The following is a 121,896-nucleotide window of genomic DNA, read 5'->3' as shown; positions in this document are numbered from 1 at the left end:
TGCATGCTACTCTGAGCACCAGTGGTTTCAATTCATGATGTTTAACTCAACTTTCCTAAGTATGTTCTTTAACTAAGCCCAAGAAACCTATCTGACTATAAGGATTTTAGATTAGCAGTAGAGGAGATGGAGGTTAGACATTTAAGAAGAATTTCCCAGTAATGACAGTTATGAGACTGTAGAAATAGGAGGAAGTTTAAACTATCTTTCTTTTCTTTCTTTTTCTTTCTTCCTTTTTGGGTCACACCTAGCGATGCACAGGGCTTACTCCTGGCTCTACACTCAAGAATTACTCCTGGCGGTGCTTGGGGGACCATATGGGATGCTGGGAATAGAATCCTGGTTGGCCACGTGCAAGGCAAATGCCCTATCTTTCTTCCCTTAAAAAAATTTTTTTGTTTGAACCACATTCAGCAGTGCTCAAACTTGGCCTCTGGGCTCAGGGATCACTCCCAGGGGTGTGAGGAAGTGCCTGAGAATTGAACCCCTGGTGGATCACATGCAAAGTAAACTCCTTACCCATTGCACTATCTCTTCATCCACTCTTTTATTTTTTAAAAAATAAGAAATAATACCTCCTCTCAGCTAAGAAACATGGTGTTAAAATAATCTTAAAAACTATATAGACAAATGCCCAAAAGTAGAGAGAGAGAATGGGGAATATTGTCTGCCATGGAGGCAGGGGGAGGGTGAGAAAGGGGGGGTATACCAGGGATATTGGTGGTGGGGAATGTGCACTGCTGGAGGGATGGGTGTTTGATCATTGTGTGATTGTAACCCAAACATGAAAGCTTGTAACTATCTCATGGTGATTCAATAAAATTTAAAAAAAAAACTATATGAACAGGGGTCAGAACAATAGTCCAGTGGGTAGAGCATTTGCCTTGCATATGGCCAACCCAGGTTTGATTCATAGCATCCTGTATGGTCCCTCAAGACCCACCAGGAGTGATCCCTGAGCACTGCCAGGTATGCCCCCCCCTCCCAAAGATTACTTGGACAGGTGCTGGAGAGATGGTACAGTAGGTAAGGTGCTTGTACTGACCCAGGTTCAATCCTGAGTCCCTGCCACCAGGAGTGGTCTCTGAACACCAAAAGGTACAGCTCCAAAACTAAAAAACAAACAAAAAGATGACTGGGACAAACCTCATCAAAAAGTCTAACAAGTTAGTGATCCCAACGGATTAAATCCTAGATGGCCTTTCAAAGGCTTCGAGGCAAAGGGAGTGGGGGAGGGAGACACAGTACCAGGCAGCCTCTGCTCCATAGCGCTGAGGGGGTGGGGGAGGCAAACCCTGGTCATCCCCTCCGTCTGTAGCCCTTTTGTGTAAGGACCCGGCAAGCATGACGTGGGTCTGTTCTTCCTAGAGCAGCTGCAGCAGGGCCGGCAGGAGGCAGGTCCAGGCAGCACAGCCCTCCCATAACCTACCCTCAGATTTTTTTCAGCAGGAGGAGACATGTACCCCAACCCCTCTGCTTAGCCTGACCCTGATGCAGGGACTCTTTGTCCACAGCAACTGTGGAGATGGCAAGTTGGGTGAGCTCCTCTCGGACCAGCTGTCTTCCTCCCCTCTTCCTCCTCCTCTTCCTCCTCCTCCTCCAGCTGTCTTTCAGCTCTGCAGGTAAGGTTTCATCTTTATTCCTGCTTTGGAGGACCCTGAGAAGTCTAGCTACCCCAGGCTCGCTCCCTTCAGTCTATCCTCAAATTACTAGGCAAGTTATCTTTTCCAAACACAGGAGTGTCAAGACTCCCCTTCTCAGAAGTTTCCTGAACCTCCCTATGACCTTCAGAATAGAGCCCAACAATTTTGGATCTCAAACTCAACAATATGAGCTTAAGTGAAGGCTTTCCTTGCACTAGTTATTTTCTACTGTTCCAGGTTTGGTTTCTAGAAATTTCTATCAATTGGGGATAGAGTAACAATCTCTTGAAACTGTTGCCAGGGTTCAGTGAATGATGCTTATAAACCATAACACATATTCCAAGAGGTTGAGTAGTACCTGTTTAGTGGTACTGTTTCATAGTAAATGTTGATAAGTATATGTCAGATTGCAGTATCTAGTCATGTCTAAGAGCTCTTTCCTAGTTAAAACTAAAAGCACACATCTCAGCTTGATATGTGTAGCTGCAAGGTAGAGAAGGTCACTAATAAGCTTTTTATAGAGGAGTCCTGTTTTCAAGTACAGGAGAAAAAATAAAAGAGACAGAAGGCATTTGCTCCAATTAGGGGATAATTTAATGGATAGAGAAGCCCATTCTACACACCTGCTTGAAAAGTCTTTGCAGATGTAATGAAGAAAACAGCTTTATCTTCTGGTAGCTCCAAGTTTTATTGAGGAAAAATATACCACAGGGAAAAAAGATTGAGAACATGTATGTACAGGGTATTTCTGGGTCTATAGTAAGGCTAAAGGTATAGGAGGAAAGCAGAAGGAAATAAAGCTACCTCCAGTGTAGAAAATTTTGGTGGGGAATTTGGGAAGTGAACAAGCACTGAGGGGTAAAAGGTGGTAACGGAATGATGAGTGCAAACCCTTTAAGGGGACATTAAGGATGAGTTCCACCAAATTCCATCAGAGTCCCCTGGGAGAAATAAGTGACAAGAGCTAGCCCACACGTAGGGTCTAGAGGTCAAGCAGCAGAATCAGAGATAGATACAGTTGGTAGAAAAGTGAGCAGTAACTATCAAGTTCAATGTACTATAGTATTCTTTTAAGACTAGATATGTATATATATTCCTTACTACATTAAAATATATTGTATATATTTTATATTTACCCCCTATTTTGCCTTGAAATGTCTTTATTTGCCAAGAAGAGTATCCCTGATCAAATTTATCAAATCCTATACAGTAAATATTTTTCAGGTGGTATATTCATGGTGAATATATAAATTGAACTTCTCCCTCTAGAAAGTGTTAGTCAAAGTTTCATTTAAAAGTTTACAATGAATATAAAGAAAAGAAGTAGGAAAGAAATCGAGTGCCTTCTTCCTTCCCTGTATTGGAACGTCCCTTTTCATAATAGACTTGTTTGTCAGTGTTCCCTCTGATACTCAGTATTTTGATATCTTGGACAGGACAGTTCAGAGTAATAGGACCAAAACACCCAATCCGAGCTGTTGTGGGGGATGAAGTGGAACTGCCATGTCGCATATCTCCTGGAAAGAATGCCTCAGGCATGGAGGTGGGTTGGTACCGACCCCCTTTCTCTAGGGTGGTTCATCTCTACCGAAATGGCAAGGATCAGGATGGAGAACAGGCACCTGAGTATCGTGGCCGGACAGAGTTGCTCAAAGAGGCCATTGGTGAAGGAAAGGTGACTCTCCGCCTACGGAATGTTAGACTCATCGATGAAGGAGGTTTCACTTGCTTCTTCAGAGATCATGCTTACCAAGAGGAGGCAGCCATGGAACTGAAAGTGGAAGGTAAGTAGCAGCATATAATACTAGGTATTATCTTTTGGGTGACCACGACCTCCCTTTAAGTTGTTATGTTTTGGGGAGGAGGGAAACTGGGGAAATTGGTGGCAGGAAATGTACACTGGTGAAGGGATGGGCATTGGAACATTGCATGATTAAAACTCAATCATGAACAACCTTGTCACTGTGTACACAGTGAATCAATTAAAACTAATTTTTAAGTCTCAAAGGGAGTTTTTTGGGGCCAGAGTAAGCTCTGAGCACAGCGATATGACCCAAAAAATCCAAAACAAAAAAGCAACAACCCAACTTTCCCGCAAGTCTTTGCCTCTATGATAGACTGCCTCTATGGTAGACTCTTTTCTTCATTCTCTCTTCCCTCCCTCCTCAACACCCCCTCCCTTTCTTTTTTCCCTTTTAGGCACTGTGGTTTACAACACTATTACTGAAAAGGTATCATGAGTATTACTTTACCTCTTCTCAGCATTCAGTTCTTGTCCAGAATGGTCAATTCCAACTATCACTGTCATAGTGGTCTCTTCTCTGTCCAAACTGCACTCCCTCCATACACGCACATATCTGTGGCAAGCTTCCTACCATGGACCAGTCTGCTGGCCCTCGTTTCTATTGTCTTCGGATAGTATTCTCACACTATGTGTTTTTTTCTTACATCTCACCAATGAGTACACTCATTCTATATCTGTACCTCTCCCTCTTACTCATTGGACTCAATATGATACACGTCTTGTCCATCTATGTACAGGAAAATTTCATGACTTAATTTTTCCTAACGACTGTGTAGTAGTCCGTTGTGTAGATGTACCAAAGTTTCTCTATCTATACATCTGTTCTTGGGCACTTGGGTTGTTTCCAGATTCTGGCTATTGTGAATAGCACTTCAGTGAACATGGAGTGCAATGGCTTTTCTGCATTGTGTATATTCCCAAGAGTGGTATTGCTGGGTCATATGGAATTTCACTTTCTACTCTTTTGAGGAATGTCTATATTGTTTTCCAAAAAGGAAAATACCAGAACTGGTTGTTCTTGTTTGTTTTGACATGTGCCAGTAATGATTGGTTATGTAAAACATTTTTTCATATGCCTTTTTTTTCTTTTTGGGTTACACCCGGCGATGCACAGGGGTTTCTCCTGGCTCTGCACTCAGGATTCACCCCTGGCAGTGCTCAGAGGACCATATGGGATGCTGGGAATCGAACCTGGGCTGGCCGCATGCAAGACCAATGCTCTACCCATTGTGCTATCGCTCCAGCCCTTCATATGCCTTTTTAAAAAATTAATATCCTTGAAATAGACCATTACAAAGTTGTTCATGATTGGGTTTCAGTCATACAATGATCCAACACCCACCCCTCCACCAGGGTATATTTCCCAACACCAATGCCCCCTGTTTCCCTCCCACCCACCCCCACCCCCAACGCCCCTTCCCCACAGCCTGCCTCTGTGGCAAGCACTTTTCTTTCGCCTCTCTCTCCTTGTGTGAATTATGATTTGTAATCCAGGTACTAAGAGGTCGCCGTGTTTTTTCAGGGTGTTGAGTGTTTTTATTGGGAAGGTAAGGCTGAAGCAGTTTTTTTAACTGGATGGCAGCTTTGGGATGTGGACGGATGTGGACGTGACTGCAGAGGCTTCTGGAAGTACAGGGAAGTGGGAGCTGGTGGGGGAAGAGCCCATCAAGACCCCAAGAAAGCCTGGAAATTTCTATCACAAAACCCTTATACCCACATTTTTAGCAGATTATACCTCAATGAGGTCTGTCCTGAGACAGTGGAGTACGACCGGGGGCATAGCAGAGATTTTGGGTTGTGGAATTCATGTGCCTTTGGACATTTGTATTTCTTCTTTGAGGAAGTTTCTGTTTCCATTTTTTGATGGAGTTGGATTTTTTTTTCTTATAAAGGTCTACCAATGCCTTTTATATCTTGGATATTAACCCTTTATCAGATAAGTGCTGGAATAACTTTTCCCGTTCCATGGGCTCTCTTTGTATCCTGGTCATGGTTTTCCTTTGAGGTACAGAAGCTTCTTAGTTTAATTAGTCCCATTTGTTTATCTTTGCTTCCACTGCTTGGTCAATTGTGTTTCATCCTTGAAGATGCCTTTAGCTTCAATGTCATGAAGAGTTCTGCCTACATATGTACCTTATGAGTATGTAGGTCTCATATCTAAGTCTTTAATCCATTTTAATTTGACTTTTGTGCATGGTGTTTAGAAAGAGGTCTGAGTTTACTTTTTCATATGTTCCCTTTGAAACTTTAATTATTCTCCCAGTTGAAAGGAAATCCTCAACCAAAACATCTCATTGCTAGAAATCAATGCCATAGAAATACTCACCTCAGTACATGAGAATTCATATGTTCGTGGGTGTTTGTTGAAAGACCCAAACTAGAAAAAATAATAAATGGAGGCAGAATAATACAAAATAATTAAGGTGCTAGAGAGATCATACAGCAGGTAAAGTGTTTGCCTTGCTCATGCACAACCCATGTTCAATTCCTGGTACCTATTATGGTCAGCAAGTCCTATCAGGAGAGGTCCCCGAGAGCAGATCCAGGAGTAAGTCCTGAGTATAGCTGGCTGTGACCTCAAAAAAAGAGATTTCCAATTATTTTCTGCTTCTCATGGAAATATGAATAACCAGAAAGTTAATCAAAGATCCTGAGCATGTGTTCCCTTTTTGTTTTGCTTTGAAATGTCTTTGTTTATTGGATCAATTAAGGAGAATTTTTCCTAACAAAATTTTATTACAATAAATATTTCTTAAGTGGTGTTTATCGTGGTTTGTCTGATGAGGAAGACTACTGAAATATATATATATATATTTAGTAGTCTAAGTGAATAATCAAGTAAAAACAAATATCTGCATACAATTATAGAAAGGATGAACTCAATATAATTTTGTTTATTTGGGGTGTGGTGTTGGGTCCCATCCAGAGCCATGCTCAGGACTTACTTTTGGCTCCCTGCCCCGGGACCATTACTGGTGATGCTTGAAGGACCTGATGAGGTGCAGGGGATCTAATAGGTATTGACTACATGAAAGCCAAGAGCCTTAACCCTTCTACTGTCTCTCCAGTGTTCACTATGCATTTTAACCACTTCCATTCTTACTCCAGAATTTTATTTTGATAAGTTTCTTGTGATGGCTGATTTTGAAATTTCTTTCTTTCTTTTTTTTTTCTTTTTTGGGTCACACCTGGCGATGCACAGGGGTTACTCCAGGCTTTGCACTCAGGAATTACTCCTGGTGGTGCTCGGGGGACCATATGGGATGCTGGGAATCAAACCCTTGTCAGCCGCATGCAAGGCAAACGCCCTACCCGCTGTGCTATCTCTCCCGCCCCTGATTTTGAAATTTCTTGTATGTTGTTTGCTTTTAACATCCCAGGACAAGATGTTAAAATACGCAGAAGGATATTAAGATGTGGATAAGGTGAAGTAGATAAAGGAGAAGGTTTGAAAGTTAATTACTATTGAATTGAAAGGCAGTTCAGAGGATTTGAGCCTCGGGTGACCTTGGGTGATTTTCTCTTCCCTCCTCAGCTAGAGCTCAAACACCACACTTCAAATGCGCAATGAGATTACTTTTTTTTTTAAATTTTATTTTATTAAATCATCGTGTGGAAGATTACAATGCTTTCGGGCTTAGGTCTCAGTTATACAATGCTGAAACAACCATCCCTTCACCAGTGCCCATATACCACCACCAAAAAAAAAAACAAAAAACCCACATAGTACATCTCCCATCCCGCCCCCCCACCCCCTACCTTGTAACTGATAAGTTTCATTTTACATTCTGTTTACTTTGGTTACATTCAATATTTCAACACAAACCTCACTATTGTTGTTAGGAGTACCCCACTAGATTCAGACCTATGTGAAGACAAATAAGGTCGTGCGGCCGCGGTAGCGGCCGTGCGGTTTTGAATTTCTGTACTTTAAAAAGAAGTCCAGGGAGATTTCTTCCAGATATTAGATAATTGCAGGCTTGAAAACCCAATCTGTGGTCGTCTTAATATGGCGGCCACCGCGCCCTTCATCCCCGGAGAGAAAGAGGCGCGAGAGAGAAATACCTTTCCCCTCCTGGGCGGGCACGGGGCCGAGGCTTAGTTCTCAGGCTGGAGACATTCTGCGAGGAGTTGCCCACGCCGAAAGAGGTTTTGCTGGGTCTGGATTCACGCTTGTGCAGCTGCGGAGAGGCCGCACATGCGTGCGGCCCCCCGAGATTACTTTTTTATTATGAAAAATAAATTTTATTTAATTATGTAAATAGCATACTCAATGTATGTATATTTATTTCTACATGCCACATTTCATTGCATGCTCTTCACAGATTTTATGTCAATCATTTTGTGCAAAAATGTGATTATTGGGGCTGGAGAGATAGCACAGCGGGTAGGGCATTTGCCTTGCATGCGGCCAACCCAGGTTCAAATCCCAGCATCCCATATGGTCCCCTGAGCACGGCCAAGGGTAATTCCTGAGTGCAGAGCCAGGAGTAACCCCTGTGCATCGCCAGGTGTGACCCAAAAAGCAAAAAAAAAAAAAAAGTGATTATTTTGTGACAAGACTTAAAAACCTGTGACAGTGTTACTGAAAAAATACAACATGATGATTGTGTAGTAGTAATAATGTATGGTGAAATATGGTACCTGTCTACTTAGCATCTATTTACTTAGCATCTATTTTTTTTTTTGGCATTTAACTTATTCACTGGGTATCTTAACACCACAAATGTACTTTAATCCTCTTGACCCCTGCCTCACTGCTTCTCATCTATCTTTTCTCCCCTGCCCCTTCACTCTATTTCTTTCCTTCTACTCCCTATATTCTGGGACCAAGGACGGTCTAGACATCCCCTCTTCAAACTATTGCCTTCCCTTATCCAGTTAGTCTAAATACCTCATATACGTGATGTCATCCTCTGTCCTTCATCTTCTGGCTTACTTCATTTAACATGTTACCTTCTAGTTCCATCCATGTTGTAACAAATTTCAAAATTTCATCATTTCTTACAGATACAAGGTATTCCATTGTGTATATATAGCACAACTTCATGATCCATTGATCTGTTGTTAAGGAATGATAGAGATAAATATCCAAACCACAGTGTCAACACTGAAATCATCAGACCCAAACTTTAATAGACAATGGGATCACTTTTGTATCTCCTTGCAACTTTGTTGCAGGGCCTGGGAAAGAAGATTACATAACATTACATAACAAAGCACCATTTCTAGAGGCAGATTACAGGAATATGAATATATTTTCTTCCTATAGGACTGAATGCTTTCCATTCAACTTTCGGTTTGCTTGTTGTTGAGCCACATCCTGCCAGGCTCAGGGTTTATTTCGGGTTGTGTTTAGGTATCATTCCTGGCCATGCTCTGGTGATTCATGGTACCAGGATCAGCACCTGGATTAACCCCTGTAGTATCCCTCTGAAACCCCACCCACCCTCATTAAACTCTTTTTATTGGTATATTTTTACCTATAAGGAAGTTCTCTCCAGCTTGCAGATTTTTCTCCTAATTCAGTAACTTGCTTGCTTAGTAACTGCCTTCTCCAGCATATCCCTTAAAAAAGAATAGGAAAGGAACTAAAAAGTGCCTCTGAGGAAAGTTTTCCTTGGAATTGGTTTCCACATCTCAACCTCCTTTAAAAGTGCTTTACATGGAACCAGAGCAAAAGTACAGCAGGTAGGGCATTTGCCTTGCACACAGCCACGTCTGGTCCTGTCCCTGGCACCCCATATGGTTCTCTGAGCACCACCAGAAGTAATTCCTTAGTGCAGAATCAGGAGTAAACCCTGAGCATTTCTGAGTGTGGATCCAGCACCCCCCACAAAACAAAACAAAAGTATTCTGCAAATGACATAGGGATCACCACTACCCCCACTTGCCCTCTCCCAAGCTGGGAAATAAATTTCAAATAACTCTGTACAGGTTTCCTCTATTATCCAAAAGTAAAATAGTAGATTTCAGTTTAAAGATTACTGAGACTAAATATGTATTTTATTCTTATTTATGTTCATGGCCCCATGAATTCCTATCCTTTTGTTATGGACCTACTTGAGGTTTATCTTAAATTATTTTTTTCCTTGGGATTAAAGAGATAGTACAGTGGGAAGAGTATTTGCCTTTCATGAGGTTGACCAGGATTCAATCCATATCCCCCAAATACCGTGAGGAGTAATTCCTGAGTGCAGAGCCAGGAATAACCTCTGAGCAATACTGGTTGTAGCTTAAAAATTTAAAAAATGAAAAATAAATAAATAAATACATTTTTGTGATGTCAGGGATCAAACCCAAGTCCTCCCACATACAAGGCAAGTGCTCTACCTCTGAGCTTCATCCCTGATCCCTTAAGTTGCTTTTTACTTTCTCTTAACTGTCCTTTCATCTTTTCTCTATTTCTGCTGCCAGTAAATTAGGTATTGTTATTCCTTAGCTCAGAATTTGTGTACCCACATGTCCATAAGAGCCAGAACTTTGTGCCTTAGCTACTTTTTTTAAAAGTAAAAACATTTTTATTTTATTTGAAGTAAAAAGAGGCTTTTGAGGGTAGAAAAGGGGTGGGGGAGGGAGAGAGAGTAATGAGCTCTAGAGAGAACGTGGGTTTCTCCAGAGGTGGAGTGATTCCCAACACACATCCCAGCATTAAGTATTAAAGTATGAAAGTACACACCTCAAAAGGGGAGACACAAGCAACACATACACTCGGGCACCACATTCAGCCATGACACATGGACAGAAGCAGCACATGGGCTTGGGCAGCATATGCACCTTAGCTGCTTTTCCAAAATGCTGTAAAGATTGCTCAAAATTCAACCTTGGCCTCTGCTATTATTTTTGTAATTTTTCAATTTTTCATAAAGTTATTCACACTAATTGATTACATTCAATATTTCATCACAATCCCACCACCATGACATCTTCCTACCATCATTATTTTGAATTTTCCCACCTCCACTCAAGCCTGCCTCACAGGCGGATGCTAATTTATTTTGTATTGCTTGTTATGAATGTGAGATGTCGTGTGGCCACAAAAGTGGCCGAGTGCTCCTGGAATTCTAAATTTTTTAATAAGTGGGGTCCAGAGACATCTCTGTAGTGCGTTGCTCTCCTCTGAGATTCATTTTTGAGTCTCTGGGTCATGGCCATTAATGCATTTATTTGGCACCTGGAGGTAGTTAGTTGGCGTGACTACCAGGACACCAGAAGGGTGGGGAGATTGGAGGAGGCAGCCGATTCCCGAGTCTGGGTTGGCTTCTGTTATTCTAAGTCACCAGCTCTTTCTGGGAATCTACTTTTCTTTTTAAATTTTTCTTGGCGTCACACCTGGCGATGCTCAGGGTTTACTCCTGGCTCTGCACTCAGGAATTATACCTGGTCGTGCTCAAGAGACTGTATGGGATGCTGGGGATCAAACTCATGCAAGGCAAATGCCCTAGCCGCTATACGATCTCACCAGTCCCTTCTGGACCTTTAACATTGGTGATATTATCTACTTACCCAATTTGTTGAACCTCTTACCCTGCACTGGGTTGAGGATATGCTGACTCTTTTTCAGATCTTTTCTACTGGATAAATCCTGCAGTGCTGGTTCTCATTGCGGTCTCACCTGTGCTCCTTCTGCAGATCACTGTGGGCCTTGTCTTCCTCTGCTTGCAGCACAGACTCAGAGGTAAAAGCAGGATGGATGACTTGGGAAACCTTCCTTGAAATAACCTGGCTCCTCAGAGCTTGGGCAGCTAACACAGAGTGACTTCTGGGCTCAGTAGTCTATAATGACTTTTACATCTACCTAATAATGTATAGAATAGGACTTGCTTTTCCTTATGAATTAGGATGGACACATGACGGCCTCATTTTACAGAGGAGGCACCTGAGGTTGGTCTAGTTCAGTGACTTACTCAAGCTGACAGTGTGTGAATGGCAGAGCCCAGGCCCAACCCAGCAGTTTCTGGCCCCAGCGCCAAGTCTAGCAGCAGCATGTAAGTGGGAGTGTGGACTTCAGAGTCATCCAGGTCTAGACTAGTACGGAGGTTAGACAAGCATTCTGCGAGTGAACATCTCTCATAAATGAATAGGGGTTAAAAAATTCTTTACTCCTTTCCCATTCAAGGCAGCTCAGGTCCTGATATTGGTGAAGTTAAGCCACATCTGGCTGGGCACACTCTGTATTCAGGGATCATTCCTTGCAGTGCTCAGGGAACCATACGGTGTAAGGAATCAAACTGGACAAGTTCCATAGCCTCTATACTACTTCTTGGTGTATGTACTTGACTGAGGAGGCAATAGGGAGAAGCTACCACCTGTGGGATTATGACCGAGTGCCTCTATGTCAGAAACCGCCCAGGCACAACAACACAGTGCCACTATTAATTCACAGATAGTTGGTTCCCTCCTCCCTCCACCCCCCTTTTAGCAGAAAGCCACTCCCTCTCAGGAATCAGGATGCTGCTGGAAAGGCAGGTGCCCCTCACCTGTCATACATCACAGGTTCATGGGGAAACTGGTGCTAAACCATTTGTAGATGACCTGACCTGGGCCAGGGTTTCAAACTCAGCAGAGCAGCTCCGTCGCTGCCATCTATTGAAATCAGCCCTTGACAGGAGTTTGAAAATAATAATAATAATAATAATAATAATAAAAGATTAAAAGCAAACAAAACACCCAAACCCTCTATACTAGCTCTCTGGAGCTTCTCTTTTGTGTCGGTGGCTCTCTACCTTCTCCCTACCAAGCGTTCTTCTACTTCTCACACGGGGAAAAACATCCTTCCGTTCCCATGGCTAAGTAAAAAGAACCTGGTGGATGGAGTGTTCCAACAGTCTGGACCTGAATTCAGCTCAGACACTGACTTAAAGACTCCAAGTCGCAATTGTCTGCTGTTTGAAATAGAGATTACACAACCTCCCTCCTACTTTGTGAAGAGGTCAGTGTTGTGTAAAGTGTCTAGTAATATTCCAGTCATTAAGTAGCTAAATGTATTGTTCACTCATTGAGATGGGAAGTGACTTTTAAATTTGCAGTGACAAACCAGCAGGGCGGAGTGGAACCGCAAACTGAGAACCTGAGAACTGTCAACTGTGGAGCTAAGAGCCAGGGTAGGAAATCACATCTTAGTTTAGAGTTGTTTACTAAGGTTTTCCACATTCTTTATCCCAAAATTTAATTCAGGCAATACCAGGGGGAAAATCTGAATGCTTGGGTTCAAATCTAGTGATTTCCCAATTGACTAAGGATGTCTGCAGACTACTGGGAAACATTCTGCACAAAGGCCCAGAGTTTTTGATGTTGAAAGGGCCCAATTCTAGTGCCCAAACAGTAACTAAAGATGTTGCTTATTTCTGTTTCAGGAAAACTTCGAGCAGAGATAGGTAAGTTCCAGGCACCGTCCCTTACACATACCTCTTGCTTTGTTCCATTCCTGTTTCATGGCATTACTGCTGGTCATTTTCTTTAGACTATCTCTGCTGTACCAATGCCCTCTGTTCCCTTCAGATGAGAACCTCATGTTTTTTGGGTTTTTTTTTTTACAACCTGTCAAAATTTGTAGATACTTTCATTCTCCTTGTCGTCTGTCGGGCAGAAGTAAAACCCTATTACTTTCCTTCCTGCTCTGATCTCATTTAGAACTACTATTTTGATTGAATAACAAAGGCACAGAGAAGAGTTTCCTCTGAGTGCTCTAAATCTCTGTGCTCAAGGTATCACTCCTGGTGAGTTTCAGGTGCCCAGAACAAAACCTGGGTAGCCTAGTGCAAAGCAAGTGTCCTACCCACCATACTATCTCTCCGGCCTCTTACTAAGTCTCTGCTCTTTTTATTAATTAAAAATATTGCTTTTATTAAAAATACCATGATTTACAAAGTTGTTCATTATACAGTTGTTTCAGGCATTTAGCATTCCAACACCACCAGTATGACCCAAGTCTCTATTTTTTTCAGAGAATCTCCACCGAACTTTTGGTAAGTGCTGGATTATCTGTAACCCCAGGTCAGCTTGGTATTGCATTCAGTCTGGTCTGTCACCTGCAGAACAGACTGGTGGCTCCTGATTATAGCAATTGCAGACATTAGCACATTTCTTTCAGGAATTACAATAGAGGCAAACATATCCTTTGACATAAAGTTGGTTTAGTTGGGGAGGTGATTATGTGTTAATTGAATAAAAGTATCTTTATATGGGTTGAGGTCATAATAAATACATATCAAATAATTGTTAATCAATTCAGGGAAGGCTCCAAGTCCCACTAGAATATTGGGCCCTCAATTTTATGTGGTTTCCATCCTTTTTATTGCACATTACCCAGTACCAAAGGTCAATGCCTAAAATCAAAGAGCTTCCAAATATCTAGTGAATGGATATTGCAGAAAGATTAAGATTCCATGTCAGACCACAAGTGCCTTTTTCTCAGTGACCTTTCCGTCCTTTTCTCCTGGAGGCTATAGTGTTCCTGGCACCCAGCTTAGGAGAGCTCCATCCTAACACTGACATTAGCAATGTATACTTAACCCCCAACATACACACATACCCCAGTGTTTGCATTTTAAGAGGAGAAATTACGGGTCTTCTTTTTGTAGTTTTGTGCCAAACCTATCAGTGCTTGGAGGCTACTCCAAGTTCAGTGTGTGTGGGGTTACTCCTGGTGGTGCTTGGGATCAAACCCAGGCTTCCTGCACTCCAGGACGATGGTGCTACACATTGGTTATACCCCTGGCTTGGTCTGAATTCTTTTGTGCCATCCCTTGGCGAGTATAGGGAAGTCAAATGGACCCTTCCCAACTCCCACCAGTTCTGGTGGTCAACAGTAAATAAACACGCAAGGCACAGGCTCAGAGTCACATCCTAACTGCAAAAAAAAAAAAAAAAAAGTTATTAGACATAAGACAGAAATGCCTACCATCATTATATTAAATTACCAAAACAAAAACTAATTTGTGATGTTTTAAGATGCTTTTTGTTTGGGGACCACATCTGATGGTGCTTGGGGCGAATCCTGGCTCTGTGCTTAAGGGGACTTGTAGAGCCAGGTTTTGAGGCCCTATGCCCCTGTAAAACACACTCAGTCTGTTGAACATCTCTCCAGCTCTGTTTTGTTAAACAGATATTTAACAAAAATATACTAAATAACATACTGAACTAATGATGCCATTTCAAGACTCTGATAAATACTTTGAAATCTGTGCAACTTATTAGTTAGTGAAAATAAAGATGTATTGTTATTCTCACAAGAGTTCACCAACTTCCTGGATCCTATACATGGTCCCTTTTAGTATCCATAGACAACAGACTAAGAAATTCAATAAGGAAAAGGGTGGTCGGGGTATACGGAAAACACATGTTAATGCTGTTTACTCTGTGGTGAATGATTCAGATCCCCACTTCCTGAGGGTGCCCTGTTGGAAGATATTCCTGTTCGTAATTGTGCCAGTACTTGGACCCATCGTTGCCTTGATCATCTGCTACAATTGGCTGCATCGAAGACTTGCAGGTGCAGTGGCAGGGAAACAGAACATGAAGGACCAAGTCAGCCGTGAATAGGAAAGCAAAAGGATGAAGCCAGGGGGTCAAGATTCTGAGATCCAGAGTTTCCTGCCTCTTCTCCCCATGGCCAACTTCAGGACAGAAGTTCCTCAGACACTTCCATCCTAAGATTTGTGGGGTACCTTAGTGGAAGAGGGGTGGTTAAACTGTACTACACAGGAAGGATGTGGGGAGGGAGCTAGTGACCTTCTATTTATCAACTATCTGTTTCTCTTATTTTCAGGGCAATTTCTTGAAGAGCTAAGTAAGTAACTCTCTCCCTTTTGCTAAATAAACAGTGGCTTTAAATATGAGACTAATAATAAAAATTTAAAATGCAGCAAGAGAAGGAGCTGGTTTGGATACTGAGGACTCATAATCCCAGAATAAAGGAGGGTCAGGAAGGCATGGGTGTAGGGAGGACTCAGATCTGCAGTCGGCTAGAGACAAGCCAGAGCTGTGCTTCAACTCCAGTAAAAATTACTGAGGCAGACAGAGACAAGATGAGCCCAAAAGCTATTCATTTCCTGGTTTAATGGTTTCACAATAGAAACTATTGATAGATTGTTCCCATTTTTTTTCCCTTTTAGGAAATCCCTTCTGAATGATGTTGCGACTTGTATGGGATGAAGAGCCTGGCTGGTTCAAAGATAGTTTCTTGGGGATGTTCCGTCAATGAGCTGCATACTTACCTCTTCACCATAGCGACATTCCAATATGTACTTCCAGGAATGATCTGAATTCTGAATAAGATTGATTTCTGTCATCTACCTTTTCTTACCCTTTTCCCTGGCTCCTTTCTCCCCACATCTTTCCACTCTTTTCCAAATCTTCACGTGAAAATGTTCTCAGGCTCTGATGGCCAAGTGATATCCTTCATCAGACACCTGTCCTGAAAAGTAACAAAGACCAGAAACCTTCCTGTAACAAAGTTTTGCATGCCAACTTTTCAATGGTGTAGTTTCTTTCAAGACCTCAGTCAGGATAGGCAATACTGAGGTATGATAGTGAAAGGAAAGGAACAACGTCCAAAACCTTAAAGAGTTAGCTGCAGAGTTAGGGAGAAACCTGTAGAATACTGGCCCAAACTCTCACCAATCTGTCTCAGGAAGAATGAGAGGGAGGGATGAGAAAGTGGGATAACTCCTGTTTTAGAATGCTTTCCTTCTACTTCTTAGTCAGATAGGTTCTATACAAGATGTTCTTTCCCTCATCCTTTTCCTCCCATCTTCATACTTACCTGGGTATTCTCAAAAAGCCATTGACTTATGTTATTTGTGTTTCACGACCTTTCCTCCTCCCTTGATTTCTTTCCTCTAAACACTTCCTCAGTCTTCTCCTCTTTGGGGGGTAAGGATCTTAGAAAATCCATTTCCTTCTCTGCCACAGGGAAGCCAAGCCTCTGAGCCAGGATTGTCTAGCACTTATTGAGATTGTCCCTGCCTTTGTAACTCTCCCAGTGACTCATAAGGCTCTCTTTCTCCCCAAAGCAGATGTCACAGATAGGGCAGCAGTAGTAGATCTTCTGTTTCCAGTGAGTCTGTTGGTGCCTGACCAGACCAAAGAATGAGCTAAAGGATTTGCTCCAATGGAAGCAGCTGGAGGACTTCTCTGTGAGGTGGACCTTCTGGAGGCTGGAAAAGCTAGCTTTCTTGTTAAAAGTCAAGGGACAATGAAGGCAAGAGTAAAGCTTGAGTCTTAGAATCTTCTCTGAGTGAAAGTTAGAGCTGGTATCACAGCAGAGGGCTCTAATGCTGCGTTCCTGACTCTTGGTCACATGTTTTGAGGTTGTATTAATTGTTGCCTGAGTTTCCAAAGTGGTTACCAGGTTTTTGGCTACTAATATCTGGTTCCTACCAACAGGAAGATTGGGTCTGATTCATAGGGCTCTTGGTTCTAAATACAGGATCTAGGTACTGGGTCACTGATTTCCAGATGCAAGCCCACGGACAGACATTTGCTACCAAACAAAATTCAGTTTTGGTGCTTGGAATCCTTACCATATGCTTCTGACTCCCAGTCACTAGCTCCTGGCTTGGGTGTATCTTCTGGTAGCATCTGAACTCAGACTGGTCACGGAATCTCTTCTCACAGAAGGGGCATGAATGGGGCCAGTATGGACACAATGGTGATGACTCAGTCCTGAAGTATCATAGTAGGTCTTATCATCAAGTGTGCAATGGAAGGGCTTTTCCCCAAGGTGCATATGTCTATGGTAGTGGAGGGCCTTGGGGTTTCGAAATGACTTCCCACACATACTGCAGCTGTTAATCTGTTTTGGACTGTGAACAGGCTGGTGACAACTGCAGTTGGAGCTTTTGCTAAAAGACCTGCCACAGGTGTGGCAGGTAAAGGGTGGCCCAACACCGGATGCTAAGAACACTGTGGTCCTGTCTACAGATCCAGGTGGAGCAGAAGATGGGCCTGTGTATCTGCAAATAAGGGAGACTTTGCCACCCATAATACTATTCTCCTTTCTCAGATCCCAACTCTGATCTTTAAATCCCTCCTTCTCACCTCCTATAGTGAATAAAGAATAACACAGGACTTCCCATGAAAACCCCAACATAAATTCCCCAATTCAGTCTAAACTACTTCCCTTCTTTCAGCTACATTTTCCCACCCAACACATTCACCCTTACTTTTTTGACCTCATAGATTAGAGATAAAACTAAACTTCAGGATTTCCTAATTAGATGCCATTACAACTTTAACTGGATTTTTTTCAAAAATATCAGAAACCAGTATTTTAACCTATAATTGCATTTCTAATATCCATTTCATCTCATTTCAATATTGCTCACCCTCCTGCAGATGAGTGTGTCACCTGTAGGAGACCTCATAATGTAGCAGGCAAATTGGGATGTTTAAATCGAAGATGGTACTACTAGTAAGCAAGCTAGCATAAAAAGCATAGATAAAGATGATCCTGGAAAACTAGGAGGCATATTAAGTCTGGCCTTAAATTTTGGGGGACACACCCTGTGATGCTCAGGGGTTACTCCTGGCTCTACACTCAGGAATTATCCTGTCAGTGCGTGGGGGATTCATCATGAAAGGCAAGTGCCCTACCCATTGTACTCTCTCTCCAACCCCAAAAGGACTTTTAAATAAAAGTGGTATCACTAGCATAAGGAATCTACATGTAATCTATCAATTCTTAAAAATGAAAATGTTCACTATCTTGTATGAATTAATCATCTTCCTGAAGTTAAAAAAAATCTAAGCAGATTTTTTTTTTTGCTTTTTGGGTCACACCCAGCGATGCTCAGGGGTTACTCCTGGCTTTGCACTCAGGAATTACTCCTGGCGGTGCTTGGGGGACCATATGGGATGCTGGGGATCGAACCCAGGTCGGCCACATGCAAGGCAAACGCCCTACCCACTGTGCTATCTCTCCGGCCCCCTAAGCAGATTATTTTAAACTCCATATGGATCTAACAGGGTTGGAAGGATATAGGTCAGGAAAGGATATACAGAGGCCCAATCCTCTTAAGGAATGTTTCATCCCTCCCATTAGATGAATCCTAGGCTTCTCTCATTTTCTTCTTTACTGTAGTCCTTACGTAATAGGAGGTCTCTATTTTGGTGCTAGAAATCTGCATACCATTGTTTCTTTTCTAGTTCAAGTTTGGTGATCAGACCTAGATTAGACAGAAAAAAACTGACTGGGAGTAAGAAGGCAACAGAATTGAGGTTCTATATTTGTCCCCTTTATATTCTATTCTTGGTTTAAGATAAGTGTGCTGAGTGATGGAGAGATGGTACAGCAGGTAGGGAGCTTATGCTGCACACAGCCAACATGGGTTCAATCCCTGGTATCCCATACAGTCCTCCAAGTATCATCAGGAGTTATTCCTGAGTACAGCGCCAGGAATAACCCTTGAGCATGTCCAGGTATGGCCCAAAACATGCAACCTCCCTCTCCCCCAAACACACACACACACATACACACACACACACACACACACACACACACAGATGTAGGGAGACACCCAAAAAGTCAACTCCTACTAAAGTGCATAGTAGGATTTAAAAAATAGTTTGAATAGGCAGATCTGCATATTTTGAGAACACAGTTATGTTGCAAATGTTATCTCTGCCCTCATGCAAGCTTTCATTTCATTTGTATCCCATATACTTTACACCTGGAAAGTGCAGAACTAATGATCTATGAATCTCATTATGAGCTGATCTATCTGCCTAGATAAACCAAATATCCCGGGATCCTGGGACAAGGGGCTTGCTGGAGGAAACCCAGTCTCTTACCTAAAAACATCAGGTGTTTGAAGGTCTCGGACATGACTTCCCAGTAAAGGACCCTCTGATTGGCATCTAGTCAGTTCCACCCTTCCTGTGTGAAATCCACTACCACATCCTATAGATGATGGGCCTTTGGAAGAGCAGGAGGGATTCAGGTAGTCTGTACACATACAGTTGACAGACACCCAATCTCAAGATTCAGAAAACTTGAGGGGCTGGAGTGATATAGCATACTCCAGGTAGGGCATTTGCCTTGCACACGGCCGACCTGGGTTCGATTCCCAGCATCCCGAGCACTGCCAGGAGTTATTCCTGAGTGCAGAGCCAGGAGTTAACCCCTGTGCATTGCAAGGCATGACTTCCCAAAAAAAATTGAGAAAAAAAGTTAAGAAAAAAGGCAAACCTAAGATGAGAGAAATATTAAAACACAGACACAAAGCCATCAACTGGTTAAAGGAAGATGGAGAGGAGGAAAGAAAAATGGATGGGTCGGGGAGGATAGCCTGCCACTCTAACTAATATTAGGAAATAATCCATGGAGATATAAGGTGGGTAGAAATTGAAAGACGTTGCCGCCCCTATTCTTGGATATTGTTGAGAGAATCCATTTACCAGTAGATAAGATAATGATGAAAGTGTTCCTAGGCTACAGGGCCTGGTCCCTCCATCTTTCTAGATTAGTCGCCTCACTTTTATCCATGCTTTCCACCAGCAATCTCTCTCTTGGGCTTTCTGCAGGGCCACCTTATCCACTTGGAGTAGCTTCTGCACAGATTCGGTCAGTTTCAGTTGGCCAGATACCTTCTTTTTCATGATGTCTCTCTATTCCTTCATCCCTGGCCTGTTCTTTAGGGCTGACTGGATTCCTTCGTAGGACTAGCTACCTCCCAGTAACAGGGCAGATGGAGAGGCCCCAAGGTTTGACTCGATTTTCTGTGACAAACATATCTCCTCCAAAGGGCTGTCTTCTTTGATTGTTCCACTGTCCACATTTTCCTCTTTCTATAATAGACAATGTTGGTTCCCTCAGAGCTGAGGCTAAAGCTCAGAAACTGGTCCCTCGTGGCTCAGTTGTTGCTGTCCGTCCGGCAGTCCGAGACTGGGGCCATGGAGATGTCAGCTTTATTTCCTCATGCTTCCAGTCACTGATAGTGCCAACTCTAGAAACTGAAAATCAAAGAAATAAAACATTATCCAGCAGGGAAGGGCTGCTGAAGGCCTGGTTTGCTCACTGGCATCCTAGCACTGCACCCCCCCCCCCCCCAACACAGCTGCAGCAACCTCAGGGGAGTGCCAGGCAAGGCCCCCAAACTCTCCCATACTTGGTCAGGAAAGTCCAAATTACTAAATTTCTATTTAATGCAATTAAATCCTCTAAGCACTGTCCTGTAAGGTAAAAATTAACTGGCCTGAGGAAGCTCTGAGTTTAAGCCCAAAGAACTGCATAAGCAAATACATAAGTTGCTAGCCCCTTTTCAGGAACCTAGAATAAAGAAATGCTAAGTAACTTGCTAAAGGTTACAGCACTTTTTTGCTTAAACACTAGTTTCTGGGGCCAGAAAGACAGTATAGGGGTTAAGGCACTTGCCTTACATGCAAGCTGACCTATGGTTCAATTCCTAGAACCTCATATGGTCCCCCAAAGCTCTGCCAGGATTGATTCCTGAGTGTAGAGCCAGGAATAAGCCCTGAGTATGTAGCCCAAAACCAAAAAAATAAAATAAACCCTAGACTCCATACTACTGAAAACACAATTGAGAAGTATAGTATTCTCAGGAAAATGCCTGTGCTTGAGATAACCAATCCAAATTTGTGACACACCATCTTGTATTAATCTCTTCACTTTGTTTTGGCTTTATGGCAAAATGTCATTAAAGAAGACATTTTCTGAAATTCTAACTGGGTCCCCCAAAATAATATAATTTTGTATATTTTTAAAGAAATATACAGAGATGAAAAAAAAAAAGAAATAAAGATCCTTGTAAAGAATACAGTAACATTCAAACAGCAAACATTTATTGTGTTCAGGATGAGCTCAACATTATCTGTCTGCCCCTCCTGGCAATTCCAAGGATGTCTGAACTCCAGCCTCTTCCAGCTCACAGCAACTCACTATTGAGGTGGAATAAAAATAAAGACATAAAACCTGTTGATTTTTTCTTTCACTTTTATGTACAGTGGTAGAATTGAAAAATACAAGGATAAAGGGGGCATCTGAGCTACCTGGATGGCTAAAGGAAAGTTGGAAGGAAAGGTAAATTCCTAAGATCTGCGGTCCTTCCCGCCCTCTCCCACTTTCTTTCAGTACTATTCAACCATCTGATGATTGAGAACAAATGAAATGAAGTCAGACTTAGGTGCTGGGGCCTATCTGCTCCCAAAAATGTCCCCACTCTTCAAATGTAAATCTGTGGGAATGTGTCACCGTCGTCCATCCTTTGAGTACATCCTGTCTCTCTAAATGCAAATCCAATTCCCACAGCAACTCTTTGTTTTTGGGGGGGTGGGATTTTTTTGGGTCACACCTGGCCATGCACAAGGGTTACTCCTGGCTCATGCACTCAGGAATCACTCCTGGCGGTGCTCGGGGGACCATATGGGATGCTGGGAATCGAACCCAGGTCGGCCGTGTGCAAGACAAACGCCCTCCCCGCTGTGCTATCGCTCCAGGCCCATCCACACACAGCAACACTTGAGGATGATGGAAATCCTCGACCTACCTGCAAGACTTCACCAGCTCAGCCCTCGCCAAGCCTTCCGGCGAGCTCCAGTCTTTTAAGCTCTCTCTCTGGTCAGGCACAAAGGCGCTCCCAGGTAGACCAGCCCCAGCCCCACCCCCACTCCACTGCGGGAGCCAAGGAGCCAGGCCAGTTCTGCAGGTGCGTGAGCACCCTCTGCATGCGCCGTGTACTCACAATGGCCCGGCGGGCTGGGACGGCACTGCCTGTGCCCGTGGCTCCGGGACTTCATTCCTGACACTGAGCCTTTGTCCTTGCGCTAGGAGTCTTTTCTCGGGTGCTTGGCGTGGCCGTGGCCGGAGTGGGCGGCGCTCCTTGGTCGGGGGAGGGCTTCTTGGAAGGTTGGAACGGAGGAATCTCCTCTAAGACAGACGGCACACTCCCTCTCCTATCGTGGCCAGGGGCAGAGTAGTACCGGATCATCACGGGCTAGCGACCTCAACTAACTCCGGCCGCTCGGCAAGCACAGGGGTGTGGGCAGCAGTACTCCCCGCTCCCACGCACCCGCTCCCCTCCCAGCGACCCTCCCAGCGCCGAGACAGTGCGCTCCAGGTCCAGGCCGGCCCGCCCAGGCTTGGCCTGCTCCGCCTGTTTTCGCCCACTCCGATCCGATCCGCAAGCTCTCAGCTTCTCCAGGTGCATGACCCCGCAAGGACAGCGGGCAAAGGTTCCTTGCATGCGTTGAATCCGGGTTCGATCCCAAGCCATGCCTGAGCACAGACACAGGTGTAGCTCAACTTCCCACATCTCCCAACAGTGGTTACAGCGCGGAGGGTGGGAACCCTTTCACCCCTATTAGCTCACCCATTCTGCAAACTTGTTAATTGCTGGTTCCACCTCAAACCACCATTTCTCTTTTTTCTTGGTTTTGGGGCCATACCCAGCAGTGCTCAAGGTTTACCCCTGGCTCTGTGCTCAGGGATCACTCCTGGTGGGACTCAAGGAACCATATGTGGTGCTGGAAATTGAACCCATGTCAACCACATGCAAGGTAAACACCCTGCCCGCTGTTACTATTTCTCAAGCCCAATTTGGGATACTGAAAGAGGAGTTTCCCTTTGCCAACAAAAGGGGAGCCCACAGCTCCCCCTTGCCAGCAGTCCCATCGACCAACCACACCCCATCCCCAAGGCCTTATTTTTGACATTCCTGGAGTTCCCCAGAACCAGTTCCTTCTGTCCCCGAGCTAGGAGTCAAAGGCTAAGATAATGAACAGTACCCAGGGCAAGTGACCAGGAAGACAAACCACCCATCCTCCTTCTAGATTCCCTGCATTCTGTACCACAAAGGCCTGGTTTTCCTATAAAAATCTCACAAAAGAGCCAGAGTTAACTTAGTCCTATACTAAGTTCCTCCCCACTTGGGGAGTTCCTTTTTGGGGAGCTACTTTTATTTTCTATTTTCCAATAAACTTTTCTACTTTTCAACTCTGAGTCTGAGCAGCTTAATTATATGATATCTTCATTCTTGAAAATATTGAAGAACCTGGGAATTGCAAATGAACAGAGACCTGTGAATCTCTCTCTCTCTCTCTTGCTTTTGGGTCACACTTGGCGATGCTCAGGGGTTACTCCTGGCTTTGCACTCAGGAATTACTTCTGAGTGCATGCTCGGGATGCATGCATTCTGGCCATGCTCGGGGGACCATACAGGATGCTGGGAATCAAACCCGGTAGGCTGCGTGCAAGGCAAACACCCTACCCACTGTGCTATCGCTCCAGCCCCTAAGCTGTCTCTCTTCAGCATTAAATTCTCTCCCTTCATTTCTCAAATAAACTTTTCTTACTTCACTAGTCATCTTTTACTGAAATTCTTTTCTGCGAGGGAAGGCAACAGACCTGGAAGCCTGGGTCGAATCTAGTATTGATTTTATCCTTTTCTGCAAAGAGCAATTTCTTGCTCCAGTCTGAGTTCCATGACATCTTGAGAACGCAGTAGCAGAAATAATTTCAAACACTGGGTTTACTGAAATGCTACCAGCCTCTCACTAGAAAGCTGAAAATGGTAACGTTTGTGAGGGTTTTAAACCCAGTAAAATCAGTGTTTTCCTAGAAATTGGAATTCCAATGACAGTGACTTGGCCATAATATAGTTTGCCGGCTTTTATACAAACAAAAGCGCTTTCTTGACCAATTTTTCATGTATCAATCAACCAACTGTCTATGTGCGTGCATCTATGTGTGTGTGTGTGCCACCCTTTTGTCCATAGTCAATTCATGTTTTTCTGTATGTGGAACACTCGAATACTAGAGCCACTTTATATACCCAAATAATTTCTCCTGGTAAATTCTATATTGACTTGTATATTTCAGTAAATATTTGTGGGATCTCTAAGCCACCTGCGTTAGGTGGCCATGAGCCACTTTCCTACCCCGACCTGCAGCCACTGCCAACAGATGCACGAAGAAGGGAACAGGGCTGCCAAGCTGGTTGGTGATCAGTTGCCGTATATTCTAATCTTTGTCCCGCCATTTATTCCATTCTCCCCATGTGCCTGTCCCAGTCTCACTGTGCGCCCCCTTCCAGTTTCCCCTTGCCCTCATTCCCGTCTCCTACTGTCCCTATGCTAGTCTCCCCAGGCACAGTCTCTCGCAGCCTTAGTCAAGAGCCCAACCACCAAGGGTTGGGGTAACAACTATACAGAGGTGACATAGCACAATCAACACATGTAAAGCCCTTCCTTCCGGAGAAACTCTTCTAAGACTAAGATCTCCTCCTGCTAAGAGAGGGCAGAATTTTGAGGGTTGGGAGTAAGAAATATGAAAAAAGCTGACTAGAACAATTTCTTATTCATCATAATTGTCCAATCCAGGCTTTCCAAAGGGATGGGGGGGTGGATCTAATATATAAAATATCTAAGACTTCAAAAATTATCATCTTTCTAAAATGCTACAAAGTAGCATTTCACCTTATAAAAGAAATTGAACATTTTCACCTTATATAGGAAACTGAACATAAAAGAGAATAAACAACCTGAACTATCACAAGGCAAATAAAAGTAGCTAGGCTAATTTCATATCCAGAACTTTGACACCAGGTATTTATCTGAAAAAATGAAAATATTATAGTCTTGAGTGAGGTAAGAGTTAGCATTTGTTTTTATTTGTTTTTTTTTGTTTGTTTTTTTTTTGCTTTTTGGGTTATACCTGGCTCTGCACTCAGGAATCACCCCTGGCAGTGCTCAGGGAACCATATGGGATGCTGGGAATCGAACCTGGGCCGGCCGCGTACAAGGCAAGAGAGTTAGCATTTTAAAGACTGCTTAGGGGGTACGGTGCCGCCAACAGGTCATTCTGTACCTGCAGGGTGAGTGCATCAGCAGCCTGATGGTGCCTTCAGGCTTCCTGATACCTCCAAATTGCCGCTGTGCCTTTGGCCAGACCCCAATAACTTGGGACCAAATTTACCAAGGAAATTAAACAGCCAAAAGTTAGGTATGTGGGAGCCATGCCCACAAACCACCTCTGGCTCAGCTATACAAGCTCATTTATTGGCCTTATTTCAGAGACCCATAGATAAATCTCGAAAGAGATCAAAAGCCACAGTTAATCTCAGACCCATGGCTGAACAGACTGGGGTAAATCGGAGGTGGGCAGGTTGGCCTGTGCCTGCCCAGGCAGAGCCCCAGCAGCCACTTGCTTCCACGATCTAAAATCACTGCCATACCCCCTACCTGACTCCACCATCTCAGGATGGACCTCACCAAGATACAATGTGCTGAAAATTCGGTTATGCGGGTTTTGTGACTGAAATCTCCAGGCTTTTATAGAGTTGGGGTGGGCTATCTCCCCCCCACTTCCCAATACACATGGAAGCACTGGCAGTCACCCCCACGAACCAACTCCAACACCACCCTGTAAACAGGGTGAAATACATCAAAAGCCAGAGACACAGCAGCAAGTCCCAGAAGACACCACAGAGCTGGAGATCTCTCTGGGCCCCATACCTAGCCAATTTCACCAGGGCATCCCAGATGGAGCAGGTGCAGTCTCCCTGCCTACTCCAGGTGAATCCCGGCGGCCAAGAACTTCCACAAGCAAGGCCCAGGTATGCGGGTTCCAGAACTAAATCTCCAGGCCGGATGGTGGCAGAAGTGTCAGTCTGTCCCTCCTTGGCTCCCCACCTGCTCATTGGCCTGGCTGTCACACCCACAATGTGCCTCTGGGCACCATCTTAGCGCACCAATAGCCCTCCAGAGACACCCAATTGAATCCCAAAATGAATTAGTGCCCTACAGAAATGTCTCTGGAACCCAACCATTTACAATATAGGATTCCAGAAGCACACGGCCACAGCACCCATGATATTCAAAATGAGCAATGGACAATAAAAGATCTAGCATCTGCCCCTGGCAGGCAAGCTTGAATGGTGGTGGGAAAATTCGAGCAAAACATAATGCCCAAAAGTAGAGAGAGATTATTGGGGAAGTTGCCTGCCATGGAGGCAGGGTGAGGACTGTGATGGGCGAGGGGAGGGAATATACTGGGGACAGTGGTGGTGGAATCTGTGCACTGGTGGAGGGATGGGTGTTCGATCATTATACAGCTGAACCTCGAACATGAAAGCTTTGTAACTGCATCTCATGGTGATTCAATAAAAAAAAAAAAGTAATGTGGAGTTCATGCCCAATTCAATCAGCTCAATCAATGGCTGAATAAATAGCAGTACTCCTACATTAAAAAAAATTAAGCAAAAAAAGGCTGCTTAATAGACATTCCATCATAAAAGCATTGAAATTTTACTGATCTTTCATTTTTTCTACTCGACTTCTCAAGAAGGGTGGCATAGTTAAGAACTTCCTTTGATATGGTCTTGTAATTGTATTATCTTCTTGCTTTAGAGTCTTTTCCACCAGAATATTCACCTTAATCAAACTTCTATAAGGCTGGAAAAGTGGATACGCAACAATGCTTTCAAACTCTTTCATCTCTTTCTTTACTGCTTCCTGCTTCTCTTGCTTAAGTGGTTGGCTCTGTCTTTGGCTGAAGACTTCTTCCTTGAGTTTTTGTGCAGCAAGTTTTCTCCCTCGAATCATACGCATTTGGTGGTCTTTAATTTGCATTTGATTCCTCTCATTTACCTGTTCTCTTGTCTGTGTATTTTGGATGCCATGCTCTTCTGGCTTAACTTTGGGGAATGTTATTATTTCCCTGGGGGGTTGCAGTATTTGTCGAGATGTTTTATTCTTCATCTTCCTGGCTTGTTCTGCTTGACGTATATGCCTTTCTATGTGATTCATCTCTCTCTCAGGTAACAAACAGTACAGATTTTGTGTCTCTGTGCCATGAGTTACTTTCCCTTCCACTTTCTTCCTGATTTCATTGCCTGACTCGTGTTTTTTCATCATTTCCACTCTTCTCTTATTATAACATGACTCGGCTTTGGCAAGCCAATAGTCAAGAGAGTGAGCTTGCTCCCTACAGAGTGCTTCAGACTCCTCTTGGTATTTCTGAATTATCAGTTGTCTTGTTGCTGGTGTACGCACACCACCTAGATTCTAAGTACAAAATTTGACAATGTGATTGTCTTTTTACCTTGAATACATTTGAACAGGCACTATACCCTTACTGACACCAAGAAAAGATACATGAAATTTTATTTACTCTGGTCTAATTATAACTTTGTTCCCATCACTCCCAGGTAGGCCTGTATGCTCTCAAAAGTTGAAGTACCCACTACCAAAATCAATAACAAGATTTTGGGTATTGTTTGTTTTGGGCCTCACCCAGCTCTGCCTGGGGCTTTCTCCTGGCTCGGTGTTTAGGGGACCTCAGGGGCTTAGGGGCCATGTGTGGTGTAATGAACCTGGATTTGCATTTACTAGGCGACTGCTCTACCCACACCATCATATCAAATTTTGTGGGGTTTTTTTTTGCAATTATTGAGGGACCACACCCATTAGTATTTGGGACCTAAAGACAGACTTGGCAGTGCTGGGAGACTGTGTGGTATCAGGATCAACCCACGTAAGTGACATCAAGTATTAAATTTTTGGTTCCTGGGGTCAGGGAGCCACAGCAGGTTCAAGGGACCATGAATTACCTAAAAAGAACCTAGTCCTCCCATATGTAATCATTGGCTCCAGCCCTTTGAGAAATCTCCCCAGCCCAATAGCAAATGTGTTTAAAATACAGGATTAAGAGTTTTCAAAATACTCCTCTTTGCACATATGCATATAGCTACAAGAGTGTGAGGATACTATTGGAAAGTGTCACTGGACAGAAAGATTTTAAATAAGGTTACTATTCCTACTAATTCCAAAATATAAGATATTTACCAATATTTTTTTCTCCAGTGGAGATTGCTGACCAGCAGCTATTCTAGGGTCTTTAGATGATTTAGCCCAAATCAGTCTGGAAGATAAAAAAAAGCAAAGTTGTATTAGAATTGGGAGGTGGGGCCAGACCATAGTACAGGGGGTAAAGCACTTGCTTTGCACATGGCCAACCCTAGTTCAATCCCTAGCACCCAATGTGGTCCTCAGAGCCTTCCAGGAGTTAGCACTGAGCACTGAACCAGGAATAAGCCCTGAGCACCGCAAAGAAAGAAGAAAGGAAGGAAAGAGGAAAGGAGGGAAGAAAGAGGGAAGTCACAGAATACTCCTACTTACATACTAAAAAAATTAAATCGTTTTGTTCAAAGTTAAGGATGTTTCCCTCAGAAAGAGAAAACCTGCTAGACAGGAGTATACCAGAGCTACTTCCACCACCACGCCTCCCCCTGCCACCCCATGGGAAACCTCTGCATTCTGATGGTGAAGAGCAAATACTCCTTTACCAGGAGGAAGATCTCTTACTTTAAAAAAAAAAATTGCTATTGGATCACTGTGAGCTATAGTTACGAAACTTTCATGTTTGAGTTTCAGTCATACAATGATTGAACACCCATCCCTCCACCAGTGTATATTCACCATCACCAATGTCCCCAGTATCCTCTGCCTGCTTCTCCCCCTGCTTCTATGGCAGACAATTTCCCTCTTAGTCTCTCTCTACTTATGGGCATTATTGTTTGCAATACGGATAATGAGAGGCCATCATGTTTGGTCCTTTACTACTTTCAGCACACATCTGCCATCCTGAGTGATACCTCCAACCATTATTGACTTAGTGACCCCTTCTCTATCCCAGCTGCCTTCTACCCTAGCTCATAAGGCAGGTTTCCAACCATGGAGCAAGGAAGATCTCTCACTTATTTTGGTTTGAGGGCCATACCCACTGGGTCTGCTCCCAACTCAGTGCTTATGAATTACCCAAGAAATGCAGTATTCGAGGAACCATTGGGTGCTGGGGATCAAACCTGGGCCTTCCGTCTGCAAAGTACATGAGACATATTTCAGCCATTTGAGCCATGTTTCTAGTTCCAGATCTTTCCTTTTTATATAAATGAACATAAAGCATACTTCTCCTGTGGACTCAACATGAACCATGACGAATCTTGTATCGGGAACTGGGTGCAGGAAGAGAGAGGATCCTTTGTAGAGCCTTGCTCAAGTACATCTGTGCCAAGTTTAGTCTTCCAGCTTGCTCGGTCCTCTAAAATAGCTCTAGAATTCAGTGCTATCAGTTCATTCTCTTGCTTCAGTTTCTTGATCCGGGCCCTCTCTGCTTCTATCAGCATATACAGCATGTCTGGCCAATTTGTTCTGAAATGATTTAATCACCCACCTTGCTTATTTATCTTACACTGCCAATCACCCTTCAACCTAAATTCAATATCAGACAATTCCCAGTTGACCCATAGCAATGGGAATTTGTGGTTACTCTGGGATCATTTAAAGGGCAGGCTGATGGCAAGAAAAGTGAAAACTAACAACTTTTCATGTGTAATCATTGGTCTAATCTGAGTTTACTATGAGGTCACATTTAAACCATTGAAGATGCCTCGCATTTCACCTCTGTGCCTGTGATCATACCCTCTATAGTTAAGAAATGTGCTTTGAAGGGGATGTGGCTCAAGGTAGAAACTGTCTTTCTTGTGTGAGCTCTAGGTTTAATCTCTGGTACTGAAGAAAATTAAAACTGGTAAAACAAAAAAGCTAGATCTAAAATATCTGAAAATATAGCCTACAAGAAAAAAAAAGCAAGAAAAAAATTAGGTTATTCAGCCTGACAGGGCTAAATTTGAATCCTAAATTCCTAGATATGTAATTCAAGACCCATAAGTCTCTGTCAGGAGATACTATGACAAAAGTCTGCCTCAGGATTACGGAGAATAAATACAAATTGGGTTAATGAGTGTGGTTATAAGTTCTTGATAAGTGGCAATTGTATATCCTCCACATGCCAACCCCCTATTTGACTTATAAAGTCTTTCTGGTCTTCATTATGTTACAGTGATTTCTGTCTCCTTCAGATCTCTTCTGCAACTCATTTGGAAATTAATCATGGTTTATAGTTGATGTAACTGCTTTTAGGGCGTGAGGGTTGTTGGTCACATCTGGGAGTTCTCAGGGCTTACTCCTGGCAGTGCCTGGGGGATTATATGTCGTGCTCAGGATAGAATGTGAGGCAAACACCTTAACTGCTGTACTATCTCTTCAGTCCCTAAGTTTTAACATTTTGATGCTGAAGGATTATTGAAGAGAAATGTAATTTATATATGCAACTAAAAGTACCTATATTATGGAATAAAACTGGATCTGATATCAAATATTGGATCTTACCTTTTAGGCACAGTATGTATAATTATTTCAAAATTTGAAAAATAGAACTGTTGTGATAGTACACTGAGTAGGGTGCTTTACTTGCCTGCAGACAACCTGTTTGGCCCCCAGCACCTCATATGGAATGCAGTCAGAAGCACACAGGTTGTAACCCCAAAACAAAACACAAAACACACCTCAACATTTCTCAATCTTTCTTGAGGAGGTAAACCAGCAGTTAAAAATATGTATATTTAATACAGGCTCAAAAAAACATATACACATTTTGTCTTACTAGTGACTGTCACTGCATTTTATTTGTCTGGACATAAGGTCAGAGGATAGATTTCTCAACTTTGCTGCCGGAGCCTCTGCTTAAATACTGAATACTGACAACAGTTTTTTAATAACCCATGAGTGTCTTTTTTTTTTTTTTGCTTTTTGGGTCACACCCAGCAATGCACAAGGGTGCCTCCTGGCTCTGCACTCAGGAATTACCTCTGGCGGTGCTCAGGGGACTATATGGGATGCTGGGATTCGAACCTGGGTTGGCCGCGTGCAAGGCAAACGCCCTACCCCCTGTGCTATCGCTCCAGCCCCCATGAGTGGTTTTTTTTTTTAATGGTCATGATATCCCATGATGCTTCTGTTCCTTGACTGCACTGGGATATTGTTCATCTTATGTAAAACATCTCAATACTTTTCTACTTGAAAAAATATGCTGGGAAAGACGTTAATTACAACTTCAATTTTCAAAGACAGGGATAACGGCTTATCTTGGGGCTTGGTCACCTACAGCCCTTTTTAGACAAAAAATACAGTTGAGTGAAATTATGAGGTTTATCACTCTCCTCTGCTTTAATTATAACCATTTCATTACTGTCTTCCCATTCTCATTTATTTCTGGTTTCGGGGCCACACCCAGTGGTACGCAGGGTTTACTCCTGGTGGGGCTAGGGGACCTTATGGAATGCCAAGGATCGAACCCCGTTCGATCACGTGCAAGCAAGTGCCCTAGAGGCTGTACAAGTCTCTTCGGGCCCCTTCCCATTCTCTTTAGATAAAAGCCACACAGAAGCTTTTCTCAAGGTGCAAACAGTTTCTCTCCTTTGGAGGAAAAGATAGTGGCAACCTCAGATCTTTTAAAAGTCGGAGCTAGGGGGCTGGAGCCATAGCACGGCGGGTAGGGCGTTTGCCTTACACGCGGCCGACCCGGTTCGATTCCCAGCATCCCATACGGTCCCCTGAGCACCGCCAGGAGTAATTCCTGAGTGCAAAGCCAGGAGGTGACCCCCCCCCCCAAAAAAAAGAGTCGGAGCTAAACCCAAGCTCTGGCTGAGTGTGGGTGGAAGGGATGGGAGGGAACCAGGCGATTTACCCAGATTTTCGAGTTCCAGATAAAGGAAACTAACAAACTTGACTCCCGGTACGACTCCCTGGCCTCTGTGTCACGACAGATGAGTGCACCAAAGGGAGAGGCGAGCCGGCTGCACGCAGAAGTGGGGCCGGTACCCAGCCGAGGAGCGCTGGTGTCCTCAACCCAGGGCTCCATCGGCCCCACTCCATCCCAGCGTCCCTTCCTCCTCCGCCCTCGCCCTGCCCCTCCGGGTCCAGTGAGCCCCCAACTCACCTCCCGCGGGGCCGCCAGGACGGCGAAGCACGCGAGCTCCCCGCAGGGACTCCCTGCGAGAGCCACGAGGCGTGACGAGCCTCCGGACGGCAACCGCCGCGAGGTTCTGGGAAGCACAGCGCAGCCGCCCAAGGGAAACGTGGGCTCCGGGCCGGCAGAGACCAGCGCGTTGGGTAAGGTGGGCACGATTCCCAGGGACACGCCCCCCGTCATTGGAACGACATCAAGTTGGGAGACAGAGCCAGGCTGTAGGCGGCGCTGCCGCCTGTCTTTAGAGACGCTCGTCGCTCCCCGACGCGTCGCGTGATTTTGACGTCACAGCCAATGGCGAGCCCGGACGCCAGGTCGCTCCCGCCCACCTGGCCCTGGGTCCCGCCTGCGGACTGGTCTCGCTGCGTTTCCTGTGACGGGTAAGATGCCAGTGGGTAATTGCGAACGCTTGGGCTCCTCGGCCGCGGAGCACCCTGGCTGGGAGGGCTCGGGTGCTGGCTGCTGCGCTCCAGGGGCAGGATAGGAGTGAACGAAACGACGCTTTCGTCGGTAAACGCATCGTGTCTTCCCCAGCGGCCGACCCCCGCGTGCAGGATGGACTCCGCCTCCGCGTGCTCCAGTTTTCAGTCGGACCTGGATTTCTGTCCGGATTGCGGCTCCGTCTTGCCTCTGCCGGGAGCGCAGGAGACCGTCACGTGTACTCGATGTGGCTTTTCCATCAACGTGCTGGGTGAGGGGACCACAGCAGCAGTCCTGCAAGGGGACTAGCAGGGAGAGATCAGGGGCTTGAGGACCTCAAGATCGATTGATTGGAGGTGGCAATTACTCCTTTTTACCTTTTTTGGCTTTTGGGGTCACACCCGGCGATGCACAGGGGTCACTCCTGGCTCTGCACTCAGGAATTCCTCCTGGCGGTGCTCGGGGGACCATACGGGATGCTGGGAATCGAACCCGTGTCGGCCGCGTGCAAGGCAAACATCCTACACACTGTGCTATCGCTCCAGCCCCCCTTTTCACTTTTTATTTGGAGATAAAAATCGAAGGAAAGATTACAGTGCCTTAGCCTACTGGGAGACAGGGGGAATTGTGTCAGCTGCCTCTGCTTGTCCCCACAACCGATTCTGCCTCCACAGATTTCGAAGGAAAGGTTGTGAAGACCTCAGTTGTGTTCAATAAACTGGGGACAGCCGTGCCTGTGTCCATTGAGGATGGCCAGGAGTTCCAGGGACCGTTGGTAAGTTAATGACACCCACGACTAACCCCATTAGATGAAGAATTTCTCGGAATTCTTGTGCCCAGTTCCCAGAGAAAGAGAAGTCTTTAGAGCTGTAGAGCGCTGTGGACTTTGATTTCTATGAGAAATCATGGAAGATGACCATGGGTACCTAATCCTGCAGTGCTCCCCAGATTGACAGGCGCTGCTCTCGATGCGGTCATGAGGGGATGGCTTACCACACCAGACAGATGCGCTCCGCCGATGAAGGGCAGACCGTCTTCTACACGTGTACCAAGTGCAGGTGCGGACCCCTTTCCTTTCCTCTGCCTGTCTTAGCCTGTTTGCTAATCCAGTAAATCCACGGGCTTTTTATATTGAGTAAACAGTTGTTTCCATTGGCCCCACCCCTCGTTTCTGTACAACTCAGGTAACCGTTTGTTTGTTTTGTGGGTTTTTTTGTTTGTTTGGTTTTGGTTTTTATTAGGCATGTGGTTTACACAACTGTTATTGGTAGGGCTTCATGTATAAAACATTCCAGTATTACACCCTTCACTAGAGTGTCCACTTCCTTTCACCGTTATTCCAGTGTCTCCCCCACTCTCCCAATGTTAATAATAATAATAATAATAATAATAATAATAATAAGCAGAAACAAAAATTGCTTAGTGGTCAGCATATTTTATGGAATAATGGAATTTTCCAAAGCACTCAGAGTAATTTTACTTTTTTGTTTTGGCTGTGGGCCATACCCAGCTGTGCTCAAGGATCACTACTGGAAGGACTCAGGACTGTATGGGGTCCTGATTCTGCTCCCCTCTCATCGCGAGATTCCCCGTACGACCCATCACTGCAAGCTCCTACCTCTCTGTCCAATTGGCTCTGAACGGTGGCGGTCGCCAAGCTGCCACAAAGGGGAAAAGGCCGAGGGACAAAAACCCTTCCCCCTCCCAGGGCTGCATGGGGCTGTAGCTTAGTTCACAGTCCAGGAGTGTATCTGCCAGCAGCCGCTGCGTTCCGAAATTGGTTTCTGTGCCTCTGGGATAATGGCCGCTCAAGGTTGGCGGAGCTGTTCCTGAGCGGTTTTTTGTGTATCAGGAAAGGTCGGTTTGGAGAAATGGTCCCAGTCCCACATACCAGAGCCATGTTAATAGAAGCTCAGTGTCGCCGGGACTCCACCTGGAGAAGGCAGGATTAGCAATCCTTTTAACTCTCTAAATTATATCTGCAAAATTGTTTTCGTATCTGGACTCCTATTACAGTGCTCCTAGATGATTGAAAATCAAGGTTTAGTTAGACATGATGTTGTTAAACTGTATATTCACACAACAATAACCAGTCTCAAATTTGTGTTTGATGTCACTCCCCATGGTGCAACAGGGAACCATGTAGTGCTGGGGATCAAACATGGGCTTCCCACATGTAAAGCATGTGCTCAGCTTCTGTGTAAGCTTGGATTTTTAGAAACTAAATGTGGGAATTCTTTGTGAACGGTGGTAAATGGTGAATTCTCAGCATTTGTTTAGATGCTTTAAATTCTTGGCATAAAAGTTGTTTTGTTTGTTTTTTTCAGCAGGCTGGAGCGATAGCACAGTGGGTAGGGCGTCTGCCTTGCACGCAGTGGACCCGGGTTCGATTCCCAGTATCCCATATGGTTCCCCAAGCCCCACCAGGAGTTCCTGAGTTCATGAGCCAGGAGTAACCCCTGTACGTTGCCGGGTGTGACCCAAAAAGTGAAAAAAAAAAAAAAGATAACTTAAAGATTCAAACCTGGGTCTTCTGCATGAAAAAAACCCTTTGAACAAACCAACATTTGAACAATCTTCCTGGCCCTTGGCTTCTAGGTTTTTGAGGGTTTTGTTTGTTCTCAGGCCATACCCAGCTGTGCTTACTTCCTGTCTCTGCCTGCACTCAGGTCGGGTGCCAGGGGTCAGACTAAGCTGCCACGAGACAAGTGCTCTACCCACTATTGCTCTGGTCCTTCTAAGTTTTTGTAGCATATAAATAGGAGGAAGTTTGGTTTATCTCTTTCCTTCTCCCCCTCCTCTCTTTCCTTCTTCCCCTCCTCTCTCCCCTCCTCCCCCTCCCCCCTCTCCAACCCCTTCCCTTTCCTGCCCCTTTCCTCCTCCTCACACTCAGTGGTGCTCATGCTTAGTCCTGACTGCACTACAAGATCACTCCTGGTGGGCTCAGAGCACCATGTGGGGTGCTGGGGATCAAACCTGCATCTGCCACTTGCAAGGCAAACTCCTTACCTGCTGTTCTATAGCTCCAGCCCCTAACTTTATTTTCTTTCTTATTTCTTTGGTTTTGGGCCATAGCTGGCAGTACTAAGGAACTACTTAGTACTTAGTCTTCAGGGCTTGATTCCTCCATGCCTCTCGGAGAGCCCGCACAGTAGAGCCTGGCAAGCTACCCTTGGCATATTCGATATGCCAAAAACAGTAACAACAAATCTCACAATAGAGACGTCACTGGTGCCCGCTCGAGCAAATCGATGAACAACAGGACTACAGTGCTACAGATTAAAAATATTTGGAGTTTTCGAGAGTAATTTTCCCCAGTCTTATCTATTTTTTTAAGTTTAAATTAAGATATTTTCATTGTTTTTGTTTTTGGGTTACACCCAACAGTGCTTCAGGGATCACTACTAGTGATGCTCAGGGATTGCTTCTGGAGGGACTTTGGGAACTATATAAGGTGCCAGGGTTAGGACCTGGGGTTGGCCATGTGCAAGGCAAGTACTATCTACCTGCTGTACTATCTCTCCAGCCCTCCTTTTTTCTTTCATGGCTATTGTTCTTTGTGTCCTAGAAAATCCTTTCATGTGTCATGAATATATTTGAATATATTCAAATATATTTTATTTTGAATTATGAATATATTTTATTCCTTATGAATATATTTTATTTTGAACTAAAACAGGTTTTTTTAGCATATTAATATTGTAGATATATTTTTGAAGCAAAATAGATTAATATTTATGAGAGTAGAGAGATTCTCATGAAGATGAGAACTTAGGCACCTTGAGCTGGTAGATAGGAGACTCTAGTGGAATGCCTTTATTTATATTAATATTTTGCAGTGTTGGGAAAGGACCCATAACCTCACACATGTGAGGTATGTGCTGTACCACCACTGAGCCACATCCCTGAACTCTAAGTATATATATATATATTTTTTTTTTTTTTTTTTTTTTGCTGGGGTGAGAGGGACTGCACCATGGTGCTCCAGAACTATGTGTAGTGCTGGGAGGCCACTCACACAGTTGCTCCAGCATCATGCAGTGCCTGGCCTCTCACATGGCAAGTATGCACACCTTTGAGCAATCTCCCAGCCCCTGGATTTCTTTTTCCCTGGTTTTGGGGTTACACCCAGTAGTGCTCTGTCAGGGCTTATCCCTGACTCTCCTTAGGGATCACTTCCGGCAGAACAGAGAAACCATATGTAGTGCCACAGATTTGAACAAGAATGGACCACCTGCATGGCAAGTGCCTTACCTGTTCTCTCTTTCTGGCCTTCTAGATACATCTTTTTATTCCAGCATTTTTAGTTGTCATGAAGTTGGAGGGAAGTTTAGGGAGAGCTAATCCCTCATCGTATCATAAGTAAAATTCCGTGATTATTTGAATATTATTCATCTTGGATTTCTTTGCTCAAATATAACTCTTCCCTTTCTTTTTTCCATAGGTTCCAGGAGAAGGAAGACTCTTAATTTGTTGTTGTTGTTTGGGGATGGAGGAGATGGTTGAACAGTCCCTTCCTCTCTTCCATGGAATACCGGGTTCTCAGATCCCTTGCTCATCCCTTCTTTGCAATATTTTGCTCCAAGAGGAGAATTGGATTTCTACATGAGGATTACCATTTGTCTGCAAGTTACTGTGTCTTTAATTGAAGTTCCATATTAAAGTTCTATTTTTCTATAAGATCTGGGCATGTGTTATTTATAACATAATTTCTAAAGTAATTTAAATGAGTTTACAGAGAAATTTTTATGTTAACAAATATATATGTACAAAAGATGATCATATAAATTATGAGAAAGAAAAGACATGAGTACATAAGAGTGAACCCCAAAATGGAGCTAATAAATGTGTGTATATATATTAAACATATATAAAAACATATATATAGTTACAAAGTAATTTAGAGGCTGAAGATGTGGCTGTAAAACATGTGGGTGGGGGAACCTGTGTATCATTCCCTAAATGCCTATCAGCGTCGTCTGTTGTGGCCACCACACCAGTAAGAATGCACAACAAAAAATCTTAAAGTATTCCCTCAATAGCAGTGTCTGAGGGTAGGCACTTGCCTTCACACAGTTGACCTGAATTTGATCCCCAGTGCCACATACGGTCCCCTGAGCCTGCCCCCTGAGTGATTCTTGAGCACAGAGCCAGAAGTAAACCCTGAGAACAGCCAGGTATGGCCCCCCCAAACCAACAGAAAACAAAGCAAAAAACCCAGAAATGTTTGGCTTTCATTTTGGGGCCACACCGGGCAGTGCTCAGGGCTTGCTCCTGACTTTGCACCTAGGGGTCACTCCTAGCAGGACTCCGGGGACCAGATGGGTCCTGGGGATTGAACCCTTCGTGGCCACAGATAGGGCAGGCACCTTCCCACTATACTATATCCCCAGCCCCAAAGTGATAGTTTAGATAGAGAATTTAATCAGCTCTGGTATATTAGGTTTAGACACCCCCCCCCAAAAAAAAAAATCTGCCATGAGAATGGATAGAACAGTCATTTGGTTGCAGCCAAGTTGGGTTCATTTCCTGATTCTGCATATGGTCCCCAAACTATGTTGCAAGAAGTATCCTGGAGCACACAGTAAGTTCTGAGCACTGCTGAATATGCCCCCCTTCCAAATAAAAATCTGATGTGAAGGCATACGCAGGTGACAATTTTGAATTTTGTTTATTTTTTGTTTTGGGGCCACACTGGCAATGCTCAGGAGTTACTCCTGGTTTTGCAGTCAGGAATTGCTCCTGGTGGTGCTTGGGGACCATTTGGATGTCTCAGCCCCATGCAAGGCAAACACACTATCCACTGTACATCTATTGATAATTTAGAAAATTTTATTGCTGAGATATTAAAGTACCGTATATTCACTGAACTATTCATATGCAGAAAGGTAGAAAGAAGTAACATGAGAAACCTCACTCAATAGAGATATTAAACCGAAAGCATGACTAAGTTTTATGTTTTGGGTTTCCTTGTTCTATGAACTTGGCAAAGGAAATAAATACATAGCCCAGGCAAATAAATTATTCCCATTTTAGCATGGATATCAGTGTTCTTGAATTCCTTGGCTTAAATAATTCTGAAGTGCTGAGAATGAATATTTTGTGACTGTTGCCCTTTATTCATAGTAACCAAATACATACAATCACATTTGTCCCTATAATTTGTATGAATGGATAGAGCAGTCTTTGCTGCATTTTAGAGGATGGAACCCAGGACCTTGTCCATGGAAGCATGCACTCCATCAACTGTCTATCTCCAGAGCCTCCGCCATTGCCCAACTCCTGAAACCTAAAATCTGCTGTTTCTATCCTATTTTAAGCTTTTCTCTGCTTTCATAACACTGGGTAAAATCCAAATTTCAGGGGCTGGAGAGATAGTACCATGGGTAGGGTGCTTGCCAAGCATGCAGCTGATCCAGTTCAAGCCTTGGCACCCCAAATGGTCTCCCAAGCTCTGCCAGCAGTGATCCCAGAGTGCAGAGCCAGGAGTAAGTCCTGAATACAAAAAAAAAAAAAAAAACAACCAAAAAACCCCAATCCAAATTTCCTTAGCATTCATAGCATTTAAGCCCACTTGTGAGTTTGTGAGTCCACTTGTCTAGCCTTATCGTTAGTCTCTTTGCCTTGTTCCCCACCCCTTTTTGGGGGGAGGGCATACTTCAGGAGGTGCTTAGGGGCTATTCCTGGCTCTGCTAAGGAGTGATACCTGGCAGTGCTCAAAGGGTCATGTGCTGCTTGCTATGAAACTGGGATACCCACATTCAAGGCAAGCACCTTAGTTAACCCTTGTATAATCTCCTCAACCCTATCTTGTTCCTCTTTGTCACTTTCTTGCTGCCTGGGAAACAACATTTGGGGGAGAGTTTGGGCCACACCCAGAGATAGTCAAGGACTTACCAGAAGGCTCTGCTCAGAGAATAAGCTGTGCCTGGGATCCAATTGGGGTCTTAATCCCTATACTATGTTTTTGGCCCTTAACCATGTGTGTATGTATGTATTTTTTTGTGGGGCGGGGGGGGGGGCGAGGGGGAGGGGGATGGACACACCCAGTGGTGCTCAGGGCTCCCTCCTGCCTCTCCTCAGGGATCACTCCTGGTGGGCTCAGGAACAATAGGTGCTGGGGCCAGAACCCAAGACAGCCACTTGCAAGGCAAGTGCCCAGGGGTTTTACTCTCATAACAATCCTAAAGGTTTTGTCTGTTTTGTTTTGGGATGGGGGGAGTGGGAGTTGTGCCAAACCCTGCAGTGCCCAGGGAACCATTTGGGGCGCTAGGGATCCAACTCCAGCTGGTCCATACAAGGGAAGCACCATCTTATATTGTTGCTCCAGCTGTGGGTATAATTCTTTTGAATTATAGCATAAATTTGGGCCTCTGTTGTAAATCAGTCATTACGGAAGAGAGTATGTTGGCAGAACTTAATTCCGCGGATGATATGTATTTCTGTTATCATACCAACGTCATACTTATGTTAGTCCTAAGTATGTTGGTCTTTTCCACTAGACGGAGCTAAGAGACAGTCCCTGAGTTTTGTGCTCCATCTTTAAGCCTGACACAATGACAGGAAATAAAGCTGAAGGTAAAATATTAACATTTTTGGTTTTGTTGTTTTATGGGGCTACACTGACTATACTCAGGGATCACTCAGGCAGGCTCAGGGGACCAGATGGAGTGCAGGAGGTCGAAACCCGGTCGGCTGCGAACAAAGCAAGTGTCCTCCCTCTGGACACTTGAAGGTGCATTAAGTGTCCCTTGGATGACCTACAGGCATAGGTCAAAGCCCAGAACCCATAGACTGTTTTTATTTGGGGTTGGGGCACTCCCTGCGTTTCCGAGGACACAGGGACTACTTCTGGCGGTCTTCGGGAGACCATGTAGGGCACCTGGATGGAACACGGGTTGACCCTGTGAGAGAGAAGCGTCCGTTGTACTCTCAGGCCCTGACCCAGATTATTAGTCGTGTTCTAGGTTAGTTTGGGTCATTATTTCCTCTTAATCTTCCCGTGGAGGGGACAGTGCTACATTATTTCCTCTTAATTTTCCCGTGGAGGGGGCAGGTTCAGCAGTCGATGGTGGCACAGGACCAGCAATGCCCTGGCACACTGATGACTGATGCTGCAGGTGAGTGCCCTTGACCTTTGACCTCAGCCCTTCTCCCCCCCACCCCCCACCGAGAGCACTGCCCGGCCGAGAGGCCGTACGTGCGTGCGTGCGTGCGTGTGCGCGCGCGCGGCGCCTGCGCACTGCCACTTTACGGCGGAACTCCTCCTGCGATGCCTGCGTCTTGACGCAGCGAGTCCCCAGGAAAGGACACGGGGGACTAGAGGGAGTGTAACACCAGGAAGCGGAGAGCCGGAAGTGGGGTTAGCAGAGTCTACCCAAGGCTGGGCAAGCGGAGGCCCTGGAGAAGGGGGAGAAAGAAGGCGGAGAATCCTGATTTCTCTTCGGACTCCTAGACCCGAAAGTCTTAGCCCCAGAGACATTATTAAAGGAAAGGGTGTTTCTCCCTCTTCCCTCTTCTTTCTCCTTGGCCTTAGCCATGGCTGAGGCAGGACCCGGGCTGAGTGAGACCGTCACCGAGACAACGGTTACCGTGACAACCGAGCCCGTGAGAAAGGCGGGGTGGGGGGCGGTGAGGGGTGGCGCGGTTCTGCTTCTGGGTCTGGAAGGTACCTGCGGTGCAGGGAGAGCGCGTTAGGGCGTTGCTGGAGGGACTGGGCCTAGGGATCATGGGAAGAATGGGCTGATTGGAAGAATCGCAAAGTATTTTGGACATTGAGAGTAGCCTAGACGGGTGCAAAGGTTAGTTAAGATGCTGGTAGTGCTGCTGGGAGTGGTTGCGTGTTTAATGAAAGAATGGGAGCTTGGGGCTTAAGATACCCTCAAGCAAGGGAGGTACTAGGGAGAAATGGTTGGAGGCCAGTTGTAGAGGATATTTGACAGATGTGTGCATGCACACTTATCAATCAGTATTTGTGGAAGGAGTGAAGAGAATGAGGGAACAGGAGAATGGAGATGAAGTTTTGAGAGATCAGAAAACCTAGAGAAAAGAACTAGCTTTGTTGCAAAAATAGCTTAAGTTGCTTCTAAAGGGAGAAAGTTGTTTGGGGCGTAATAACCTCTGGATTAAAAGAACTCAAAATAATAATTGCTAAGAAATAGGTGGGTAACAGGTGGGGAGGTTAGCTTGAGAATGAGTTGTAAAAATAAAGCTTTTTTTTTTTTTTTTAAATCAGGGTTTCTGGGGGCTGAAGCAATAGCACAGCAGGTAGGGCGTTGCCTTGCATGTGGCCGACCTGGGATCGATTCCCAGCATCCCATATGGTCCCCTGAGTACTGCCAGGGGTAATTCCTGAGTGTAGAGCCAGGAGTAACCCCTGTGCAGTGCCAGGTGTGACCCAAAAAGCAAAAAAATAAATAAATAAAAACAAATCAGGGTTTCTGGGAAAAGGGAGGTAAAATAAACCAGGCAGTGGTGAATGGGTAATTTTCATGTGTCAGCTACCCCAGGAATGATTTGAGGAGGAATATGGAGAAGCAGTGAGAATTATGTTTTCTTTGGATATTTGCGAGCACCTTTTCTAGCAATTGTGTCTTGTCTGTATAAAGACTCAGCATTTCTCAAGCACAGGAAATACTTCGTGATTCCTCAGGGAGCTCCCTAGAGTTAAATGTTTTATTTGATCTCCTTCCAGCATTCAGCTCTTCTGATGCAGTGCCTTTTATACTGATTGAACTGGAGAATAGAAAAAAGGAAACCGGGGGGATTGATTGGAAAAGGTCAGAAAAAAATTCCATGTATCTGCCTATCGGTCTGACCCTTCCAGGAGAACCGGAGCCTCACCATCAAACTTCGGAAACGGAAACCAGAGAAAAAGGTGGAATGGACAAGTGACACTGTAGATAATGAACACATGGGACGCCGTTCATCGAAATGTGAGTATGGGCCCACAGTAATCCGCAAGTGACTCCCTAATGCATAGTGTTTTTCTACCCTGTCATAGCCAGTAGGCTTGAGAACCAAGACAGCAAAACAAGGGCCGGAGGATAGCACAGCAGGTAGGGCGTCTGCCTTGCACGCGGCTGACCCGGGTTCGATCCCCGGCATCCCATATGGTCCCCCAAGCACTGCCAGGAGTAATTCCTGAGTGCAGAGCCAGGAGTAACCCCTGTGCATCGCTGGGTGTGACCCAAAAAGCAAAAAAAAAAAAAAAAGACAGCAAAACAAGACTGTGGGCAGGGTGATAGTGATCGGCCAGAGTGGACCCAAGTTCAATCCCTAGCACCACAGTTTGGTTTCCCAAGCCCCACCAGCAGTGAACCTGGAGTAGAGCATAGAACTAGGAGTAAGCCATGAGCGTCACAGTGTGTGACCCCAAAAGACAAAACCCCCAAAAAGGTGGGCATGTGGGGATTTCAGGACATCTACTGGATATGAATGGAATGGTTGGGGAGGGGAGGGGAGAGGTAGGGAGGCTAAGGGGGTGGACCTGGGCAGGGTGGATCTTGGAAGGTAGAAGAAAACAGTGGTAGAAGTAAGTAGAAATGTGCCAGTGGGAATGGAATCGACCCTACATTTTTCTCTTCTTCCTTTTTACTGGGCTTCTCCTTTAAATCCAGGCTGCTGTATTTATGAGAAACCTCGGGCATTTGGTGAGAGCTCCACAGAAAGTGAGGAGGAAGAAGAGGAAGGCTGTGGTCATACACACTGTGTGCGGGGCCACCGCAAAGGACGGCGACATGCAACTCCAGAACCAGCCCCTACCACCCCTCCCATTCCACCTGACCCTTCCCCGCCCCCTCCAGGGCCCATGCAGCACTAAATTCCTTGCTCCCTACCATTTCTGTGTGTGTCTGGCCCTTAGTTTATCCAAGTGGCTACTTGAGGACTAATTCACTCTCTGGACCCCCCCTTCCTTCTACTCTGCCTGAGAGAGAGAAGAGGAAAAGGAGAGTAAACAAGAGATCCTGGAGTTCTGACTTGCTGCTATTCCACAACTCTGACTTCCGGGTTTCCCCAGGCTTCGTTTCTTTAATACCCATTTTCTCTCCCTAGGGATTGAGCAATTTGGGGCCCAGTCTCTTCCCATTGTTTTTACTACCAAACTGCCTGCCCTTGGGATCCAGTTATCTTGGACCCTGTACTCTCAACTTGAGTCCCAAACATTTTGATTGCGTTTCCAACAATCCCAATCTTCACTGCCAGAGTCCCAGTCAGATTCTAGGCAATCTTGCCCATCATGCTTTTTAATCCTGGCTTACAGTGCTTCCATTAATGTGTTCATAGAACCCTAACTTAGTTCTTGCCTGTGCGATGTGAGGTCTTTGGGGAAACTTCAGGGTTCCTAGCCCTCTGCTTTCCCTCTGCCCATTCCCTCGTGCCCTCAAGAATTAGGAGAGAGAAGTCTTTGTCGTTTTCACCTTAAATGGAAAAATAAAATAGTGATGACCTCTCACCTATCATGTGATCTAAGACTTATGACAAAGCTGGCTTCAAGCAAGACTGGTCACATAGAGCCAGCTATCTCCTCAGCCTTTGTTCTTCAGCGTGGAGATAGGGCGACATAGTTCCAGCGGGCTGGGTCTCTGTACGGGGAAGTGAAAAGGAGAAAGCCAAGAGATGGGACATGCTCCTAACACTGTACTCTTAGGCTAGCCTTCCTAGACTTTGATGTTTCTACCGGCCCAGATGTTCACTCCTGACTAACTCCTCCCCTCCAGCCCTTGTCCCCTTTCTAAGATCAGGATGTTTTCCAGACTGCTGCTCGCGCTGCTCATTCAAGCCCAGACCACCAAGGAGATCTCATTTATTGCCACAGATGCACAAAATAAATAACCCAACATTGCAAAATGTGTTAAATACGGGCCCATTTATACATATAGGGAAAGCTGTAAAGCTACAAACAAGGATGAATTGGGGTTTCTGAACTGTTCCCAGCCTAAGAAATAGAGGTAGCACCATTGGTTTTTATTGTGTGTGCAGCAGGGAGTCTTCGGTGGGAAAAGGTTTGGGCTTGTTATCTGACTCGGTGGCAGGGGGGTGTCTGCTTTGGATGTGTGAAGCCCTGGGTTTGATATCTGGTCATTCAAAGGGTGGTTGGGGGAGTAGAAGTGATGGTGGGCTGTGACAGTACAAAGCGGTCATGGATAGAGAAGCACAGAGTAAGACTGGCTGTCTGCCCACTCAAAGATACCGTTTCCTATTGGATCTTTAAGAGCTAGAGTTAACCTCGTTACTCTAGGAGGCTCTTGTTACTCTTGAGGAATAGGGCAGGGAGCCAATTCTTCAAGCTGAGAAAGCGCTTGACCTTTGAGACCAGGATAGAGGGGTAGTGAGGCAGGGCCTGCGCTCTCATCAGGCATAAATCTCTTCGAGAGATCTTGGGCATAGTTGCAAAGAAGCATCTCAAGAGGGAGCGGGCAAGGATGGACTTAGCTTTGGGTATGGCTACAGGAATGGATGTCAGCTGAGGTCTTATCCTTGAGGTGAAAGATATGGGGGGATTTTCTCCTGCAGTGGACGTGTGGACAGAGTCCCTGGAATTGCGGGCTTTCTGTTCGTAAAAGGAAACAGCCTGGATGCAGGCCAAACTAGAAGAGGCGGGGTGGGTGTGAACTGGGGATCTCAGCCTTCTGCCGGCACGATCCGGAGCGGCGCCCGGGGGTCGCGAGTGCAGAGCAGTGGGAAGATTTGCTCCCCGAGAGGCCCCGGGGCCTGGAAGGCAAAGAGCAGGTCAAGGGAGCGGCCATCGTAGAAAGCCACCCGGCCCCGCTCCCAGTCCAAGTCCACACGAATGCGCTGTGGGGGGGGCCCAGCGCCCGCCAACAGGGTGGGCTCCGGTGCGGTCAGCGCCCACAGGCGGCCGCCCCGGCCCTCCACTGCCCACACGGCCCCAGCAGGACACAAGCCCACGCGGCCTTTCCGTCGCACGGACTCGCCAGCTGCTCCCACGGCGTAGTGGCTCTCGCTGTCGTCCTCTTCCTCCCCAGAAGAGTCTCTACAGGAGGTGGTGTCCATTACAGTCTCCACCTCCCAACAGTGCCGGCCCGCCCGGAAACCCTGTGCGCCCAGCACGGCTGGCAGCTGATCAAAGCGTGCAGGGCCGTCGGGCGGAGCAGGTGTCCCGGGCGGTGCAAGTCGAACGCTGCGGCGATCGGGAGAGATGAGCAGACGGCGGTGTGCAGTGCCGGGGTCCAGGGTCAGGTCAGCTGGAGAAGGAAAGGGCCCCGTGAGACAAGCCGGGGACTAAGAAAAGTCCAGGCGAGGGCACAGAAGGGTGCAACGGCAGCCCCTCAAATGGGCACGGTTAGAACCGAGGAGGGTGAAGGCTTACGAAGGGCAGGTCTGGGCAAGACCCTACCTGCACAATGAGACACCCACCACTTAACTTGGACAAGGACCCTGCTGGCTCAGAACCCAGGGCACAGGGCAGAAATGAAAGATCAGGCCGCTGGTTTGTGAAGCCGCTCTGACCCTAGGAGGAGGGAGGACAGGATCCCTCAATCTGGGGCAGTATCTGGGGTGCGGCTATGAAGCTGGGCCAGCAGGAGGGGGAGGATCACCTAAAGAGAAAAACTGATACCAGATACTGGAACCCCAAGGGAAAAAAGGTATTAAGGGAGGGGCTTAGGCATCCTGAGAAACCAGCCTTCTTAGCCACAGGACAAGGGGAGGGGACAGGTCCTTGTTCTATAGGGAGGGTGTTGTATAGGGAAGGTATGGCAGAGAAACAGCATGCTGGTGATATCCAAAGGGACACAAAATCATTAGCCTCATGTGTCTGCGATGACTTAAGGAAAGATGCTTGTATCCGGCATGCTAAAAGCAATCTGGGTTGGTTGGGTGACGGATAACGTGGGTGCAGCACTTTCTCTAGATACTCTGTTTTTCCATAAGTCAAAAAATCAGTAACAACAAGTCTCACAATGGAGACATTACTGGTGCCCGCTTGAGCAAATCAATGAACAATGGGACAATAGTGCTATAGTGTGACTTTGTTTTTGGTTTGTTTTAGAGGCACATCTGACAGTGCTCTGGAGTTGTTTCTGGTGGTGATCCAGGGACCGTGCAGTGATGGATGGAACTTGGGCCTTCTGCATGCAGAGCATGCACTCCAGCCTTTAAGCTATTTCTCCAGCCCTTTATCTAGCCATTCTAAAAAGGGGCTGAAGGCAACTTTGAGTGTGACAGGCAAAGGCACTCCCTAGAAGACGCAGAGAAGGTTCAGAGACCCAGGACAGGGCTATGCAGGAGTCCTGGAAGTCTTCAGAAGAGAAGGTATGAGAATGGGTGGAAGCAGAGACTTTTTTTCTTTCTTTCTGGGTCATACCTGGCGATGCACAGGGGTTACTCCTGGCGGTGCTCGGGGGGCCATTTGGGATGCCGGGAATCGAACCTGGGTCAGTCGCATGCAAGGCAAACGCCCTACCCGCTGGGCTATCGTTCCAGCCCCGGAAGCAGAGACTCTTTAGGAGGGGGCAGACCTCCACAGATGTATTGTGATGAGAGGAAAGGATTGATATGTAAGGAGTGGAGGATAAAACATTGTGATGAACTGAAACAACCCAAAAGCTGTTGAAGATTCACAGCACCTCACAACGTGACCTTATTTGGAAACAGAATCTTCACAGAAGTAATCCAAGTTAAAATGAGATCATTATAATTATATCTAGTTTTCTCTATGACGTATCATGAAAGGGGGAAGCTTGGACCCAAAGATAAGTGTATGTAGAGGGAAGATAATGAAAGACACAGGGAGAAAGCTCTCTGCAGGCCACCAAGTGCCAGAGTCGGGGAGCAGATTCTCCCTCACAGCCCACAGAAGGACCCAACATCACTGGACACTTGGTCTTGGATTTCCACCTCCAGAACTGTGACATGATAAAATTTCAGTTTGTGATGCTCTGTTATTTTCTAGGAAAGTAATGCCAATATAAAAAGGACTTGATCAAAATGTTGTGATATATATATATATATATATATATATATATATATATATATACACACACACACACAGTGGCAATATGCAGCTTTAAGAAAGACTTTCCGTCGGAAGGAAAGGGGCAGGCACAGAATGATCTCTCTCATATGTGCGACTTAAAGAGCCACAGTGAGGTAACAACCGTGGTCCAAAGACAACAAAATGGAAGAACTGATTCACAGAATTGAGTTGAGGGGGTTGGGGGGACTAAGAGAAATGGGGGCTGGGGTCCTTGGGGGAGAGTACACTTGGTGATGGGTGTGGTTTGGAATTATGTGCAGGAGAAACCATTATTAATAGTAATGTTAAAAAGTGTTTTTTTTTTTTAAAGGACTTGATCATTTTGCCCTCATCTTGGGAACAAAAAGGGAACAAAACATTCTCATGATCTCCCTCGCGCCCTCCCTCTTGCCCTTCTTACCAGTGAGTCTATGAAGCATGTTTTTAACTACTGGGTAATCTTCAGGCAGATCATCTTCTGAGTGAGATGGCTTGGGTGTTGGAGTATCAAATCTGGACAGATGAGAGAAAGAATTGTAAAACTGGTAACACCCTCTGTCAGCTAAGGTTTCCACTCTCACCCGCTAGCAGGAAGAGATGATCCCACAACTAGAAACCTGTCTATAGTGAAGATGGAGTGGGTTTAGGGAGAAGGTGAGGAAGTAAGTGATAGAAGATAGAAGGAAGTAAAAGGCGCCTCTTACCTTCTCCATGTGTTTCTGGTATCCTGGGGAAGGCAGAAGAAAACATGAATATGAGTTTTGGGGTTCAACCTGTGAGCTCACTCCCTTCCCTTTCCTCCAATGAGCTAGGCTGAGTTGATGAGATTCCTCCCCACCCATACCTTAATCCTGTGTTTCTAATCCTTTATCTCCTTTATCCTCTACTTCCTTTACTCTTTCCTGCTTCCTTATTTTTTTCTTTTCTCTCTCTCTCTTTTTTTTTTGTCTGGGACTAGACCGGTAACACATCGGGTAGGGGGTTTGCCTTGCACGAGGCCAACCCGGGTTCAATTCCTCCGTCCCTCTCGGAGAGCCGGGTAAGCTACCAAGAGTATCCCGCCTGCACAGCAGAGCCTGGCAAGCTCCCTGTGGCGTATTCGATATGCCAAAAACAGTAACAAGTCGTCTCACAATGGAGAAATTACTGGTGCCTGCTTGAGCAAATCAATGAACAACGGGCTGACCACGCTACAGTGCTACAGTTCTGGAATCATATCCAGTGGTATTCAGTGGTATTCCTGGCTCTGTGCTCAGGAGTTACCCCTAGCGGTTACTCAACCAGGGTTGCTGCCACTGCAGTTATGCAAGGCAAGTGTCTTACCTCCTGTAAGCTCTCTTGCCCTCTCTCTGCCTCCGTTTAAAACTTCATTACCACATCTCTTTCCCTCTTAATTTTACCTCCTGTTTTCCCCTTCCCCATTCATTTCCCAAGGACTTGGTTTCCCTTTCTCACCTCATAGGCACTCCCCGCAAGTTTTTTGTTTTGCCCTCAATCTCCTCACCTTCCTCTGTTGCTCTCAAACTCCATTCTCTGCTTTTCACTAGCTTTATCCACCCAACACGGTGTTTATCCAGTAACTCTTCCCCCATCACACACACCAAACACAGGCCTAAAGCCCTCGGGCTAAGAGTTGGTATATAAAAACCTTAGAGTAAAGCTGCTTCCCCTCTTTGCCATAAAAGCCTCATCATCAATAAAAGCCGAGTCGCTTTTATTGGGCCCTTGGCTTTGTGTGTCTCTACCCAGACCAAGAAAGAAGCTGGACATGATGCGACTCCAGGCCCAGTGGATGGCCAGGTACCACGGGAGCCGGGAGAGGGCGCTGGATGCCACCCTCCTGCATCCCCCTTTAAATACCAAGGTTCCCCCTTGCCCCTTGACTGTCCGGGGCGAAGCAGGCCAGTAAGGCGGTGAAGGAAGAGAGAAAAGGCAATCGGCCTAATTATGCTAATTAGCCTAATTAGGTCTGCCTCGACTTCAAAGGGTGTAAGCAAGACCCTGGACCGGCTAGTCTGCTGGGGAGAAGCCAGTCAGGAACCCCAGACGCCTGAGGATATTGCAAAGTATGGGGGTAGGTTGGTGGTCAAGGCATCGGGGCTCACGGGGGCGCGGGGTGGTGGGGGGAATGAATGATAAGGCGGCCGGGGTGGGGCGAGGAGCCCGAGGCCGGGCTGTTTCCCGGGGCCTCGCCCCCATCTGTCACCGCCCCTACCTGGAGCCTTGGGAGGAGCCGAGGGAAACAATAACAAACAACACCCAGCTCGCTCGGGCCAGAGCCCCGGAAGCTGGCACGGGCGGCCGCGCGCCGTTCGGATCTGCTTCCCCGCCTCCCTGCTCCAGGCAGCCTCCTTCCTCGCCGCCGGCCCGGGCCAACTACTCCTGCTCTCCCGCGCCCGAGCCTCTGCCCCGGCCTCCCCCACCGGCCTCCCCGAGCCCTCGCCGGCCCCCGGCTCCCGGCTCTGCTCCCCCGCGGCGCAGCCTGGAGCCCCCCTGCCCCCGTCCTGTCTGCGGCTCCTCTCCTAGCCGCGGGCATCCGTCCAGCCCCTCCACCGTGGACAGTGTCAACTCGCCCCCGATCTTAGTGGCTGGCCCCTCTCGCTTCTCCTGGGGTGGGGGTGGGGGGACAGCGGAGGTCCCCGCCCCCTCGTCCTGCGCCTTCGTCTTCCCAGTTCCCGTCCCGATCCAAACTTCCACAAAGGTTCCGCTGGACGGGAGCTCTTCCAGCCTCCCCCACCCCCCCACTGCCCCCGCCGGCCCGGGTCCCGCGCACACGCGCCTTACCTCGCCCTGGGGGTCCAGACAGCCCATGGTGGGGATGCGGCCCCCTCGGCGCCGCCCGCTGCGGGCGCCCGGCGCCGCCAGCTTCTCCCGCAGCCCGCGGCTGATGCGCACCTCCACCGCCAGCCGCACGTTGGACCTCAGGCTGCGGCGGGGACACGGCTGCCCGCAGCAGGGGCAGGCGGGGGGCGTCTCGTCCGCGCCGGCCGCCGGCGGGGCCCCCCAGCGGCGGGCCAGGCACGCGCGGCAGAAGCTGTGCTCGCACGCCAGGAGCACGGGGTCCTCGAAGGGGCCCCCGCACAGCGGGCACGTCGCCAGCTGCTCCAGACGCTCCACCAGCCCCGGCCCCAGTCCGGGCGCCTCCATGGGCGCCGCCGCGCCCGCCGGGGCCGCCGAGTCGGAGCCCCGCGCCGGCCCTCCCGCATCCACTCCCCGCCGCCGCGCCGCGCGCCTCCCGGGGCCGCCGCTCCGGCCAGTCTCGGCTGCGCCGACCTCCCCACCACGTCAGGCTTTATAGGGAGGGAGGAGGCCCCCGCGGGAGGTAAACATCAGGCCTTGCGTAATCCCCCATCTGGTTCTCCCGCTTCTCCGGGAAGGTTTGGGGGAGGAGGGTGGGAGGACGGGACACCCAGGTCCTCGCGGGGCGGAGGAGGCACCAGGGGGCGCCTTGGGGGGCACGGCAGTATTGGGGTGTGGGGGGGGGGGTCCGGCGGCCCGCTGTCACCCCCCCACCCACCCACCCACCCAAAGTCAGCATCTCCTCTCCTCTCCCTCCAGGCCTGTGGCGTGCGGGTGGGCAGGGTGCCCGGGCTCGTTTTTGGCATTGTGTGCCCACATCGCCGAGGTGTGAGTCACTCCAGGTGTCTGGCACACCTACATCTGGGGGCAGGAGGCCGGAAGCGCGGATCCTGATTTGCGTGGCTTTGGCAGGCCTCCGAGTATTGTGTTGCTGCGGCTGTCTTCGCAGGAGCCTCTCTCTGTCCTCCTGGCTTCCCTATTAAGGACACGCTGGGTGAAGGAGAGGGGAGGAGGCACCCACGCGGCTGCGCTCTCAGCTCTGCCTCTGGCTGACTCCCAGGGTTTCTCTTCCAGTGTCTCACCTTCCAACACCACCCCCCCTCCCACCCCCAGCCCCCAATAGGTTCCCCGCCTTCTGGGCCTTAGCCTTTTCCCTTTTTTAGCAGAACTTGAACCCAGGGCCTTACATCTACAAGGCAAGTGCTCTACCCCTAAACTACATCCCTCTCCCCTTCTTGTATGTTTTCATTTCCATGTTTCTCTTTCTCTCCTTTGAAATGAACCCACGGATTTTCTTTTTAATTGTCCTGGTAAACTGAGACCCAGAAAGAGAGCCTTGCTGAGGCCAGACAGCCAGGGAATGGTGAGAAATGGAGACATACTCAGATCTTCTGGCTTATGTCCTTGCTGTAACTCCACCAGATCCTTTTTGTTTTTTCACCCTGAACCTTTTTCAAATTGCAGATTTCAGTACATCAGATTTTAGTTTCTGAAAATCAGGAACTGTTTTCTGATTTTGTGGGGACGGGTGGGTAGGGGGTGGGGTGGAGAGGGCTCACACCCAGTGGTGGAAAGGCTTACTTCTGGTTCTGCTTCAGGGATCACCCCTGATGAGGTTTGGGGGACCATATGTGGTGCAGGGGATTGAACTTGGGTCTGCTTTGTGCAAGGCAAGTAAGTGCCTTACCTGCCCTTAACGCTCTGGCCCCTGCTTTCTGATTTTTCCTTCTTTTTCCTCACCTACACCTTTGTTTGGTTTTCTTCCTCTTCTTGCTTCCTCTCCTCACTTTTTCCTTGTTCCTTCCCATTCCTAGATCCTTCAGCTCTCCAGCTTCTATCTGGAAACTCCTGCAGTTGTAAATAAGCACATATCCATATGGCTACAGCTATGATCATATGCGCTGCTGTACAAACATGAATATGGTATGAAGCTTAATGTCCTAATGCCCCACAGGGTACAAACTTACAGATATATTCATACATATATTCACTCATTATAGCTGTGCCCTAATTGTCTCATACACACTGAATACCACTGAGATACCATTTAGAGATAAAGGGACATACTCAAAGAAAATATGTAAAGAGACACTCTGTTATTAGTTTTATTGTCAATAAGAACAACAAAACAACCGCAAGTCTCTATGGACAAGTAGTACTTTATTAAGCACCCCCTCCAGGCATTCATTGCCCCCATACTTATCAAGGAGACACTCAAATATGATACCCTGATAAACCTGATACACAAATAAACACATACACATTAATCTTGGGGGGGGGACACTAAGCTCACTACTCATAAAATGCACTACTTACTCAAAATATGTTGTGCGTGGCATACGTGACTCAAACCAGAAAAAGGGTTCCCCAGACTTACGTTAAATGAGGGTAAGACAGATGGCAGCCCCCAAGAAAGGAGGCTAGTGTTTCCTTCTACCCACCCTGATTCCCCAGGGAAGTACCTGCGGAATTTTAAGCCTGATGAAAATCTGCTATGAGCACCTGCTCAGTGTAGAACTTATGTCTCACCAGCCCCACGAGTCGATCATCAAACCACACCTGAGTCACACCCAATCTGCTTGGCATGAGAAATGGTCGCTGTCACCTGATTTCTCAGGGGCTGTGGAATGCAGGCTGAAATGAAGAATTGTTCTTTGCAGGAAAGTTCATCCCAAGTCCTATCAGGCTTTTCCAGGTCCATACTCTTCCCTCACAGAAAGGAATTTCAGGAGGCAAATGAAGTAAAATAAGATGATTTGAGAAATGAGAGGGGAAAAGGGGATGCAAGCATAAGAGAGAACATGGGTTTCTTCACAATGGAAAAGCCCAAATATACATTCCAAGTAGATCTGCAGTGACTTCCCAAGGTGGGAAATACACACCACAAAGAAAAAATGGGGAAATGTGTTGCCTGCATCTTTCCCTTTGCAAAATTAGCTTATATACAAGTTTCCAGCTTCCCCTCTAAGTCTGTTGTTAGGATGATTGCTTAGGTAGTGAGCTTGTTTGAAGTCCTTCTTTTACTATTCTTAGTGTGGCCACTGTTCCAGAGTGGAACCTTTCCTCCCAGGAGCTTCAGCTGTCTTTTGGCCTTGGATTCAGCATCTTAAGGGTTTTTTCAGAGTCTCCTCAGATGGGTCCTATGTCTCAAAAGCTTTCATACCTTTGGTTAGTTTAAGTTCCAGACAGTGTTTTTCTCAATATATATTATCAGGGCCCCCTATTTTTCTGCCTACAACAGATCTATTTAAACTTCCTGAACTACAGAACTTATAGTAGATAGAATAATGGTACCCAAAGATAAAAATTGTATGTTGTTTCACACTTAAGTTTGTGATAATTCGTTACAATAGCAAATAGGAAATGGATGCACTCAAGTACCCTTTCTCTTTGTCTCTGTTCTTCTGGAACAGTCTGCATTTCTCTAATTTTCTGTTGTTGATTTGAGGCCAACCTAGTGGTGTTCATGGGTTGCTTTTGGAGGTGCTTGCAAAATCTTGTGTACTTGCCCTTTGAACTATTTGCCTGCCCCCAGCCCTCTCCTTTCTCCCATTCTCTGCTTTTGCCCCTCTCAAATCTAGAAGACTAGATTTCTCTGGTCTTCTTGTCCTTGTTCATCCCTTTGTCACTTTTCCTTTGGACCACCTTTTTAGCCCCAACTCCATCCCAGAGCCCCCCAAACACTGAATTCGTTTTGGATTTGCCTGTAATATTGGGGATGTCCCCCTAAGTCTGTCTTCAGGTATCTGTTTGTTTGGGGGTCAAACCCAGTGGTATTTAGGGCCCTCTCCTGGTGTTTCTGGGGGGAATATGAGGTACTGGGATTTGAAGCCAAGGTAGCGGCCACAGCACCATGTTAGGCAAGTGCACTAAACTTTGTACTGTCTCTCTGGTCTTCTTCTATTGTCATCCATTCACATTCCTTATTATGGTTGTCTAGGACATGTAGACTTTGATTATGCATTAGCCTGAGAAACACTTCATATCTACTAAACATAATCTCTGAGAATGAACCCCAGGCATCAAGAGTTTTAAATGCTTCCTGAGTGAGTACAGAGGTTAGACCAAGGGAGAACTCATTTTTTTTTAATTTTTTAAAATTTTATTGAATCACCGTAAGATAGTTACAAGCTTTCATATTTGGGTTACAATCTCACAATGATCAAACACCCATCCCTCCACCAGTGCACATTCCCCACCACCAATATCCCGGGTATATCTCGCCTTTCCCACCCTCCCCCTGCCTCTATGGCAGACAATATTCTCCATACTCTCTACTTTTGGGCATTATGGCTTGCAACACAGACACTGAGAGGTCATCGTGTTTGGTCCATTATCTACTTTCGGCATGCATCTCCCATCCCAACTGGTTCCTCCAGTCATCATTTTCTTAGTGATCCCTTCTCTATTCCATCTGCCTTCTCCCCTCCGCTCATGAAGCAGTCAAGAACTCATTGTCTTACATATTGAGTTATGCAGCTGGACTTTCCCCTTCCCATTTTAATGCTTCAAATCTAGCCATAGTGTCTCCTGTTCCATTCCTTGAGAATGCTTAGACTGATCTCACTGCTGGGCCTTCCTTTTCCTCTTCTTGGGCCCCCCTTCCTCCAAAATATTACATGGCTTTCTCCTTCTCATTCAGGTCTCAAGAAAAGGGAAACCAATAAGAAAGGAATTCTTTTTGCATGCGTCGGGGAAATCACACCTCACACCCAGCAGTGCTTTGGGCGGCCTAATCCCAGCTTTAAATCAGGGTCTGGGGACTACCCTGGCCTCCAACACACAAAGCATGGGCTCCAGCAAAAAAACCTGTCTCTTCAGTCCCAAATATTTATTTACTGTGGGCTTTGAGGCCGCACTGCAAGGTGGTGGGTGCTTAGGGATTTTATCTCAAGTATCCTCAAAGGTATACACTATCTTTTTACCTTGATTTGTGGCATTTATCAATACCACAGTTATTTATCCTATAGAGGCAGTTTTATAGGAAGAGGAACCTATTCTGTGTGTCATTGCTGCTTTCCTTGAATCTGGACTAATGCCTGGTATACAGGAGAGCCTAATAAATATATATCCCCAGTTATTAAATTGCCCATCACCAAATGAGCAAGGTAAAAGGGACTTTGCCTCACTTAGATCTTCTTTTGGAGGATTTGGGGGTTTGGGTAACACCTAATGGTGCTCAGGGTGACTCTTAGCTCTGTGCTATGGGTCCAAAGGAGAGCCATGTAGTACCAGGGATTGAATTGGGATTGGCCGTATAAGGTAAGCATTTTAACCCCTGTACTGTCTCTCTGGGGGCTGAAGCGATGGCGCAGCAGGTAGGGCATTTGCCTTGCACGCGGCCGACCGGGTTCAATTCCTCCTCCCCTCGGGAGAGCCCAGCAAGCTACCAAGAGTATCTTGCCCACACGACAGAGCCTGGCAAGCTACCCGAGGCATATTGGATATGCCAAAAACAGTAACATCAAGTCTCACGATGGAGACATTACTGATGCCCGCTCGAGCAAATCAATGAGCAACGGGATGACAGTGACAGTGACTGTCTCTCTAGCCCTGCTTAGATTAGATCTTTTTAAATGCCAAAGACATTATTTTTGTGTTGTTGTTGTTGTTGTTCATTTGTTTATTTGAGGGTCAATGCCCAGCAGTGCTCAGCACTTACTCCTAGCTCTGCACTCAGGGATTACTCCTGGTAGTACTCAGGGATTATTCCTGGTAGTGCTCAGGAGACCACATATGGTGCCAGAGCTTAAACCTGGGTCCAAGCACCTTCCCCACAGTACTGTCTTTCTCGCATATCCAAAGAAAGACATTTTTGTCCTCAGTTCCACACTAACAGATGGCAGACACAGAGCTGAGGGACGTTCATGTGACACAAGGCGTGGCGTTCAGTCTGGCTCAGAAGTCTCCTGTTCTAGTGGTCACTTGCCTTCCTAACCAGATGATGAGAATTCCTGCTCATTCTGCTTCAGTTCATCTTCCTACTGCACCAACCAAGAGTTCACAATTAATTACTGTAGGACATGTGGGACATGGAAAAGATCCTTGGAGACAGAATAATTAGAGTTTGACTTCTCAAGACTCTTCCCCCTTCTTTACCAGAGTCCTTAATAACTCTACACTTGATCCTCTAATTCATCTTTCTAGCTGCAAAAAGGTCAGTGGGTGGGGGTAATTTTTGCTGTTGGCTTGACTTGCTCCAGTTGATCATGCCTAGATTCTGCTTTTTTGTTAGCACCTCATTTTCTTAATTTAGATACCTCCACATAAATATCTACAATATTTTCAAACTCCTTCCAAAATGTCTACTTGTGATGTTATGAAATATTGCAGTTCAGTACCCATGCTAGGCATTCATGGTACTGAATGGTGATGGTGATGGTCTTAGCCCCTCCCTTCTTTGCCTTCTCTTTTTTACTCTTATGTCATTTATTTTTATCTTATACCTTCCCTGTATCATATCATTCTCCATATTTTTTAAAGAAACCAACCCTTTAGGGACTTCAAGGGAGAGAAATAGGTACTAAGGGTGTTTACTAGAGTGTATTTGGTTCCTGACATTCAAGAATGTAGTAAGGGAGGCAATATGTAGCAATCATCAACCAAAGTCTCTCTTAACTAATTTATAAGTGCACTGCGGGGAGGGGAGGTGTTTGCTCAGTATTATCTGAGAATGAATGGGTATGATTTTATGAAGACTTTCTGGAGGTAGTGATTTATAAGTGAAGGGAGGGCTTGCTTGAGTAGGAGAGAAATGAAAATGCCTGAACAAAGAATGTGAAGTACCTTTAGGGAGAAAACTAGAAGTGGGAAAGATGGCTGGTGGGAGATCACTCTGAAGAAGCCCACAATTATTTCTCAATGTCTGTTTTCTCTGCTCCTCTTCAAAAGTTTTCTTTCATCTTCATTTCTCCTATTTTAAAAACAGTTTTTACTCATTTGAAAATCCTGCTATTTAACTCATTTAAAAAATTCTGCTGTTTGGGGCCGGAGCAATAGCACAGCGGGTAGGGCATTTGCCTTGCACGCGGCCGACCCGGGTTCGATCCCTGGCATCCCATATGGTCCCCCAAGCACCGCCAGGAGTAATTCCTGAGTGCAAAGCCAGGAGTAACCCCTGAGTATCGCTGGGTGTGACCCAAAAAGCAAAAAAAAAAAAAATCTGCTGTTTATGTGTACTGATGTATCTGGAAGCTCTGTTAGAGTGGGCAGCTGCCTATGCAATCACCCCAAGAATTATGGCAAAATCAGTTGATGCAGAGAACAGCTTTAAGAAGGGTAAACTTATGGAAGAGATAGAGGATGAAGATTTAATAAGATCGACCAAACAAACGTGGTGCTCAGAGACTTGCGAGCCTGTAAGAATATTACCCTTGCAAGCAGCATGAGATGAGAGTCCAGTCATGAGGTCTCCGGAATCTTCCAAGCTCAAATAGCTGATTAGAGGCTGATCCAGGACTGAATGAAAACTACTATCTATAAACTCTGTACATTTTTACTTAAATATGACTTCACTTCTGAGACATTCTCTTTTTCTATTGCTCGTGGAAGTCCCCTTCCCTCCCCAATTAATTTTTTGGGGATTTGGAACCATAACCAGTGCACTCAGGCATACTCCTGGCTCTGTGCTCATGGATTATTGCAGTGGTGCTCAGGGGACCACATGCAGTACGAGGGATGTACTGTGTGGATGTGTGTGGATGAACTGTGTGGATGAACTGTGTGACCCAAAGTCCTTAAATAAATAAATAAACAAATAAATAAATAAATAAATAAAGTGGGTAATATAAGAGGAATTACCTGAAGGAGGTTAGCATTGCTTTTTAATAGATTGTTAGAAAAAATTCCTCTGTAGATGTGACTTTTTTAATCTTTAAAAATGGGAAAGCAAGGTCTTTATTCTTACTTGTATGAGCATACTTATGTAACACTGAAACCGAGTTATTTCTGCATATTGATAACTAGTGTTATCTAAGAAAGAAGAATCAAAACACATAAGGGAAGGTTCCCACACAGTGCTTATTAAGTTCTGAGGATTCTGTTAGGAATTTGATAGAATGTGTGCATATTGGTTTATTTTACTCTGTTGAATTTCAAGGACCATGAACCAAAGGTACTTTAAAGGTAGTAGTAGGACATATATGGAGGTGGGACCAAAAGTAAAAAAGGTGTTTTCCTAGTTCAGTTTAAAACAACAACCATTGATTACTTAGCCTTTTTAACTTTGAACAAGGCAAAGTAGTTCCAGAGTAAACTATAGAATATAAGAGGATATAAAGTTGTGTACATCATAACCCTTTTCTTAATGACATCACAGTCTTTTTTATGGTGATTATTTTTATTTTATTTTATTTTATTTTTTAAATTTTATTTTCATAAAGTTCATAATAATGGATTACGTTCAATATTTCAACACTAATCCAACCATCATTACACCTTTCCACTGCCATTATTTTTAATTTTCCCACTACCACTCAAGCCTGCTCAACAGGCAGATGCTAGATAATTTATTTTGTATTGCTTGTTATGAATAGCATGAGATGTTATGCAGCTGCTTTCAGTTCTAAAATTTAAAATAATTAGGGTCTGGAGAAATCTCTGCTGTGAGCTGCTCAGTTCTGAGATTCATTTGTGAGTCTCTGGATTATGGCCGGTAATGGCTTACAGGGCACCTGGACACCTGGAGGCAGTTTGTGGGCGTGCCCTGGATGTGACATTTGAACTGAGCCCCTGACTGATGAGAGGAGCCATCAGAGAAGAGAAGCAGTAGGAACAGCTAAGACAAATACCTGAAATTGAGGAAGATCTTGATTAAGATCATACACTATAAATGTGATGATAGTGATTTGATATGAGATTGGAACAATGAAAAGAACCAGACTATGAAGGACATTAGGGATTATTACAAGGACTTGGGTTTTGTTCTAAAAGCAGTGGAATGCCTCTGAAAGGCCGTGAGTGGGCACATTTTTGCATGTAGACACTGTGTCATTTCTTTCCATATCCAATTCTCATCCTCCTTCACATATTTATGTTCAAGATAAACATTCCATCTACTATCAGGGATACTAAGTCTTTCAAGCAAATTATTTATTAACCTGTATAGACAACTCTGGGAGAACCTGGCAAGCTTCCCATAGTGTATTCACATGCCCAAACCAGTAATAATAATGGGTCTCATTCCCCTGACCCTGAAAGAGCCTCCAATGCGGCACTATTAGAAAGGGCGAGTAAGCCTCTTTAGAGAGGCTTCTAAAGTCCCATGGCTAGGATGAATGGAGACATTACTGAGACTGCTTGAGAAAATCGACAATCAACGGTATGATGATGATGATGATGATGATGATAGACACCTCTAATGAATATACTAAATGCTGTTAGTTTCTATTTTCCTTATCTATTAGAGAGTGAAATTAATCATAAGTTTATAGACTAATATAATTGAAAGGAATATTAATACCATATAATCTAATCTTTATATTGTAAATACAAACATTAATGGCCAGAGTGGTGACCTAACCTTTCAAGATCCCATAAGACTCTCTGGTTTTCATCTCCCAGGAATATATATAAACAGCTTGTTTCGCTCTCTTAGGCATTTATTTCAATTCAAATGACATTTTAAAAACGGCCATTCACTGTATGTCCAGTGTTAGAGTGCTGTTTCACAAGGACTAGAAGGAGCAAATGATGAGGTACATAAATAGGGCATGGGAGGATAATGAGCACAATAGCCACTGTTGTCAGGCAGCAAAAAATTTAAGAGCAAGAGAGATACTAAATAATCACAATCTATACACATGGAGGAAAGTATAGGGATAAGAACTGCATCAGGTAGACCTTGGTGCAGGAAGCAGAAATTACACCATATATATATATTTGCTTTTTGCATCACACCCATCGATGCACAGTGGTCACTCCTGGCTCTGTACTCAGGAATTACCTCTGGTGGTGCTCAGGGGACCATATGGGATGCTGGGAATCGAACCCGGGTTGGCCTCGTGCAAGGCAAACGCCCTACCCCACTGTGCTATCGCTCCAGCCCCATTACTACAGATATTTTAAACATCAATACCATTTTAAACATAATAGAGGGACTAGATGACAAGAAAATCTTTGGAGGGCTAGGGCGATCGTACAGTGGGTAGTGTGTTTGCCTTGTAACGACTAACCTGTGTTCTATCCCTGGCATCACATATGGTCCCCCAGAACTGCCAGGAGTAATTCCTGAATGCAGAGCCAGGAGTAGCCCATGAGCATCACCAGGTGTGACCCAAAGAACAACAACAACAAAACATCAAGATTTCCTAACTGAGCTCTTGATCTTGTGGTTAATCATCAAAGGTTAGAAATGCTTCAGGTGCTTCTAGTGTAGTGGCCACTACTCACCTGTCCTCCCTGCACCCCGCATGGAATTTTCATGTTTATTGGAGCTTGATTACTGCCCTCTTTGCTAAAATGAAATGCCATCCATGTCACTTAAGCCTTTTAAATCTCTTTTGAATGTTGCAGGATTTAATTCATGTCTGGAATACTACTTGCAAAAATTCTAAGAAAGAGAATTTTTTTGTTTTTTTTCCTTGATTTTTACTTCCAAATCGAATAGAAGGGGAAGAAAGTCAATACACAGGTCTACATTTGTCAGGTAAGATAGTACATCAGATCAGAGAGCCGTCACAAGGGGTTGAGCACATGCTTTGTATGCTAGAGGCCTGAGTTCAATCCCCAATACCATATTGTTCCCTAAACACCACCATGAGTGATCCCCAAACAAAGAACTCAGAGTACCCCCTATCACTATCAGGTATGGCTCCCAAACCAAAGTAATAGGACATCTGTTAAACTTGAATGTCAGATAAAAAATGAATTTATTTTAATATAGGCATTACACAACATTTTATAATTATATTTTAAATAAACTATTATTTATTTGAAATTCAAATTTAAATTGTTGTCTGTTATAAACCAGGCAACCCTATAAAGATCCAGCTCAGATCCAACAGCAGACTTTAATTTTAATGGAGAGTTGAGGAAGGCCTCTCTGAGGAGTGGAATATAAGGAGAGACCTGGGAGATGGTTGGGGATTCATCAGACATGCAAAGGAGGAGGGAAAGGCATTCTAAGTAGAGGAAATAGCTTTACAAAGACCCAGAGGTAAGGACAGTTTGGGCAAATTTAAACACAGTGAGCAGGACTGTACAGCTGGTATAGGTAATACAGATGGTATAAGGCTGGATGATGACAAGAAGAGACGAGATCGTGCAGGTATTATGCTTGGAGTGGTGGAATAAGACATTTTGGGGATGGGAGCCTCTCTATGCTAATGACATCTCCCAGAGTTGCTCACTATGGTCATCCATTTGGGATGAAGAGAGAAAACTATCCTAGTAATTTAGGTGAGATATGATGATGCCTTTAGCTTGGAATCCAGTGGAGCTATGGAAAGTGAATAGGACAATAGGAAATACCATTGTAGGTAGAACTGACAGAATTTTGAGAGGGACCATTTGAAGGTAAGGGGAAGGAAAATCAGGATGGCATCCTGATTCCTAGGTTGTATAACTGAGTGGATGTAAAAGCTATTATGGAGATGACAAAGTTCTTTTTTTTTTATACACCCCCCCCCACTTTTTTTTTTTTGATGACAAAGTTCTTAAGGAGCTTTGGGTTTTGAAAGGGGATCACAAAGTTGACTAGCAATGCACCTCACAGTACATAGCCACCACTTTTCTCTGTAGAAAATTACTTAACGTACCCTTACCCGCCTCTTTTTCTCCCTGACTTCCTACCTACCTTTCATTTCTCCTCTATTATTTTCTTTCTTTCTTTTCTCTCTCTGCTTTGTAACTATCTCCTATTTTCTGCATTCTTCAGAGGTCTAGTCTGTGAACTAGATGAGAAAGATGCTACAAACACCCAGCTTTACCTTGATTCTGTGGTTCTGTTTCTCAGGGGGACCTTATAAACGGTTTAGTCTCTTCCCTAGATCCAGAAAAGGCAAGACTGAAAGAGGAGAAGAACTTGGGCTGAAGCAATCGAGAAAGCCTCACGTTCTCAATCAACTAATTTACAGTCTTCATTTAGAACAGAGAAAACAATCTTTGCATATCTTGACTAAATTATATAAGGACCTGCATGGTATAAAGGAATATATAACCCACTTGAGAACAATGGGTTTTACCTGCTTTGACTTCACTTTTCTTAGAAACAATTATATTTACCTAGGATAATTATTTTAAGGATAAAAGGAATTTATTCCCACTCATTTATTCAAAAACTGTTTATTGTGTACCTACTTTGTAGGAGAAGTGGTCCAGATTGAGAGAAAGACAGGGATAAGTGCTGAGGCAGAAACTACTGAAGTTTACAAGGGTTGTCCCACGTATCGTGTGACTGAATAAAGAGAAAATAATGGGGAAAGTGCTAGGAAGTTAAATGAGGGACTGACTGTCTGATTTCACTTGAAGATATTTTGAGGACTTTCTTTTTTTTTTAATTTATTTACTTTTTTTTTAATTAGTGAGTCACCATGAGAGTACAGTTACAAATTTACCCATTTTCGTGCTTGTATTTCCCTCATACAATGTTCAAGAACCCATCCCTCCACCAGTGTCCATTCTCCACTACCAGTGAACCCAGTATCCCTCCCACCCTCCAATCCCGTCCACCCCCACCTCGCCTCTGTGGCAGGTTATTCCATTTTGTTCTTTCTCTCCTTTGGGGTGTTGTGGTTTGCAATAGGGGTATTGAGTGAGTGGCCATCGTGTTCAGTCTCTAGTCTACTTTCAGCACCCATCTCCCTTCCCACACGGGATCTCCAACCACATTTTACTTGGTGTTCCCTTCTCTATCTGGGCTGCCTTTCCCTAGCATGTGAGGCCAGCTTCCACGCCATGGAGCCAACCTCCTGGTGTTATATACTACTATTCTTGGGTGTTAGTCTCCTACTCTCTTATTTTATATTCCACAGATGAGTGCAATCTTTCTATGGAGGACTTTCTTTCATATTCAGCAGGGTAAAGTTGGTACGGGATGGAGGTAATGAAAAAGTACCTCTATTTGTTTGTTTCTAGGCCACACTAAGTTGTAGTCAGGACTTACTCCTGTCTTGGTGCTCAAGGATTACTCCTCGTGGGGCCCACGGGATCATACAGAATGCAGAAGATTGAACCTGGGTTGGCAATGTTCAAGGAAAGTGCTTTATCCACTGTTCTATCTCTCCAGCCCCCAGAGTACCATTTTGGGGCTTTATTTTTGGATCACATCTGGCAGTGTTCTAAACTTCTGACTTTGTGCTCAGGATCATTCCTGGCATGGCTGGTGTGTGTATGGGTGGTGGTGGTGGTCCGGGGAGGCAGGAATCATACAGAAAGCCAGGGTTCAACCAGAGTTGTCAGCATACAATGAAAATACGCTACATGCTGTACTATCTCATGGTCACTGTCACTGTCATCCCATTGCTCATCCATTTGCTCGAGCGGGCACCAGTAACGTCTCCATTGTGATACTCGTTGTTACTGTTTTTGGCATATCGAATACACCACGGGTAGCTTGCCAGGCTCTGCCACTCGGGCAAGATACTCTCAGTAGCTTGCCGGGCTCTCTGAGAGGGGTGGACGAATCGAACCCCGGTTGGCCATGCAGAAGGCGAATACCCTACCTGCTGCACTATCGCTCCAGCCCTAGCACCTCAAAATATCATTTTTTGAATGGGATGAGGATATGACAGGCTTTGTTGCTGGGTTGGATATAGGAGGTGAGAGCCAAAGAGGAAGGAGTCAAAGCACTTTGAGGGGTTTGGTCCAAGCACTCAAAAGAATGGTGCTTCCAGCGACTGAAATTAGGATGACTCTGAGGCGCTGGTTTGGGTGAGAAGACAGAAGTTAAGTGACATGCCAAGCTGAGCCTGCTATAGCTTTGCTATAGTCTAGTGTAAGTGTTACGAGTATTAGCAAAACCAAAAAGAACAAGAATTGCTCATGCTTACAGAGCAATTTATAATTTCTAAAAATTATAAAAAAATGAATACAAATAAAAACCCTTGATATATATTTTTCCTTAATTTGGTCTTGGGGCCACAAGGCTAGTGGGAGAGATGGGGTCTCCTTTAGCTGGGCTCCGTGCTGACGCATGAGGGCTACTGTAAGCTCACCATGCCTCCCTCATGCAAAGCTTCTGTGCTCTCTCTCTCTCACTCTCTCTCTCTCTCTCTCTCTCTCTCTCTCTCTCTCTCTCTCTCTCTCTCTCTCTGTCTCGCCCTCCTCAAAGCCTTTTGCAAAACTTCACTACTTCAGAGGAGTGTGTAACATCCAGTGACTTGGAAAGAACCCAAAGCTCATCTTGCTTGCCGGAGGTCAAAGGCTGCAGGGGGCAGTCAGGACTAGAAAGTAAAGTGCTTTCTCCAACAGCATTAGAACCTAGATTCCCTGGGACACAGACACTGACTATGAGTCAGAAGAACCAAGTCAGAAACATACAATGAAGCCCGAGTCAGAGCAAGGGCACCCAGTGAAGGAGACAGCAAGAGAGAGCAACCTAGAAAGGCCGATGGGGCTGGAGAGCAAGTTGAAAGGAGTCCCACATGCCTCCGGGGGTGTGGGCCCCCTCTCCGACTCTCTCCCTCCTTTCCTTCCTTTTCCCCCTGTGACCTGGCTATAAAACATCACTGGCATGCTGCTGGCAATCAACCTGCCAATTAGTTCAGGAGCCTCTCCTGACTTCCTTCAGAGCCTCTGAAGTACTACACCTAGCGCCTGCTGCTCCCGCCACCGACATCCCCCTCCAGCCTGCCCTGCCCTGCTTCTCTGGGGGAAAGGGCAGACTCTGTGGTTGCTCTGATCAAACCCCTCCCAGCTCAGAGGTGTCATCTTGGCCCTTTTATCTGCCATCTCTGATCACCTTTGTGAGCGTTCTTGAAACCAAGGCTGGGAAGAGCATCTGTGATCACACTGCCGCCACCTCCTCCCACCCCCGAGATGCTGCCCCACCCGCAGCGAGGCTGTATGTGACTGGAAGATCAGGGAGACGTTCCAAGAAGCAAAAGAAGTGAACTCCCACAAAAAACACCTGGGTGTCTCTGAGAAACTTGTCAAGATTTATTGATGCCAAACAAGACTTATTTTGCTTAGAAAGGCAAAGGGTACAGAGAAGTCTATGCTGGAGAAAGTAGGGGGAAACAGGAAGTAGGGGGAAACAGGAAGTAGGGGGAAACAGGCCAAACAAATTAGATGAAGGGGACATAGCGGGGGAAACAACACAGGATATGAATGGGTCATAAAGATAGTGCGGAGAGAAATGGTCTTTCAGAAGTGTCTGGATTTGGGCAGAAGATCTGTCAGAACTACAGTTGTGGGTTCCTTCCATGGTACCACCACCACTACCACAAAAATCAAACAACTAAAAACAAATAAGAGTTATAGTTGGAAATCAATTTGAGAAGGGTAATAATATCTTTTATGTTTGAGGAACAACTACATATATTTTATTGCATTCTTTTTGGGTTTGGGTTGTGTTTTTTTTTCTTTTTGGGTCACACCTGGTGATGCTCAGAGGTTACTCCTGGCTCTGCACTCAGGAATTACTCCTGGCGGTGCTCAGGGGATCATATGGGATATTGGGAATCGAACCCGGGTCGGCTGAGTGCAAGGCAAATGCCCTACCCGCTGTAATATTGCTCCAGCCCCTTATTGCATTCTTATGAGTTATTTTAAATTAACTTTCAATTTTTCTTTCTTCCCTTCCTTTTGTTGCTGTTGTGATGACTAGAGGTTGCATTTGCTTGGTTTGGGGCCTTGAACACCAGACTGGTTCACATCAGGCTTTGCACACCTAACTGTGGTGCTTACCGTGTGCTCACAGATGGCTACACTCATTACGCTGTGCTGTTAACTCTGGTTGTTGTGCGCACTAGAGATTACTGTGGTGCTCATACATCTGCTCCCTAGGGCTCACATACTTGGCCATAGTGCTTGAACATTTTGACTTTCAATGCTCACATATACATGATTGTGCCCCAGAGATTGCACACACTGTTGTGGCATCAAGGGTCCCAGATAATAGCATCACAGGGACCACACTTAGTGCATACAGACAGCACTGGGCTTCAAACTGAGGGATGATTTTAGTCACTGCAGTTCTCTGGGCTCCTAAGATTGATATCTTAACTCTGGTTTCTCTTCAGATTGCATAAATCATTCGCCTTTTACTAAGATTGATATCTTTACCCGTTTCCCAGATCTAGAAACTGAAGCTCAGACAAGTAAAGCAACCTATTCCAAATCACAGCTACTAAGAATCTAAATGTGGAATCAGAGAAAGTTCAGTGGTCTAGAGTGAATGCTCTACATGCAGGAGATCTGATTTGAACCCCAGCATGACATGTTCTACTGAGTACCACCAGGAGTGAGCCCTGAGCATTGAACCAGGAATTGTACCTGAGCGCTGCTGGGTATGACCTCCTCCCCTGCTAAAGCATCTACATATTCGACTTGACTTGATATTTCACTTGCAACTGTTTATGGTTATGACACATTAACTAGAAAACAATTATACTTATAAGAGCTATATTCAAGAAATGTTTATGAGGCATTTTTTGGTGCCAAATAATATTTGAAGCACTGAAGATACTAAGATAGTCTGCCTCTAAAAGTTAGCGCTTCAGCTCAGTGAGAGTGCCTGTCTTGCAAATATAAAATTGGGGGGCTGGAGCGATAGTACAGCGGGTAGGGCGTTTGCCTTGCACGCAGCTGACCCGGGTTCGATTCCCAGCATCCCATATGGTCCCCCGAGCACCACCAGGAGTAATTCCTGAGTGCAGAGCCAGGAGTCAGCCCTGAGTATCACCGAGTGTGACCCAAAAAGAAAAAAAAACACAACCCAAACCCAAAAAGAATGCAATAAAATATATGTTCATCCCTGGTATCAAATGTGGCCTATAGTTCTGACTGCTTTGCTATTTGAGCCTAATCCACTGTCTGTGACCCTTAATGCTGTAAGTGATTTCTGGCCTCACCACAACCAGGTTAAATGACTATTTTAAAAATAAATTGAATAATTAAATGACTGCCATGCCTGGCAAGCACCATGATAGACTGTGTAAGCATTGCAAACTGATGTGTGATGCATCATATCAACGAAACATGAGTGATCACCCAAACACATGTGTGAGCACTTAAACACAACTGAAATGTGAGCACCACAACAAAGCATGTGTGCAATCCCACTCATCAACAGCAACAGAGGGAAGAGAAGGGGTAAAACAAGTTAGGTAATGATTTTGTTTTGTTTTGTTTGGGGGGCCATGCTAGGAGACGCTCAGGGCTTATGCCTGGCTCACACTGAAGGGATTATTCCTTGCTGGGTTCAGGAGACCATGTGGGGTATCGGGGAACCAAGCAGATTGGCTGCTTTCAAGACAAGCACCTTACCCACTGTGCTGTCTCTCTAACTAACAAGTTTGAAAAGATTTTTTTTCTAATGAATCACATGATTCACAGAGGCTTACAAACATGATTGCATTTCAGTCAAATGATGCTTGAGTTTTTTTTAAGGTGGAATTTCTAGTTGAGGAATGATGTGGGCAGTACAAAGGATATTTTGAGGGCCCAGAGGACTGAGGTTTCTCTAGAGAGGGGAGCTTTTAAGAGGAAGTGAAGCAATTTGGTCTTGAAAGAGAGGAAATAAGAGTCCATGGTTGGAGGCAAGTGAGAGAAGCCAGAGCAAGTAAGGGCAGTGTGTGGGAGAACCCAAGGAGTTGAGTCTAAGAGCACAGAGAAGGGATGTGAGAGGAACTGGAAGGAGAACAATGCCTTTTGAGTCATGATCTATTTAAAACCAGTGTACCCCTGTAGTAGAGGTTGAGGTAGGATTTTATAGCTATAACATTGTGAGGAATGAGGTGTATCCCTAGTATGTTGGAGTAAAAGGAATTTAAGCAAAGAAACACCTACTGAGCATTCCTACGTGTCAGAGACCATGCAAAGTGTTTTTACATACACTACTTCAATTCATGTAGCAGTTAAAAAGAATGAGGAAGAGCTGCTTGTATTAACATAAAAGCTATGGTTAAGAGTCATGGTTAAAAGAAAAGGCGTGCACAAAATATTTTATACTATAAGTTATAATCTGTTAAAGAAAACTACACAGGGAAGTCATTAGTGGAAAGGAATAGGGAATCCACAGCCAGGGAAACACAAGATAATAATGTGTGTTCCGAGAGTTGCAGACAGCTCACAGTACTGAGGTTTCTATGTGTAGTGAAGATGGTGGGTCCTGACGGGTCCAGAACTTAGAAGAACATTAAGTTTTGCTCACCTAATGGCTTAACGTCAACCCTGCTTTCCTAGAAAAGAGGTTTTAAGTGGGAAAAGGTATATTTGATTGAATGTGACAGAGATAGTTCTGGCTCAGGTGGGGAATGGACTGGAGCTTGGAAGGGACCCTGAGGGTAGCACAAGTCCGGGCTGTGGGAACAGAGAGAAAAAACAAAGTGTGAAACTGCTCTGAGGAGTGAGTGGAGTGGAAAACACCACATGGCTGGGGCGGGGAGGGTGGAAGGAAACACCTTGTAGTCAAAGATAAACAGGCATATTAAAAAGTCAAATACAGGGGCTGGAGCGATAGCACAGCGGGTAGGGCGTTTGCCTTGCACGCGACCGACCCGGGTTCGATTCCCAGCATCCCATATGGTCCCCTGAGCACCGCCAGGAGTAATTCCTGAGTGCATGAGCCAGGAGTAACCCCTGTGCAATGCCGGGTGTGACCCAAAAAGCAAAAAAAAAAAACAAACAACAACAAAAAAAAAACAGGCATATTAAAAAGTCAAATACAGGGGCTGGAGTGATAGCACAGCAGGTAGGGCGTTTGCCTTGCACACGGCCGACACAGATTTAATTCCCAGCATCCCATATGGTCCCCTGAGCACTGCCAGGAGTAATTCCTGAGTGCAGAGCCAGGAGGAACCCCTGTGCATCGCTGGGTGTGACCCAAAAAGCAAAAAAAAAAAAAAAAGTAAAATACAGGGGCCGAAGTGATAGTACAATGGGTAGGGTGTTTGCCTTGCACGAGGCAGACCCACGTTCAATCCCTGGCATCCCATATGGTTCTCCCAGCACTGCCAGGAGTAATTCCTGAGTTCAGAGCCAGGAATAACCCCTGAGCATTTCTGGGTATGACCCAAAAAGAACAACAACAAAAAAAGTCAAATAAATGAATTAATTAGAAAAACTAGCAGCTCCAGCCTCATCTCCACCACGTTCGGCTCTATTCTTTCAGGTGGCCACACCTGATGGTGTTGGGACTGTCATTGTTTTGTGTTTGATTTGCTCCCGGTGGTTCTCAGGGCTGGGCCTCCTGCATGTCAAGCATGTGCCCCAGCCTGTGAGCCATCTTCCTGGCCCTCATTTTTTGTTTTGTTTTGGTTTGGTTTGGTGCCACATCTGGCAGTGCCCGGGTTCCTGGCTCTGTACTCTCTGTGCTCTCCATCACTCCTGGGGGCTTGAAGGACCATCTGGGGTGCTGGTGATTGAATCCTGGCAGTTGTACTCTGTTGAAACCCTCGTTTATTTTTGTTTTGTTTGGGGGGCTGTGCCCATCAGCGCACAGGGCTTACTCCTGGCTCTGTCCTCTGGGATCGCTCCTGGTGGGGCTCTGGAGACCAGATGTAGGGTAGGGAACCAAACTCGGGTCACCAGCAAGCAAGGCAAGCACTTTACTATCTCCAGCCCTGGCCCCCTCATTTTGGGGTGGTTGTTATTTTTGAGCATTTGACAGTGCTCAGGAACTATTGCAGACTCTGTGTTGGGGGAATGTTAGGAATGAACCCCGGTCTTCCTGCATACAAAACAAGTGCTCAGATCATTAAGCCGTCTCTCTGGTGCCCCCTTTATCTCCCATACCTTCACTTTTGGTTTTCTTTGGGTGTGGGGTGGCAAGGGTCACATTGGAGAGTGTTCAGGGCTTACACTAAGGGATCACTCCTATTGGATTCAGGGAGCACTTGGGGTGCTGGGTATGGAAGCTGATTAGCCACGTGCAAGGCAAGTGCCCTATCCACGTACTATCATGCTGACTCCCACTTTTGATTTTTAATAGATTTTAGTTATTTGCTCTTACATCTGTAAATACCATGATGATATTTTTACAACATGCTCTTTCAATCTTAGGCATTATTTATTTATTTGCTTTTGTCTAAGATACAGGCTATTATTTTTCAACCATCAATCTCACTTGGTCCACAAATAGATATCTTTACCCTCCTGACTCCCCTTGTTTATCTGTCACTGTCACGGTCACCCCGTTGTTCATCGATTTGCTCGAGCGGGCACCAGTAACGTCTCCATTGTGAGACTCGTTATTACTGTTTTGGGCATATCGAATACGCCACGGGTAGCTTGCCAGGCTCTGCCGTGTGGGCGGGATACTCTCAGTCACTTGCCGGACTCTCCAAGAGGGACGAAGGAATCAAACCCAGGTCTGCCTTATTTGTAGCTATTTCAAACACACACACAGTCACCTATTCATTCATATTTTTTCCACATGTAAATATGTACTAAATTAATAGAAAAATGTCCTGAAGTATCACATCAGACTAGGACTCTGGGGGACTTTGGCTAAAGAAGACTTTCAGGGACTGGAGAGATGATACAGGAAACACAGTGCTATCCTGGCATGCGACTGTCCTTTGTTTGATCCTCAGCACCACACACAGTTTGCCAGGAGTGATCCCTGAGCACAACTGGGTGTGGTCCAGACCCACCCCCCCAATAAAATAAAAAGTAGGGGCTGGAGCGATAGCACACCGGGTAGGACGTTTGCCTTGCACGTGGTCGACCCGGGTTCGCTTCCCAGCATCCCATATGGTCCCCTGAGCACCACCAGGAGTGATTTCTGAGTGCATGAGCCAGGAGTAACCCCTGTGCATCGCCAGGTGTGACCCAAAAAGAAAAAAATAAAATAAAATAAAAAGTAGACTTTCATTCTGTTTGACTTAAACTCTGTTTTTGTGCAGGGTATGGTTTTTGAGCCACACCTGGGGCTACTCCCAGCTCCGTGCTCAAATCACTACTGCTGGTGCTCGGAGGCTCAGGCAGTGTTCCAGGGATCAAACCCAGGCTCCCCCAGGAAAATCATATGCTTACCCCTTTGAGCTACTTCTCTGGTCATCGCTTAAATTTTTTACAAGTGAATGTATACATTAATTATGTGTGTAATAAAAAATGAAACAAAACAACAACTAATCTACAATCCTAAAATTAATTATTACTCATCGTTTATAGATGTGGAAAACTGAAGCCCAGAGACTTAAGTAATTAGTCTGGACTTAAAGTAAACAAGCACAACTGGTAAAAGAAAAAAAATTTGAAGGTAAAGAGAGAGAAGAGACAGGCAATCGTATGTCGAAAGGAAGCAGAGAGAGAAAGCCAGGAGCGAGGAGGATGGAGATGGAGGAATAAGGACTTTCCATAGGAGAGCTGCCACCTTGGACAGAAAGGATGAAGAAGCAGGTGGCAGTCTCATTAGAGCTGTTGATCTGAAGGAAATGTTAAATGTCTGCTGGGCAAGGGGATTCTCTTAACAATCTGACAGAAGCACCACATTGAAAGACATAAGGTCATGGCCTCATGTCCTTAGAGAGCGTCCCCAGAGAATGCAGACAACATGCATGTGTAATGAGTCACTGGATCTCAGAAACTGATGGCAAGTCTGAGATCATCACCCCAAAAGACAGGAAGCAAATACAACAAGGCCCTTGGGGTCCAGGGAGCTGAACCTGTCTGGTCAGAGGCTCCTGTCACAAAATCAACAAAGAATTCATATCTAATAGGTTTTCCTCAGGGCTCAAATGAGTAGGTATGCACGGGAAGTTGTGACACCAAGAAGGATGACTGACAAATGCAGCCTGACTGAGAAAACAAGACACAGAGGCTCTGTTCTGAAAGAGCAGAGATTTCTATGGAGAAGACTCCAGAGGTCAGAGTTCAGGCCACCCAAAGCCATTCTGGCGCTGACTGTGTCGTCTGAAAACATCAGTCCGGTGAGCAGGGAGTAGAGGCCAACTTTAGGGGATGGACACTGGGGACAGATAGAAAATTTATTCTATTTGAAAAGGGTGTTTGAGGTTGGAGAGATAGTGCAGTGAATAGTGTATTTGCCTTGTGACCAATCTGGTTTGATCTCCAGCATCCCAAATGGTCCACTGAGCATTGCCAGAAGTAATTCCTCAGTGAGAGCCAGCCAGGAGTAACCTCAGAGTGTCATGGGGTGTGAACCAACAAACGAGCAAAAAAATAAAAACCAACAAAGAAAGTATCTTGGACCCAAGGATGTGGCTTAGTGTTAAACCACCTATCTTGCATGCATGAGGCCACAAGTTCAATCCCCAGCACTTCCCTTCATCGCTGAGTGTGATTGTGGTTGCATTTACTTTGGGATCCCCAGTGTACAACAAGTGTATGTGATCTCTAGTGCACTACAACCAGATGTGTGTGACCACACCAAATAAACAACCCTCAGCAAGTACCACAACCAAAGTGTGTGAACTCCATAATCAAGTATTTAACTTCCGGACCTAGCAACAACAGAGAAGACGTTCAAGTTTCTTGCATTGAACTGGGTTCTACACCATATACGTACATATACGTACATGCCTCAACTCCACTAGTGTGTTCTTTCCCCAATCCATTACCTAAAAGTTGGTGTGTGTTGGGGGAGGGGGAAGGATGAAAGCAGTCTCTGATTCAGAAGCTGGGCTGACACAACTGTACCATGTGATCCTTCTATCAGACAAAAACTTTTTGTTTGTTTTGGGGCCGTATCTGGCAGAGCTCAGAGTTTACACCTAACTCTGTGCTGAGGGTCACTCCTAGAGGGGCTCATGGGGCCAAAGACAAGTACCCTACCTGCTATATTATATCTCCAGGCCCATTGAAATAAACTATCAAACTGAACACCAATTAATCAAAGACAGTCTTAGTCTGAGATCAGGATCAAATGAGACAAGGCAAGTCTGTGTGCTGTCTGAGCACGGACAAAAGCAAAGTCACTCTGCTACCCTCATTTCTTACCTAAAAGGCATGATTGCGCCTCCTTATCTATTATAACTTTAATCTCCTTTAAGTCTCCCTTCCCTGAGGGTAGACTGTAGAATATGTCCTGTTGTCTGACAGCATTCAACTTGAACAAATTCTTTCCTCCTTAGATCTTCCTTCAAATCACTTACCCAAGACACAAGTCCCATAATTGATTTCCCCTGTTAACACTTTCTTACTGAAATGTTCCACAGTTGCCTGTGGATGTGCATTCTCTCTTACTGCAAAAAAGTAATCAACTCAACTTGTTGAACCATATGTAGGTGTGTTTCTGAGGGCCTTTGGCTAGAGAACACCGACAACATCTAGTGTACTTATCTCTATTCTTACCTTCTAGGGTCTACCATTAAGAATCTGGATCCAGACTGCGGGAGATGATACCAAGCAGAGGGTGCTGTCAGAAGGGGCAAAACCATGCATTCACTCAACAAATATTTATTGGGCACCCACATATGCTGCAGAATTTTCTAGGTACTACTGATAATAGGCAAATAAAATAGGATCTGTGGTTTTTCAAGAAACAGGGAGAGATGGGAAAGAAACATAAAGAAATTATAATTTATGGAAATAAGTGCAATGATTTGGGGTATGTCCTGGGGGCTGTTATACATGCTAAAGAAAAGGTGCATCTAACTGAATTTGGACAGAAAAGGACATGTCAAGAAAGCCTTTCTGGAAGAGAAAATCCTGGAATCTCAGAAAATCTCATGAAAAGAAATAATAAAATCTGGTAAAGGAGATGAAAAATGATATACTGAGTGGGAAATAAAAATAGAGTGAAGAATAAAAAGCAGAGAGGGGAAGGAGTTCAACTAAAAGGACTTGCAAATGACTTATGATGAGGAGTTTGGGCTTTATCCTTTGTGGAGAGGGAGGCAGCATTAAAAGTCAACTAAAAATTAAGTGAGTGCTGACATGATCAGGTTGCTTTAAAAATCATTTCAATGTTTGTAACTCTGCTTTAAGAGCATAACATAAACAAGTGGATGAAAAAGGGAAGGACAGGTGGAAACATTTGGCATAGCAGTTGTAGTAAAATGTCAATAACAGAATGTTGGGGGTAGGTACTGGGGGTGCTTACTATAAAATTCTTTCCACTTGTTTTTTTTTTCTTTTTGGGTCACACCTGGCGATGCACAGGGGTTACTCCTGGCTCTGCTCAGGAATTACTTCTGGCGGTTCTCAGGGGACCTTTTGGGATGCTGAGAATCGAACCCGGGTCAGCCGCGTGCAAGGCAAATGCCCTACCCACTGTGATATCGCTCCAGCCCCATCTTTCTACTCTTAAATATGAATTTTTTATAATAAAATATTGGTAAAAAATTTACTATGAGCTACATGATAGATTGGGCAAGATTTAGAGGAAGATTAATGACACCTGACGGATTGTTTTAGATGGACAGTGTTTCTCAACCTTTCCTCACCATGGACTCCTGACCTTGTTTCTTTCCTGTTCCGCCTGTTCTCCATCCTTTTGGTTGGCTCCTGTAGTCTTGTGCTGTGGCCCTCCATTAATGCAATTTTCACTGTGGTCCCCTTGGAATATGCTGGAGGCCCAGGGACTCTGTGGATGGAGGCAAGTAAATGAAGTCCCGAGGTAAGAGTTAACACAATGTTGGGACCTGAAGACAGTGAAAATGAGGGGAAGAATTAAAGACAATACTTCAGGTGAGAGTTACTAACTAGATAGCAACACACAAGACCAGGACTTTGGGAATATCCAATGAGGGAGAGAAGATGACTTAATCTTAAAATGTCTGTGGAAGGGCTGGAGCAATAGCACAGCAGGTAGGGCGTTTGCCTTGCACGCAGCCAATTAGGGTTTGATTTCCAGCATCCCATATGGTCCCCTGAGCACCGCCAGGAGTAATTCCTGAGTGTACAGCCAGGAATTGAAATGAGGTCGACTCAGGTTCAATAACCGGCACCCCATATAGTTCCCTAAGCACTGCCAGGAGTGATTGCTGAGGGCCAGGAGTAACCCCTGTGCATTGCCAGGTGTGACCCAAAAAGCAAGAAAAAAAAAAGTGTGGAAACATGCTTTGAGACTCACAGACTCCTACCTCCTCAAGGAAACCTCACTAGTTTAGTGAATGGGGGCTTAGACCTGGTCTAAGATCTCTTGACACTTGTTTTCTTTTCTTTTTCTTTCTTTGGGCCACACCCAGGGAGCTCAAGGCTCACTTTTAGCTCTGTTGGGGGTTCTTTTTAGGTTTTTGTTTGTTTGTTTATTTATTTTGCATTTTTGGGTCACACCCAGCTATGCTCAGGGGTTTCTCCTGCCTCTGCACTCAAGAATCACTCCTGGCAGTGCTTGGGGGACCATATGGGGTGCCGGTTATTGAACCTGAGTCGGCCTCATCCAAGGCAAATAAATGCTTTCCCCGCTGTATTATCGCTCTGGCCCCTCATTTTTTTTTTTTTTTTTGCTTTTTGGGTTACACCTGGCAATGCATAGGGGTCATTCCTGGCTCATGCACCCAGGAATTACCCCCGGCGGTGCTCAGGGGACTATATGGGACGCTGGGATTTGAACCCGGGTCGGCCACGTGCAAGGCAAACGCCCCACCCACTGTGCTATCACCCCAGCCCCTAGCCCCTCATTTTTAACTCTGAACTCAGGTCCTGGCCATGTTCCAGGACCATATACTGTGCTGAAGACTGAATCCTCCTAGGTTGCTTGCAAGGCAAGCGCCCTACCCACTGTACTGTGTCTCCAGCCTCAACACTTGAGTTCTCACTGCACTTCTTCGAGGGTAAGACGGCTCTTGTTTACTTTCCGTATGTATGAACAGCAGAGAGTCTCTTGCCCGCACGCCTGGCTGTCTTCCCCGGGGCCCCTCGGAGAGGATGGGCTCCAGCTTCCCTCACCACCCTGAGCAGAGCTCCCGGCGGCCAAAGACCACCAGAACCTAGCTACAGCCATGCTCAAGGCCCCTCTCCACACGTTCGGACAGGCCTCATGCATGAAGGTCCTGGCAGAGGAACCCAGGTGTGTGTAATCCCATCAATGGCCAACATCCAGAGAGAGACTTAAAAGCAAGCTCCCAGAAGTGCGTGGCCGCAAAGCGGCCTGTAGCCTACTTCCTGTAGCCTACTTCTCCCTCTGGGAAAAAACTGGCTAGTTTCTAAGAGTTTCCTGCCCACATGGGACAGCCTTTCAAGCTTCCCATGGTGTATACATATGCTAAATCCAGTAACAAGTTGGAACTCATTCCCCTGACCCTGAAAGAGCCCCCAGTGCGACATCGACATCGTTGGGAGGGCCGAGTCGAGAGAGACTTCTAAGATCTCAGGGAAAGGACGAAATGAGAGGTTACTGAGCCCCCTCGAGATATCGATGATTAACGGGGATTTTGTGATGTATGAACAGCCAGGGCTACTTCTGAATGGTTAAACAACTCTCAGTTCCTTCCTGCTGAAAAGGGAGCAGTCATAGCTCACGGTTAGACCTAATGTTCTGTGCTCAAGACTGTGCAAAGAGGGAGGAAGAGTGAAACCAGGGCAGTGAGGTGCTTCCTCTGCCCTCTAGGGGTGTCTACTATGCTCTGCGCTGCCCGAGCTGGCTGCATAGGCGATGGGAGGGTGTGCAACGCCTACGGGGGAGGTGCTGCACACTAGGATCCCACATTCCTGCTCAGGTATCACTCTTGGCCCCGACTGGGGTGTGGTGGGGGGGATGTATGGAGTGCTGGGGGCCGAGTCCAGGTCCGTTGTCTGAAAGGCAAATGCCCTACCCTCTGTACCATGGTTCCTCAACATTGGTCTTTTGTGAGAAGAAGGAATTAGAGGCTTTCATTTTTCAACAAACATCAAAAAAAAAATCAGTTACCCGATTCTAGGGACGGCGTTATCAAGGTAGAGAAGGTCAGGTCGAGGAGGGAGAAAGTAAGATGTCCAAATAATTCAGACCAGGAGGCTGGAGCAATAGCATAGCAGGTAGGGCATTTGCTTTGCACGCAACAGGGGTTCGATTCCCAGCATCCCATATGGTCCCCTGAGCACCGCCAGGAATAATTCCTGAGTGCAGAGCCAGGAGTAATCCCTGTGCATTGCCAGGTGTCACCCAAAAAGCAAATAATAATAATTATTATTATTATTATTATTATGGCAATTTGCTTACGGTACAATGAAACAAGATAAAGTATGTGTTGTAAGTGAGTGCACGAGTAGGATTTGAGTCCAGGAAACGGAATTTAGATTGTTCGCGGGTGATTCTGAATGAACATCTGCAAGGGTTGCTTGCAGATCCAGACCTGCATGTCCCCAGTCGTCCCCTGACAGGTGAGGGCTGCTTATGTAATCGGCGGCGCCTCGCGGGCGACTTGGGGAACTGGATGGGGAGGCCGGGCCAGGGCTGACTGCGCGCTCCTGGAATCTGCTTTCGGGGCGTTGGCTCCCCCGTGCCCGCCACCAGGCCCGCCCTCGGCCGTGGAGTCGCGGCGGTGCTGGGGCGAGTCCCGGGCCTCCGGGAGCCCCGTGGTCACTCGGTGCTGGACCGGACGGCTGCAGACGCTCCGAGAAGGCCGCCCCCTCCCGTCTGCTCCGTTCCCTGCGCCGTCGGGGCGAGTCAAGGAGGACCGAGCTCGCACAAACCGGGAATTCTGGAAGCCAATCCTGGGTCTCGGTCTCTGGAAGTAATTTTGTTAGCCCGTTGGCTCTTTGTCTCAAACTCCTCGCCCCTTTTCCTTGTCCTGAAACAGGAGCTAAGTCCTTTTTTTGCCTTTAGCTTCCATCTCTCCATCCCTCAACTGGGCAACACTCTGGTTTCTTTGGTTGTTGTTGTTGTGGGGAGTTGAAATGAGGGTTTGGGACGGAGAATGCTCCTGGACTGGTAATTAAGTTTGTTTTTCTGACTTTGGACTTGCCTTTGAGAGGGAAACTACAGCTCACTGCCGCTCCAGGTTAAACCAATCTTCGGTGAGAATTAAAAAAATCTCTTCATGGGGACGTTGGTGGAGGGGAGGTCACACTGATGTGGGATTGGTGTTGGAACATTTAATGCCTGAAACAATTGTATTATTGGTGAGAGAGTATGGGGAATATTGTCTGCCATAGAGGCAGGGGGAGGGTGGGAAAGGGGGGGTTATACCCCGGATATTGGTGGTGGGGAATGTGCACTGGTGGAGGGATGGGTGTTTGATCATTGTGAGATTGTAACCCAAACATGAAAGCTTGTAACTATCTCATGGTGATTCAATAAAATTAAAAAAAAAATTTAAATTGTATTATTGGTAAATTATGGTGTTCTAATAATATTTTTAAAAAATTTTCTCGAGTACCTTTAAAAAGATGTTTGAAAAAGATGTTTGGGTTCCGAGTTAGATTTATGGCGCGTAGAAGATATTTAGAATATGTCTTTTTAATTTTTTTCAAGTGTCAATGTTCTTGTTATGGAAAAATTTTAACTTACATAAAATAGAGAAATATTTTATTTGAGACGATGAATACACTCATCATCTTTCTCAACAGTGATCAACATTTTTTCATAAATTGCCTCCTATTTGCCCTCTCCCTTTTCCCACTGTTATTTATTTATTTATTTATGTTTGAGCCATACCCAGCGGGTCTGGTCCAGCCAGAGTGCCGCGGGTGGTGGTTACTCCCTGTAGTGCTTAGGGGACCTGTGGTAATAGGAATTGAAATTGGGGCTCCACTCTTGCCCCTTAGCTATCTTTCAGGACACCACTATTATTTTAAAAGCAAATTCCAGTTGTTACATTCCACAGGCAAAAATTTAATATGCAAGAACCTTACTTTCATTTATTTATCTTTCCAGTTAAGTTAATGGGGTTATAACAGTATTCAAGTTCATGGTATCAGTGTTCAGTCTCTACATATTACCACCGCCACCCCAGTACTCTCCAGTTCACATTCCTTCCCTCTCAATCCTTACCTCATTATTTACTGACGGTTATGATTTTAGCAAGCTACCGAGAGTATGGAGCCCGCGCGGCAGAGCCTGGCAAGCTACCCGTGCGTATTGGATATGCCCAAAACAGTAACAATAAGTCTCTCAATGAGAGATGTTACTGGTGCCCGCTCAAACAAATCGATAAGCAACGGGATGACAGTGACAGTGATGATTTTAGTGCACCCTGTTAGCACCAGCCATGTGCTCTGGACTCTCCATTGATATTCCCATGATACTTCCAGTCAACCTCTTTATCACCCCCACTCCCTGGCACCCTCAGGTCTGTATTTCAGTACTCAGAATTTATTATTGATTGATATTGTCCATACCCTCGGTTTGTTTCTCTATATACACAGATGCCTGAAGGCATTCTGCTTTTATCCTTCTGCATATGACTTATTTTGCTCACCATGATACTGTCCAATTACATCCAAATTACTGTGAACTGTATTACTGTTTCTTTAGTGGCTGTATAGTATTTCATTACGTATATATGTACTACAACTTCTGTATGCATTTATCTGTTGTTGAACATTTGGATTGCTTTAACATTTTAGCTATTGCACTAAAAGCTGCAATGAACATAGGTATGCATATATCTTTTTGTGCTTGGGGGGTAGGTCAAATGGGAGTTTCATTCGTGTGTGTGTGTGTGTGTGTGTGTGTGTGTGTGTGTGTTTGGGCCACACGGAGCAATACTCAGGAATTACTGCTGGTCTATATTCAAGAATTACTCCTGGCAGTGTTCTGGACACTATATGGGATGCCAGAGATTGGGTCCACCATGTGCAAGGCAAACTCCCTACTCGTTATATTATCACTCCGTCCCCTCATTCTTACTTTTTGGATAAATATTTATATTGTTTTCCTGAGATACTGCAACCAGGTGACATTCCCACCAGCAGTAAATGTGGGTTCCTTTTTTACCACACCCCTGTCAATATTTGTAGTTTCTAGTTTGTTTTTTTTTTAAAAAAAGTCTCAGGTTTATTTGTTTATTTATTTATTTGCTTTTTGGGTCACACCTGGCTCTGCACAGGGGTTACTCCTGGCTCTGCACTCAGGAATTACCCCTGGCGGTGCTCAGGGGACCATATGGGATGCTGGGAATTGAACCCGGGTCGGCCGAGTGCAAGGCAAAGGCCCTACCCGCTGTGCTATCGCTCCAGCCCCATAGTTTCTAGTTTTTTGATACATATCATTCTCACTGATGTGAGGTGATACCTCATTGTTGAAAAACCTTTATTTAAAAAAGCTCATTGATTATATCTTAAAAATACACACTTCTTTAATACAAATGTGAATGTTCAGGCTTATTTCCCTTTCATTTGGAGTAAAATAGTTTTATCTAGAATAGGAGATAGGGGAAGAGGGAGAGTCTCATAAAGAACTCTCACAAGTTTAGGCTTATAACTTTAGACTAGTATACCTAACTATGTCCTGCTGCAAGGCACATAATGCTCATTGTTCTCTCTCTCTCTCTCTCTCTCTCTCTCTCTCTCTCTCTCTCTCTCTCTCTCTCTCTCTCTCTCTCTCTCTCTCTCTCTCTCTCTCTCTCTCTCTTTCTCTCTCTCTCTTTTATTTTTCTTTGGTGTTAGAAATGATGCGTTGAGGAGCGCAAATCGGACCCTCTGCGGCGCTTAAAGACTTTGACTCCAAAGATGTAACACATTCGGGCATCCAGCGCAGCACCCGAGAGCAATGCATTGGGACACCAAACTGGGCTACAACTCGGTGCTGCTGGGGGTGGATTTTTTTTTTTCCTCCCACCCTGTCTTCCTGCATGGAAAGCGGCGGGCTGGCGGCACCATGTGGCAGGCGCCATCTTCTGATTCCAGACCCACAGGTATTCGGATTTTACTTTGGGGGCTCCCAGGAACTCATGGGAAGGGGGCGTAACCGGCACGCCCTCGGCCCAGATAAACCCGGAGCCGCTGAGCGCGAATCGGACCCTCTGCGCCTAAAGACTTTGAATTCAGAGACTTCTTACAGCAATGCACTGGGACTGTGAGCTGGGCTATGTAATTTCTGGCAGAATTCTCCCTGGACTTTATACAGAAATCCAAAACTGCGTGGACGCTGCCGCGTCCGCGCGACTTAACATTTATAATTGTTCAGCAATGTGAATTGGTTCCATTTGAACAGGTCTGACTTGGGGGGGAAACTCCAAATAATAACAGTAAGTTTTTGTTGAAAATATTGAAGGTTTTTAATGTAGCAGCCACCTCTGGACTGTGAACTAAGCAAAAGCCCCACGCTGGCCGACGTGGCGTGGCGTACACCATACTATGAGGCGCAGGAAGGGGGATGAGGGGGAAAAAGAAAAAAAAAAAGGGAAAAGGAAAAAGAGAAAAAAAAAAGAGAGAGAGAGAGAGTTATGTCAACTATAGTGAGTTTTGTGTTGAATTATGGAATGTAATCAAGGTAAAGAAAAAATGAAGTGAAATTCATTAGTTATACAGTAGGGGGTAGGGGGTGGGGGCGGGGAGTATACTGGGGTTTCTGGTGGTGGAATATGGGCACTGGTGAAGGGATGGGTGTTTGAATATTGTATAACTGACATATAAACCTGAGAACTTTGTAACTTTCCACATGGTGATTTAATAAAATAAAAAATAATAATAATAAAAAAAAGAAAGAAATGATGCGTTGAGGTGTTGTCAGCCTGATTTTGATTTTTCTTGAGTTTTTAACAAAAACTTCTAGCTGCTGTCGATTATCATCGTCAAGATCCTTTGTTTTATTAGGTGTTATTAAAAAGTGATAGTATTTTATCATTTCTCCCTATATTAGTTGGAATTTGTTATAAGTAACTGTAACTTAGTTATTTAGTCATCCTAGATATATTTGTAGGAGGATGGCAGCATAAGTTATTTACATAAAAAATTACTGTTTCCAATACTCTTAATTTACCAATGTAGCACTGTAGCCCTGTCCTCCCGTTGTTCATCTGTTTGCTCAAGCAGACATCAGTAACATCTCCATTGTGAGACTTGTTATTGTTTTTGGCATATAGAATTCATCACGATACTCTTCTTTTTTTTGGGGGGGTCACACCCAGCAATGCACAGGGGTTACTCCTAGCTCTATACTCAGGAATTACTCCTTGCGGTGCTTGGGGGACCACATGGGATACTAGGAATCAAACCCGGATCGGCCTCTTTCAAGGCAAATGCCCTACCCACTGTGCTATCTCTCCAGTGTGTAAAAACACAAAAAAGAAAAAAGAAGAGGCGCACCACACCGGGGAGGTTGATGGCGATGATGAGGCAGGTGAAGGAAGGAACAGAACCAGGCTGGTTGGTCTCAGTTGTAGTTTATTCCATTCCCATCTCCATTCTCCTCTGATTCTCCTCCTGCTTCTTCCTCCCCCATCCTACTTCATTCTCCTTCTCCTCTGGATCTGGATCTTGGTCTAGCTTCTCCAGATCTCGCTCTGGGACTCGCACTGGGAGTGGCTGGGGACAGGCCCCGGGACTGGCCCTGGAACTCGACCCTGGGACTGACCCTGGACTGACCCCCTAGCCCACTATCCCAGCCTAATTAAATCCCTAAGAAGAATGAGGGGTTGGGGCTTACACATAGGTGTGGTCACAATCAATGGGGTAAAGTTCTAACCCTTAGGAGATGCTTCTTCTAGGACAGATACTCTTTCAGCAGGACACCTGCCTAAGAGCGGAATCCCATGGGTGTGTTTCTCTTCTCCTTGTCCAACTAACATATAAGTATTCATATTATTAATCATTTTGTATGGACATAGCAAGAGATGCATTAAGCTTATAGAATTGCTCTTCTGGGGTCATCTCGATCTCAGACTACAGTGCTCAGGCCAGATTAGTCTTTCCTATCCCTAGCAGGGTCCTAGTCTCATCATTGCTTTTGGATCATGACATGACATGTCCATGACCAAGTTCTTAACATATAGTTAAGCATTAGGCACTTTGGCCAGGCCCATCTCGATGCCAGGGTAGCACCCAACTCACCGTTTGCCCTGGGTCCGTCCTGTCCCTCGTCGGGACCCTGCTTTTGGGGGTGCTAGGAAGTAAGGGCAGCTGAGGCTTAAGTTGAGAAAGCAGATGCCCGGGAGTGAATAATATTTGAAGCCAATTAAGTCCCACGTTACCAAAGCATATTAACAATTGTCTTTCTTTGTCCATACAAAAAGGATATTGTTTTAAAGTAAACTATTCAAAAGACATAAGGAGTGGAGAAAGGCAGTATTAACTTACAATACAAGTACACTGTCCTAGCAAGGTCTGACCTTACAAATTAACAGGGTCTGATTAGGGGAAGAGCTGAATGACTAGTTGGGGAAGGAAGCATAGAAGTGATTACGGATAAACCAAGGAATGGGAGTGACTCGGGAGCACTTTGATGGGTGTGACTGATATACCTAAGCTCCTAGTGGCAAGGGGAGCAGGAATTGTTTAAAGATTATTACCAGGTAAAGCTAAAGTCTTTATAGCAAGGGAGAAAGGACAAACCAAAGTCAGGCCTAAAATATTTAGAGCTATATTCCAACACTCCAGCCCCAATTTACCAATACTCATAATTTCAGAGCACTGAGTGTGTTCTTAGCATTTCCCCCAAAGTGACTTTTTGGTTATCATAATAAACTAATGGGATTTTTAAATTATTTTTTTAGTTACTGAAAAGATAATGCAGGTGTTTGCATTTAAATTTTTTAATTATGTTTTTAATTGAATCACATACAGGAGTTTGCCTTGTATCTCTGCTGACCCTGATTCGAATCCCAGGAGACCACATATGGTCCTGAAGCACTGCCAGGTCACAGAACAAAGCCAAGAGTAACTCCAAGTACTTTGGGTGTAGCCCAGCTCCCCACTTCCAACTAATATTGCAGTTATTATCCTTCTAGATTGTAAAAATATCCCAGACTGGGTTCTTCAGGTTGACCTTATGTGTGTGTATGACTGCAGGGTCAAACCCAGCTCTCAAGTCGGTTAAGGTGAGTACTTTGCAACTGAGTCACATCACAGTCCTCAAACTGAATTTTTATATGACCCCAGTCATTTTCTTATAATGTGGTGTGACAAAATGTTCCAAAAATACTTTACATGTTGGGGCTAGAGCAATAGCACAGCAGGTAGGGCGTCTGCCTTGCATGAGGCTGACCCGGATTCAATTCCCAGCATCCTATATGATCCCCTGAGCACCACCAGGGGTAATTCCTGAGTGCAGAGCCAGGAGTAACCCCTGAGCATCGCTGGGTGTGATGCAAAAAAAAAAAAACTTTATATGTTTGTTCTTAGCTTTTTGGTCAGTTCTTTGAGAGGCCATTTTATTTTCAACGGTAAATAATATTTAAAGAACACCATTTGTGTTTTGAATGCTTGCTCCATGCATCCAGACAGGTCATTAGTATTAGGCCCCTTGTGTGAGCAGGACAATAAATATATTATTTATTCATTTTTGCGTCACGCTGGAGTGTGTTCAGGGTTTACTCCTGTCTCTGTGCCGAAGGATCACTCCTGGCAAGGGTCAGGTGACAATACATGGTTCTGGGGACTGAACCCAGGGATGCTGCATGCAAGACAAGCTCTTTACCTCCTGTGCTATTTCTCTAGCCTAATTTTTTAGACAAAATACATAATTAGATTAACCTCATCTCAATTCAAATTTGAGATTTAAAATTTTCTTTTTTTATGTCATACTTATAGGAACCATTTTTAGTTAGTAAAATGGTTAAAAATTCTAACCATTTTTATAGGTTAAAAATTAGTAATACTAATTAACTAGTAATACTAACAGACACAACATTTTATCTTATTTTAATTAAAAATTAATTTTTTAGACAGTATCATGCTGGGGCTGGAGCAATAGCACAGCGGGTAGGGCGTTTGCCTTGCACGCGACCGACCCGGGTTCAATTCCCAGCATCCCATATGGTCCCCTGAGCACCGCCAGGGGTGACTCCTGAATGCAGAGCCAGGAGTAACCCCTGTAGTGGTTACAAGTGGTTGCTTGTCACCACTGTAGAAGGTGACCTCCCCACACCCGTGATCCATGCAAATGCCCATCTTCCTTGGAGAGAAGACAGGGAGATCTTCCTGGATGCTGACCCCGGCGAGCTCCTGACACTTGGAGCAGGTGACTCAAAGCACCCAGAAGCCAGCTGCAGGTCTCATCACTAGAAAGCCCCTCCTAGGTACCAGCTCCGAGACCACGCCCACAATGCAGCCTCCACCCTCCAGCCCACGTAGCGTCACCTCCCGGTGTGGCCGCCGTATTGGAGGCCAGGACAGCCCTGAATGCAGTGAAATGGGTGGAAGCGCGGGTGGTCACTAGGCTCCTCAAGCTGAAGAAGGAAATCCAGTGGCATTGTCTTCAGATCCTGGGAAATGACGCGGTTCGGATGAGCCGAGGCCATATCCGAGGCCATATCCAGGATCATGGCAGCTGCTGGAAGATGAGGATGAGACGGCGGGGGCAGCCCTGGCCAAGTGGTCCAGTTCTCCACTACTAAGCGTCCCCATCTTGGGAAGCTTCCTTTCTCTTCCTTCCCAGTCACAGTCCACTTTCTCTCCAGAAAAGTGCTAAGCTCCCTGATACTTTTGCCGTAAACAGGCAATTTCACCATGTGCTGCTTGGGTACAGAGGGAGATGTGTGGAAGGTTAGAAATCCAAAGGAAGAGAGGCTGGAGTGATAGCACAGCGGGTAGGGCGTTTGCCTTGTACGCGGCCGACCCGGGTTTGAATCCCAGCATCCCATATGGTTCCCTGAGCAACGCCAGGGGTGGTTCCTGAGTGCACAGCCAGGAGTAATCCCTGTGCATTGCCAGGTGCGACCCAAAAAGCAAAAAAGAAATCCAAAGGAAGGGCTGGAGCGATAGCACAGCGGGTAGGGCATTTGCCTGGCACTCAGCTGATCCAGGTTCAATTCCCAGCATCCCATATTGTCCCCTGAGCACCAGGAGTAATTCCTAAGTGCATGAGCCAGGAGTAACCTCTGTGCACCACTGGGTGTGACCCAAAAAGCAAAAGAAAGAAAGAAAGAAAGAAAGAAAGAAAGAAAGAAAGAAAGAAAGAAAGAAAGAAAGAAAGAAAGAAAGAAAGAAAGAAAGAAAGAAAGAAAGAAAGAAAGAAAGAAAGAAAGAAAGAAAGAAAGAAAGAGACACTTTCAAGAGCATCAAAGAAGTGGTTAAAAAGACGAAGAACCTCCGGCTCCAGAGTTTGAATCTAGAGGCATATTCAATGACTAGAATAAAAAAACACACCACAGACTGGGAGAAAATATTTGTCTCACTGACAAAAGGTTAATATCCAAGATACATAAAGCACTTGTACAACTTAACAATAACAAAACAAATAACCCCATCAAAAACTGGAGAAACTCTGGGGCTGGAGCGATAGCACAGTGGGTAGGGCATTTGCCTTGCATGCGGCCAACCCAGTTCGAATCCCAGCATCCCATATGGTCCCCTGAGTGCCGCCAGAAGTAATTCCTGAGTGCAGAGCCAGGAGTAACCCCTGTGCATTGCCGGGTGTGACCCAAAAACATATATATATATATATTATATATAATATATATATATTCCCACCGCCCCTCTTGGAGAGCCTGGCAAGCTACCGAGAGTATCTCACCCACATGGCAGAGCCTGGCAAGCTACCCATGGCATATTTGATATGCCAAAAACAGTGACAAGAAGTCTCACAATGGAGACATTACTGGTGCCCGCTCTAGCAAATTGATGAGCAATGGGATGACAGTGACAGTGATAAAAATATTCTGGTGGAGGTGAATGGGCACTGGTGGAGGGATGGGTAAATGATCACTGTATGAGTGAAATGCAAACACAAAAGTTCGTAAGTTTGTAACTGTACACCACAGTGATTCTCTAGTAAAAACTTTTAAAAAATATTCCTTAAGGTATATGAAAATATACTTTCCATAATTTATCAGCAAGGATATTATAATTAAAACAACAATGATATTGTACCTCACACCAGTGAGACTGGCAAACATAAAAAAAAGAACAAAAATAACCAATGTGTTTCATCTGAGGCAAACCAGAGGGGAGCGGGGTGAATTCTCCTCCCCATCCCAATAAAGCCAAAACCTCCAGAACTCTATCTATCGCCACCATGCTCAGGGCTGATCTCCACAGGTTCCAATGAGCCTCACCCATGAGTTAATCTGCTGTGTAACTGTATTTTAAATTTTAGAATTCCTGGAGCGAGCAGACATCTCATATTTTACACCACTGATGTACCAAGAGTAGCACACCACACTTTAAGGGGTTTTAAAGTAGAAGGCAACCAATCTCAGGGGATATATATAATATATATACATATATACATATATATACTCATATATATGGGATACAGACACATACACACACAAGGCTCAACACACACACACACACACAAGGCTCAACCTTTAACAACATGTTGGTAATCTCTTATAGAAGGGCTTAATGGCTCCAGAGTGAAATACAACAATCTTCACACACTTTCCTCTAAGGAAATGTCTTTGGATCATTTTTAGCACCTTATTTCAAGTTTCCACCACAAACCCCAACTCATAACAAGCAACACAAAATAAACTATTTTGGTTCTGCTTTGGGGGCACAGTTTGGGGTTTGTTGTGGAAACACTTGAAATAAGGTGGTTGGAAGGTGGAATAGTGGTGGAATTTGTGTTTGAATATTAAATGTAATAAATTATTGTAAAAAACTTTATAAAAATTAAATTAAACTAAAGAAACGATAAAAACAAAACAAAAAATAACCAGTGTTCAGAGTAATAGTATAGTGGGTAGGGTGTTTACCTTGTATGTGCCTACCTGAGATTGTCCCTGTCATCCCATTTGGTCCCCCAGCCCTGTCAGGAGTGGTCCCAGAGTGCAAAGCCAGAGTAAACCCTGACCATAACCAGGCGTGGTTCCAAATCCAAACTAAATAAGTAATCATTGTTGACTTGGATGTGGGGAGAAAGGAACACTCATCCACTGCTGGTGGGATTATAAATTGGTTCAACATTTTGGGAAAACAATATGGACACTTCCTCAAAACTCTCTGAGAATTAAACTTTCAAAGAACCAGTAATTAAACTTATTGGCATTCACTCCAAAGGCCCAAACACATTATTTCTAAAAGGCATTTGTGTTTCTATGTTCATCGCACCAATAGTCACAATATTCAAGATCTGGAAACGGATGGAGTGTTCAAGAAGAGATGAGTGGAGGAAGAAACTGTAATCTTTATACTGTAAAACTACTCAGCTACAAGAAAAGTTGAAATTATGCGATTTTTCATTATGTACATGGAATTGAACAGTATTATGCTGAGTGAAGCGAGTCAGAAAAGAGAGGGAGAGGGGGCTGGAGCGATAGCACAGCGGGTAGGGCGTTTGCCTTGCACTCGGCCGACCCGGGTTCGATTCCCAGCATCCCATATGGTCCCCCGAGCACTGCCAGGAGTAATTCATGAATGCATGAACCCAGATTAACCCCTGTGCATTCGACAGGTGTGAACCCCCCAAAAAAAAGAGAGGGAGAGATACAGAATAATCTTCCTTATGTGTGGAATATTAAAAAAATCAATAAGAGAATAACAAATGACTAAAGGCAACAGAACTGGAGAGTTGGCCCATAGAACTGAGCTTACTGGGGAGTGTGTGTGGTTGGTTGGGACACTGATGGAGGGAAGCAGGCAGTCTGGTGGTGAGTGTGATGTTGGAATGATATATTCATAAAACCCTATTTTGACAGTATCATAAATTATAGTGTTGCAAATAAAAGTTAAAAATAAAAACTTAAGGGGCTGGAGTGATAGCACAGCAGATAGGGCATTTACCTTGCACGTGGCCAACCCGGGTTCGATTCCCAGCATCCCATATGGTCCCCTGAGCACTGCCAGGGGTAATTCCTGAGTACAGAGCCAGGATTAACCCCTGTGCATTGCCAGGTGTGACCCAAAAAAGCAAAAAATAAAAAATAATAAATAATAAAAGCTTAAGAATAAAAAAGAAATTTTAAAATAGAATTTTAAAGATTCAGTATAAAATGAGATTGTAAATAGTTAATCATTTAAAAGTATTGATAAGGTTAAAATTATATATGTATCTATCTATATAATCTATCTATATATATGTTTTTATTTGAGCCACACTTGGTTGTGTTTAAGATTCATTCCTTACTCTAAGCCAAGGTATCACTTCTGGCAGGGTTGGGGGGACTGTATGGGGTGCTAAGGGTTGAACACATGCTGGCTGCATGCAAGGCAAGGACCTTACCTGTGTACTACCTCTTCAGCCCCCAAATAATATATTGAAATATTTAGTTAGAGATAATATATTGATTTTTCCTGTTTAAGCTTTCTGAGAGGGATGCAAGGGATGCAAGGTAAGATTCAGCACTGGATGCAAGGTAAGATCTTTTTCCTCTGTTTGGGGTCATACCCCTGATATTCAGGGATTGTTCCTGGCAGTGCTCAAGGGACCAAATGTGGTGTTGGGGATTGAATGGAGATTGACTGTGTACAAGGTAAGCTTTTACCCTCTGTCAAGTGTCTACTTCCTCACAGCTTGGAAACTGTCCTCACATACTGGGGGAAAAGGCACTGAGATAGAGAAGGGAACACCAAGTAGAGGATGTTGGGAGGACCCATTTGGGTTGAAAGATGCGTGCTGAAAGTAGACTATAGACTGAACATGATGGCCACTCAATACCTCTATTGCAAACTACAACACCCAAAGGAGAGAGAACAAAAGGGAATACCCTGCTGCAGAGGCAGGGTGGGGTGGTGGGGGATAGGGTAGGGGTGGTGGGAGAAATACTGGGAACATTGGTGGAGGAGAATGGGCACTGGTGGAGGGATGGGTAAACAATCACTGTATGACTGAAATGCATTGGAACTGTACCTCACGGTGATTCACTAATAATTTTTTTTTTAATTTTTAAAGAAAGAATGCCAATAGGGGGCCGGAGCGATAGCACAGCGGGTAGGGCGTTTGCCTTGCACGCGGCCGACCCAGGTTCGATCCCCGGCATCCCATATGGTCCCCCAAGCACTGCCAGGAGTAATTCCTGAGTACAAAGCCAGGAGTAACCCCTGAGCATTGCTGGGTGTGACCCCAAAAAAAAAAAAAAGAAAGAATGCCAACAATGGATAGGTACTTGACCATTGTATGACTAAAATGCAAGCACAAAAGTTTATAAGTCTGTAACCGTACCTCACGGTGATTCACTAATAAAAAATTTTTTTAAAAAAAGAAGTAAAATCACCCCAGCTGAAAACTATGGGTGCCTTTGGGAGGGGGTGGGTAGCTGAACCCACACCTCACCACTGCAGCCATACCAAGGGCTAAACTCCACTTCACTAATATTCTCTGCAAGACACCAAACTGAAATTTTTCAGGTACTCTGGTGCCCAGGCTGAGAACTCTGGGTTTTTCTTGGAATGGGGGTTGAATCTCCTCCCCCAAGACCCCTTACCCTGTACTTACAGGAGCCTAGGAATTATGCCCATCTACCACAGACACTGGCATGTCAACTCATTGGCCCTGACAACAGATTCTGAAGTCTCTGGACATATGAGCTGCATCTCCTATTCCTCAATACTGAAATTCCAGTGTTTCCCAACCAAATTAGGTGGGAAAGTAACATCAAAGCCAACTAATTCAAAACATAAAACGAATGACACAGAAGGCTCAAGCAGCAACAGCTTAGTAAAATCCCTAGAAAAGAACTTAATAACCTCGTGATGAGATATAACAATTCTCACATAAAAATTATTTTTAAACTTATTGATTTTATTTTAGATTTGTTATCTAATAAATTTTAACTCTAGAATTTTATCAACAGTTGTGGCTTTTGTCTACATTTTAAAAATCAATTAATTAAAAGGTCCTTGGAAGGGCCGGAGCGATAGCACAGCGGGGAGGGCGTTTGCCTTGCACACGGCCGACACGGGTTCGATCCCCGGCATCCCATGTGGTCCCCCAAGCACTGCCAGGAGTAATTCCTGAGTGCAAAGCTAGGAGTAACCCCTGAGCATCGCTGGGTGTGACCCAAAAAGCAAAAAAAAAAAAGAAGGTCCTTGGAAAAGTAAGTAAAAACGGGCTGGATCTATAATGCAGTGGGTAGGACACTTCATAGTTCTATCGCAGAGAGGGTATTTGAGATTGTCTGAACATCCTTTTCTACTGAGGCAGAAATCATGCCCACATTCTGTGATGACAGGCAGATCCCTTCCCACGGGCTGGTTATGAAAGGGTAGAGTGCTGCTTTCACTTTGTGGGAAGTCTGGAAGTCGGCTGTGAGCAGTGGCTAGGGAAGAAGCAGAAGATGTAGGTCACAGATTCTGCTATCTAGAAAAGCAGGTAGACAGGAAAAGGAGAGCAAATAAAAAATAATAAAAGGTATTAAAATTAGACGGTAAGGAGTATAATAAAGAGAGGAAAGGAGATGAACGATCCTATCTTACTAGTGCTTAAGAACAAATCGTTACTGTAAATGGAGGGCTGTTTATGAAGAGGGATGAGTTGTCTTGAACCTTGGACTAATGAAAGACATATATAAGATGTATGAAACCATAAGGACTGAAACCATAACTGAAACCATAAGGACTGTGCCACCAAGGTCCACTCATAGGGATTCAGTTTGGAAGATACTTTCTTTTTTTTTTTTTTTTTTTTGGGTCACACCCAGCGATGCTCAGGGGTTACTCCTGGCTTTGCACTCAGGAATTACTCCTGGCGGTGCTTGGGGGACCATATGGGATGCCGGGGATTGAACCCGGGTCGGCCGCGTGCAAGGCAAACGCCCTACCCGCTGTGCTATCGCTCCGGCCCCTGGAAGATACTTTCTGGAAGGAATTTCACCTGTGATGCTTTGGGCAACTTTCTTTTCCTTTCTTTCATTGTAGCTTTCTTGCTTTCTTTCATCTTCCTTCACTTCCATTCATTTTTTACTGAGGTATTGGAATTTACAATATTGTTATTGTAACAATAACAAAAAAATATTGTTAATTATATTTTTCATGCATTGTTCTGATACCACACCCAATTAGCAGAGAACCCGCTTCCCTCCTCCAAGGACCCCTCCCCTAACCCCTCTTCCATTAAACTCCGTGCTAGAGACAAATCTCAGTTCTGATGACTTTGTTGTTTCCTTGCTATGTTTCTTTTTTTTTTTTATCACACAAGTGACAGGTTTTTTTAAATGTTTTTTAATTTATTATGGAGGTGGTCATACCTACACATTTATAGATGAACAGAGCTAAACTCCTGGAATTCCACATAATTGTAAATCAATAAGTTGATAATGTAAATTTTTTTAAAAACTCCTCCTCCCTTCCATCCTTCTTTCCTTTCATCACTTCCTTCCTTCCTCCCTCCCTCCATCCCTCCCTCCATTCTTTCTTTCTTTCTTTCTTTCTTTCTTTCTTTCTGTCTGTCTTTCTTTCTTCCTTCCTTCCTTCCTTCCTTTCTTTCTTTCTCTCTCTTTCTCTCTCTTTCTTCCTTCCTTCCTTCCTTCCTTTCTTTTCTTTCTTTCCTTCCTTCTTTGTATCTCTCTTTCTTTCCTTCTTTGTCTCGCTCTTTCTTTTCTTTCTTTCTTTCTTTCTTTTCTTTTCTTTTCTTTCCTTCCTTCCTTCCTTTCTTTCCTTACTTCTTTGTCTCTTTCTTTCTCCCCTCCCTGTCTATTTCTTTCTCTTTCTTTCTCTCTTTCTTTCTTTCTTTCTTTCTTTCTTTCTTTCTTTCTTTCTTTCTTTCTTTCTTTTCTTTCCTTCTTTCTTTCTTTCTTTCTTTCTTTCTCTCTCCCCTTCCTTCTTTGTCTCTATTTTTCTTTCTTTCTCTTTCTTTCTTTCTTTCTTTCTTTCTTTCTTTCTTTCTTTCTTTCTTTCTTTCTTTCTTTCTTTCTTTCTTTCTTTCTCTCTCCCCTTCCTTCTTTGTCTTTCTTTCTTTGTTTCTTTGTTTCTTTCTTTCTTTCTTCTTTTCTACTTCCTTCTCTGCCTCCCCCGTCCCCCTCCATCTCTTCTTTCTTTCCATTCTTCCTTAACCTCCTACCCACTGTAGTACTCTCTCTCTCTCTCTCTCTCTCTCTCTCTCTCTCTCTGGCCTCTTCTTACTTTCATTTTTGCAGGCAAATAATAAATTAAAAACTTATTATTATAATAATTCTGTGTGAATGCACTTTATATTAAATAGATTAATCCTTGGGGCTGGACTGATAGTACAGTGGCAGGGCACTTGCTGTGCACACAGCTGACCCATGATTCCTGGCACCCATCTTTTCCCTCAAGCCCACTGAGAGTAAAGATTTGAGAGTCAGCCCTGAGCGTTGCCGGGTGTGATACAAAAAAAAAAAAAGATAAGCCCTACAAATGTAAAGACTGAAGAGAATTGAAAAGTTAGCAAAAGAATTTAGTAAGTGTGATGAGAACAAAAATAAATTTAAGAGGAAAATCTGAATAGGCCTATAGAACTATAAAATGTATTTTATCCTTAGAAAAGGAACATTAGCTTTATGTTAGAAAATACTATGTTATAGATACTGCAAAAGTTTTTGCATTAATAAAATATTGGAATAGAAATGTCTATGAATGCAGTTGGAGAGATAGTACAGAGGATAGGGTGCTTGCCTTGCATGTAGCCAACCTGGGTTCAATTCTTGGTATCCTATATGAATCCCCAAATCTACCAGGAGTGATCCCTGAGTACACAGCTTTAAGCACCACGAGTTGTGGCCCAGAATCTAAAAAAGAAAAAAAACACAAATCTACAAATATAAAAAACTAAACACCCATGTTATCGAACACAGAACATTCAACATAAGTGAAATTTCAGTTCGTTATTGAAAACTTAATAAAATCTCTTAGTAGCCTGATGTAAACAAACCTTTTGTTTGTTTGGGAGCCATACTTGGTAATGCTCAGGAGTTACTCTTGGCTCTACACTCAGGAATCACTTCTGGTGGTGTTCTAAGGACCAAATGGGATGGTGTGGCTTGAACATGGGTTGGCAGCATGCAAGGCAAGCAAATTATCTATGGTGCTATCTCTTCAGCCCCCTAAAAAAAAACTTTCCTAGTATAGCAGAGGGCAATCATAAGTGCCATATTCAATGCTGATAAGATTGTCATGTCTTTTAAAGAATATACTTCTTTTCTTTGCAGGGGGGGGGGGGGGTGGTGAGGACACACCGGCAGTGCTCAGGGCTTACTCCTGGCATTGCACTCAGAGATTACTCCCATAGGTGACCATGTGTGGTCACTTGGGCTGGGGGTTGAACTTGGCTTGGCCAGGTGTAAGATGAGTGCCCTGCTCACTATATTATCTCTTTGGTCCCCTCCTTGAAAGCTTACAAAACTGATTTAAGGCTATAGCCTTAACTGTCCTTTGTCTCTGTAGTTCTGTATTGTTCCTGGAAATCTAAGTGATAATCTGGCTGGATAGAGTATTCTTGGAGATGTGTTCATTTCACTGAGCTTTTATACTATATCCTTAAACTCTCTTTTGGCTCATAGAGTCTCATTTTCTAGATCTGCTGTTAATTTTATGGGCTTTCTTTCATCTAAGTTCCTTTTTTTGATCTTTCTCCTTTCAGTATTCTGTCTCTGCCATTGATTTTTGTCATTATGAGCACAGGTGTCCTGAAATTTTTGTCAATTTTTGCTGAAATTCTTTGAAACTCTTGGATCTGAGTGCCTATGTTCCTCAACTCTTGAAAATTCTTATCTGTGATTTATTTAATTATTAGTTCTTCATCAAATTCACCTTCCTGGTGCTGGAGCGATAGCACAGCAGGTAGGGCACTTGCCTTGCACGCAGCCAATCCAGGTTCGATTCCCAGCATCCCATATGGTCCCCTGAGCACCACCAGGAGTAATTATTGAGTGCAGAGCCAGGAGTAACCCCTGTGCATTTCCAGGTGTGAGCCCCCCCCCAAAAAAAAGACAAATTCACCTTCCTATTCTTCAGGAACTCTGATGAATCTTGTATCATTCCTCTTGAACTCATTCCATAGTTCTATGAGTGTTCTATGGGATGAAAATAAGTTCTGAATTTATTTTCAGACTTTTTTCCATCTTCTGTTGTTTTCTAGAAGTTTCCTGCATCTCATCTTGGAGCTCTTTAATATTTTTCTCAGCTTCTATTATTCTGCTGCTCAGACCTTCTATTGAGTTTTTTTTTAAATATCACCTGTCATACTCTTCATTTCTCTCATTTCTGATTAGTTCTCTCACTTTGACTCTCATACTCTCTTGTGCCTTGCTGACTACTTACTACTACATATTTTCTTTCAGCACATTAAACATCCTTAATGTGGGGGCTGGAGCAATAGTACAGCAGGTAGGGTGCTTGCCTTGCATGTGACGGCCCAGGTTCAATAACCAGCACCCCATATGGTCTCAAAGCCCTGCCAGGTGTGATCCCTGAGTATAGAGTCAGGAATGACCCCTAAGCACAGTCAGGTGTAGCCCAAAAACAAAGAAACAAAGAAAAACAAACAGCAACAATAATTTTTAAAAATCCTCAATGTGGCATCAACGAAGTCATTCTCTGTAGATTTACAGAGCTGGTTGGTACTGGTGGAATCTTCAACATTATTGTTTTCACACATTGAAACTGATGGGCTTCTACGTGTCATCCCCACTGGGTTTACTGTGGTCCTGCTATGCTGAGATAAATGTTTACAGTTAGTCCCTCCTGACCATCTCTGAGGGAGTAGGCTGGCCGTTCCTCTTTTTCATTCCTTCCCATTTTTACCCAGTGACAGGAAGCATAACCATGAGCGGTGTGAGATCTGAGGAGTAAGCTGTCACGTAGCTCATAACTGTAATGGAATATGCCACATATACGGCTGTGCAGTTTTGAAGTTGTGAAGCTTGGCCTGTGATCAAGCATGAAGACTGACAGGACCAAACTGGAAGGGAAGGGGATCAGGCTCTGGTTCCAAAACGGCTCCAGAGACATCAGCCTGGAGCTTAAGGTCACCTGGGACTGTGAGGAAGCAAAGTTTCAGGAAATATGAAATTGGGTCTGCTGATATGGTGCCAATGAGGCATCCTTCCCTTTCTTTTTATTGCTTTGACGATCAGAAGTCTCACATTTTAGTTGCGTTATACTCACTCATACTTGGATGCAGTGACAGAGATCACAAATGGAAGCACAATGGCGCAAGCATTCAGCATGTGATGTAGTGCCAGGGATTCGTTTTGAGGCTGTTTGCCACGGAGTCCATTTATGGGCCTCAAATTCCAATTATGGTGGCTGGAGCAATAGCACAGCGGGTAGGGCATTTGCCTTGCACTTGGCCGACCTGGGTTCAATTCCCAGCATCCTATATGGTCCCCTGAGTACCGCCAGGGGTGATTTCTGAGTGCAGAGCCAGGAGTAACCCTTGTGCATCGCCAGGTATGACCCAAAGGCAAAAAAAAAAATTCCAATTATGAGAAGCAACCCTTCTTTCAAAGTGGGAGAAGGGTTCCTAGCATAATGGGAAAAAGAGGAAACTTTCTTTCTGAAAAGTTATTCTCTATTTTTGTACAATGCTGTTGACTTTCATGGGTCTTTTTTTTTTCATAGCACCTGCGGAAGTCTGTCTTCATTTGCATTTCCACCTTCTGTAAGTCTTTATTACTCTGGCATTTTTATTCCATTCTTTATCTTGTTTCTTCCAACTTCTTGATGTTTTTCTGATTCCTGAATTGCCTTCTCATGTGGTTTCTGTTTTGTATGTAAAAAACGTCAGCCAGCATCACCTCCGCTCCCTCTGTATCTCAACACTTTAACTTTTCTCCATATTAAGGGAAAGTTCTTCCTGTACCATTTCGTCTGGATCTCACCTTCCATATTTATTTTTCTCTCTCCAGTATCTGGCATCTGTCTCCATTAAAATAAACATAGTGAATACTTTATCTGACCTGATTTGTAAATTAAATAGAGATGTGGGGAGATTGTTACATAATCAAAGTAATCAAATATTCTGCTTTTCTAAGGACAGTCCTGGGTTTTACCTTGATCCTGGTGCTTTCTTTCATTCACACTTAGAAGTATCCTATTTGGATGAGAAATTATATGACTACCCTTATTAAAGTAACTTTTGGAAACCAAAGACTTTAGAAATTTTTACCTTTTAGAAATATTGTGTTTTTCCACGGGGGGCACTGGAACAGGGCGGCGCCAGCCCAGTTTCCAATTGCCCCCGGCCTCGGGAAGACACGCCCTCAACCCGCCCTCAACCTGCCCTCAGTGCCATCTTGCCATAACTAACAGTGAAGAATCTGGGCCGTTCCGGCAGCACCACAAGTCGGAGATTGCTCCGGACCCCAGACTGGGCCAACAACACCGGGGTGCCAGATGGAGAAGGACCTTTCCTGATATACAAAATATATGCTCAGGAATGGCTCCGCCACCCCTGAGCGTCCATTATCCCAGAGGCACAGAAACCAATCTCAGAAGGCAGCGGCTGCTGGCAAATATACTCCTGGATCAGAACTAAGCTACGGCCCTGTGCAGCCCTGGGAGGGGAAGGGTTTTTGTCCCTTGGCCTTTTGCCCCCTGGACAGCATGTCCACTGCCACCGTTCAGAACCAGTTGGACAGAGAGGTAGGAGTTTTGCAGTGATGGGACAGGATGCATGGGGACTCTTGCAATGGAAGAGGCAGAACCAGCCCTGCCTCTTGCCCAAATGAGACCCTGGGTGGTCGCCCATGGACAGCTCCTCCGCTCCTGAACAGCCATGATCCCAGCGCCACAGAAACCAACCTCGGAATGCAGCGGCTGCTGGCAGAAATACCTCTGGACTTAGTACCAGAATTCCAAATCTGGGTGGCCACTTTCTCGACCGTGCAACATCATATGCTCTTTGTTACCAACAATAGAAAACACACAATCTAATGATGCCGTTCAGACAGGTCTGACTGTTGGGGGGAAAACTCCAAATAATGATAGTGAGTTTCCTGTTGAAAATTGAATGTAATCAAAGTAAGGAAAGAGTAAAGTGAAAATCATCTGTCACACAGGCCTAGGGGGAGTGGGAGGGAGGAGTATGCTGGGGTTATTGGTGGTGGAACATGTGCCCTGGTGAAAGGATGGGTGTTTGAGCATAGTATGACTGAGATTCGATCCTAAAAGCCCTGTAATTGTTCTCACAGTAATTAAATTTAAAAATAAATTTAAAATTTTTTTTAAAAAATAAACATTGTGTTTTCACTTCTTTGAATTCAAATGAAATAATCTTAACATTTTTCTACTATTTTACAGCTTATACTCATTCTAAACTGTTCATCCCTGGAGGGAGAATTTAACTTTCAGACAGGTTTTATTTGACTGGTAATTTATTTTTCCTATAATTAAAAAAAAAATGGGGACCATACCCAGGAATAGATTCACTCATGGATAAGGCTCATCTGAGCATGTGGAGAACAGAAATGAGCATGGTGGAGGTTGTGTTCTGGAAGTTTTCGGCTGCTGGCACTAGGTCCCTTGGGGTGGGGAGGGGTCTCACCCATCCCCCTCTGGGGCACCCCGAGTGAAACAGCCTGGCTCAGGGTCTCCAGCAGCATGGTTACAACATGTGTTGTGTTATGCTTCCTTCCAGGAGAGGACATGGACCAATAAGTAAGTTTTTGATGACTAATTGCTCTGTGTTTTTAAACCTGGCTTAATCTAGTAGAGGACTGATATGTACTATTAGCGAGTACCATACTCAATGCCACATGATGAGAAGTTTCTCCTATCCTTTAAAGGAGCTCCTTAAAACTTCTTGCAAAACTGATTTCAAGGCCATGAATTTCCTAAACTGTTGCCTGTCCATGAAGCTCTGTATAGCTCCTTCACATTTGAATGATAGTCTAGCTGGATACAGTATCCTTGGTGAGGTGATTTTGTTGAGTTTTTGTACTGTATCCCTCTATTCTCTTCTGACTTGCAGCTTCATTTGATAGATCTGTTGTACTTCTTAGGGCTTTCTTTTGCATCTAAATTCCCTTTTTGTTCGTGCTGCTTTCAGAATTCTGTCTCTATCTTTGGATTTTTTCATTTTGAGTACAGTGTGTCGAAGTATTCCTGGTTAGGTCTATATTCACTGGCACCCTTTGGGCCTCTTGGATCTTGGTGTTTATAACCCTCAATTCTGAGAAGCTCTTATCAGTGGTTTCTTTAACTATTAGTTCTTCATGCACTTGCCTTAGGGACTCTGATGATTCGTATATTGTTTCTCCTGAAAACAACCCATAGTTTTCTGGTATTCTGTTCATTTCTTTTCAGACTGTTTTCAACTTTCTGCTGTTTCCTTCTTCTCATCTTGGAGCTCCTTGATCTTTTCTCAACTTCTGTTACTCTGCTGTTCAGAGCTTCTTTTGACTTTTAAAATATCACTTACCATGTGCTTCATTTCTAATTATAGTAATTTTTGCATTTTGACTCTCATATTTTCTTGGGCTTTGTTTACCACCTATGCTATTATTTCTTTGAGTTCATTGAACATCTTCATCATAGTGTCACTAAGGACGACAAAGGTTTACTGGTGTTGTATATATATATAAATATATATATATATATATAGGCTTTTTGGGTCACACCTGGCGATGCACAGGGGTTACTCCTGGCTCTGCACTCAGGAATTATTCCTGGCGGTGCTCAGGGGACCATATGGGATGCTGGGAATAGAACCCGGGTTGGCTGCATGCAAGGCAAATGCCCTACCCGCTGTGCTATCACTCCAGCCCCTGTTGTTTATATTTTTGGTGATACTGCCTACACTAATTGAGCTTGGTGGGCTCCTATTTGCATTTCCCATTGGTTTTTCTAGTGTTCTTGCTGTGCTGGGGTGAATCTTTGTATTAACTTCTCTGGAAGATGCTGAGGAGTTAGGCTGGGTGTTGCTTTCTATCTTCACTGCCCATCCCCACAGAATAACAGGAAGCATAACTCTGAGCAGCGTGTAATTTGTTGACTAGATCTGTAGATGTGCACCTTTAATGTGGCATAGGTTTGGTGTGGAGGCTGCTGTTACCCACTGGGTATAAAGGGGCACTACCACATATTCAGAATAGGCCCAGTGATATCAGCTAGAGGCAGCCTCACTTGGGTTGGCAGAGCAGCAGGCAGAAAGTTAGGCTTGACTGGTGTTTTAAAAATAATAATTTGAATGTCCTTAGAAAGGTTAACTATATTTACCACCATTCCTATTACCTCTTGTTTACCAGGTCCCTGAGGATATTTGACCTTGAGAAACATAACATTCATGTTTAAGAATATGGTAATTTGGGGCTGGAGCAATAGCACAGCGGGTAGGGCATTTGCCTTGCACACGGCCAACCCGAGTTCAAATCCCAGCATCCCATATGGTCCCCTGAGCACTGCCAGGAGTAATTCCTGAGTGCAGAGCCAGGAGTGACCCCTGTGCATCGCCAGGTGTGACCCAAAAACCTAAAAAAAAAAAAAGAATATGGTAATTTGATTCATGTGTATATTACTAGGTGTTTACCACAATAAAGTTAGTTAAGATATACTTCATTTTGTTGTTATACTGGTGATGGATATGGTGAAAACATTACAGATATACTCTCATAGCAATTTCTGTATGATACACTGTTGTTTCAGTCTTTTTTCTATTTTTGGCAGTGCTGGGAATTGAACCCATGCATATAGGGTATGTTTTATTTCCACTGAGCCACACCCATGGCCCCTAAAAATAGAGTATTGTTAATTATAATCACCACGCTTATGTCATATCCCTTCACTAATTAATCTAGAGCTCATTAAAGCTGGAAGTTTATACTCTTTAACCAGTATCACTGTATCACTGTCATCCGTTGTTCATCGATTTGCTCGAGCAGGCACCAGTAACATCTCCATTCGTCCTTGTCACATTCAGGGTCAGGGGAATGAGGCCCATTGTTGTTACTGTTTTGGCATACCGAATACACCATAGGTAGCTTGCCAGGCTCTGCTGTGCCAGACCCTGCATCATTCTTCCGGGAGCTTTGTTTTATAGTTAAAGATACTTTAATCAGTATCTTCCTATTTTCCCCATTCCTCAGCAACTTGCAATTTCCATTCTACCCTCAATTTTTTACTGATGTAATGGTTTTAGATTTCAAATAAATTACTATTCCATATACAGTAGGGCACTTGAGTTATTTCCATAACTGACCTATTATACTAAGTGTGGTGATAAACATAGGTATACATATACCCTTTCAAATTAATTTTTTGTCTTTGGGGATAGATGCCAAGAAATGGTATTACTAGGCTTATGATAATTCTATCCCTATTTTTGGCAAGACATACATATTGTTTTCATAGAGCTGAACCAGTCAACTTTTCATCAAGAATGAATAAGGGTTCCTTTTTCCCCACAACCTTGTCAACACTGCTTCCAGACTTTTTTGATAGGTGCCATTCTCATTGTCATGAAATATCTTGTTAATTTTTGTTTTGTTTTTGGGCCACCCCTGGGAGTTCTCAGGGCTTCATGAGGGCATTCAGGAGCAACTCTTAGAAGTGCTCAGAGGACCATATGAAATGCTGAAGATTGAATCCAGATTGGCCTCATGCAAGTCAAGTACTCTATCTGCTGTACTCTTGGAGTTCTTCCTGGTGTGACTCCCTGACCCTCTAGGCTGCTGGGCATATATGCGAAGACCCTGAGTCCTGGCCTTGATGGAGGTAAGCTGTTGCCAAGTGAACCATCATTCCCTGAAGAGTATCATGGCTTGATGGCCTTGTAACTGCAGTATCCTGAGTTGAGGCAGGGGGAGCCAACACCTGGGGCATCTGTAAAGCTTATTGTTCCACCTCTGCATTAGCTCATTGAGGCCCCGTGACACCTCATGACACTTCTAGACTATGTAACCATAAAGTTCACCTTCCTCTTCCCTTCTTATGATCCTCCTGTAATGCATTCATTTATACCCCCATATAACCATTGTTCTTCAAAAAAAACTTTGTCATATGACCATCAGTCTCTGACCTACATGGATGATATCTCCTAGCTATCCATTGCATACTTTTCCTTGAGCCAGCAACCCTGGACCTTGTAATAGTCTCTGCGGTCCCAGGTCTCATAGCTGCACTGGCAGCTACATTGTACTATCTCTTCAGCCCCTCTTGTTTTAATTTGTGTTTTCCTAATTATGAGTGATGATAAACACCTGTTTCATATGCCTTTTGACCATCCACAAGTATTCTCTTTGTCCCATTTGTGAATGGGGTCATTGGAATTTTTTGATGCGAGCTTTGTGGGTACCTTATGGAGCTCAGATATCAACTTTCTGGTGGAAGTAAAGGGCCACACCCAGCTGTGATCAGGGTTTACTATTGGCTCTGTGCTCAGGGGCACAAGGGACCATGTGGGATTCTGGGTATAGAATTCAGGTCAGCCATGTGCAAGACAAATACCTTACTCACTGTATTATCCCTCTGATACCAGACATTTTCTAATAGGCAATAGGGTTTCTTTTAAATTATAGCTTGAGTTTTGTTGTGGCTGTTGCACAGAAACTTTAATTTTATGCAGTCCCATGTGTTCTTTTTTGTTTTTGTCATTACCACTATGATCATCTTCTTTTTTTTTTTTTTTGGTTTTTGGGTCACACTCAGCGATGCACAGGGGTTACTCAGGAATTACTCCTGGCAGTGCTCAGGGGTCCACATGGGATTCTGGGAATCGAACTCAGGTCAGCCGCATGCAAGGCAAATGCCCTACCCGCTGTGCTACCGATCCACCCCCACCACTGTGATCATCTTGTTGAAGACTCTGTGGCCAATTTCCTGAAGAGTTCTGCCAATGTTTTCTTCATTGTATCTAATAACATTTTTAAAGGTTGATTTGTAATTTTTGCTATTGAGTTGTATGAGTTACTTATATATTCTTTATATAATCTTTTATCTAACCTCTTATCTGAAATGTGTGAGTCTTTCTTGTTGCTTTTAGGTTTTTATTAGATTGCTTTTTGTTGCTATTATGCAGAAGATTTTAGTTTGATGTAGGTCTACACTTTTATTTCTACTTTTACTGCTTGTATTTTTGGTATCATAACAAAAAATTGTCATTTAAAAAAGAAATAGAAGAGGACGTAGGTAAATGGAAAATATTTCATGTTCATGGATTAGGAGAATCAGCATTATCAAAATAACTATCCAACCTAAACTACCATATAGATTCAAAGCAGTCCCCATCAAAATCCTGATGACATTCATTAAAAACTTAGATCAAGCAATGATACTATTTTTATAGAATCATAAAAAACCCTGAATAGCCAAATCCATTTTGAGAAATAATAAAGTGGAAAGTGTTGAGCTTTTGGAAACTATACTAAAAAACTTTGATGTTGAAAGCAGCTTGATACTGTCAGGTCAACGGGTTAGAATTGAGTGTTTAACAATTAACTCTCAGATAAAAGGACAGTTAATTTGTGACAAAGGAGCCAGACCCATGAAGTGGAGTAAAGATATTTTCTTCAACAAATGTTGGTGGAAAAACTGGATAGCTACATGGAAAGAAAGAAGGAAAGAAAGAAAGAAAGAAAGAAAGAAAGAAAGAAAGAAAGAAAGAAAGAAAGAAAGAAAGAAAGAAAGAAAGAAAGAAAGAAAGAAAGAAAGAAAGAAAGAAAGAAAGAAAGAAAGAAAGAGAGAGAGAGAAAGAAAGAAAGAAAGGAAGGAAGGAAGGAAGGAAGGAAGGAAGGAAGGAAGGAAAGAAAGAAAGAAAGAAAGAAAGAAAGAAAGAAAGAGAGAGAGAGAGAGAGAGAGAGAGAGAGAGAAAGGAAGGAAGGAAGGAAGGAAGGAAGGAAGGAAGAAAGAAAGAAAGAAAGAAAGAAAGAAAGAAAGAAAGAAAGAAAGAAAGAAAGAAAGAAAGAAAGAAAGAAAGAAAGAAAGAAAGAAAGAAAGAAAGAAAGAAGGAAGGAAGGAAAGAAAGAAAGAAGGAAGGAAGGAAAGAAAGAAAGAAAGAAAGAAGGAAATGGACATCTGTCTTGTTACACAAAAGTCAACTCAAAGTGGATTTAAGACTGAGATTAACCAGAATTCATAAAATACACTGAAGAAAATTCATAAACAGAATGATCCAGGATTTGGACCTCAAAGGTATGTACAATGATTTTATTTCATTGGCAAAGAAAACAAAAACAAAATAAATGGGACACATCAACTTAAACAATTTATGCATGACAAAAAAAAACCAGAGACTAAAATTAAAAGACACTCTGGGGTCAGAGAGGTAGTACAGTGGGCAAAGTTCATGCCTTGCTTGTGACAATCTGGGTTCAATCCCTGCATCCCATATAGTCCTCTAACCTCCAGGGGTGATCCCTGAAGGTAGAGCAATGACTAAGCTCTGAGCACTGTCTGATGTGGTCCAAAAACAAACAAACAAATTAAAAGACGCCATACTGATTAGGAGAAAATATTTACAAGCATGGGGCTGGAGCGACAGCACAGCGGGTAGGGCGTTTGCCTTGCACGCGGCCGACCCGGGTTCGAATCCCAGCATCCCATATGGTCCCCTGAGCACCACCAGGAGTAATTCCTGAGTGTAGAACCAGGAGTAACCCCTGTGCATCGCCGGGTGTGACCCAAAAAGCAAAAAAAAAAAAAAGAAAATATTTACAAGCAATATGTCAAATAAAGGTTTAATAACCGAGATACACAAAGCAACCACAAAGATCAATACAGATAAATTCAACAGCCACATTTGAAAATGGGAAGAGGAAACGAACATACTTCTCTGAAGACAGAAGAATGGCTAGTAGGCATGTGAAATAGCGTTCATTGTTACTAATTATTTGGAAAATCCAAGTTAAAACAGTGAGGTATCATCTCACACTAGCAAGAATAGTACATGTAAGAAAGAACAGGGGCAACTTGTGCTAGGTGAGGTCGTGGCGAAAAAGGAACTCTCATGTACTGCTGGTTGGAATGTTGTCCAGTCCATTTCTTACAAACACATTGTGGAGATCCCACAGAAAACTAATAATAGAGCTATCACATGGTCCAATTATCCCACTACTTCATATCTATCCATAAGATGCAAAAATATTCATTCAAAAAGATACATGTACATCTATGTTCATTGTAGCACTTGGTACGATAGCCAGGTTATGGAAACAACCCAGATGATCAGTGACAAAAATGAACAATGAAGTTGCAGTGGAATACTTACAGCCACAAGGGATGATAAAATCATAGTTTGCTGCAACTTGGATGGAACAGGAAGATCTTAAGTGAGGCAAGTCAGAATGGCAAAAACAAATAATAAATGTTCTCATTTACCTAACATATCTAGGAAATGGTAGGTAGCAAAGGTGGGCATAACAATAAAAATGCCAAGAAGGAGAAAACAAGATGTTTAGAAGTAACATAGAGAGAAGGGTCAGGGGCCAAGTTCCAAGACAATTTGTTAAAAAACAAAGGAGGGAAGTGTCCTATTGGCTAGCAGGATTCACTAGGGAACTCTAATAATTAAGACTGTTATTGTCACATACCCAGTTCAGCAAAACAGAATAGAAAGACACCAGTGTTTTTTTTTTTTTTTTGGGGGGGGGGTACCAGGACTACACGTGTCTGAACCATGTGGTGCTAGGGATTGAATCCAGGGGCTACACATGTAGGACATGAGTTCTACCCCTATGAGCTATTTTCTCTACCCCTTATTTGTAACTTGGTAGGTGATAGAGGTGGCATCACCATAAGAAACAGGAAAGGATGTTCATCGCAGCACTGTTTACAATAGCCAGAATCTGGAAAAAACCCGAATGCCCCAGAACGGATGACTGGTTGAGGAAACTTTGGTACATCTATACAATGGAATACTATGCAGCTGTCAGAAAAAAGGAGGTCAAGAATTTTGTAGTCAAGTGGATGGGCATGAAAAGTTTCATGCTGAGTGAAATGAGTCAGAAAGAGAGAGACAGACATAGAAAGATTGCACTCATCTATGGTATATAGAATAACAGAGTGGGAGACTAACACCCAAGAACTGTAGAAATAAGTACCAGGAGGTTGACCCTATGGCTTCGAGGCTGGCCTCACGTTCCGGGGAAAGGTCAACTCAGAGAAGCGATCACCAACTACATTGTAGTCGAAGGCCATGTGGGGGAAGGGAGTTGCGGGCTGAATGAGGGCTAGAGACTGAGCACAGCGGCCACTCAACACCTTTATTGCAAACCACAACAGCTAATTAGAGAGAGAAAACAGAAGGGAATGCCTTGCCACAGTGGCAGGGTGGGGTGGGGGGGAGATGGGATTGGGGAGGGTGGGAGGGACACTGGGTTTACGGGTGGTGGAGAATGGGCACTGGTGAAGGGATGGGTTCCCGAACTTTGTATGAGGGAAGTATAAGCACAAAAGTGTATAAATCTGTAACTGTACCCTCACGGTGATTCTCTAATTAAAAATAAATAAATTTTTAAAAAAATTTAAAAAAAAAAAAAAAGAAACAGGAAAGGATATACCGGTTGATCTTTGGCACCTTATATGAGGGTTTAAGATTGAACAGATCTTTTTTTTTTTTGCTTTTTGGGTCACACCAGTGATGCACATGGGTTACTCCTGGCTCTGCACTCAGGAATTACCCCTGGCAGTGCTCAGGGGACCATATGGGATGCTGGGAATCGAACCTGAGTTGACTGCATGCAAGGCAAATGCCCTACCTGCTGTGCTAGTGCTCCAGCCCCAAGATTGAACATATCTTGCATCACATTCAAAATTAATTCTAGATGGTTTAGAGACTTAAATTTGACAAAATGTTGAAGTTACAGACCATAAATATAGATGCACAGCAATCTAACCATCAAAAAAGGGTTAAAACCCAGAATTTATAATGAGCTATCTTAAATGGGGGATGATGGGAGGGAGGGGTTGGGTCACACCCAAAGGTGCTCTGGGTTTACTTCTGGCTCTGCACTCAAAGATCTTAGTGATGCTTCAGGGACCATATGCTGTGGTGTACCAGTAAGTGTCCAATAAGTAAATGTCAGCCGTGTGCAAGGCAAGCACCTTAACCCTTGTATTATTTCTCCATATCCAATACACTTATCAATTTAAAAGTAAAATTGAGTAATATATAAATGCATAAATTTAATCTCATTCTAACAAACTATAAAATACTATAAACTATAAAATACTAATAGGGTATTTGTTGTTAGTTGTCATAGAGGCCACTTTCAGTGGTGTTAGAATATCATGCTTCAGATGGGACACATGGTACTAGGGATCAAATACAGGGCCTTTCACATGTGATATATTAGTTTGAGTTACACCGCTGGGTAACTCAGTGGAATACTTGAAGTCACAAAGAATGAATACTGTTAGGTCCGCTCAGTCGCTCAGGTAGATGGGTCTGCATGTATGACTCACTAAACTACTGTCCAGGAATTTCTTTTTTTTTTTTTGGCTTGTTGGGTCACACCCAGCGATGCTCAGGGGGTACTCCTGGCTTTATACTCAGGAATTACTCCTGGCGGTGCTTGGGGGACCATATGGGATGCCGGGGATTGAACCCGGGTCGGCCGCATGCAAGGCAAACGCCCTACCCGCTGTGCTATCGCTCTGGCCCCTGTCCAGGAATTTCTTATTGCTGTTGAAATTCCTGGAGCCTGCTCAAAAGCCCTCGAGCCAGTCTTCCCCTAAGCCCAGACTTCACTATAAATGCACTGTAGAATGCAAATGGGGAACAACTTCACTGGTTCTCTTTGGAGGCTCATGAACCTCCTCTGAGAGCATTTCAATAATTCCAGCCCAATTCTTCTCTCTCTCAATAATTCTTTCAATGATTCTGGCCTGATTCCAGTTGATTTTTTGCTTTTTCTTTCTATGAGCCCATTCCCAGACCTTTCAAATATGTCACAAGGTGTTATTTATTTGGTTTGGGGCCATACCTAGTGGTGCTCTGGGGCTTTCTCCTGGCTCTGTGCTCAGGGATCACTCCTGGTGGGGACTCTGAGGACCATCTGTGATGCAGGAGATAAACCTGAGTAGAAATGAAAAAATAAAGTACTTGAAGAAATCATAGGAGAATTATTTTATCTTAGAGTGGGGAGTGTCTTTATAACTTGACACAAAAAAAATATCAATAGTTTACCTACATAAGTTGTTCTGTATGACAAAAATCACAAAAGCACATTCATAAGTAAAAAGTGGAGCCAAAGAAGTAATACAGGGGTTATAGTGTTTGCTTTGCATGTAGTCAACCTTAATTTAATCCCTGGCACTACATATGGTCCTATAGCATTGCCAAGACTTACTCCTAAGCATAAAGTCAGGAGTAGCTTCTAAAAGAAATGTGAAGTGGAGCAAGGAAAGCCTCTTCAACAAGTGGTGCTGGGAAAACTGGACAGTTACATGCAAAAGAATTAACTCAGACCTCTGTCTAATGCCAAGCACAAAAGTCAGATCAAAATGGGTTAAAAACCTCAATATCAGACCTGAGTCTATGAAGTATATGGAGGAAAATGTAGGCAAACCTTCCATGATATTGAAACTAAAGACATCTTCAAGGATGAAACACCACTGACCAAGCAAATGGAAATAAACATAAACAAATGGGACTACATTAAACTAAGAAGCTTCTGCACCTCAAAAGAAACAGTCAGTAAAATATTTACCCAATACCCCTCAGACAGGGGCTTAATATCCAGGATATACAAGACACTGGTAGAATTTTACAAGAAAAAAAATCCTCTAATCCTGTCAAAAAATGGGGAGAAGAAATTAACTGAAACTTCTTCAGAAAATTAATTCAAACGGTCAAAAGGCACATAAAAAAGTGCTCTACATCACTAATCATCAGGGAGATGCAAATCAAAACAACAATGAGGTATCATCTTATACCACAGAAACTGGCACACATCAAAAAGAACAAGAACAACCAGAGCTGGTGCGGATTCGAGGAGAAAGGGGCTCTCATTCATTGTTGGTGGGAATGCCGACTGGTCCAGTCTTTTAGGAAAACAATATGGACATTCCTCCAAAAACTAGAAATTGAGCTTCCATATGACCCACTCCTGGAATATATCCCAGAGATGCAAAAATGCACAGTAGAAATGACATCTGCACTTGTATATTTATTGCTTCGTTGTTCACAATAGCCAGAATCTGGTAAAAACTCAAGTGCAAATGACTGGTTAAAGAAACCTTGGTACGGGGCTGGAGCAATAGCACAGTGGGTAGGGCATTTGCCTTGCACGCGGCCGACCCGGGTTCGATTCCCAGCATCCCATATGGTCCCCTGAGCACCGCCAGGGGTAATTCCTGAGTGCAGAGCCAGGAGCAACCCCTGTGCATCGCCGGGTGTGACCCAAAAAAGCAAAAAAAAAAAAAAGAAAAGAAACCTTGGTACATCTACACAATGGAATACTGTGCAACTGTGAGAAGAGATGAAATCATGGAATTTGCATATAAGTGGAGGACATGAAGAGTATATATCATGCTAAGTGAAATTAGTCAGAAAGAGAGGCACAGACATAGAATAACTGCACTCATTTGTGGAATCTAAAGTAGCATAATATGAGACTAAAGCCTAAGCACAGTAGAGATAAGGGCCAGGAGGATCACGTCATGGTTTGAAAGTTGGCCCAACATGCTTGGGGAAAAGGCAGTTGGGATGAAGAAGGAAACACTAAGTAAATGATGATTGGAGGGACCACCAGAGATGGGAGATGTGTGCTGAAAGTAGACCAAGGACCAAACATGATGGCCTCTTAGTATCTGTACTGCAAATCGTAATGCCAAAAATTAGAGAGTAAGTAAGAAGGACTGTACCTGCCATAAAGGCAGGGAGTGGGATGGGGTGGGTGGTGGGTGGGACACTGGAAACAATGGTGGTGGAAAATATGCACTGGTGGAGGGATGGGTGCTGGAGCATTTTATGACTGAAGCATAATCATACAAGTTTATAACTGTACCTCCTGGTGGTTCAATAAAACTTATTTTAAAAAAATAGTGTTTATGAGACTCTTTTGCAACTTAGGGAGGGATTAATCAATGAAGACAGAAGCATGACTTATGTTTTAAGGTAATTGTAACCTGGAAATGAGCAATTTAAGCAAAAATAGTACAAGACTACAATAAAGATAAATATTAAAACCCACTGCCAATAGCTCTGCAGATGCATAATATGTACATATATATGTATACACATATATATGGTACTGCTTTTTAAATGTAGAAAACTTAAAAGATGCAATGGCATGAACAGCAAACAATTTTGAATACCTATATATTTCAGTCAAAAATTAATTGCTTCTTGTATTATTGCATTTTATTGCAATATACTTACCAAAATTTAGTTAGATGAATATTCAAATGAACTTGTTTATTTATTATTACTTTTATCATTGAAAAGCTATAATATATTGGTTTTTTCATACACACAGAAGAGAAAAACCAAATGTATGTACAAGAATTTTTGGAAATAAGTTATTTCTAATTTGAGTTAGAAATTAAAATTTTATTTATTTTTAAATTTTTTTAATTCTAAAATTTTTATTTTTATAATTCAAAAACTTGATTTTATAATCCTTCCAAAATAAACTACTAGTTCTTTAAAAGTGGCTATAAATATCCTAAACATAAGGAGTTGGTAAAGGATTTTAGGTACTTTGATGATGGTAGCAGAGAAGCTACTTTATATATCAAAAGCATAAATGTTAATACTATTGTAACTATGTTACCTAAACTTAATAAACTATTTAAAAGCCTAAAAAAAAGAAATTGCTCCTAAGCACTTCCAGGTGTGGCCCCCAAATCCAGAAAAGCAAAAACAAAAACATCATGTGTCTTTGAAACATTAAAAATGTTCTTGGGGGACAAAACTCAGATTTTGATGAAACTATTTTTTTTTTTGCTTTTTGGGTCACACCTGGCAATGCACAGGGGTTACTCCTGGCTCATGCACTCAGGAATTACCCCTAGCAGTGCTCAGGGGACCATATGGGATGCTGGGAATCGAACCCGGGTCGACTGCATGCAAGGCAAATTCCCTACCCGCTGTGCTATTGCTCCAGCCCCCTTGATGAAACTATTGATCTGCAAATGTTCATATGGTTGAATCTCTAAAAAGAGTATGCTATAATTTAAATACATTTTAAAAATACACAAAAGAGAGGCCTTCAGGTGGCTCAGTGCTAGCACATAGTCATAAGTATTGGACTGTATGGTGTGCTCCCAACACCCCCAAATATCCTAAGTAAAATACAAGAAAATGTTTATATTTGTTAATTTAAGGTTATTTTAGAAGAGGTTTTGGGGCTGGAGGTAGGTAGCACAGGAGGTAGGGCGTTTGACTTGCACGCGGCCGACCCGGGTTCGATTCCCAGCATCCCATACGGTCCCCTGAGCACCGCCAGGGGTAATTCCTGAGTGCAGAGCCAGGAGTAACCCCTGTGCATCGCCGGGTGTGACTTAAAAAGAAAAAAAAAATAAGAAGAGGTTTTGCCATTCTACTTTCAATTATTTGTTATTTAATTTTTTCAAAAACAATTTAGTTAAAAAACTATAACAAGGGGCTGGAGAGATAGCACAGCGAGTAGGGAAGGCGTTTGCCTTGCACGCGGCCGACCCGAGTTCGATTCCCAGCATCCCATATGGTCCCCTGAGCACCACCAGGGGTAATTCCTGAGTACAGAACCAGGAGTAACCCCTGTGCATCGCTGGGTGTGACCCAAAAAGAAAAAAAAAACAACAACTAAAACAAATGCACAATGGGTATAAATACATTAGAAATAATTTCTAGATTCTTAAAAATAAGTAGGAATTACTGTCACTGTATCACTGTCATCTCATTGTTCATCGATTTGCTTGAGTGGGCGCCAGTAATGTCTCCACTCGTCCTAGCCCTGAGATTTTTAGCAGCCTCTCTTTACTCGTCCTTCCCAGTGGTGCCACATTGGAGGTTCTTTCAGGGTCAGGGGAATGAGACCTATCATTGTTGCTGTTTTTGGCATATCAAATACACCACGGGTAGCTTGCCAGGCTCTGCTGTGCTGACAGGATACTCTCGGTAGCTTGCCAGGTTCTCCAAGAGGGAGAACTAGACAATAAGAGGTTGTGTGCTTCCGAGAGCTTTGTTTTATAATCTCTGGATCTTGGCCATTGATGGGATTACACAGCTGCGGGGGGGAGGGGGGGCGCGCAGTTTGTGGGTGTGACTGCCTAGCTACTGGAAAATGAGGGATCTGGGTGGAGGAGACCCAGTCCCGATCTGAGAGGATCCGAGTAGGAAAACATTTAAATATTAATGTTGTGATATAAATCATTGTACATATATTATTTTGCAAAGGGTTTTAAAAAATATTTAAAGCCATGAAGATACTGAGAAAGAGGACCCTTCATTCACTGCTGGTAGAAGTGGGAATTCTGTGTTTTTGAAAGTATTAAGGTAATAACAACTTCCGCCCAGAGATGAACCGAGAGCCGCGGCACGAGAAGCAGAGCCTCCGCGCCTATTGACTGTGATCCTGAGGTCTCCTAACCCATTTTGGCACCAGAGCGGATGCTTGAGCCATGCATTTTGACTGTGAACTGAGCTACAACCTCGTGCAACCCGGGGAGGGATTTTTTTCCCTCTCCTCCCCATCTTTCTGAGCGAAAATGGCGGCAGCGGCAGCAGCCACGCAGTGAGAGCCACCCTCTAAGACCCCTCCACCAGGAGGTAGGACTTTCTTTAGTGACGTAGCCTGTAGGTGGTCCTGGGAGGGGGGGCGTTCCCGGCGCGCCTTCCGCCCAGAGATGAACCAAGAGCCGCGGCACGAGAAGCAGAGCCTCCGCGCCTATTGACTGTGATCCTGAGGTCTCCTAACCCATTTTGGCACCAGAGCAGATTCTTGCAGCCATCCATTTTGACTGTGAACTGAGCTAAAATATTAGAAACCCAAAACGCGCGGACTCAAAGTGTTCACTCTTACCAATGAAGAGAAATTATTAGATGATGTCTATTCAGCAGGCCTGATTGTTGGGGAAAATTTCCAATCAATAATAGTGAGTTCTGTATGGAAATATGAAATGTACTCAATATATATAGAGAATAATGGGAATATCATTAGCTACTTAGATGGGGGGTGGGGTGGGAGGGGGGTGTATTGGGGTTCTTGGTGGTGGAACGGGTGCACTGGTGAAGGGATGGTGGTTTAATCAGTATTTGACTGTGACTTAAACCTGAAAGCTTTGTATTTTTTTTCTTGTTTTCACGGTGGTTCAATAAAATATTTCTTAAAAAAAATAAATAAAGGTAATAACAAAAAGCAATCAACTGGTGACTAGAACAGTTTAAATATATAAGATTACAAGTAAGATGTAAACAGGATTTCTAACAAGTTTGGGGAGTTGAAGTCAAATAAGCTAAATTAAAGGGACACCCAGCACAGAGATATCTTGTACTATTACTCTGAGAGATTGTCCCTTAAAATTTGAAAATAATGAAAGTTTAGACTAATTTGGTGACTAAAATGTTTACTGAGTTGGTAGATTAGAGCCAGGAATTGTCCCTCGAACTGCTGGGTGGCCCAAAGATGGGAAAAAAAAAAAAGAAAGGCTTAGTTTAAAAATGACAGTCTCAGGGTCAAGATATAGTTCAGGGATTAAGGTGCTAGCTTGCATCTTGCTGACTCTCCCCATCAGAAATTCCTCAAATTACACATGGTCCCATGAACACTACAAGGGTTCCATGGCAGGAATAGCCCAGCTGGGTTTGGCCCAACCTCTCTTTCCCCATCCCAGGTCAATCTCATCTGAAAATTAAGGCCTTCGCTGAAACAACTAGCTTGACCGAAGACTGAATATCATACCCTATTTGACATGAAGTTGGCCATCAGACAGACCAATAATTGAAAGAACCACCGTTACTTCATTTTGGAAAGCCAGATTCCAGTTTGTGCCTCGGGGTCATGAATTTACACTCTAGTAAGAAAAACATGCTAGATCCCAAGGATAACAAGGATGATTCAAGTAAATGTAATAAGTTGTGTTAATTGCTCTGTTTCACTTCTGTACTCTCTGCTCTGCTTGCTCAAGGTTGTGAGAATGCACCTGGCAGGGAGCACCCACCCAGACAAACAGGCGTATACCCAGGCACATGGGCAGGAGGGCATACGGCTTGAAAACCTCTTCCTTAAAGCAATTGGGGGTTCTGAGTCTCAGGCTTTCGAACCCTTAGCTCTGATGCTCTAGTGCTCAGAGCTCCAAGTCTCTAAGGCTTGCGAACCCTTAATGCTGAGTCCCTTGTATGAGTGTGTTTTGGTGTGTGAATAAAACCTTGAAATATCTGTCCTGTCTGTGTGTCTCAGTCAGTGGCTGAGCTCAGGCTTGGGACCACTTAACATTTGGAGGTTCCACCGAGATCTCTGGCTCCTGACATAATCTCTTCTGGTTAGTCAAATGAAAACCAGATTCAACTTCCTTCCTTTTTTCGGAGGTACCTGAATTGGAGTTGGATGTTTAGAAAAACTGAATCTTGGGGGCCAGAGTCATAGTATAGTGGGTAGAGAGGTTGTCTTGCACACCAATGACCCAGATTTGGTCTTCAGTACCACATACGGTCCCCTGTGCCCTTCCAGGAGTGATCATTGGGTGCAGAGCCAGGAGTAAGCTCTGAGCACCATCAGTTTGAGTCAAAAACAAAACAAATCAAAAAAGACTACAGTTTCTCCCGGCAAAGGAAGACGGTTGAGCCTTTTAGTGCCCCCTCACCTCAGTTTTATTGAGAAATAGACATTACTGTATAAGTTTAAGGCATGCGGCATGATGGCATGGATTTGCACATACTGCGAAGTGATTTCCAGAAAGAGGGTTTTGGATCATCTCTCATATAAATACAAGAAGAAGAAAAGTCAGGGGTAGTGATACCTCTTTGTTATGAGAATGCTAACGGTTTGGCATTGGCATTGGCAAAGCAGTCCTTAAACTCTAGGTTTATGATTATGTGTTTTAATTGGTCTCTCTCTCTCTAAAGATAAAAAGAGGGGCTGGAGCGATAGCACAGCGGGTAGGGCATTTGCCCTGCACATAGCCGACCCGAGTTCAATTCCCAGCATCCCATATGGTCCCCTGAGCACCATCAGGAGTAATTCCTGAGTGCAGGGCCAGTAGTAATCCCTGTGCATCGCTGGGGGTGACCCAAAAAGCAAAAATTAAATTAAATTAAATTTAAAATAAAGGTAAAAAGAACATTACTCTTTGGTGGGGAGAGGGCAAGGGGGACAACTGGGTGTGCTCAGGGCTTGCTCCTAGCTCTGTACCCAAAGATCACTCCTGGCAGGCTTGGGGGACCATATGGAGTGCCGGAGATCGAACCCAGGCCCACTGCGTCCAAGTCAAACAAGAACTTACCCTACATACTGTACTATCCAGTGTACTATTTGGGCCCGACCCACTGTACTATCTCTTCAGTCCCATAATATTTTTTAATAAAAAATATAGTCAAAACAGATCAAATAAAACTGTTCGACTGTTAGCAAAAAACAGCAGTCCTTTCTGCCTCTTCTCTATTCTCCCTAGTATTTTTGACTATTTTTAATATTTAGCCAGTTATTATACTTTTTTTAAATAACACTGCTTTTTAAAATAGGTTTATGTATTTCTGTTTCTTGGTTGGTTCTATCTAATGGAAAAATTGATTCTCCGCTCCTCATTTTACACACCCCTCTCTTTTACTTTTCAATCCTCCCATTACTTAATCATTTCTTTTTATAGCTGTATTCAACGTTTACATAATTACTAGTGACTGTGGATAGTATTATTCACAAATTCAGTTACACAATGTGGTTCTGGAAAAATACATTTTTTCCTGTAGTTCATAAGTGCAACTTTGACTCCAGATCTTATACAATTAAAAATTTCTTGACTCTATTCAAACACACTATTTCCTTTTTTTTTTTTTGAGACATTTCTCCTGAATGTTCCATCTTTAAACAGTTTTCCCCAACTCTTCTCTTCTTAATGTAATCTTAGGAACTTTATAATGTTTATAATATAGGAACTAAAAGAACATTATAACGTTCTAATGTTATTTTAGAAACTTTAAGGGGTCCAATTTGAATGACACAATATACCCCAATCCATTTTTTAAAACTGCTATTTTTAACTTTCCCTTTTTATAAGGACAGAACTACCTACCATTCCATTTACTGTCTCATTCTCCTGTGATCTTTATTTTTTATTTTATTTTATTTTATTTGCTTTTTGAGTCACACCTGGCGATGCACAGGGGTTACTCCTGGCTCTGCACTCAGGAATGACTCCTGGCGGTGCTCAGGGGACCACATGGGATGCTGGGAATCGAACCCGGGTCAGCCGCCTGCAAGGCAAACGCCCTACCCGCTGTGCTATTGCTCCAGCCCCTCATTCTTCTATGATCTTTAAATGGAGTTAAGAGTTTAAAGTTCTCGGGGCTGGAGCACAGCAGGTAAGGCATTTGTCTTGCATGCAGCCAACCTGGGTTTGATTCCCAGCATCCCATAAGGTCCCCCAGGCACTCCCAGGAGTGATTCCTGAGTGCAGAACCAGGAGTAACCCCTGAGCATCACCTGGTGTGACCCAAAAAGGAGAAAAAAGATCTTAAAGTTCTCTGCAGAAAGTATAAACAATTGGAGGAGAGAGCTCAAAAGGCATAGACTTCGCATGTGGGAGCCCAAGGTTCAGTCCCCAGGTCTGCATGTTCTCTCACATACCACTTGGAGTGAGCCCCCACTGAGCTGTGAGTAGCAGGCAAGTATATAAATATGATTGCAATTAAACTAAGCACACCTTTATCAGAATTAGATTGTGTAATATTTTATTTTTAAATTTTTTATTAATGAATCACCATGAGATACAGTTACAGACTTACAAACTTTCGTGCTTTCATTTCAGTCATATAATGATCGAGTACCTATCCCTTCACCAGTGCCCATTTTCCACCACCAATGGTCCCAGCATCACTCCCACCACCCTCACTCTGTCCCCTCCACGCCACCCCTCCTCTGTGGCATGGCATTCCCTTTTGCTTTCTCTCTCCTTTTGGGTGTTGTGGTTTGCTATAGAGGTATTAAGTGACCATCATGCTCGTCTATAGTCTACTTTCAGCCTGCATCTCCCATCCCGAAAGGCCCTCTTAGCACCCTTTGCTTGGTGGTCCCTTCTCTATCTGAGCTGCCTTTTCCCCCAGCATGTGAGGACAGCTTCCAAGCTGTGGAGTAATCCTCCTGGTACTTATCTCTACTATTCTTGAGTTGTAGTCTCCCATTCTGTTACTTTATATTCCACAAATGAGTGCAATCTTTCCTCTCTTTCAGACTCATTTCACTTAGCATGATACTTTCCATGTTGATCCAACTACATGCAAATTTCATGACTTCATCTTTTCTACTAGCTGCATAGTATTCCATTGTGTAGATGTACCAAAGTTTCTTTAACCAGTCATCTGTTCTCAGGTACTCGGGTTTTTTCCAGATTCTGGCTATTTTAAACAGTTCTGCAATGAATATATAAATGTAGATGTCATTTTTACTATACTTTTTTGCATCTCGGAGATATATTCCCAGGAGTGGTATTGCTGAGTCAAATGAGAAGCGTCCATATTGTTTTCCAAAAGGGCTGAACCAGTCTGCATTCTCACCAGCAGTGAAGGAGAGTCCCTTTCTCCCCACATCCAAGCCAACACCAGTTGCTTTTGTTCTTCTGGATGTGGGAGATTGTGTACTATTTTCTAAGACAAAAGTACTATGCCCTGTCTGAGCATAATTACAAAGTATTGGCAGAATTTAAAAATATTAATTTTTAGTGTATGACTTTAATAATACTGACAGACTGGACCACCTTACAGGGCCATCAGATGGACAGTGGTTTTCAAGTCCCACTGCAGGAGGCATAGGTGAGGATCTGGTGAGTACTAGTGAGCCTTGAAGGGTCTCACTAGTATAGGAGAGCTGCCTTCTCAATGTTAAGGTTGTGGTAATATTCACAGTTTCACACTTCTGTTTGAATGTCAGGGAGTGATAAGTATCTCTTCAAACTTGTACACTGAATCCCTAAAGTCCAGTACTTCAGAATGGAGACAGGCTTTAAAGAAGTGACAAATGAAAGCCATTAAGGTGGGTCTCACAGGCATCCCTGAAAGATTGGCACCTACAGGCTGCAGAGATGCCTGCTTCCAGAGAAAAGACCAGGTGAGGACGGAGAAAGAAATTAGCCAACAATAATCCAAGGAGAGAGGCCTCAAAACAACCTTAATCTCAGACTTTTAACCTCAAAACTGGGAGAAATTTGATGCTTAACCCAGTCTGTGGTATCTGGTTATGGCAGCTGTAACAGATGACTACACCTATATAGGTGAAGTTTCAGATTGCTGGATTTTTGCTTCTCACTCCCAGCTCAGTTTCTGTTTCTTTAAAAGGGGTTTCCCCCTCCCCCTCCCCTGCCCACTGCCCCCCCCCCACACACACACACCTCCATTGGACAGAATAGAGTTCAGAGCTATTTTTCCTCCATTTAGGCACAAGCACTCTGAAATCCTCTAGGTGGGAGGTGAACCAGTTGTTTCAACCTCTTCAAAAGTCTTTAGCCAAACTTTTCAAAAATTCCAGACATTTTCTACCATGTAACCATATCTAAAAATATGAAAATAAGGGGCTGGAGTGATAGCATAGCGGGTAGGGCGTTTGCCTTGCACGCGGCCGACCCGGGTTCAAATCCCAACATCCCATACGGTCCCCTGAGCACGGCCAGGAGTAATTCCTGAGTGCAGAGCCAGGAGTAACCCTGTGCATCGCTGGGTGTGACCCAAAAAGAAAAAAAATGAAAATAAAATAATCATACCTGCAATACAAAATCATGCAAGCATCTTCAGAGAAAATATATAATCGTGAGGATAATATTTGATGTGACAACTAATTGGCTAAGTTCAGGGCAGAAGCCTCAGGGAGGGCAGACAAATTAATCAATGTCTTAGGTATCAGGACAAATATTGTGGAAAAAAATAAATCTTCAAGTGACCTGGGAGCAGGTGATAAGGTATCAGTTCTCAACAGAGTGGTCAAAATGGACCTAACGTAGTGCATTGGGCAACAACCTGAAAGCAGCACACAGCAAAATGTCAGCTGGTGGAATCGTGGCTAATTATTTTTCTTAACATAATTTTAAAATCATCAGATAAATATTTGGGACATACACCAAATGTGTTCTGAAATTCAAGTTCATATTTCATCTGTTGCCACTCCAAGTGATCTTCCTTTTGTCTCTGCACGAATCATCTTTACCCCATTTTCACAAATCTTTCCAGTTAAACCAGAAGGTGGGAAGTTAGGGGACAGGGCTCTTATTTGGTCTTGGCTTGTGATTTTCATGTAAAGACTGTGCCTCTAACAGGAGAACTTTAACCCTGGAGTTAAGTAATTAGGTCAACATTCAAATCTCAGAAGTTTTTTACAGAAAATCTTAGTTTACAGAATATTCCAACCTTACAGCTACTTTTTAAAGTTTCAATTCTTTGTAATTTTATTTTTATTAAGTTGTTCACAATATTTGATTACATTTAATATTCAAACACCAATCCCATCACCATTGTACCTTCTCACTACCATATTTCGGATGTCTCCATCCCAAACCCCAAACCCTGCCCCCAAAGCAGAACCAAATTAATTTATTTTGTATTGCTTGCTATGAATAATCTGCTAAAAATGATCCCAAAAAGTTTTCTCAGAGTAAAGCATATGAAGATTGTTGTATTTCACTCAAAGCCATTAAGCCCTTCTATAAGAGATTAGTAACATGTTGTTAAAGGTTAAGACTGGGGCTGGAACAATCAACAGAGAAGCGGCAGGCATTCTGGTGAGCAACAAGGCCTGGAAAATGCTCCAGACCCTAATTGGGGCCAGCAACACTGGGGAGCCGGAAGGAGGAGGTGCCGCCAGCACACCTTCTCCAGATGGAGCCCTGGCGACACTGAGCAGCAACTAACACAGCTCCAGGATTCGGGACTGGGACACATCCGAGCCGTGCGGCCGTGTTTCTAAAACCTGCTTTTCTAAAACCTGTTTTCAGGCTTTTCTAAAACCTGAAAACATACAATCTTTTAATGGAAAACTAATTATCAAATGCTTCCTTATTAGGATTATCTTGTTTGGGGGTATAACTCCCACAACAATAGTGAGTTTTGTGTTGAAATATGGAACGTAATCAAGGTGAAGAGAAAATGAAATGAAATTCATCAGTTATACAGTTGGGGAGGGGGGCGGGGGGTATACCGGGGATTTTGGTGGTGGAATATGGGCACTGGTGAAGGGATAGTGTTTGAATACGGTATAAATGAGACATAAACCTGAGAACTCTGTAACTTTCCACATGGTGATAAAATTTAATATATATATATATATATATATATATATATATAAAAGACTGGGGCTGGAGCGATAGCATAGTGAGTAGGGCGTTTGCCTTGCATGAGGCCAACCCAAGTTCAATTCCCAGCATCCATATGATCCCCTGAGCACTTCCAGGGGTAATTCCTGAGTGCAGAGCCAGGAGTAACCCCTGTGCATCGCTAGGTGTGACCCAAAAAGCAAAATAAAAAAAAAGTTGAGGGGCCGGAGCGATAGCACAGCAGGTAGGGCGTTTGCCTTGCACGCGGCCGACCCGGGTTCGATCCCCGGCATCCCATATGGTCCCCCAAGCACCGCCAGGAGTAGTTCCTGAGTGCAAAGCCAGGAGTAACCCCTGAGCATCGCTGGGTGTGACCCAAAAAGCAAAAAAAAAAAAAAAAAAAGTTGAGACTTGTGCGCTTATATATATATATATACACATATATATGTATATATACATATATATGTGTATATACAAGCACACAAGTGTCATATATAATACATATACATATATATACTCCCCTCTAAAATTGGTTGCCTTCTACTTTAAACCCAATCAAACGTGGTGTGCTACTCTTGGTATGTCAGTGGTATAAAGTATGAGATGTCTTTCTGTCCAGAAAAAGAGTCACTCGTGGGTAAGGCTCGTCTGAGCATGTGGAGAGCAGCCATGAGCATGGCAGAGGTTGAGTTCTGGAGGTTTTCGGCTGCCAGGGCTGGCTCCCTTGGGGTGAGGAGGGGACCTCACCCGCCCTCTTCCAGGTTGCCCTGAATGAAACAGCCTAGCACAGAGTCCTGTAGAGCTATTTAAATTAAAATAAAATATGCATTTAAAAAAAATTTTGGGTCACATCCGGCAATGCATAGGGGTTACTCCTGGCTCATGCACTCAGGAACTACTCCTGGTGGTGCTTGGGGGACCATATGAGATGCTGGGAATCGAACCCGGGTCGGCCTCATGCAAGGCAAACGCCCTACCCGCTGTGCTATTGCTCCAGCCCCAAAATATGCATTTTTAAACCTGAGTTAAAATTTGTAAATTTTTTAGGCCCCTTAGCATGTTTAGGGGTCCTGGGGACCAATCCTTGCAATTCCTAGACAACTAGCAAGGTAATTCAATG

The 121,896-nt window shown here is 44.2% G+C and overlaps 5 protein-coding genes across 6 annotated transcripts; 3 read left to right on the top strand and 2 right to left on the bottom strand.

The window, feature by feature from the left end:
- The first annotated feature begins 1,379 nt into the window (after nucleotides 1–1,379).
- On the top strand, nucleotides 1,380–15,726 carry MOG (myelin oligodendrocyte glycoprotein). Its single transcript, XM_004619646.2, has 8 exons — nucleotides 1,380–1,622; nucleotides 3,080–3,427; nucleotides 11,012–11,125; nucleotides 12,804–12,824; nucleotides 13,395–13,415; nucleotides 14,825–14,941; nucleotides 15,218–15,238; nucleotides 15,564–15,726. The coding sequence occupies exons 1-8, from the start codon at nucleotides 1,526–1,528 to the stop codon at nucleotides 15,575–15,577; spliced, it is 753 nt and encodes a 250-aa protein (XP_004619703.1). The 5' UTR covers nucleotides 1,380–1,525; the 3' UTR covers nucleotides 15,578–15,726.
- A 145-nt stretch (nucleotides 15,727–15,871) lies between these two features.
- ZFP57 (ZFP57 zinc finger protein) lies at nucleotides 15,872–32,428 on the bottom strand. Its single transcript, XM_055125950.1, is given in 4 exon segments — nucleotides 15,872–16,837; nucleotides 16,839–17,086; nucleotides 17,089–22,362; nucleotides 32,246–32,428. Coding segments are annotated over 3 exon segments (1,149 nt in total). The 5' UTR covers nucleotides 17,543–22,362; nucleotides 32,246–32,428; the 3' UTR covers nucleotides 15,872–16,390.
- Nucleotides 32,429–32,522: 94 nt separating this feature from the next.
- Nucleotides 32,523–37,375, top strand: POLR1H (RNA polymerase I subunit H). The gene is made up of 5 exons (XM_004619614.2): nucleotides 32,523–32,655; nucleotides 32,810–32,966; nucleotides 33,370–33,470; nucleotides 33,644–33,753; nucleotides 37,140–37,375. Exons 2-5 carry the CDS (start codon nucleotides 32,831–32,833, stop codon nucleotides 37,162–37,164), a joined length of 372 nt encoding a protein of 123 aa, XP_004619671.1. The 5' UTR covers nucleotides 32,523–32,655; nucleotides 32,810–32,830; the 3' UTR covers nucleotides 37,165–37,375.
- A 3,652-nt stretch (nucleotides 37,376–41,027) lies between these two features.
- Nucleotides 41,028–44,150, top strand: PPP1R11 (protein phosphatase 1 regulatory inhibitor subunit 11). Its single transcript, XM_004619613.2, has 3 exons — nucleotides 41,028–41,302; nucleotides 42,522–42,630; nucleotides 43,315–44,150. Exons 1-3 carry the CDS (start codon nucleotides 41,234–41,236, stop codon nucleotides 43,515–43,517), a joined length of 381 nt encoding a protein of 126 aa, XP_004619670.1. The 5' UTR covers nucleotides 41,028–41,233; the 3' UTR covers nucleotides 43,518–44,150.
- Nucleotides 44,151–44,486: 336 nt separating this feature from the next.
- RNF39 (ring finger protein 39) lies at nucleotides 44,487–51,177 on the bottom strand. 2 transcript variants are annotated; one of them, XM_004619612.2, is made up of 4 exons: nucleotides 50,460–51,177; nucleotides 48,380–48,402; nucleotides 48,097–48,188; nucleotides 44,487–45,903 (listed from the first exon to the last, which is right to left on the bottom strand). In XM_004619612.2, exons 1-4 carry the CDS (start codon nucleotides 50,820–50,822, stop codon nucleotides 45,320–45,322), a joined length of 1,062 nt encoding a protein of 353 aa, XP_004619669.2. In that variant the 5' UTR covers nucleotides 50,823–51,177; the 3' UTR covers nucleotides 44,487–45,319. The 2 variants fall into 2 exon arrangements, with proteins under 2 accessions (XP_004619669.2, XP_054982899.1); XM_055126924.1 differs by lacking the exon at nucleotides 50,460–51,177 and adding an exon at nucleotides 49,891–50,348.
- Between the last annotated feature and the right edge of the window lie 70,719 nt (nucleotides 51,178–121,896).

Source organism: Sorex araneus, chromosome 2, assembly GCF_027595985.1.
Source record: "Sorex araneus isolate mSorAra2 chromosome 2, mSorAra2.pri, whole genome shotgun sequence".
Classification (NCBI taxonomy): domain Eukaryota; kingdom Metazoa; phylum Chordata; class Mammalia; order Eulipotyphla; family Soricidae; genus Sorex; species Sorex araneus.
Note: the sequence above shows the minus strand (reverse complement) of the source record. Positions and strands in the feature narration are given on the sequence as shown.

Excerpts from the sequence above, each read along its gene's own strand:
- MOG (XM_004619646.2), top strand. The coding sequence starts at position 1,526 with ATGGCAAGTTGGGTGAGCTCCTCTCGGACCAGCTGTCTTCCTCCCCTC. Across the intron at positions 3,428-11,011 it reads CATGGAACTGAAAGTGGAAG|ATCTTTTCTACTGGATAAAT; the intron begins GTAAGTAGCAGC and ends ACTCTTTTTCAG. Across the intron at positions 11,126-12,803 it reads CTTGCAGCACAGACTCAGAG|GAAAACTTCGAGCAGAGATA; the intron begins GTAAAAGCAGGA and ends TTTCTGTTTCAG.
- POLR1H (XM_004619614.2), top strand. The coding sequence starts at position 32,831 with ATGGACTCCGCCTCCGCGTGCTCCAGTTTTCAGTCGGACCTGGATTTC. Across the intron at positions 33,471-33,643 it reads AGGAGTTCCAGGGACCGTTG|ATTGACAGGCGCTGCTCTCG; the intron begins GTAAGTTAATGA and ends AGTGCTCCCCAG. Across the intron at positions 33,754-37,139 it reads TACACGTGTACCAAGTGCAG|GTTCCAGGAGAAGGAAGACT; the intron begins GTGCGGACCCCT and ends TTTTTTCCATAG.
- PPP1R11 (XM_004619613.2), top strand. The coding sequence starts at position 41,234 with ATGGCTGAGGCAGGACCCGGGCTGAGTGAGACCGTCACCGAGACAACG. Across the intron at positions 41,303-42,521 it reads TTACCGTGACAACCGAGCCC|GAGAACCGGAGCCTCACCAT; the intron begins GTGAGAAAGGCG and ends TGACCCTTCCAG. Across the intron at positions 42,631-43,314 it reads GGGACGCCGTTCATCGAAAT|GCTGCTGTATTTATGAGAAA; the intron begins GTGAGTATGGGC and ends CTTTAAATCCAG.
- RNF39 (XM_004619612.2), bottom strand. The coding sequence starts at position 50,822 with ATGGAGGCGCCCGGACTGGGGCCGGGGCTGGTGGAGCGTCTGGAGCAG. Across the intron at positions 48,403-50,459 it reads GTCTGGACCCCCAGGGCGAG|GATACCAGAAACACATGGAG; the intron begins GTAAGGCGCGTG and ends TGCCTTCCCCAG. Across the intron at positions 45,904-48,096 it reads CATGCTTCATAGACTCACTG|CTGACCTGACCCTGGACCCC; the intron begins GTAAGAAGGGCA and ends TTCCTTCTCCAG.